Source organism: Anomaloglossus baeobatrachus, chromosome 3 (genome assembly GCF_048569485.1).
Source record: "Anomaloglossus baeobatrachus isolate aAnoBae1 chromosome 3, aAnoBae1.hap1, whole genome shotgun sequence".
Taxonomy (NCBI): Eukaryota; Metazoa; Chordata; class Amphibia; order Anura; family Aromobatidae; genus Anomaloglossus; species Anomaloglossus baeobatrachus.
Window position 1 is genome coordinate 688,423,757 of NC_134355.1, and position 144,179 is coordinate 688,567,935.

A 144,179-nucleotide genomic window follows, 5' to 3' on the forward strand; every position below is an offset into this window, starting at 1 on the left:
GGTATGCTGGGACTTGTAGCGCTGCTGGGGTATGCTGGGACTTGTAGCGCTGCTGGGGTATGCTGGGACTTGTAGCGCTGCTGGGGTATGCTGGGACTTGTAGCGCTGCTGGGGTATGCTGGGACTTGTAGCGCTGCTGGGGTATGCTGGGACTTGTAGCGCTGCTGGGGTATGCTGGGACTTGTAGCGCTGCTGGGGTATGCTGGGACTTGTAGCGCTGCTGGGGTATGCTGGGACTTGTAGCGCTGCTGGGGTATGCTGGGACTTGTAGCGCTGCTGGGGTATGCTGGGACTTGTAGCGCTGCTGGGGTATGCTGGGACTTGTAGCGCTGCTGGGGTATGCTGGGACTTGTGGTGCTGCTGGGATATGCTGGGACTTGTGGTGCTGCTGGGGTATGCTGGGACTTGTAGTGCTGCTGGGATATGCTGGGACTTGTAGTGCTGCTGGGATATGCTGGGACTTGTAGTGCTGCTGGGATATGCTGGGACTTGTAGTGCTGCTGGGGTATGCTGGGACCTGTAGCGCTGCTGGGATATGCTGGGACTTGTAGCGCTGCTGGGGTATGCTGGGACTTGTAGCGCTGCTGGGGTATGCTGGGACTTGTAGCGCTGCTGGGGTATGCTGGGACTTGTAGTGCTGCTGGGGTATGCTGGGACTTGTAGTGCTGCTGGGATATGCTGGGACTTGTAGTGCTGCTGGGGTATGCTGGGACTTGTAGTGCTGCTGGGGTATGCTGGGACTTGTAGTGCTGCTGGGATATGCTGGGACTTGTAGTGCTGCTGGGGTATGCTGGGACCTGTAGTGCTGCTGGGATATGCTGGGACTTGTAGCGCTGCTGGGGTATGCTGGGACTTGTAGCGCTGCTGGGGTATGCTGGGACTTGTAGCGCTGCTGGGGTATGCTGGGACTTGTAGCGCTGCTGGGATATGCTGGGACTTGTAGTGCTGCTGGGGTATGCTGGGACTTGTAGTGCTGCTGGGGTATGCTGGGACTTGTAGTGCTGCTGGGGTATGCTGGGACTTGTAGTGCTGCTGGGGTATGCTGGGACTTGTAGCGCTGCTGGGGTATGCTGGGACTTGTAGTGCTGCTGGGATATGCTGGGACTTGTAGTGCTGCTGGGATATGCTGGGACTTGTAATGCTGCTGGGGTATGCTGGGACTTGTAGCGCTGCTGGGGTATGCTTGGACTTGTAGTGCTGCTGAGTATGCTGGGACTTGTAGTGCTGCTGGGATATGCTGGGACTTGTAGTGTTGCTGGGGAATGCTGGGACTTGTAGCGCTGCTGGGATATGCTGGGACTTGTAGTGTTGCTGAGTATGCTGGGACTTGTAGTGCTGCTGGGGAATGCTGGGACTTGTAGCGCTGCTGAGTATGCTGGGACTTGTAGCGCTGCTGAGTTGTGCTGGGACTTGTAGTGCTGCTGGGGTATGCTGGGACTTGTAGTGCTGCTGCGTATGCTGGGACTTGTAGTGCTGCTGAGTATGCTGGGACTTGTAGCGCTGCTGGGATATGCTGGGACTTGTAGTGCTGCTGGGGTATACTGGGACTTGTAGTGCTGCTGGGGTATACTGGGACTTGTAGTGCTGCTGCGTATGCTGGGACTTGTAGTGCTGCTGAGTATGCTGGGACTTGTAGTGCTGCTGGGGTATGCTGGGACTTGTAGTGCTGCTGGGGTATGCTGGGACTTGTAGTGCTGCTGAGTATGCTGGGACTTGTAGTGCTGCTGAGTATGCTGGGACTTGTAGTGCTGCTGGGGTATGCTGGGACTTGTAGCGCTGCTGGGGTATGCTGGGACTTGTAGCGCTGCTGAGTATGCTGGGACTTGTAGCGCTGCTGAGTTGTGCTGGGACTTGTAGTGCTGCTGGGGTATGCTGGGACTTGTAGTGCTGCTGCGTATGCTGGGACTTGTAGTGCTGCTGAGTATGCTGGGACTTGTAGCGCTGCTGGGGTATACTGGGACTTGTAGCGCTGCTGGGGTATACTGGGACTTGTAGCGCTGCTGGGGTATGCTGGGACTTGTAGTGCTGCTGGGGTATGCTGGGACTTGTAGTGCTGCTGCGTATGCTGGGACTTGTAGTGCTGCTGAGTATGCTGGGACTTGTAGCGCTGCTGGGATATGCTGGGACTTGTAGTGCTGCTGGGGTATACTGGGACTTGTAGTGCTGCTGGGGTATGCTGGGACTTGTAGTGCTGCTGCGTATGCTGGGACTTGTAGTGCTGCTGAGTATGCTGGGACTTGTAGTGCTGCTGGGGTATGCTGGGACTTGTAGTGCTGCTGGGGTATGCTGGGACTTGTAGTGCTGCTGGGGTATTCTGGGACTTGTAGTGCTGCTGAGTATGCTGGGACTTGTAGTGCTGCTGAGTATGCTGGGACTTGTAGTGCTGCTGAGTATGCTGGGACTTGTAGTGCTGCTGAGTATGCTGGTACTTGTAGTGCTGCTGAGTATGCTGGGACTTGTAGTGCTGCTGGGGTATGCTGGGACTTGTAATGCTGCTGGGATATGCTGGGACTTGTAGCGTTGCTGAGTATGCTGGGACTTGTAGTGCTGCTGGGGTATGCTGGGACTTGTAGCGTTGCTGAGTATGCTGGGACTTGTAGCGTTGCTGGGGAATGCTGGGACTTGTAGCGCTGCTGGGATATGCTGGGACTTGTAGTGCTGCTGGGGTATACTGGGACTTGTAGCGCTGCTGGGGTATGCTGGGACTTGTAGTGCTGCTGAGTATGCTGGGACTTGTAGTGCTGCTGAGTATGCTGGGACTTGTAGTGCTGCTGAGTATGCTGGTACTTGTAGTGCTGCTGAGTATGCTGGGACTTGTAGTGCTGCTGGGGTATGCTGGGACTTGTAGTGCTGCTGAGTATGCTGGGACTTGTAGTGCTGCTGGGGTATGCTGGGACTTGTAGTGCTGCTGGGGTATGCTGGGACTTGTAGTGCTGCTGGGGTATGCTGGGACTTGTAGTGCTGCTGGGATATGCTGGGACTTGTAGTGCTGCTGGGATATGCTGGGACTTGTAGTGCTGCTGAGTATGCTGGGACTTGTAGTGCTGCTGGGATATGCTGGGACTTGTAGTGCTGCTGAGTATGCTGGGACTTGTAGTGCTGCTGGGATATGCTGGGACTTGTAGCGCTGCTGAGTATGCTGGGACTTGTAGTGCTGCTGGGGTATGCTGGGACTTGTAGTGCTGCTGAGTATGCTGGGACTTGTAGTGCTGCTGAGTATGCTGGGACTTGTAGTGCTGCTGGGATATGCTGGGACTTGTAGTGCTGCTGAGTATGCTGGGACTTGTAGTGCTGCTGGGATATGCTGGGACTTGTAGTGCTGCGGGGAATGCTGGGACTTGTAGTGCTGCTCTGCTCACTGCTGCAGTACATCATGTCAGTATTAGATAGGAGTCTTTGTACAATGTGACTCCGCTTCAGAGCAGACGCTCCATAATGCAGCCGTGCGCTTGTGTTGGGGGTCGCACCTGCTGTGTGCAATCTCCTGCAAGCAAATCATATCTGTATTGATCGACCACCCCCAGAGAGCTGCGGAGGAGGACAGTGCGAGCCCCTCCCTGACACAGGCCGCTATGGCGCCGACCCTCAGAGGGGCACAATCAGCTGCCGGACATGGGGGGTACCATCAGCTGTGTACACGGCATCCTCTGCCTGAGCCTCCTCCTATAGAGGGGTCTGCGCCTCAGTCTCTCTGCACCTGTGCGGGGTCCTGAGTCCTCCAAGCCCCTGCGCCATCCTGCGCCCCCCTGCTCCATCCTGCGCCCCCCTGCTCCATCCTGCGCCCCCCTGCTCCATCCTGCGCCCTCCTGCTCCATCCTGCGCCCCCCTGCTCCATCCTGCGCCCCCCTGCTCCATCCTGCGCCCCCCTGCTCCATCCTGCGCCCTCCTGCTCCATCCTGCGCCCCCCTGCTCCATCCTGAGCCCTCCTGCTCCATCCTGCGCCCCCCTGCTCCATCCTGCGCCCCCCCCTGCTCCATCCTGCGCCCCCCTGCTCCATCCTGCGCCCCCCTGCTCCATCATGTGCCCCCCTGCTCCATCCTGCGCCCCCCTGCTCCATCCTGTGCCCCCTGCTCCATCCTGTGCCTCCTGCTCCATCCTGTGCCCCCCTGCTCCATCCTGTGCCTCCTGCTCCATCCTGCGCCCCCCTGCTCCATCCTGCGCCCCCCTGCTCCATCCTGCGCCCCCCTGCTCCATCCTGCGCCTCCTGCTCCATCCTGCGCCCCCCTGCTCCATCCTGCGCCCTCCTGCTCCATCCTGCGCCCCCCTGCTCCATCCTGCGCCCCCCTGCTCCATCATGTGCCCCCCTGCTCCATCCTGCGCCCCCCTGCTCCATCCTGTGCCCCCTGCTCCATCCTGTGCCCCCTGCTCCATCCTGTGCCTCCTGCTCCATCCTGTGCCTCCTGCTCCATCCTGTGCCTCCTGCTCCATCCTGCGCCCCCCTGCTCCATCCTGTGCCCCCCTGCTCCATCCTGCGCCTTCCTGCTCCATCCTGTGCCTCCTGCTCCATCCTGTGCCTCCTGCTCCATCCTGCGCCCCCCTGCTCCATCCTGCGCCCTCCTGCTCCATCCTGCGCCCCCCTGCTCCATCCTGCGCCCCCCTGCTCCATCCTGCGCCCCCCTGCTCCATCCTGCGCCCCCCTGCTCCATCCTGCGCCCCCCTGCTCTATCCTGCGCCCCCCTGCTCCATCCTGTGCCTCCTGCTCCATCCTGTGCCCCCCTGCTCCATCCTGTGCCTCCTGTTCCATCCTGTGCCCTCCTGTTCCATCCTGTGCCCTCCTGTTCCATCCTGTGCCCCCCTGCTCTATCCTGCGCCCCCCTGCTCCATCCTGTGCCTCCTGCTCCATCCTGTGCCCCCCTGCTCCATCCTGTGCCCCCCTGCTCCATCCTGTGCCTCCTGTTCCATCCTGTGCCCTCCTGTTCCATCCTGTGCCCTCCTGTTCCATCCTGTGCCCCCCTGCTCCATCCTGCGCCCCCCTGCTCCATCCTGCGCCCTCTTGCTCCATCCTGCACCCCCTGTGCCCTCCTGAAGCCAATGGGCACCACATGGATATACAGGGGCAGTGATGATCTACTACCTGCTGGGGAAGGAATCTCAGGGCTTTAATACCTGGACGCTGACTACAGACTGTCACTGCTAACCTCCAAGTATCTCTGTAGCCCCCTTGGTCACTGATGCTCCCTAGGTCCCTGTAGCCCCCTTGGTCCCTGTAGCCCCCTTGGTCCCTGTAGCCCCCTTGGTCCCTGTAGCCCCCTATGTCACTGTAGCCCCCTATGTCACTGTAGCCCCCTATGTCACTGTAGCCCCCTATGTCACTGATGCCCCCTGGGTCCTTGATGCACCCTTGGTCCCTGATGCCCCCTGGGTTCCTATTGCCCCTTCTTCCATGTCCAGGGTATGCATCCACCCTGTGATCCCCAGTACTGGATCCAGTGTCAGTCTTGGTGGCATTACTGTGTGGCTGTTCCCTTATGCTGCCCCTCTGTGCCTGCCCCTCTGTGCGGTCCCTCTGTGGCTGCTGGCCCTCTGTGCTGTGCCTCTATGGTGTCTCTCTGTGGCTGTCCATCTGTGGCTGCAGGCCCTATGAGTTGTCCCTCTGTGGCTGCAGTCCCTATGAGTTGTCCCTCTGTGGCTGCGGTCCCTCTGTGCTGTGCCTCTATGGTGTCTCTCTGTGGCTGTCCATCTGTGGCTGCAGGCCCTATGAGTTGTCCTTTTGTGGCTGCGGTCCCTCTGTGGCTGTCCCTCTGTGTGGCTGCTCCTCTGTGTGGCTGTCTCTCAGTGGCTGTCTTTGTGGCTGCCCCCCAGTGGCTGTCTCTCTGTGTGGCTGTCTTTCTGTGTGGCTGCCCCTCTGTGTGGCTGCCCCTCTGTGTGGCTGTCCCTCTGTGTGGCTGTCCCTCTGTGTGGCTGCCCCTCTGTGTGGCTGCCCCTCTGTGTGGCTGCCCCTCTGTGTGGCTGCCCCTCTGTGTGGCTGTCTCTCTGTGTGGCTGCCCCTCTGTGTGGCTGTCCCTCTGTGTGGCTGCCCCTCTGTGTGGCTGCCCCTCTGTGTGGCTGCCCCTCTGTGTGGCTGCTCCTCTGTGTGGCTGCTCCTCTGTGTGGCTGTCCCTCAGTGGCTGCTCCTCTGTGTGGCTGTCCCTCAGTGGCTGCTCCTCTGTGTGGCTGCCCCTCTGTGTGGCTGTCTCTCTGTGTGGCTGCCCCTCTGTGTGGCTGTCCCTCAGTGGCTGCTCCTCTGTGTGGCTGCCCCTCTGTGTGGCTGCCCCTCTGTGTGGCTGTCCCTCTGTGTGGCTGTCCCTCTGTGTGGCTGCCCCTCTGTGTGGCTGCCCCTCTGTGTGGCTGCTCCTCTGTGTGGCTGCTCCTCTGTGTGGCTGCTCCTCTGTGTGGCTGCTCCTCTGTGTGGCTGTCCCTCAGTGGCTGCTCCTCTGTGTGGCTGTCCCTCAGTGGCTGCTCCTCTGTGTGGCTGTCTCTCTGTGTGGCTGTCTCTCTGTGTGGCTGCCCCTCTGTGTGGCTGTCCCTCAGTGGCTGCCCCTCTGTGTGGCTGTCCCTCAGTGGCTGCTCCTCTGTGTGGCTGTCCCTCAGTGGCTGCTCCTCTGTGTGGCTGTCCCTCAGTGGCTGCTCCTCTGTGTGGCTGCCCCTCTGTGTGGCTGTCCCTCTGTGTGGCTGTCCCTCTGTGTGGCTGCCCCTCTGTGTGGCTGCCCCTCTGTGTGGCTGCCCCTCTGTGTGGCTGTCCCTCAGTGGCTGCCCCTCTGTGTGGCTGTCCCTCAGTGGCTGCTCCTCTGTGTGGCTGTCCCTCAGTGGCTGCTCCTCTGTGTGGCTGCCCCTCTGTGTAGCTGCTCCTCTGTGTGGCTGTCCCTCAGTGGCTGCTCCTCTGTGTGGCTGTCCCTCTGTGTGGCTGCCCCTCTGTGTGGCTGCCCCTCTGTGTGGCTGCCCCTCTGTGTGGCTGCCCCTCTGTGTGGCTGCCCCTCTGTGTGGCTGCCCCTCTGTGTGGCTGTCCCTCTGTGTGGCTGTCCCTCTGTGTGGCTGTCCCTCAGTGGCTGCTCCTCTGTGTGGCTGTCCCTCAGTGGCTGCTCCTCTGTGTGGCTGCCCCTCTGTGTGGCTGCTCCTCTGTGTGGCTGCCCCTCTGTGTGGCTGCTCCTCTGTGTGGCTGCTCCTCTGTGTGGCTGCCCCTCTGTGTGGCTGCTCCTCTGTGTGGCTGCTCCTCTGTGTGGCTGCCCCTCTGTGTGGCTGCTCCTCTGTGTGGCTGCCCCTCTGTGTGGCTGCTCCTCTGTGTGGCTGCCCCTCTGTGTGGCTGCTCCTCTGTGTGGCTGCCCCTCTGTGTGGCTGCCCCTCTGTGTGGCTGCTCCTCTGTGTGGCTGCCCCTCTGTGTGGCTGTCTCTCTGTGTGGCTGTCCCTCTGTGTGGCTGTCCCTCTGTGTGGCTGTCTCTCTGTGTGGCTGTCCCTCTGTGTGGCTGTCCCTCTGTGTGGCTGTCTCTCTGTGTGGCTGCCCCTCTGTGTGGCTGCCCCTCTGTGTGGCTGCCCCTCTGTGTGGCTGCCCCTCTGTGTGGCTGTCTCTCTGTGTGGCTGTCTCTCTGTGTGGCTGCCCCTCTGTGTGGCTGCCCCTCTGTGTGGCTGCCCCTCTGTGTGGCTGCCCCTCTGTGTGGCTGCCCCTCTGTGTGGCTGCCCCTCTGTGTGGCTGTCTCTCTGTGTGGCTGTCTCTCTGTGTGGCTGCCCCTCTGTGTGGCTGTCCCTCTGTGTGGCTGTCTCTCTGTGTGGCTGTTTCTCTGTGTGGCTGCCCCTCTGTGTGGCTGCCCCTCAGTGGCTGCCCCTCTGTGTGGCTGCCCCTCTGTGTGGCTGCCCCTCTGTGTGGCTGCCCCTCTGTGTGGCTGTCCCTCTGTGTGGCTGTCCCTCTGTGTGGCTGCCCCTCTGTGTGGCTGTCCCTCTGTGTGGCTGTCCCTCTGTGTGGCTGCCCCTCTGTGTGGCTGTCCCTCAGTGGCTGCTCCTCTGTGTGGCTGTCCCTCTGTGTGGCTGCTCCTCTGTGTGGCTGCCCCTCTGTGTGGCTGCCCCTCTGTGTGGCTGCCCCTCTGTGTGGCTGCCCCTCTGTGTGGCTGCCCCTCTGTGTGGCTGTCCCTCTGTGTGGCTGTCCCTCTGTGTGGCTGTCCCTCTGTGTGGCTGTCCCTCAGTGGCTGCCCCTCTGTGTGGCTGCCCCTCTGTGTGGCTGCCCCTCTGTGTGGCTGCCCCTCTGTGTGGCTGTCCCTCTGTGTGGCTGCCCCTCTGTGTGGCTGCCCCTCTGTGTGGCTGCCCCTCTGTGTGGCTGCCCCTCTGTGTGGCTGCCCCTCTGTGTGGCTGCCCCCGGTGGCTGCCCTCCCCTCAGCACAGCCTTATATGGCCGGGGCCGGCTGTGGCGGAGCCTCCTGAGGGTGGTGCTGAAGGGACAGCTCCGGAGCGCGGCGGCGGCTCGTGTGCAGGACTCCTCCACGGACTGTGCTGCCGCCATGAGCGCCCGCCGCCTGCAGCCCGCCCGAGCCGCGCCATGAAGAGGCAGAACGTCCGCACCCTGGCGCTCATCATCTGCACCTTCACCTATCTGCTGGCCGGCGCCGCCGTCTTCGATGTGCTGGAGTCCGAGGAGGAGGTCGCGGAGAAGGAGAAGCTGGAGAACCGGAGCGGCGAGCTGCGCGGCAAGTACAACCTGACCGAGGCCGGCTACCGGGAGCTGGAGTGCGTGGTGCTGAAGCTCAAGCCGCACAAGGCCGGCGTGCAGTGGACCTTCGCCGGATCCTTCTACTTCGCCATCACCGTCATCACCACCATAGGTAGGAGCGCAGCGCGGCGGACTACAACGCCCAGCGGACTACAACGCCCAGCAGGCGACAGCGGGACCCACCGGGGAAAGGGAGGGAGAGAAAGGGAGAAAAAGAGGGAAAGAGAAGAGAGAGAAAAAGAGAGAGATAGGGAGGAAGAGAGAGAAAGGGAGAGAGAAAGAGAGAAATACATAGGTAGGAGCGCAGCGCGGCGGACTACAACGCCCAGCGGACTACAACGCCCAGCGGCAGACAGCGGGACCCACCGGAGAGAAGGAGAGAGATAGAGGGAGAAAAAGAGGGAAAGAAAGAGAAGAGATGGGGAGAAAGAGAGAAAGAAAGAGAAGAGATACATAGGTAGGAGCGCAGCGCGGCGGACTACAACGCCCAGCGGACTACAACGCCCAGCGGCAGACAGCGGGACCGGCCGGAGAGAAGGAGAGAGATAGAGGGAGAAAAAGAGGGAAAGAAAGAGAGAGAGAGAAAGATAGAGAGAGAAAGAGAAGAGATACATAGGTAGGAGCGCAGCGCGGCGGACTACAACGCCCAGCGGACTACAACGCCCAGCGGCAGACAGCGGGACCCGCCGGGGAAAGGGAGGGAGAGAAAGGGAGAAAAAGATAGAGGGAGAGAGAAAGAGAAGAGATAGGGAGGAAGAGAGAGAAAGAAAGAGAGAAAGAGAGAGATACATAGGTAGGAGCGCAGTGCGGCGGACTACAACGCCCAGCGGACTACAACGCCCAGCGGCAGACAGCGGGACCCGCCGGGGAAAGGGAGGGAGAGAAAGGGAGAAAAAGATAGAGGGAGAGAGAAAGAGAAGAGATAGGGAGGAAGAGAGAGAAAGAAAGAGAGAAAGAGAGAGATACATAGGTAGGAGCGCAGTGCGGCGGACTACAACGCCCAGCGGACTACAACGCCGAGCAGCAGACAGCGGGACCCGCCGGAGAGAAGGAGAGAGATAGAGGGAGAGAGATAGAGGGAGAAAGAAAGAGAAGAGATAGGGAGGAAGAGAGAAAGAGAGAAAGATAGAGAGAGAGAAAGAGAGAAAGAGAAGAGATACATAGGTAGGAGCGCAGCGTGGCGGACTACAACGCCCAGCGGCAGACAGCGGGACCCGCCGGAGAGAAGGAGAGAGATAGAGGGAGAGAGATAGAGGGAGAAAAAGAGGGAAAGAAATAAGGACAGAGAGAAGGAAAGAAAGGAGAGAAAGAAAGAGGGAGAAAGGGAGAGAAGGATACAAAGAGGAAGAAAGAGGGAGATATAGCGAGAGAAAGAGAGAAAAAGAATGAAAGAGAGAAGGAGAAATAGAGAGAGGGAGATATAGCGAGAGAAAGACGAGACAGAGAAAGGAGAGAAAGAGAGAGAGAGAGAGGAGAAATGAGAGACAGAGAGAAAGAAGAAGAGAGAGATAAATATAGACAGAGAGACAGAGAAAAAGAGAGAAGTAAAGATAAAGAGAGAAAAAAAAGCAGAAGAGATAGAAAGAGGAAAAAGATAAAGAAAAAAGAGAAAAAGAAATGTAAAGAAAGAGGAAAATACAAAGTAAGAGTGATAGATATAGAAAGAGAGAAAACTAGCTGCAGCCAGATATATAGTGAGGATGGAGCCGGGATACACGGGCCAGGGCTGTGTATTCTGTGTATTCTGTGTATTCTGTGTATTCTGTGTATTCTGTGCTCTGGTGACTTGTACTTGGATAAATGCAGCTTATTGTTCTATTCTTCAAGATATGTGATAGATAGATAGAGGGATAGATAGAGGGATAGATAGATAGATAGATAGATAGAGGGATAGATGGATAGAGGGATAGATAGATAGATAGAGGGATAGATAGATAGAGGGATAGATAGAGGGATAGATGGATAGAGGGATAGATGGATAGAGGGATAGATAGATAGATAGAGGGATAGATAGATAGATAGAGGGATAGATAGAGGGATAGATAGATAGAGGGATAGATAGAGGGATAGATGGATAGAGGGATAGATAGATAGATAGAGGGATAGATAGATAGATAGAGGGATAGATAGAGGGATAGATAGATAGATAGAGGGATAGATATAGGGATAGATAGATAGATAGAGGGATAGATAGAGGGATAGATAGATAGATAGATAGATAGAGGGATAGATAGATAGATAGATAGAGGGATAGATAGAGGGATAGATAGATAGAGGGATAGATAGATAGATAGAGGGATAGATAGATAGATAGAGGGATAGATAGATAGATAGAGGGATAGATAGATAGATAGAGGGATAGATAGATAGAGAGATGGATAGATAGATAGAGGGATAGATAGATAGATAGAGGGATAGAGGGATAGATAGATAGATAGATAGAGGGATAGATAGATAGATAGATAGAGGGATAGATAGAGGGATAGATAGATAGATAGAGGGATAGAGGGATAGATAGATAGATAGAGGGATAGATAGATAGATAGAGGGATAGATAGATAGATAGAGGGATAGATAGATAGATAGAGGGATAGATAGATAGAGGGATAGATAGATAGATAGAGGGATAGATAGATAGAGGGATAGATAGATAGATAGAGGGATAGATAGATAGATAGAGGGATAGATAGAGGGATAGATAGATAGATAGAGGGATAGATAGAGGGATAGATAGATAGATAGAGGGATAGATAGAGGGATAGATAGATAGATAGAGGGATAGATAGATAGATAGATAGAGGGATAGATAGAGGGATAGATAGAGGGATAGATAGATAGAGGGATAGATAGATAGAGGGATAGATAGATAGATAGATAGAGGGATAGATAGATAGAGGGATAGATAGATAGATAGAGGGATAGATAGAGGGATAGATAGATAGATAGATAGAGGGATAGATAGATAGATAGATAGAGGGATAGATAGATAGATAGATAGAGGGATAGATAGATAGATAGAGGGATAGAGGGATAGATAGATAGATAGAGGGATAGATAGATAGATAGAGGGATAGATAGATAGATAGAGGGATAGATAGATAGATAGAGGGATAGATAGATAGAGGGATAGATAGATAGATAGAGGGATAGATAGATAGATAGATAGATAGAGGGATAGATAGATAGATAGAGGGATAGATAGATAGAGGGATAGATAGAGGGATAGATAGATAGAGGGATAGAGGGATAGATAGATAGATAGAGGGATAGATAGATAGATAGATAGAGGGATAGATAGAGGGATAGATAGATAGAGGGATAGATAGATAGAGGGATAGATAGATAGAGGGATAGATAGATAGAGGGATAGATAGATAGAGGGATAGATAGATAGAGGGATAGATAGATAGATAGAGGGATAGATAGATAGAGGGATAGATAGATAGAGGGATAGATAGATAGAGGGATAGATAGATAGAGGGATAGATAGATAGATAGAGTGATAGATAGATAGATAGAGGGATAGATAGATAGATAGATAGATAGAGGGATAGATAGAGGGATAGATAGATAGAGGGATAGATAGATAGATAGCTAGAGGGATAGATAGATGGATAGATAGATATAGGGATAGATAGATGGATAGATAGATATAGGGATAGATAGATGGATAGATAGATAGAGGGATAGATAGATAGAGGGATAGATAGATAGATAGAGGGATAGATAGATAGATAGAGGGATAGATAGATAGATGGATAGATAGATATAGGGATAGATAGAGGGATAGATATAGGGATAGATAGAGGGATAGATAGATAGATAGAGGGATAGATAGATAGATAGAGGGATAGATAGAGGGATAGATAGATAGAGGGATAGATAGATAGATAGAGGGATAGATAGATAGATAGATAGAGGGATGGATAGATAGATAGATAGATAGAGGGATAGATAGATAGATAGATAGAGGGATAGATAGATAGAGGGATAGATAGATAGATAGATAGAGGGATAGATAGATAGATAGATAGAGGGATAGATAGAGGGATAGATAGAGGGATAGATAGAGGGATAGATAGATAGATAGATAGATAGAGGGATAGATAGATAGATAGAGGGATAGATAGATAGATAGATAGAGGGATAGATAGATAGAGGGATAGATAGATAGAGGGATAGATAGATAGAGGGATAGATAGAGGGATAGATAGAGGGATAGATAGATAGATAGAGGGATAGATAGAGGGATAGATAGAGGGATAGATAGATAGATAGAGGGATAGATAGATAGATAGAGGGATAGATAGATAGAGGGATAGATAGAGGGATAGATAGATAGAGGGATAGATAGATAGAGGGATAGATAGATAGAGGGATAGATAGAGGGATGGATAGATAGAGGGATAGATAGAGGGATAGATAGATAGAGGGATGGATAGATAGAGGGATGGATAGATAGAGGGATAGATAGAGGGATAGATAGAGGGATAGAGGGATAGATAGATAGATAGAGGGATAGATAGATAGAGGGATAGATAGATAGAGGGATAGATAGATAGAGGGATAGATAGATAGATAGAGGGATAGATAGAGGGATAGATAGATAGATAGAGGGATAGATAGAGGGATAGATAGATAGATAGAGGGATAGATAGAGGGATAGATAGAGGGATAGATAGATAGATAGATAGAGGGATAGATGGATAGATAGATAGATAGATAGAGGGATAGATAGATAGAGGGATAGATAGAGGGATAGATAGATAGATAGAGGGATAGATAGATAGAGGGATAGATAGATAGATAGAGGGATAGATAGAGGGATAGAGGTATAGATAGAGGGATAGATAGAGGGATAGATAGATAGAGGGATAGATAGAGGGATAGATAGATAGAGGGATAGATAGAGGGATAGATAGAGCAATAGATAGATAGAGGGATAGATAGATAGAGTGATAGATAGATAGAGGGATAGATAGATAGATAGAGGGATAGATAGATAGAGGGATAGATAGAGGGATAGATAAGAGGGATAGATAGATAGAGGGATAGATAGAGGGATAGATAGATAGAGGGATAGATAGAGGGATAGATAGATAGAGGGATAGATAGAGGGATAGATAGATAGATAGAGGGATAGATAGAGAGATAGAGGGATAGATAGAGGGATAGATAGAGAGATAGAGGGATAGATAGATAGATGGATAGAGGGATAGATAGAGGGATAGATAGATAGAGGGATAGATGGATAGATAGAGGGATAGATAGAGGGATAGATAGAGGGATAGATAGAGGGATAGATAGAGGGATAGATAGAGGGATGGATAGAGGGATAGATAGAGGGATGGATAGATAGAGGGATAGATAGATAGATAGAGGGATAGATAGATAGAGGGATAGATAGATAGAGGGATAGATAGATAGATAGTGGGATAGATAGAGGGATAGATAGAGGGATAGATAGAGGGATAGATAGATAGAGGGATAGATAGAGGGATAGATAGATAGAGGGATAGATAGATAGAGGGATAGATAGATAGAGGGATAGATAGAGGGATAGATAGAGAGATAGAGGGATAGATAGAGGGATAGATAGAGAGATAGAGGGATAGATAGATAGATAGATGGATAGAGGGATAGATAGAGGGATAGAGGGATAGATAGAGGGATAGATGGATAGAGGGATAGATAGAGGGATAGATAGATAGAGGGATAGATGGATAGATAGATGGATAGAGGGATAGATAGAGGGATAGATAGAGGGATAGATGGATAGATAGAGGGATAGATAGATAGAGGGATAGATAGAGGGATAGATAGAGGGATAGATAGAGGGATAGATAGAGGGATAGATAGAGGGATAGATAGAGGGATGGATAGATAGAGGGATAGATAGATAGATAGAGGGATAGATAGAGGGATAGATAGATAGAGGGATAGATAGATAGATAGATAGAGGGATAGATAGATAGATAGAGGGATAGATAGAGGGATAGATAGAGGGATAGATAGATAGAGGGATAGATAGAGGGATAGATAGAGGGATAGATAGAGGGATAGATAGAGGGATAGATAGATAGAGGGATAGATAGAGGGATAGATAGATAGAGGGATAGATAGAGGGATAGATAGATAGAGGGATAGATAGAGGGATAGATAGATAGATGGATAGATAGAGGGATAGATAGATAGATAGAGGGATAGATAGATGGATGGATAGATAGAGGGATAGATAGAGGGATAGATAGATAGATGGATAGATAGATAGATGGATAGATAGATGGATAGATAGATGGATAGATAGAGGGATAGATAGATAGATAGAGGGATAGATAGAGGGATAGATAGATGGATAGATAGATAGAGGGATAGATAGAGGGATAGATAGAGGGATGGATAGATAGAGGGATGGATAGATAGAGGGATGGATAGATAGAGGGATAGATAGATAGAGGGATAGATAGATAGATAGAGGGATAGATAGATAGAGGGATAGATAGAGGGATAGATAGAGGGATAGATAGAGGGATAGATAGATAGATAGATGGATAGATAGATAGAGGGATAGATAGATAGATAGAGGGATAGATAGAGGGATAGATAGAGGGATGGATAGATAGAGGGATAGATAGAGGGATGGATAGATAGAGGGATAGATAGAGGGATAGATAGAGGGATAGATAGAGGGATAGATAGAGGGATAGATAGAGGGATGGATAGATAGAGGGATAGATAGATAGATAGAGGGATAGATAGATAGATAGAGGGATAGATAGATAGAGGGATAGATAGATAGAGGGATAGATAGATAGATAGAGGGATAGATAGATGGATAGATAGATGGATAGATAGATGGATAGATAGAGGGATAGATAGAGGGATAGATAGATAGAGGGATAGATAGATAGATAGATGGATAGAGGGATAGAGGGATAGATAGATAGATAGAGGGATAGATAGATAGAGGGATAGATAGAGGGATAGATAGATAGATAGAGGGATAGATAGATAGAGGGATAGATAGATAGTGGGATAGATAGATAGAGGGATAGATAGATAGAGGGATAGATAGATGGATAGAGAGATAGATAGATAGAGGGATAGATAGATAGAGGGATAGATAGATAGAGGGATAGATAGATAGATAGATATATAGATAGATAGATAGAGGGATAGATAGATAGAGGGATAGATAGAGGGATAGAGGATAGAGGGATAGATAGATAGATAGAGGGATAGATGGATAGATAGATAGATAGAGGGATAGATAGAGGGATGGATAGATAGATAGATAGAGGGATAGATAGATAGAGGGATAGATAGAGGGATAGATAGATAGATAGAGGGATAGATAGAGGGATAGATAGAGGGATAGATAGATAGATAGAGGGATAGATAGAGGGATAGATAGATAGAGGGATAGATAGATAGAGGGATAGATAGATAGAGGGATAGATAGATAGATAGAGGGATAGATAGATAGAGGGATAGATAGATAGATAGAGGGATAGATAGATAGAGGGATAGATAGATTGAGGGATAGATAGATAGATAGAGGGATAGATGGATAGAGGGATAGATAGATAGAGGGATAGATAGATAGATAGAGGGATAGATAGATAGATAGATAGAGGGATAGATAGATAGATAGAGGGATAGATAGATAGAGGGATAGATAGAGGGATAGATGGATAGAGGGATAGATGGATAGAGGGATAGATAGATAGATAGAGGGATAGATAGATAGATAGATAGATAGAGGGATAGATAGATAGACTTCCATAGCCCCCCATCCCAGATGTGGCCCCCCCAATCCCCACCCTGGATATGTCCCATCCACCGTTACCACAGTCCCACCGTGGATATGCCCCATCATAAGCCATGGACTTCCATAGCCCCCATCCTAGAAGTGCCCCCACAGTCCCCACCCTGGATGTGCCCCATCCATCCTTCCTACAGTCCCCACCCACCATCCCCACAGCCCCAGCCCCTAATGTACACTTGCTTTGGCAAAACTAATTTGTATTTGGTCCTGCCAATAAAGCTTATTTGATTTGATTTGATTTGATTTGATAGATAGATAGAGGGATAGATAGATAGATAGAGGGATAGATAGATAGAGGGATAGATAGATAGATAGATAGATAGATAGAGGGATAGATAGATGGATGGATAGATAGATAGATAGATAGAGGGATAGATAGATAGATAGAGGGATAGATAGATGGATGGATAGATAGAGGGATAGATAGATAGAGGGATAGATAGATAGAGGGATAGAGAGATAGATAGATAGATAGAGGGATAGATAGAGGGATAGATAGATAGAGGGATAGATAGAGGGATAGATAGAGGGATAGATAGAGGGATAGATAGAGGGATAGATAGATAGATAGATAGAGGGATAGATAGATAGAGGGATAGATAGATAGAGGGATAGATAGATGGATATTAGATAATACACATCCCCTCCCCATCTCCTGGCTCCGGGACCCTCTCCTCTCGTCTCCTCTCCTCCCCTCATCCTCTCTGGGCTACGGGACCCTCTCCTCTCCTCTCTGGGCTACGGGACCCTCTCCTCTCCTCTCTTCTCTGGGCTCCGGGACCCTCTCCTCGCCTCGCTTCGGGACCCTCTCCTCTCCTCGCTCCGGGACCCTCTCCTCTCTTCTCCTCTCTGTGCTCCGGGACCCTCTCCTCTCCTCGCGCCGGGACCCTCTCCTCTCCGGGCTCCGGGACCCTCTCCTCTCCTCTCCTCGCTCCGGGACCCTCTCCTCTCTTCTCCTCTCTGTGCTCCGGGACCCTCTCCTCTCTTCGCGCCGGGACCCTCTCCTCTCCGGGCTCCGGGACCCTCTCCTCTCCTCGCTCCGGGACCCTCTCTCTCTCCTCTCTGGGCTCCGGGACCCTCTCCTCTCCTCGCTCCGGGACCCTCCCCTCTCTTCTCCTCACTCCGGGACCCTCTCCTCTCCTCGCTCCAGGACCCTCTCCTCTCCTCGCTCCGGGACCCTCTCCTCTCCTCGCTCCAGGACCCTCTCCTCTCCTCGCTCCGTGACCCTCTCCTCTCCGGGCTCCAGGACCCTCTCCTCTCCTCGCTCCAGGACCCTCTCCTCTCCTCGCTCCGGGACCCTCTCCTCTCCGTGCTCCCGGGACCCTCTCCTCTCCTCTCCGGGCTCCGGGACCCTCTCCTCTCCTCGCTCCGGGATCCTCTCCTCTCCTCTCCTCGCTCCGGGACCCTCTCCTCTCCTCGCTCCGGGACCCTCTCCTCTCCTCCTCCTCCCCTCCCCTCGCTCCGGACCCTCTCCTCTCCTCGCTCCGGGACCCTCTCCTTTCCTCTCCTCTCTGGGCTCCGGGACCCTCTCCTCTCCTCTCCTCACTCCGGGACCCTCTCCTCTCCTCGCTCCGGGACCGTCTCCTCTCCTCTCCTCTCTCCGGGACTCTCTCCTCTCCGGGCTCCGGGAGCCTCTCCTCTCCTCTCTGGGCTCCGGGACCCTCTCCTCTCCTCTCTGGGCTCCGGACCCTCTCCTCTCCTCTCTGGGCTCCGGGACCCTCTCCTCTCCTCGCTCCAGGACCCTCTCCTCTCCTCTCCTCGCTCCAGGACCCTCTCCTCTCCTCTCCTCGCTCTGGGACCCTCTCCTCTCCTCTCCGGGACCCTCTCCTCTCCTCGCTCCGGGACCCTCTCCTCTCCTCTCCTCGCTCCGGGACCCTCTCCTCTCCTCTCTTCTCCTCGCTCCAGGACCCTCTCCTCTCCTCTCCTCCCCTCCCCTCGCTCCGGGACCCTCTCCTCTCCTCGCTCCGGGACCCTCTCCTCTCCTCTCCTCTCTGGCTCCGGGACCCTCTCCTCTCCTCTCCTCACTCCGGGACCCTCTCCTCTCCTCCTCCTCTATAACTGTCCCTTCTCACCCTCCTTTATACTCGGAGCCGCCGGAGCGACTGTTACACGATGTGTCAGATCTATTCTGAGCCCCAGATGTGGGGCCATGTAACATGTACAGCGGGGGCTTCTCAGGGGCAGAGGGACCCCTCACCCCATCACACTGCACCCCCTTCAGGTGACATCATAGTACTCAGTGATGTCACCCAGTTTAACACCTTGAGATAATTCTGCAACATCGTCACTTGGAATGGGGTCTCCTCCACCCTCCCCCACCCGCAGGGTCCTCCGCTGCCCCCCGCAGGACGCCCCTGTTCTGCCCATTGCACCCATTGCTGAGTCTCTTTGAAGGCGGCAGATTATCGGGATATCACTGTTATTATGGGGGCACTGTGGATATCGCTGTTATTATGGGGGCACTGTGGATATCACTGTTATTATGGAGGCACTGTGGATATTACTGTTATTATGGGGGCACTGTGGATATCGCTGTTATTATGGGGGCACTGTGGATGTCGCTGTTATTATGGGGGCACTGTGGATATCGCTGTTATTATGGAGGCACTGTGGATATCGCTGTTATTATGGGGGCACTGTGGATATCGCTGTTATTATGAGGGCACTGTGGATATCACTGTTATTATGGGGGCACTGTGGATATCGCTGTTATTATGGGGGCACTGTGGATATCACTGTTATTATGGGGGCACTGTGGATATCGCTGTTATTATGGGGGCACTGTGGATATCGCTGTTATTATGGAGGCACTGTGGATATCGCTGTTATTATGGGGGCACTGTGGATGTCACTGTTATTATGGGGGCACTGTGGATATCGCTGTTATTATGGGGGAACTGTGGATATCGCTGTTATTATGGGGGCACTGTGGATATCGTTGTTATTATGGGGGCACTGTGGATATCGCTGTTATTATGGGGGCACTGTGGATGTCGCTGTTATTATGGGGGCACTGTGGATATCGCTGTTATTATGGGGACACTGGATATCGCAGTTATTATGGGGACACTGTGGATATCGCTGTTATTATGGGGGCACTGTGGATGTCACTGTTATTATGGGGGCACTGTGGATATCGCTGTTATTATGGGGGCACTGTGGATATCGCTGTTATTATGGGGGCACTGTGGATGTCACTGTTATTATGGGGGCACTGTGGATATCGCTGTTATTATGGGGGCACTGTGGATATCACTGTTATTATGGGGGCACTGTGGATATCGCTGTTATTATGGGGGCACTGTGGATATCGTTGTTATTATGGGGCACTGTGGATGTCGCTGTTATTATGGGGCCACTGTGGATATCACTGTTATTATGGGGGCACTGTGGATATCACTGTTATTATGAGGGCACTGTGGATATCACTGTTATTATGGAGGCACTGTGGATATCGCTGTTATTATGGGGGCACTGTGGATATCGCTGTTATTATGGGGGCACTGTGGATATCACTTTTATTATGGGGGCACTGTGGATATCGCTGTTATTATGGGGGCACTGTGGATATCGCTGTTATTATGGGGGCACTGTGGATATCGCTGTTATTATGGGGGCACTGTGGATATCGCTGTTATTATGGGGGCCACTGTGGATATTGCTGTTATTATGGGGGCACTGTGGATATCGCTGTTATTATGAGGCACTGTGGATATCGCTGTTATTATGGGGGCACTGTGGATATCGCTGTTATTATGGGGGCACTGTGGATATCGCTGTTATTATGGAGGCACTGTGGATATCGCTGTTATTATGGAGGCACTGTGGATATCACTGTTATTATGGAGGCACTGTGGGATATCACTGTTATTATGGGGGTACTGTGGATATCGCTGTTATTATGGGGGGCACTGTGGATATCGCTGTTATTATGGGGGCACTGTGGATGTCACTGTTATTATGGGGGCACTGTGGATATCGCTGTTATTATGGGGGCACTGTGGATATCGCTGTTATTATGGGGGGCACTGTGGATATTACTGTTATTATTGAGGCACTGTGGATATCACTGTTATTATGGGGGCACTGTGGATGTCGCTGTTATTATGGAGGCACTGTGGATATTACTGTTATTATGGGGGCACTGTGGATGTCGCTGTTATTATGGGGGCACTGTGGATATCACTGTTATTATGGAGGCACTGTGGATATCACTGTTATTATGGGGGCACTGTGGATATCACTGTTATTATGGGGACACTGTGGATATCACTGTTATGGGGACACTGTGGATATCGCTGTTATTATGGGGGCACTGTGGATATGGCTGTTATTATGGGGGCACTGTGGATATCACTGTTATTATGGGGGCACTGTGGATATCGCTGTTATTATGGGGGCACTGTGGATATCGCTGTTATTATGGAGGCACTGTGGATATCGCTGTTATTATTGGGGCACTGTGGATATCGCTGTTATTATGGAGGCACTCTGGATATTACTGTTATTATGGAGGCACTGTGGATATCGCTGTTATTATGGGGGCACTGTGGATGTCGCTGTTATTATGGAGGCACTGTGGATATTACTGTTATTATGGGGGCACTGTGGATGTCGCTGTTATTATGGGGGCACTGTGGATATTACTGTTATTATGGAGGCACTGTGGATATGGCTGTTATTATGGGGGCACTGTGGATATCGCTGTTATTATGGGGCAACTGTGGATATCGCTGTTATTATGGGGGCACTGTGGATATCGCTGTTATTATGGGGGCACTGTGGATATCGCTGTTATTATGGGGGCACTGTGGATATCGCTGTTATTATGGGGGCACTGTGGATGTCGCTGTTATTATGGGGGCACTGTGGATATCGCTGTTATTATGGGGGCACTGTGGATATCGCTGTTATTATGGGGGCACTGTGGATATCGCTGTTATTATGGAGGCACTGTGGATATCGCTGTTATTATGGAGGCACTGTGGATATCGCTGTTATTATGGGGCATTGTGGATATCGCTGTTATTATGGGGGCACTGTGGATATCGCTGTTATTATGGGGGCACTGTGGATATCGCTGTTATTATGGGGGCACTGTGGATATCGCTGTTATTATGGGGGCACTGTGGATATCGCTGTTATTATGGGGGCACTGTGGATATCGCTGTTATTATTGGGCACTGTGGATATCGCTGTTATTATGGGGGCACTGTGGATATCGCTGTTATTATGGGGGCACTGTGGATATCGCTGTTATTATTGGGGCACTGTGGATATCGCTGTTATTATGGGGGCACTGTGGATATCGCTGTTATTATTGGGGCACTGTGGATATCGCTGTTATTATGGGGGCACTGTGGATATCGCTGTTATTATGGGGGCACTGTGGATGTCGCTGTTATTATGGGGGCACTGTGGATGTCGCTGTTATTATGGGGGCACTGTGGATGTCGCTGTTATTATGGGGGCACTGTGGATGTCGCTGTTATTATGGGGGCACTGTGGATGTCGCTGTTATTATGGGGGCACTGTGGATGTCGCTGTTATTATGGGGGCACTGTGGATATCGCTGTTATTATGGGGGCACTGTGGATATCGCTGTTATTATGGGGGCACTGTGGATATCGCTGTTATTATGGGGGCACTGCGGATATCGCTGTTATTAAGGGGGCACTGTGGATATCGCTGTTATTATGGGGGCACTGTGGATATCGCTGTTATTATGGGGGCACTGTGGATATCGCTCACAGTCCTCTCTCCTCCGTCCGGCTCTAGTTGTGGGGTCCCCGTCCTCGCTCTCTGCTCCCTGTCACCCTCACAGTTCTTATTTCCAGGAGTTTAGCCTTCGCAGCCTCTGTGATTACTGTACCCGCACACATAGACCATGTGCCTGTGGTCCCTGCCCCCTCCGTCTCGGCCCATTATCGCCCCCCGGGGGCCGCACCTGTGTCTCCACCTTACTGTGTTATATTGTTTTCACTTTCCAGGAAATCCATTAATTTGTGAATTCTCCGCAGCGGGGGCGGGGGCGGGGGCGGGGAGCTGATTGTTCAGGGCTTTATATATTGCTACATGGAAGGTGTTCAGACAATTGTCAGGTTTACTCTGGATTCACGAGTTGACTTTTTCCTAATCTCATCATCTCTGCTTCCTGTCAGTGAATGGAAACTTTTACTTTTGTTCATTTTTTAAGTTGAAATCCTTTTCCACTGTAGAACAAGACATTGAGGGAGCGCTGACATGAAGAAAGGGGTCTCAAGAAGGAACTCCCACCATGATATCTATATCCAAGAATATATGGACAGAGATCTTCTGAGATAAACACTTTAAGGGGACCTGTCCCCACGTCAGAAGTGGACAGTTTTTGCACTTGTTATATTCTCACTGCTCCCCTTAGCATTTCTTTTTAAAAATTTTTCAAATCCGCCATACGGTTCCAGATATATGGAGTTTTCCAAGATCACAGAAGTCCTCGGGGGCGTTTTCTTAGTCACACCCCCGAGGAATTCTATGAGCCACTCCCCCTTTTAAAGACCCTTAAAAATGTGCCCATATCTCTGGAACCGTAAGGCGGATTTTAAAATAACAAAAAACAGCATATTTAGGGGAACAGTGGGAATAATATACTGTGAAAAAGTGGAAACGTTTATCCTGGTAACTTGGTCCTTTCATGGCTAATAAATGAGAAGCTGGTTGCGCATGCGCACGTTTATAGCACTGAAGATAGCTGAGTGTTGCGCTCTTCTACTCATCCTTTTTTCTTTGCTATGTGTGTGGGTGGCTCAGTGGTTAGCACGACTGCTTTTAGCTTCTGAGGTCACGCATGCGCACCACCACCATAAGCGGCAGTGCGCATGCGCAATCAGTTGCAAACTGCTGTCTTGTGCCCAAGGGCGAGAAGAGGACACAAGTCCCCCATTCTGGTGATAGTGACCCCTCGCATATGGATGTAAGACCACTAATCATCCATGTGTGACTATAGGAGGCACTTATGTTTCCATAACTACTATGTCAGCAATCCGGCCATATATCGTCGGGGATAAATATGCGGCGCAATCAGTGCGCCCATGGGTCAAACAGGCTCCAGCTTCCAGGAAAAAAGTTTTAGAAAGTTTTCACCATTTAGACTTAGTCTCAAAGTGGTCTTTAGCTACTCACTTCCAGACAGTGCGCCACCCCTGGCTACAGGCTGCTTCTGGTATTACACCTTAAACTCTACAATCCGTCATACGGCCACACCACACGTAAAATAAACCGCAACTCCGGCGGCGCTGGATTGTGACCGCACACCAATCGTAAAAAGTTGGTGTTTCCGTCAGTTTTGGTCTCATGTTTTGTTTCTTATTTTCGGGATTTGATGACTTTTAGTGAATGTTGAGCTTTTCTGTGCGTCGTTATGTTGGTGGTATATGGCGGTTTTTATATAGTCGATCCGTGTTCAGACCGTGCGTATAGTTGTATAAAAGAATCCATCAGATCTTGGGATTATGTAACGCTGATCCTTGTAAACACGGAGTTCACGGAGGACGAGAGTCAGGGACATTGGCAACATTTGGGTTAAATATGCGCCGACAATTTTTATTATTGTTTTTCGCTTAAAGAACTTTATAGGAAAATGGTCCTAAGAAATATTATGCTGGTCATGGATTAAAGACAATTGGTGTAACGCTCGCGACCGGTGTGGACCTACTGGACCACAGGGGGACCCGGGCTTACCCTTTAGTGGGAGAGGTTTAACTAAGCGCCTACCACAAGACGGACGCCAGTTACCACTCCCAGGCCAGTGATCAGGACTGTGGCACCTGGCGTCCGTCTGTGTGTTTTAGGCACCCTCCCATTAGAGGAGGTGCCTGTGCAAAGTCTTAAATTACTCGTCAGTCTGCGACCTAGCTAGTTGTCAGGTCCTGAGCTCCTGTCCTATCCCTGTGTCCGTCTCCAGTAACTACCTTCTCACATCTGTCTATCCTTGCTGTGGCCATCATTCCTGTCCATACCCTCTCGTCCAGCCTGTCTCAGTCACCTCGCCTGTACCCGTCTATTCCTGAGTCCATCACCTCCCAGTCACTGCCCTGGGAGAGGTACCTGGTGCCTTGTGGTGGGTGCTTAGTTAAGCCCCTCCCATAAAGGGTAATCCCAGGTCCTCCCTGTGGTCCAGTGGGTCCAGTAACCCTGCTCATTGCCCCAACACTGGCAGTGAGCGTTACAGGTTGCACAGGCCATGGACTCCACTGACTCCTCTACCCTCTCGCTGCCAGCGCTGGGAACAGCAGGAACAGATTCTGTCCTTTATGATGACCATTAACACCCGTCTGATTGATTGGTGTCTATCTGGTTCCTCAGCATGTGTCCACCCTGCAGCTCCAGCAGCGGCAGAATACTGGCCCTGGTTGTCTGCTCCACCACATTTTGATAGTGATCCCAAGCAATGCCGAGGGCTCATCAGTCAGTGCTCCCTGCACTGTGAAGTTTTACCACACCGGTTCACTTCGGAGCGGGCCAAAGTGGCTTTCCTGAAGTCACACCTCATTGGAGAGGCAATATGTATTTAAGGCACCCTCCCATTAGGGGAGGTGCCTGCGCAATGTCCTTAGTTAGTTTGGCTACCAGTCTGCTAGCTAGTTGTCAGGTCCCATTATCCCTGTGTCCGTCACCTCTACCTGTCTTCCTAAACCCGTCTGTCCCTGTCATCCCCACCATACCTGTCTGCCTCCGCCATCCCACCTGTTCCTGCCTGCACCTATGTCTATACCTGAGTCTGTCTCCTGTCCTGGGGGTCAGCTGCCACAGTCCCGGTCACTGCTCTAAGAGTGGTACCTGTAGGCACTTAGTTAAACCCCTCCCACCAAAGGGTAAGCCCGGTTCCTCCCTTTTGGTCCAGTGGGTCAACTAACCCCGCTTGTTGCCCCTTCACCGGCTGTGAGCGTTACAATAGGATAAATGGTCGTAGAGTGAACTTCTTCCAGCACGGAGCATCGGTTACATCCATCTTAGTGTTGTGCTTGTTTAGAGATTGCCGCTCATCAGTTTAAGATGCTTTGGACTGAGTGTCTCTGGGACCTCCATGAAGCCATTGTTCTCCCTGTAACATTCTTCCCCAATACACAACTTTTCAGACTTCAGACTTGGCTTCTGGAACCTTCTGCATACTTTGAACTACTTGTAGAACATGTTTATTGGGATGGGTGAGAGCCCTTCTGCCCATCCTGGGGGCTAATCCCAGGAGAGGTAGAATGATAAGACTCATGTTTGGTCAGTGAGTTGGTGCTGTGATGTGGAGTGGCAAGGATCTGTCGCTGTGGCCAGGTCCTGGTGCCCCTGGATGGACTATAGAAATTGGAACTGGATACATGCACTACGGTTCTAATATCCATCGTCTAGATCTGAGGAACTATCATAAGGACTCTTGGGTCTGGCTGGAGCTGGATACATACTCTACAGTCTTGGTATCCGACACGTGGAACTATCCTAAGGACTGTTGTGTCTGGCTGGAGTTGAATACATGCGCTATGGTCTTGGTATCCATCATCTGGATCTGAGGAACTATCCTAAGGCTGTTTTGTCCAGCTGGAGCTGGATACACATGCTACGGTCGTTATATCCATCAGCTGGGTCTGAGGAACTATCCTAAGGACTGTTGTTTGTGGCTGGAACTGGATACACATGTTAAGGTCTTGGTATCTGACATCTGGATCTGAGTAACTATCCTAAGGACTGTGGCTTGTGGCTGGAGCTGGATGCACATGCTATGGTTGTGGTGTCCATCGTCTGGCTCTGAGGAACTCTCCTAAAGACTGTCCAGTTGGGGCTGGATACACCTGCTACGGTCTTGGTATGTCGACTGGATCTGATGAACTATCTTAAGGACTGTTGTGTCTGATTGGAGCTGGATACATGTGGTATGGTCGTGATATCCATCATCTGGATCTGAGGAACTATCCTAAGGAATGTTGTGTCTACTTTGAGCCGGATACCCGTGCTTCGGTCATGGTATCCGACATTTGGATCTGAGGAACTATGCTAAGGACTGTTGTGTCCACCTGTGGCTGGATACACATGCTACAGTTGTAGTATCTGACGTCTGGATCTGAGAAACTATCTTAAGGATTGTTGTGTCCAGCTGGAGCCTGATACACGTGCTATGGTCATGATAACCATCGTCTGGAGTTGAGGAACTATCCTAAGGACTGTTGTGTCTGGCTCAAGCTGGATACATGCGGTACAGTCATGATATCCATTGTCTTGAACTGAGGAACTATCTTAAGGACTGTTGTGGTCAACTGAATCTGGTGCACGCACTACAATCGTGATAACCGTCATCTGGATTTGAGGAATGATCCCAAGGACTGTTGTGTTCAACTAGATCTGGATATACGCACTGCAGTCGTGGTATATGTTGTATGGATCTGAGGAACAATCCCAAGGACTGTTGTGTCTGGTTGGAGCTGGATACACGCTCTACCATCTTCGTATTCGTCATCTGGAGGAGCATAAGGACTATGCTTGCTGTAAGACCAGGTATTGAAGAAATAAAACTGTTGCATTGCTAACCTGCCCAGATGATTAATACAACCCATAACCTCAGATCTTCACAATGGCCACAGAAAGACAAGATCTCAGCTCAAATGTGGATCTGGATTATTCTCAGACCAATATGACCCTGATCTGACACAATGCTGGGCCCTGCCAATAACGGATCCTGGGCGCCCAACAGATGGAGCATAAACCTAAAGAGTTGACCTACCGTAACTACTTATGATGCTGATCGCTAGTTCCCGCATCGAGGGGTGCCGAGAACAGGGCATTTTTGGAATTGGTGGTTGTCCCAGTGGTCACCAGACATGTCCTTTGGACTACCCAGTACCAGCCCCAAAACCCTGCTCCTTTTCATAGCTCAGGTCGCAGAACTGTCTCGCATCGGTGATTCGTTATGGTAGGTCAACCCCTTTAAGAAAGCTGTCCGTGGAATGAGTATATAACTCAACACCTCCCCCCCTTCATAAAAATTATATGGTCAAATCATGATAGAGCTGGACATCCTGGTCAATCAGCGCCGTAAACCTTACCGACCAATCCTACCAGGTGTGGTTGTTGGGGAGCATCACTTGGATTTGGAGGGTTGGACATGTTGAAGACCAGCATGCCCGATCCTTCCTTCTTTCTATATCTCCTATGTGGGGGGGTTGGGTAACTCCTGATTTTAGCATATTGGCCCTCATGAAGCCTTAGCTTCCGAGGTCATTCACTTTATTGGGTGGCTTCTTGGAAATCTTCTTTCTAAAACAAACCATTAAAATAAAGAGGTTCTGCAGCGGAACATTGGTGGACAATTCTTAGAACAGGGGAACTCTCTGCAATTTTTTTTTTCATTAGAAAACAGCGCCACACCTGTCAGTAGGTTGAGACTGGAATTGCAGCTCAGCTCCATTAATGTATATAGGACTGGGCTGCAGTACCACAAGCAACCAGCGGGCAGGAGGGGCGCTGTTTTCAAATATTAGCAAAATGTACCAATTTTGTGCTCCCAAAAACATGCAAAAGGCAAAAGTCCAGCTTTATTTGATATCAGTCACGGCTTCCTTTACTTTTCCATAGAAGGACGGATGATGGAGGATCCGGAGAGATCGTTCTTTTCGCCTATTATGTCCCAATCACGCGGTGCACAGAGTTAATTAGCGGCCGGGGTACAGTTAATCCGCACACATAGAATATGACGGGGAGGATACATCTCGCCCAGTGTCAGACGTCAGAGGTGCGGGTGGTGGGGGCCGGACCCTCAGCCTCCAGAGCAGATCAGAGAACCCTCCATACAATCAACGCTTCTCTGAAAGGGTTAATGTTTTCTCATCTTTATCATAAGATTTCAGGCTGAGATTTCCTATCCACACAGCCTGGCCCATAATCACATACATAATCCAAGACAGTGCCCCCATAAATAATCCAGGACAGCCCCCATAAATAATCCAGTACAGCCCCCCATACATAATCCAGTACAATAATCCAATAGAGCCCCCATTAATAATCCAGTACAGCCCCCCCATAGATAATCCAATACAGCCCCCCATAAATAATCCAGTATTGTGTCTGCCATAAATAATCTCCCACAATCCCCATTAATAATCAAGTAGAGCCCCACATTAATAATCCAGTACAGCCCTCCATTAATAATCCAGCACAGCTCCCCATAAATAATCCAGTGTGGCCCCCCCATATATAATCCAGTACGGCCCCCCATAAATAATTCAGTGTGTCCCCCCATAAGTAATCCAGTACAGTGGCCCCATAAATACTCCAGTGCAGGCCCCCATAAATCATCCAGTGGAGCCCCCATAAATAATCCAGTACAGCCCCCATAAATAATCCAGTGCAGCTCCCCATAAATAATCTAGTACAGTGCCCCCCATAAATAATCCAGTGCAGCCCCCCATAAATAATCCAATAGTGCTCCCCCTTTAATAATCCAGTACAGCCCTCCATAAATAATCCAGTACAGCCCCCATAAATAATCCAGTGCAGCTCCCCATAAATAATCTATTACAGTGCCCCCCCCATAAATAATGCAGTACAGCCCCCATAAAAAATCCAGTATGGCCCTCCATAAATAATCCAGCACAGCCCCCATAAATAATCCAGTGCAGCTTCCCATAAATAATCTAGTACAGTGCCCCCCATAAATAATGCAGTACAGCCCCCATAAATAATCCAGTATGGCCCCCCATAAATAATCCAGTACAGCCCCCATAAATAATCCAGTGCAGCCCCCAATAAATAATCCAGTGTAGCCCCCCATAAATAATCCAATATGGCTCCCCCTTTAATAATCCAGTACAGCCCTCCATAAATAATCCAGTACGGCCTCCATAAATAATCCAGTACAGCCCCTCATTAATAATCCAGTAGAGCCCCCATTAATAATCTACTACAGCCCCCCAGTTAATAATCCAGTACAACTCCCCATATATAGACCAGTATGGCCCCCCATAAATAATCCAGATTGGCCCCATAAATAATACAGTACAGCCCCCCATAAATAAATCAGTGCGTCCCCCATAAATAATCCAGTACAGCCCCCCATAAATAATCCAAATTGGCCCCACAAATAATACAGTACAGCCCCCCCCCCCCCCGTTAATAATCCAGTACAGCTCCCCATATATAAACCAGTATGGCCCCCCATAAATAATCCAGTACAGCTTCCCCATTAATAATTCAGTACAGCCCCCCCATTAATAATTCAGTTCAGCTCCCCATAAATAAACCAGCACGGCCCCATAAATAATACATAAAAGTACAGCCCCCTATAAATAAATCAGTGCACCCCCCCCCCATAAATAATCCAATACAGCCCCCCATAAATAATCCAGATTGGCCCCATAAATAATCCAGTACAGCCCCCCATAAATAATCCAGATTGCCCCCCCATAAATAATCCAGTACAGCCCCCATAAATAATCCAGTAACCCCCCCATTAATAATCTACTACAGCCCCTCATAAATAATCCAGTATAGTGTCCACCATAAATAATCCGGTACGGCCCCCCCATTATTAATCCAGTAGAGCCCCATATTATTAATCCAGTACAGCCTCCCATTAATAATCCAGTACAGCCCCGGAGCAGAGTCAGCGGGAGCGCCCCGGAGCAGAGTGAGCGGGAGCGCCCCGGAGCAGAGTGAGCGGGAGCGCCCCGGAGCAGAGTGAGCGGGAGCGCCCCGGAGCAGAGTGAGCGGGAGCGCCCCGGAGCAGAGTGAGCGGGAGCGCCCCGGAGCAGAGTGAGCGGGAGCGCCCCGGAGCAGAGTCCGCGGGAGCGCCCCGGAGCAGAGTCCGCGGGAGCGCCCCGGAGCAGAGTCCGCGGGAGCGCCCCGGAGCAGAGTGAGCGGGAGCGCCCCGGAGCAGAGTGAGCGGGAGCGCCCCGGAGCAGAGTGAGCGGGAGCGCCCCGGAGCAGAGTCCGCGGGAGCGTACTAACACCAGAGAGAGATGCTTTGTTGTCCCACAAGGGCAGAAGATGAGACCTCATAGAGAATCGTGATCCTCAGATGAAGAACCATTCACCAAACCCTGCACAGAATTGTACATGAAAGTCTAGATCGGGAGCGGCGTCCGGGGTGGATCACAGCTCACTCCATCTAAATCTAATCTGACTGTTCCCTTTTTATCAGATCGTATCGTTGTAACACGGTCATGAGTCGTGAATTGTACTCGTCTAATTACTTCTTAAAATTTCCAGTTGGGTTTGATGAGAGTTGCGATTATGAAGATAAGCCGGAGTGACACAGACACAGAGCAGGTAACGCATCCTAATGGCCTTACATAACCACGAAGGACTAACCACGTCTTGGGTTTATTGGCCATTTTAATGTGAGGGCAGATGTGAGGGTGCGTGTTCCAACTGTACAGTATTTGCTTTATTGTGTTTGGCCAGATGGAGGACAGTGACCGATGTATCTGTTGCTGTGATCATATCTATATAAGAAACTTTATAAGATGGAAATTCATAATCTCATGAGCAAATGGTCTTCTTGAAGGGTGGCCAAAAAACAGGTCAAGATCAACAATAAAAGAAAAACTAAAGGGAAAAATGCCTTCTTTGAGAGGTGGCCGTCTCGAAGAAGTGGCCAATATCTCTATGAAATCTAATCGAGGCTAATGAGCCAAAATATAGATTACAAAAAGGGATTTTTTTTCAAAGAACACCCAGTGGAGTAACCACCTAAAAGGAAGCCCAATCTTCTAAAGGAAGATCTTAGAGAAGAGATCAATATTAAAGCCCGATCTTCTAGAGGAAGATCTTAGAGAAGAGGCCAATATTGAAGGCCAATCTTCTAGAGGAAGATCTTAGAGAAGAGGCCAATATTGAAGGCCAATCTTCTAGAGGAAGATCATAGAGAAGAGCCCACTATTCAAGCCCAATCTTCTAGAGGAAGATCTTAGAGAAGAGATCAATATTAAAGCCCGATCTTCTAGAGGAAGATCTTGGCGAAGAGGCCAATATTGAAGGCCAATCTTCTAGAGGAAGATCATAGACAAGAGCCCACTATTCAAGCCCAATCTTCTAGAGGAAGATCTTAGAGAAGAGGCCAATATTTTTAGCCCATTCTTCTAGAGGAAGATCGTAGAGAAGAGGCCAATATTGAAAGCCAATCTTCTAGAGGAAGATCTTAGAGAAGAGGCCAATATTGAAGCCCAATCTTCTAGAGGAAGATCTTAGAGAAGAGATCAATATTGAAGGCCAATCTTCTAGAGGAAGATCTTAGAGAAGAGCCCACTATTCAAGCCCAATCTTCTAGAGGAGGATCTTAGAGAAGAGGCCAATATTTTTAGCCCATTCTTCTAGAGGAAGATCGTAGAGAAGAGGCCAATATTGAAAGCCAATCTTCTAGAGGAGGATCTTAGAGAAGAGGCCAATATTTTTAGCCCATTCTTCTAGAGGAAGATCGTAGAGAAGAGGCCAATATTGAAAGCCAATCTTCTAGAGGAAGATCTTAGAGAAGAGGCCAAAATTGAAGCCCTTTTCTGGAGGAAGATCTTCGAGAGGAGGCCAATATTCAAGCCCAATCTTCTAGAGGAAGATCTTAGAGAAGAGGCCAATATTGATGCCCAATCTTCTAGAGGAAGATCTTAGAGAAGAGGCCAATATTGATGCCCCATCTTCTAGAGGAAGATCTTAGAGAAGAGGCCAATATTGATGCCCAATCTTCTAGAGGAAGATCTTAGAGAAGAGGCCAATATTGATGCCCCATCTTCTGGAGGAAGATCTTCGAGAGGAGGCCAATATTCAAGCCCAATCTTCTAGAGGAAGATCTTAGAGAAGAGGCCAATATTGATGCCCCATCTTCTGGAGGAAGATCTTAGAGAAGAGGCCAATATTGATGCCCCATCTTCTAGAGGAAGATCTTAGAGAAGAGGCCAATATTGATGCCCAATCTTCTAAAGGACAATCTTAGAGAAGAGGCTAATAAGCCCAATCTTCTAGGCCATTTATTAATAAAAACCCCTGTCTAGTTCAATAGCCAACCAAAATTTAGGATAAACTAGCCTTCTATTGAGGTGATCTTATGAAAGAAGCAGCCAAGATGAATGAAAAACACTGGTCTAGATGGAGAAAGCAGAACAGCTAAAAACAGTGAACCATGGGCTGCACCATGCCTTCTTCCACCACCCGCTTTCCAATATCACCGCTATCTGCATCCACAGGATGCAAGTAGCAGTGACCACATTCTTAGAGGATGGTGCCGCTGGCTCCATCTTACACAAATTAACGTGAGGCAAAGTAGAGTCGATGATGTCACATCATCGCGTGTGCTGTGTGTATAGTGAGTACGTCAGGGGCCGGAGTTTATAATATATATATAGGAAGCTATCTGGGGCTCATACTGTATATATGAGGCTGTGTGAGAGCTCACACTGTACATAGAGGGGCTTTGTGGGGGCTCACACTGTACATAGAAGGCTTATGTGGAGACACGCATTGTATATAGAGGGACTATGAGGGGGCTAATACCATACAAAAGTGCTATGTTGAGGCACATACTGTATGTAGGGGATTATGTGAGGGCTCATACTATATATAGAAAGTTTATGTGGACACATGCATTGTGTATAGAGGGACTTTGTGAAGGCTCATACCATATATAAGGGCTATGTTGAGGCTCATACTGTATATAAGGGGCTATTTGGAGCCTCATACTGTGTATAGGGGGCTGTGTGGTGCTCATATGGTATATAGATGGCTGTATGTGGACTTATACTGTATGAAGGGGACTGTGTGGGGACTCATACTATATATATGGGACTATGTGTGGGCCCATTTGGTATATAGGTGGCTCTGTGGGGCCCCATGCTGTATATATGAGGCTGTGTGACAGCTCACACTGTACATAGAGGGGCTTTGTGGGGGCTCACACTGTATATAAGGGCTATGATGAGGCTCATACAGTGTGTAGGGGACTATGTGAGGGCTCACACTGTATATAAGGGGCTATTTGGGGGTTCAAACTTTATATAGGGGGCTGTGTATTGCTCATACTATATATAGGGGGCTGTATGTGGGCTTATACTGTATCTAGGGGACTGTGTGGGGACTCATACTGTATATAAGGAGATATGTGGGGGCTCATACTGTATATAAGGAGATATGTGGGGTCTCGTACTGTATATAAGAGGGCTGTGTGCAGGCTTATACTATATATAGGAGCTATATGTAAGCTCATATAACATATAGGGGCAATGTGTGAGCTCATATATGGGGGGCTGTTAGTATACTGAATTCTTCTCAATATTAACGAATTATTAATTAACAATTAATATAAAATAATAACTGTAGTTATATTATTATTGAGCAGAATAAATGACAGCCTATCGGTTCGGCTCTCCTCGGTCACGGTTTCTCATCTGGCCCCTCTGGAAAATGAATTGCCCACCCCTGACTAGACCAATGGACACCTAAAATATCTGGTCTCCTAAAATCGTCTTGTCTAGATCGATGACTACCAGTCTTCTAGAAGAGTAGTCATCTCAGAGAAAAGGCCAATATCAATGAAATTTTGGTGTTGGTTAACAAAGACCTAAAATCTCAGAGAAATCTGGTCTTCTCAAAGATATGAGTGGAAAATCTAGTGTAGACCAATGAGCACCTGAAACGTCATTCAAGAATGTTCTTCTAGAGATTTCTTCTCCAAAGATAGGCTTCTCCAAGGCTAGGTTATCTCCAAGGATTTGGTCTAAAATTGATCACTCAAAGGAAATCCAATCTCCTGAAGTGGTGGTCTTCATAAAATTAAGACTGAGGTGGCCTTCGGAAAGAGGTGATCTCCTCGAAGATTTTTCCTTTTGACAAGGCTTCCACCCTAGTGTTCATGGTCTTGGACAAACTTTATATTGGACCAAGGAGCACATTGGCAGAGCATACCCTTAAACAGGAGCAGTTGTAAGGGGCTGTGATGCCACCATACTAGTGCTCCACAGGTTGTCCTATGATCTCCACATGCCTCCTCCGGTGCTGCCTGTGTGACTTTTTCTCTTTGTGGTTGTTCTTTGTGTTTCATAACTACGGTCCCAGGAGGGGACGATGTTTCTTTATGAAGGAGCCAGCTGCGCTCGCTGAATTCTGATGCCCATCATTCTTTCCCACAGTTAAAATATTGCTCCACGTCCAGAAGTCTCCTCAGTGATGAAGTAACTGTGACCGGCAGGTTCTGCTCGATGTTTGCCGTGCGCCGCGCAGATTTTTCATGTGTCAGTTGGACATAATAAATGTTTTACACTCTTCCTCCTCTGACTCGGCCCTCGCCATCTGTCAGATTATGAAATGTACCCAGGAGGTCATCCATCACGTTTACAGTGCGAGAGCGGGTCCCTGTAGAGATGCCGCTCGAGAGGCCGGGCGACGGGCCAGCCTGCCAGCATTACATGTACGCTAATAACGGTTTATAAAGGAAAATGTCATCTGCTATTCCTAAAACATCCAGAAGCAAAGTTCATTTCTTCAACTTTCTTGAAGATTGCGTCACGGAGATACGTAGTGTATGTCGAGGAATCAGTTGTACCCCCCCATTATAGGGGTATGCCAGCCGCACCTATATTCAAGCAATTTCCAAAAAAATAAAAAAGAATCCAAAAGTTCTAAAATCATAATAATTGTTGCAAGAGTTAATCTCTGCTGGTCTGCTTGCTTCTTTAAGCACATGTTGTGTGGAGTCCTATCACATCTTCTCCCCTCCTATTTATACTGTTGGAATCCTTCTACCTATGCCAGCTCTAGTTTATTCTGTGTTAGTCAGTGAGGTGTGGTGTCCCAGACTCTGGTGCTTTTTGCTTGTTGCGGTTGTGGAGTTTACCCACGTTGTTTTGTACTTCCTTCCTCCTCTTGTTTTCCTCCTGAATCTCTTATTGTCTTATCCTGTGTGTACGTGCTGTGTGACACAGTTTTGGGTTTTACCTTGTCTGTCTTTTTCTGTGGTTTCAACACACTCCTGTCCCGTCCCTCCATAGGGGAGGGGGAATTAGATCAGAACTGGAGAGGAGCAGGGCCAGAAAGAAGACTCCGGCCTCTCCACCATTAGGAGTATCTCTGAGAATAGGAATAGCGTAGAGGCCTCTATCTTGAGGGACAGCTTAATAGCTGTAACAGACACAAATGGTGGTCACCGGAACATAAAGTCAGGACACTACTAGAATGCCAAAAAAGCATAAAAATGCAACCTAGTGTCACAGTTTGATGTGATCTTGCCGGGGGAAGGGGGGGGGTTTGAGAAAGTCACAGCTTATTGTTGATTGACGATCCACTTTAGTGCCCACTTGTCATTTGCCCTGTGTTGGAGTGCATTTCATTCCATCCATTACTGAAGGGGTTAAGGTTCATTTCAGTTATTTAACAGGTAGTTGCCGGCTATAGCTCATACCTATGCTGTCCACTTTTAAGGAGCCAGTCTCTGGAGCAGTTGAGGTGTTGCTTCTGTTGCAGCTGAGAAGTTCTTCAGATTGTGTAATGTTCTGTACCCTACTGTACAGTTACTGCAGTGATAGTAGGTTTTAACAAGGGTCTCCATTTTGGACAATTGCTTTTTATTAGAAATGATCCCCTGAAAATACACCGTGGGTCCGTCCGACTGCCGGAATCCCATAGTGATCAGTTGTGACCTGTGGAGTAAGCTGGTGAGTGTTCCTTTTTTTTGCAGCGACTCCGCAGGGGAAGTATTACGTGGTTCTCAGTGGGCTGTCTGTAATGCGAGGTCCTCTAGAACCTGGTCCCCACTATATTACTCGGAAGGAAGAGTCGGTATTTGTTTGCCCTATTTGCCGCCTTCCAGCTGGGCCCTTACGGTCCAGCAAATATATTGTCATGACCCCAATGTGATATTGCTGCAATCTCCAAAGCTTTACGAGTTGTGTTCTCCTTGGAGAAGACCGAACAATACCAGTTCTATAACCACCCGACCTGGTCCAGATAAAGGGTGGACATGACCATTTCATGTAGAAGACTGATTAGAGGAGTATAATTTACCATAGGATCTAGAGATTTGGCCATTGATGGCCACATTCACACTTCTCTATGATGTTTGGGTTCTAGGTTCATCAACCTGGGGATTCACGAGCTTTGAACATTAGAGGAGATGGAATGGTGGATGGTTTTGTACAGTATGTTCCCATCATCCACCCTTCATGGTCTAAAGCTGCACCACCTGACATAACCTGAGAGTCATCGAGATTGTGAAACGCGTCCTCTGGCCCAATATCTCTAGAAATAAGCCGATTACTGCTGAAGTGGAGGGAGATTAGGTCGTACAACAGCAACCAATGGATAATTACAGGAAGAGGATAAATCATAGGTTGAATAACAGTGAAATGTTAGATAAACCGATGAAACCCTCGTTACTAGAAATCTGGGAGACCAGTGCGGTGACTTGCCGGGACTGGAAGTAGTTATTTTGTGTATGTAAATCACATCACAATTACCTACTTACATCACTGTAGAGACCAAAAATGACCAGACCTATGAGTGTCACACAAGTGCCCAGTGCTGCTGAATATTGTGTCCACCAGGTCCATCACCGTAATGGTTTATTCTCTTATAGTCACATTTTAGGTCTGTTATAAAAACCTTACGGACCAAGCAATTTTAGCGTGTAGATGAGGCATGCAAAAACTATGGATGCAGAAACAGATAATAGAAGGATGGGTGAAGATACTGTAGATGATAGAGGGTTGGGTTGAGATAGTGGACATAAAGTTAGGTGAAGATGGATTATAGAAGGTTGGGTACAGATAGATTAAAGAAGGTTGGGTGAAGATAGATGATAGAATTGGGTGGAGATAGATGATAGAGGGTTGGATTAAGATACATGATAGAAGGTTGAGTGGAAATAGATGACAGAGGGTTAGGTGGAGGCTTGGATAGGTGCTTTTCGAGAACCGAGCACCCGAGCATGGTAGTGCCCACTCATCACTAGTTACCAGTACAGAGCACCCGAGCATGGTAGTGCCCACTCATCACTAGTTACCAGTACTGAGCACCTGAGCATGGTAGCGCTCACGCATCACTAGTTACCAGTACTGAGCACCTGAGCATGGTAGTGCTCGCTCATCACTAGTTACCAGTACTGAGCACCCGAGCATGGTAGTGCCCGCTCATCACTAGTTACCAGTACTGAGCACCTGAGCATGGTAGTGCCCGCTCATCACTAGTTACCAGTACTGAGCACCTGAGCATGGTAGTGCCCGCTCATCACTAGTTACCAGTACTGAGCACCTGAGCATGGTAGTGCCCGCTCATCACTAGTTACCAGTATAGAGCACCCGAGCATGGTAGTGCCCACTCATCACTAGTTACCAGTACAGAGCACCTGAGCATGGTAGTGCCCGCTCATCACTAGTTACCAGTACTGAGCACCTGAGCATGGTAGCGCTCACTCATCACTAGTTACCAGTACAGAGCACCCGAGCATGGTAGTGCCCGCTCATCACTAGTTACCAGTACTGAGCACCTGAGCATGGTAGTGCCCGCTCATCACTAGTTACCAGTACTGAGTACCCGAGCATGGTAGTGCCCACTCATCACTAGTTACCAGTACAGAGCACCCGAGCATGGTAGTGTCCGCTCATCACTAGTTACCAGTACTGAGCACCTGAGCATGGTAGTGCCCGCTCATCACTAGTTACCAGTACTGAGCACCTGAGCATGGTAGCGCTCACTCATCACTAGTTACCAGTACAGAGCACCCGAGCATGGTAGTGCCCGCTCATCACTAGTTACCAGTACTGAGCACCTGAGCATGGTAGTGCTCGCTCATCACTAGTTACCAGTACTGAGTACCCGAGCATGGTAGTGCCCACTCATCACTAGTTACCAGTACAGAGCACCCGAGCATGGTAGTGTCCGCTCATCACTAGTTACCAGTACTGAGCACCTGAGCATGGTAGTGCCCGCTCATCACTAGTTACCAGTACTGAGCACCTGAGCATGGTAGTGCCCGCTCATCACTAGTTACCAGTACTGAGCACCCGAGCATGGTAGTGCCCGCTCATCACTAGTTACCAGTATAGAGCACCCGAGCATGGTAGTGCCCGCTCATCACTAGTTACCAGTATAGAGCACCCGAGCATGGTAGTGCCCGCTCATCACTAGTTACCAGTATAGAGCACCCGAGCATGGCAGTGCCCACTCATCACTAGTTACCAGTACAGAGCACCCGAGCATGGTAGTGCCCGCTCATCACTAGTTACCAGTATAGAGCACCCGAGCATGGTAGTGCCCGCTCATCACTAGTTACCAGTACTGAGCACCCGAGCATGGTAGTGCCCGCTCATCACTAGTTACCAGTACTGAGCACCTGAGCATGGTAGTGCCCGCTCATCACTAGTTACCAGTACTGAGCACCTGAGCATGGTAGTGCCCGCTCATCACTAGTTACCAGTACTGAGTACCCGAGCATGGTAGTGCTCACTCATCACTAGTTACCAGTACTGAGCACCCGAGCATGGTAGTGCTCACTCATCACTAGTTACCAGTACTGAGCACCCGAGCATGGTAGTGCCCGCTCATCACTAGTTACCAGTACTGAGCACCCGAGCATGGTAGTGCCCGCTCATCACTAGTTACCAGTACTGAGCACCCGAGTATGGTAGTGCCCGCTCATCACTAGTTACCAGTACAGAGCACCTGAGCATGGTAGTGCCCGCTCATCACTAGTTACGAGTACAGAGCACCCGAGCATAATAGTGCTCGCTCATCACTAGTTACCAGTACTGAGCACCCGAGCATGGTAGTGCCCGCTCATCACTAGTTACCAGTACTGAGCACCCGAGCATGGTAGCGCTCACTCATCACTAGTTACCAGTACAGAGCACCCGAGCATGGTAGTGCCCGCTCATCACTAGTTACCAGTACCGAGCACCTGAGCATGGTAGTGCTCACTCATCACTAGTTACCAGTACTGAGCACCCGAGCATGGTAGTGCCCACTCATCACTAGTTACCAGTACTGAGCACCTGAGCATGGTAGCGCTCACTCATCACTAGTTACCAGTACTGAGCACCTGAGCATGGTAGTGCTCGCTCATCATTAGTTACGAGTACTGAGCACCCGAGCATGGTAGTGCCCGCTCATCACTAGTTACCAGTACTGAGCACCCGAGCATGGTAGTGTCCGTTCATCACTAGTTACCAGTACTGACCACCTGAGCATGGTAGTGCCCGCTCATCAGTAGTTACGAGTACTGAGCACCTGAGCATGGTAGTGTCCGCTCATCACTAGTTACCAGTACTGAGCACCTGAGCATGGTAGTGCCCGCTCATCACTAGTTACCAGTACTGAGCACCCGAGCATGGTAGTGCCCGCTCATCACTAGTTACCAGTACTGAGTACCTGAGCATGGTAGTGCCCGCTCATCACTAGTTACCAGTACTGAGTACCCGAGCATGGTAGTGCCCGCTCATCACTAGTTACCAGTACTGAGTACCCGAGCATGGTAGTGCCCGCTCATCACTAGTTACCAGTACTGAGCACCCGAGCATGGTAGTGCCCGCTCATCACTAGTTACGAGTACAGAGCACCCGAGCATAATAGTGCTCGCTCACCACTAGTTACCAGTACCGAGCACCCGAGCATGGTAGTGCCCGCTCATCACTAGTTACCAGTACTGAGCACCCGAGCATGGTAGCGCTCACTCATCACTAGTTACCAGTACTGAGCACCCGAGCATGGTAGTGCCCACTCATCACTAGTTACCAGTACTGAGCACCTGAGCATGGTAGTGCTCACTCATCACTAGTTACGAGTACCGAGCACCCGAGCATGGTAGTGCCCACTCATCACTAGTTACCAGTACTGAGCACCTGAGCATGGTAGTGCTCACTCATCACTAGTTACCAGTACTGAGCACCTGAGCATGGTAGTGCTCACTCATCACTAGTTACGAGTACCGAGCACCCGAGCATGGTAGTGCCCACTCATCACTAGTTACCAGTACCGAGCACCCGAGCATGGTAGCGCTCACTCATCACTAGTTACCAGTACTGAGCACCTGAGCATGGTAGTGCTCGCTCATCATTAGTTACGAGTACTGAGCACCCGAGCATGGTAGTGCCCGCTCATCACTAGTTACCAGTACTGAGCACCCGAGCATGGTAGTGTCCGTTCATCACTAGTTACCAGTACTGACCACCTGAGCATGGTAGTGCCCGCTCATCAGTAGTTACGAGTACTGAGCACCTGAGCATGGTAGTGTCCGCTCATCACTAGTTACCAGTACTGAGCACCTGAGCATGGTAGTGTCCGCTCATCACTAGTTATGAGTACTGAGCACCCGAGCATGGTAGTGCCCGCTCATCACTAGTTACCAGTACTGAGCACCTGAGCATGGTAGTGCCCGCTCATCACTAGTTACCAGTACTGAGCACCCGAGCATGGTAGTTCCCGCTCATCACTAGTTACGAGTACTGAGCACCTGAGCATGGTAGTGCCCGCTCATCACTAGTTACCAGTACTGAGCACCCGAGCATGGTAGTGCCCGCTCATCACTAGTTACCAGTACTGAGCACTCGAGCATGGTAGTGCCCGCTAATCACTAGTTACCAGTACTGAGCACCTGAGCATGGTAGTGCCCGCTCATCACTAGTTACCAGTACTGAGCACCTGAGCATGGTAGTGCCCACTCATCACTAGTTACCAGTACTGAGCACCTGAGCATGGTAGTGCCCGCTCATCACTAGTTACGAGTACTGAGCACCTGAGCATGGTAGTGCCCGCTCATCACTAGTTACCAGTACTGAGCACCCGAGCATGGTAGTGCCCGCTCATCACTAGTTACCAGTACTGAGCACCCGAGCATGGTAGTGCCCGCTCATCACTAGTTACCAGTACTGATCACCCGAGCATGGTAGAGCCCGCTCATCACTAGTGACGAGTACTGAGCACCCGAGCATGATAGTGCCCGCTCATCACTAGTTACCAGTACTGAGCACCCGAGCATGGTAGTGCCCGCTCATCACTAGTTACCAGTACTGAGCACCTGAGCATGGTAGTGCCCGCTCATCACTAGTTACCAGTACTGAGCACCTGAGCATGGTAGTGCCCGCTCATCACTAGTTACCAGTACTGAGCACCCGAGCATGGTAGTGCTCGCTCATCACTAGTTACGAGTACCGAGCACCCGAGCATGGTGGTGCTCATTAATGTATAGTGATGCCATGTATAGTGTCCTTTATTCAGCCTCCCTCCTTGTGCCATTTACTGTCCAAATAATACAGCCTTATGGTGCACAGGACATAGCGCTGCTATACTGTACGTAAGCATAGAGCGCCCTGTCCATGGGTTTCTAGAGCAGGTGCATACACTGTACTTTTAGGGCGGCTGCACAGTTTGCACACCCTGAGGTCGGGCCGGTATGCACATTAGTCTTCTCTCGCCGATCCTCCTTTGCGAGCTCATTACCGCTTTCGCCTTCTGTTCCTTCACCCGGTCCCTCGTCTTCTTCATCTTTCCTAATGAATGCCGCCATCAGTGCCCCGGGCACCTCTAATTATTGAACGTAATTACCTGCCGGGACGCGGTGCCAGCTGCTCGGTCTGGGGGATCAGGTTGATGACTGGTTCGTTGCTCAGATTAATGTCTATTGTTACCCGCTGTGGTTAATTGTTACTGGAAACAAAAACAGTCGCGGAGAGAGTCTTCATAACTGAGATGTCACCCCACGTGAGGTCTGCTAGTATTTTCCACAGACGCTGAACGGCATATAATGTGCATATCTTCTGCTCTTACTGTCCTATTCGTCTTTCTACTTGTGAGTGGCAGTACTTACTGTGTTACCGGCATGCCATTCATGTACCAGGGATAGTTATTGAAAAAGGCATGCTGATGGGCTGAGTCCAGTCGTTCTGGTTCCTTTGCAGAGGAAACAGCCCCAAAACATGATGTTGCCACCCCCATGCTTCACAGTAGGTATGGTGTTCTTTGCTGAGTTGCATCCATTCTCACAGCGAGTTGTGTTTCTACCAAACAGTTCTACTTTGGTTTCTTCAGACCATATGATATTCTCCCAATACTTTCCTGGATAAAGCAAATGCTCTCTAGCAAACTTCAGATGGGCTCGGACATGTACTGGCTTAAGCAGGACACATCTGGAACTGCAGGATCTGAGTCTCTGGCAGTGTAGTGTATAACTGATAGTAGCCTTTGTTATGGGGGTCCCAGCTCTATGCAGGTCATTCACTAGGTCCCCAGGTGCTCATCGTTCTTGTGATCATTTTGACCCCACAGGGTGAGATCTTGCTTGGAGCCCCAGATCCAGGGAGATTATCAGTGGTCTTGTATGTCTTCCATTTTCTTATTATTGCTCCCACAGTTGATTTCATCACACCAAGCTGCTTGCCTATTGCAGATTCAGTCTTCCCAGCCTAGTGCAAAACTACAATTTTGTTTCTAGTGTCCTTCGACAGCTCTTTGGTCTTCACCATAGTGGAGTTTGGAGTGTGACTGTTTGAAGTTGTGGACCAGTGTCTTTTATACTGATAACAAGTTCAAACAGCAGCCATTACTACAGGTAATGAGTGGAGGACAGAGGAGCCTCTTACTCGTTACAGATCTGTGATAGCCAGAAATCTTGCATGTTTTTAGGTGACTAAATACTTATTTTTTGAAAATTATGGTGGTAAATAATCTTGCCAAATCAGACGCGGTGATTTTCTGGGTTTGTTTTCTCATTTTGTGTCTCATAGTTGTGGTCACCTATGATGTTAGTTACAGGCAAATCTCATCTTTATAAGGGGGAGAACTTGCACAATTGGTGACTGACTAAATACTTTTTTTCCCCACTGTATGTTCTCCCCGTGTTCACCTGGGCTTCCTCTGGGCTCTGTAGACATGCAATATGTTTCTGTGCAGTCTGTTGCCTCTCCTGGGCCTTTACCTCTATCAGTAGATGAAAGGGTTCTCAGTGCCTGTGACATGCTATCTACTGATGGAGGAAAAGGCCCCAAAGAGGCAACAAACTGTGCATTATACAGCAGCAGATAGAAGGGTTCTCAGTGCCAGTGACATGCTATCTGCTGCTGTATAATGCACAGTCTGTTGCCTCTTCAGGGTCTTTTCCTCCATCAGTAGATGGAAGGGTTGTCCGTGCCAGTGACATGCTATGTGCTGCTGTATAAAGCACAGTCTGTTGACTCTTCGGGGTCCTTTCCTCCATCAGTAGATGGAAGGGTTGTCCGTGCCAGTGACATGCTATGTGCTGCTGTATAAAGCACAGTCTGTTGCCTCTTCGGAGCCTTTTCCTCTATCAGTAGATGGAAGGGTTCTCAGTATCAGTGACATGCTATGTGCTGCTGTATAAAGCACAGTCTGTTGCCTCTTCGGGGCCTTTTCCTCTATCAGTAGATGGAAGGGTTCTCAGTATCAGTGACATGTTATATGCTGCTGTATAAAGCACAGTCTGTTGCCTCTTCGGGGCCTTTTCCTCTATCAGTAGATGTAAGGCTTCTCAGTATCAGTGACATGCTATGTGCTGCTGTATATAGCACAGTCTGTTGCCACTCCTGGGCCTTTTCCTCTATCAGTAGATGGAAGGGTTCTCAGTATCAGTGACATGCTATGTGCTGCTGTATAAAGCACAGTCTGTTGCCTCTTCGGGGCCTTTTCCTCTATCAGTAGATGGAAGGGTTCTCAGTATCAGTGACATGTTATATGCTGCTGTATAAAGCACAGTCTGTTGCCTCTTCGGGGCCTTTTCCTCTATCAGTACATGGAAGGGTTCTCAGTATCAGTGACATGCTATGTGCTGCTGTATAAAGCACAGTCTGTTGCCTCTTTGGGGCCATTTTGTTTCATCCGAAACTTTCCAGATAAGAAATGATCTCTAGAACATGGATGGCGGACCACCAATTAATCTAAACTCCCAATAAATGAGCACCTCCGAAACATTTTCTGTAGTCACAGTGGATGGATGGGTATGGAGGGGAATGGCTTCAATAAAAGTCACGTTTTTGTGGAAAAATGTCCAATGACACATTTCATACACCACATTCACCTCCCGGAAAGCCGGATGTTAACAAGTGTGTGCATGAGTTCCCTGTGTACAAGGCAGGAGAAGTGTACAAGGTGGATGACGATGATATGTCCCATCCTATGTCCCCCTCGAGAGTGATCGCTCAGTGTGGCCCAGCCCTTCATATAAATGAGAGCTCAACAGCCGACGTTTCCACCTCTCTACTCTGCTCCTTTGACCCCTACAGGCTACACTCCCATGAACTCAATCTGAAGGGTCTCCGTTGGCCCCAATCTAAAGATAGAGTAAAAATAAACATGGAATACTATAGGAAATATGAGATATTTTGGTGGGAGGAAGGGGGAAGGGGAGTCAACCTAAAGAGAAGCTGAATGGAGAAGGACGCTGGAACTGATAGTGAAGAATGATGAAGATGGGGAAGTTCGGAGCTGTTATGGCAGTGTTTCTCAACTCCAGTCCTCAAGACCCACCAACAGATCATGTTTTCAGGTTTTCCTCAATATTAGACAAGGAATAATTCCATCACCTGTGCAACATTAATGAAAGCCTGAAAACCTGACTGAGGAAAACCTGAAAACATGATCTGTTGGTGGGTCATGAGGACTGGAGTTGAGAAACACTGTGTTATGGGAATGAAGGTTGAGGCCTCCTCACCAACCACCTGAGACTTCAGGGGATTACGTTATTTTTCAACCCTGAGTGTCTTCCTTTATATTATAGGGTTTGAAGGAGATTTGGAAATGGGTCAGGTGGCTTTCACTGAATACCTGCATGGTCAATGGGGAATGAAATGGTGAAAAATACAAAGTAGGACCCTTTCATCTCCTATCGCACTACCTTTATGCCTGACTATATATGTGACCATTATAATCAAATATTGTGTATCAACTACTCTTACTGAAGGGCGAGCCACATTTGGCCTGGGACCTGAGGCATAAATGGCCAGTGGCATAATGATCGGGGTCCCAAGGGAAGATGGGGACCAATGACGCACATCCAGCCGAAATACTTTGCTGTGCAAAGAACTGTCTGGTCCCTGCACTGCAATACATGCTGCCGGCCAATCAGAGGCCGGCAGCTGACGGCCGTGTGCACGTGACTGGGCACACATGGCAGTGACGTCATGCATCGTCATAGCAGGCACACCGATGTCAGCTGCCAGCCTCTGCGCAAACTACAGGACGCCGCACAACATGGAAGTAGAAGAAGGTGAGTAGATTGGGTTTTTTATGCATTAGAGGCAGAATGTGGACTATATATATACCATGAAAGGACCCAGGATAAAGACATATATATACCTTAAAGAGACCCAGGATAAAGACATATATACAAGGATGGTGACATATATACCAGGAAGCGGCCCATGATGGTAAACATATATACCAGGATAGGGGACATATTTATCAGAAAGGGGCCAAGGATGTGGACATATACACCAGGATGAAGAGTTATTTTCAAGGATGGGGACATATTTACCAGGATGGGGTGCAGAATGGGGATATATATATACCATGAAGAGGACATATTTTCCAGGATAGGGATATACATACCAGGAAGGGGCTCAGAATGTAGACATATATACTAGGATGGTGGACATATATACCAGAATGAGGCCTAGGATATGGGACATAGGTTCCAGGATGAGGGACATATATACCAGGAAGGTGCGCAAGATGGTGACATATATACAAGGATGGGGAACATATATATCAGGAAGGTGCATAGATGGGGACATATATACCAGGATGGGGGACATATTTACCAGGCAGGGGCTCAGAATGGGGGACATATATTCCAGGATGGAGATGTATTGACCAGGAAGAGTCACAAATGGGGACATATATTCCAGGATGAGGGACATATTTACCAGGAAGGGGCCCAATATAAGGACATGTATACCAGAATGGAGGACATATTTACCTTGAAGGGGCACCGGATGGGGACATGTATGCCAGGATGTGGGACATATTTACTAGAATGGAGGATATATTTACCTTGAAGGGGCACAGGTTCGGTAACATGTATTCCAGGATGGGGCACATATTTGCCAGGATGGAGGACATACTGTATATTCCAGAATGGGGGACATATGTACCAGGATTGGGCCCAAGGTGGCGGATATATATACCAGGATGGGAAACATATTTTCCAGGAAGTGGCTTAGAATCGGAGACATTAGAACAAGATGTAAGGCATTAGTACATAATGAAAGGGGGGGGGGGGCAACACTTATGTCTTTCTAGGATTTTGAAAGCTACAAGGGTCAAAACAAATGACTAACATGCGGGCGGGGAGGCCAGTTCCAAATTTTGCATCGGGGCCCATAGGGCTCTTGTTATCACACTGTGTATGCCATTGCCACTGGTTTACTGTATAGAATATTGACTATTATAGTGGTGGTGGTGGCACTGTACAGGGGGCTGAGCATGCAGCAGATGTCACCCCCCCACCCACATTTAGTTAGAGGATAAGAGCTGGATTGTTCAGTGAATACGATAAGTGAAAGTCCAGAAAACCATTTCATTGTTATAAGATACACACAGTTGCATTCAAAATTGTTTCACCCCTCCCCCACCATCACCAAGCCTCCGCTGTGCTTCATGGTAGACATCAACTAGCCCGCGCCATGCTTCACTATAGACATTAAAGGGCCACCACTATGCTTCACTGTAGGTATCACCAGGTCCCTGAAAAGAAACTGACTCAGTCAATGATTCATAACCATTATTAATAAAGGCAAATACCAAATAGTTCACCAGGTCCCTGCCCTGCTTCACTGTAGACATCACTGAGCCCCCGCCGTGCTTCACTGTAGACATCACTGAGCCCCAACATGCTTCACTGTGGATATCACTGAGCCCCCGCCGTGCTTTACTGTAGACCTCACTGAGCCCCTGCTGTGCTTCATTGTGGATATCACTGAGCCCCCACCGTGATTCACTGTATATATCACTGAGCCCCCACCGTGCTTCACATTACATATCAATGAGCCCCCACCATGCTTCACTGTGGACATCAACAAGCCTGCTCCATGCTTCACTATAGACATTAAAGGGCCACCACTATGCTTCACTGTAGGCATCACCAGGTCCCCGCCATGCTTCACTGTAGATATCACTGAGCCCACGCCGTGCTTCACTGTGGATATCACTGAGCCCACGCCATGCTTCACTGTAGACAGCACTGAGCCCAAGCCATGCTTCACTGTAGATATCACTGAGCCCACGCCATGCTTCACTGTAGATATCACTGAGCCCCCACCGTGCTTCACTGTAGATATCACTGACCCCCCCACCATGCTTCATTGTACACCTTTCCAATCTCTCAATGCATACAGCTGATCCATAGGACCGAAGAGTTCTGGTTTTGTTTCATCATTACATAGAACAGAATTTGGTATTTATATACTTTTGATCATATTGGTGGTGACTCTTCTCGCGATTGTGACATCTTGGCTTTCGGGCATGAAGAGCTTCAACGTTTAGTGTGTGCTTTTGTGAGCAAACTAACCCCTCAGTGCCAGCGGCCACCACATCTTGTTGCACGTCTTTTGTAGTCCCTGAAAAATTTTTGATCAACCTCGAGGCCATTGTCCATAAGAAATAGGCCAAGATTCCTCAGGAATGTGTTTTTGTTTTTTCCTCCCCTTCTTCCAAGAGCCATAACGTTTTTATTTTTCCAGCAGTATGGCCATATGAGGCTTGCTTGTGAGACGAGTTGTACTTTTAAATGACACCCTTTATTTTACTACATAGTGCACTGGAAATCAAGGAAAAAATTCCAAGTACGTTGAAATTGCAAAATAGTTTTTTTTTTATAATTACCATGTTCACTAAATGGTAAAACTGACTTTACAAAATGTTTCTCCATGTCAGTATGAGAACATAGATACCAAAATGTATATTTTTATTATTTAGGTGTTAAAACTTGCTGGAGAACTTTTTGGTACTGTATTGGAGCGGAAAACTAACACTGCACATCTTCCCTGAAAACAACATCCCCACCGTCAAACATGGTGGAGGCCGCATCCTGCTGTGGGGAGGTTTTTCTTTGGCAGGAAAGCTGGTCAGAGGGGAAGGGAAGATAGATGGAGCTAAATACAGGACAATCCTGTAGGAAAACTAACACTGCACATCACCCTGAAAACACCATCCCCACTGTCACACATGGTGGTGGCAGTATCCTGCTGTGGGGAGGATTTTCTTATGCAGGAAAGCTGGACAGAGAGGATGGGAAGATGAAAAGCGCTAAATACAGGGCAATCCTGGAGGAAAACTAACACTGCACATCACCCTGAAAACACCATCCCCACCATCACACATGGTGGTGGCAGCATCCTGCTGTGGGGAGGCTTTTCTTTGGCAGGAAAGCTGGTCAGAGGGGATGGGAAGATGGATGGAGCTTAATACAGGACAATCCTGGAGGAAAACTAACACTGCACATCACCCTGAAAACACCATCCCCACCATCACACATGGTGGTGGCAGCATCCTGCTGTGGGGAGGCTTTTCTTTGGCAGGAAAGCTTGTCAGAGGGGATGAGAAGATGAAAGGCGCTAAATACAGGGCAATCCTGGAGGAAAACCTGTTAGAGGCTGCAAACGACTTGAGACTGGGGCGTAGGTTCACCTTCCAACAGGACAACAACCCTAATTATCCAGCCAGGCCTACAATGGCGGATTTAGATCAGAGCATATTCCTGTGTGAACGGCCTGGTCATAGTCTCCCACGTTGGTGCTGGCAGCCATAGACTAAATGGGACTTTAGCATGGACTCCACTTGTTTTGGGTCCTGGACTCTTTAACGTCTGTAGCTGTTTGGGGACCAGAAAGCACCAAAGACCCCTTGATACAGGACAGTGATGAGGCTACTTGGTCAAATTTGGCACCGATTACTGTATTGTGACTCCTCAAAAGAGATATTTTGGTATAATTCCCTTTTAAAGAATGGCATTGCCTGAATGGCGGTAGTGATCACGTTCCGGCCCGGTCCGCGGCTCGTGCTGAGATGTCGCTGGCATCGCTAGGAAACTTGGTGAGATAAGCGACGTAACCGTCTCATTCCTTCCCTGAAGGTGATAATGATAATAATGATGTTTGCTTTTTATAAAAAAAAATTGCTCTTATCATAAGGACACTGCAATTAGGACACACGAGGGGTAATTAGTTACTTATTATACCTCGGAGAATGGAGTAGAGGACGCTCGTCCGGCCGTAGAACAGGATCCTGGTACTCAAATTAGTGATACCTTTCTCCTTGCCCCACGACCTTCATGCGGTAGACGTTCATGGCCAATCCATGTTGATGGCCAATCCATGTTGATGGCCAATCCATGTTGATGGCCAATCCATGTTGATGGCCAATCCATCATCATCCATTCCTCCTATCATGCATGTCCATCTGGCCGAGCGTTCATGTTTATGTTACGGGGAAAGAGCAGAAGCTTCTCCCCTTATGGGAAACAAAGGATGGGACATGGCGAAATCCAACATACCTGATCTTTTTTTTGCCATGATGACTTCTGAAAGTCACGAGTCCCTCTGACACTCGATACCAAAATGGTTCAGGTTCATACCAGCATTTACCTAATGTGTAATGGACACCACTTTTTGCTGGACCAGTCCATCAGACGGTCTTCCGAGATAGCAAAGCCAAAAAAGTACCCAAAAATCCTGATACAAAAATAGTCTACCTCTCGTGCAACAATTGCTGTGAGCTCCACTAAGACATTAAGGTCAAAGGGATGGGGTGGTGTTCTTTAGTCATCAAGTGATGCCCGACATCTTAAAAATTCCTTGTAGACCTGACATGGTGTCACTCTGGACCCAAGGGGGAGACTGGATGGGAAGCCCTGCTCTGGCCCTCAGACTAAATATACCCTGAGCTTTCCCTCAACACAGAGGTACACTTAAAGGTAGTGAGGTCTGGACCCCCAGTTTCTCCCTGACTCCTTTAAAGGCCTTACTGTAACTCCCGCCATACTTACTACCCAAGGGACAGGCCAGGACAGTAGTCACAAAAAACCCAACGACAAATAAGACAGACAAGGGGTGAGAACCAAACTCTTGCACACTTAAAAACCAGGTGGGGTTTTTTTTGGCTACTATCCCGGTTATTCCCCGGGGTGTTGAGTGTGGAGGGAGTTACACCAGGGTCTGGAAAGGAGTCAGGGAGATGCTGGTGGCCCAAACCTCACTACCTTCAACTTTACCTCTGGGTTGAGGAAAAGCTCAAGGTACATTTAATCTGAGGGCCAGGGGCAGGGCTCCCCATCCAGTCACCCCCTTGGGTCCAGCGTGACATACGAATAGCGAAATGCTATTATCAGGTCAGGCCATTTTTTAAGTGGTTGGAAAATTAGGTAATTTCCTAGAGTCCTCCTCATCTTGAGGTCTCCCCCTCCAAGAGCTTGCGGAATCCACCATTGACCTTCTCACTGCCCCATTCCACCGTTGATTTTACAACTAATACTTTCATTATTTTAGCCCAAAATTAATTAAAGTGGCTATAAATGGTGGCAGGTGTGGTCTATTCACTAAATGTACAGGGCCACGGCTTTGGCCAAAACTGGCTTCAAAAACTCCAAAAAAAGTTTACATAATCCCATGTTGACTTTTTGAATTAGAAAGTTTCTTCAATTCTCCTCTGGGGGCGCTGCAGGGGAATTGCTCACTCAGGTAGTCTTCCTGATTAGCATGGATTGCTGGTGGCCCCAGCAGTAGGATATCCTGAGAGATTGTGATGTAGTTGCATATGGGGCCCTATGGCATCAGGGACCGGCCGGTCCTTGTCCTGTCCGTGTTCCTCTAGCATTACTCTGGTGGCGATGCCATAAGCCGCTTGGTTGAGGTTTTCTGTATTTTGCACATGGCTTCTCGCAAGCAGTCTACAAGGAGGACTCTATTCTTCCCGGTGGAGCACATCGGGGGAGGGGACTGCGTCAATAATTTATCGTCTTCATCCTTCTCTCACGTAAGAGACGATTAATCACACAATTTGTTTTCCTAACTACAAAGCTGCAGTAGTAATGAGAGAGGCCAGCAGCTGGTCATGGAGCTTAGATGACCCCAAACATGGAGTATTAACCCATCTCAGAACAGGGGGTAATGAGCGGGATGGCAGAGCAGAACCGGTTCAGCATCTGTAACCTCCCTCTCAGACCCTTGTACCCTCCCTCCCAAATCCCTGTTGCCTCCCTCTCACATCTCTGTAACCTCCCTCCAAGTCCCCTGTCACTTCCCTCCTGGACCATCCTTCCGGGACCCCTGGAACCTCCCTCGCAGACCCCTGTAACCTCTCTCCTGGACCCCTGTAACATCGCTCCCGAACCCCTGTAACCGCCCATCTGGACAACTGTAACCTCCCAGACTCCTGTAACCTCCCTCCAAGTCCCCTGTCACCTCCCTCCTGGACCCCTGGACCATCCTTCCGGGACCTCTGTAACCTCCCTCGCAGACCCCTGTAACCTCACTCCCGGAACTCTGTAACATCCTTCCCGGACCACTGTAACCGCCCATCTGGACAACTGTAACCTCCCTCCCAGACTCCTGTAACCTCCCACTAGGACAACTGTAACCTCCCACCAGGACAACTGTAACCTCCCTCCCAGACTCCAGTAACCTCCCACCAGGACAATTCTAACCTCCCTCCCAGACTCCAGTAACCTCCCACCAGGACAATTGTAACCTCCCTCCCAAACTCCAGTAACCTCCCACCAGGACAATTGTAACCTCCCTCCCAGACTCCTGTAACCTCCCACCCAGATTCCTGTAACCTCACTCCCGGAACTCTGTAACATCCCTCCCGGACCCCTGTAACCACCCATCTGGGTAACTGTAACCTCCCTCTCAGACTCCTGTAACCTCCCACCAAGACAATTGTAACCTCCCTCCCAGACTCCAGTAACCTCCCACCAGGACAACTGTAACCTCCCTCCCAGACTCCTGTAACCTCTCACCCAGATTCCTGTAACCTCACTCCCGGAACTCTGTAACATCCCTCCCGGACCCCTGTAACCACCCATCTGGACAACTGTAACCTCCCTCCCAGACTCCAGTAACCTCCCTCCTGGGTCACTATAACATCCCTCCAGAATCCCTGTAACATCCCTCCCGAATCCCTGTACTGTCCCTCCAGGAGTCCTGTAACCTCCCTCTCGGACCCCTGTACCATCCCTCCTGGACCACTGTAACCTCCTTCCAAGAGCCCTGTAACATCCCTCCTGGACTCCTGTAACCTCCCTCCCGCACAACTGTAACCTCTCTTTCGGACTCCTGTAACCTTCCTCCCAGACCCCTGTAACCTCCCTCTGTTCTTCTTTGTGTTTCTTGCCTGAACCTCTTTTAACATCATTAAGAGATTTGCACCTACAGGGATCATAGAAAACAATAAACTGAGGGAAGGTTGTGGGCATTCTCTATTATTCTGTCCAGGAAAGAGAAGACATGAGCTGTGACATCATCTATTGTGAATGGTGGCTCATGTGTTACCTACTGTATATAGAGGTGTTAAGAGTCATTGTACAGGAGGGGGAGGTGAGCTGTGACATCACCTATTGTGAACTGCTGAATATTGTGTTATCTACTGTATATAGAGTTGTTATCAGTCATTGTACAGGAGGAGGAGGTGAGCTGTGACATCACCTATTATGATTGGTGGATCCTGTGTTATCTACTCTACATAGAGGTGTTAGTCATTGTACAGGAGGAGAGGAGTTGTAATATAACCTATTGTGAATGGTGGATCCTGTGTTACCTACTGTATAAAGACGTGTTATCAGTCATTGTACAGGAGGAGGAGGTGAGCTGTGACATCACCTATTGTGAATGGTGGATTCTGTGTTATCTAATCTACATAGAGGTGTTATCAGTTATTGTACAGGAGGAGGAGGAGGTGAGCTGTGACATTACTTATTGTGATATCCAAATCCCATTTTGTAAGGCGGTTGGATGTGAGCCAAGACAGGACTACTGAATGGATGACAAAACGCAGTGTGAATGCACACTTACACTAAGTTTTGATGAAATATAAATTGTGCCCATACAGTGGGCGTACTACTTCGGGGCCCATATGAGCATTTGGAGCGGCTCTGACGAGCCCTGTCCACATTGTCTGCACAGGACTCGCTGATCATTCCACCATCACAGAACTGTTAGTCATTGATGGAGAAGTGGCTGGACGATGCCCTCACCATGCTCACCTTCAGTAGATGGGCAGGGGTCCGGGGAGTGAGGGTCTCACAGCCCTTTAAATCCCAGTACCCAGCCTTCCCCTGCAGCTGCCTCTTTTTGGCAGACGAGACCCTCAAGAATGTTGTTTGTTTTACTTGCATTTTTTACTATGTGTTAGGCTGCGATCTTACCACGTCATGAAGAAAATACGTCTGATTCCTCTCTGCGGAGAGAATTTCCCCATAAGGCAGTATTATGGCAAAGTTGTAGCATTGTGGACCCCCAAATACCAAAGTGATTATTAAGGTAGCCTGGAAAGGTCTAGGTGAGCGAAATCAGAGGAGCCGAGGAGGACGGAGAGCCAGGCATTGGAGCCAGGATAGGTAACATTCAGGTTGCTGCTCCGGCCTTAATTCCACCCCTGCCAAGAGAGTATTATGGCACTTTGTTAGCACTAATGACGCTTAGTTCAGGAGTTACACTGGCCGGATTGTGTCTGATATAGTTACATAGGTTGAAAAAAGCCCCCGGTCCATCTAGTTGAACCTTCTTTCACCAATTACCGTATATATTTTGTCACTACTTCATTTATAACCAACAATGTTGTGTGTACAAATGACTTAGGGACAAATATGACTTTTCAGATACACCCAGTCTTTGGTGTATTTCCGTAGACAAGCCCCTTCAGACCCAGCGAGTCATAGTTGTTGACTCTGAAGAAACATCCTGGGGACTTCTGGAAAAAAAATAAAAATGCCCTGGACACCTTCACGTGTCGGCAAATGTTTCCCGAACCTGACGGAAAGCAAATTTCCAGAAGGTTAATTGTGATTGGGTGTGGAAGGGACATGGAGCTGGCATAGAAGAGCGTGTAGGCTATAAGGAGACAGTGGTAATGCTGCTATCCTACCAGGAGGACTTGCCTAAAAGTTGGCAAGTATGCTCTTACAACTTGAAGAAATTCATAGAGAAAACATACTATAAGAGGAAGATCCTGGTGGCTGCAGCATCCTTCCATCTGGCTGCAGCATCCTTCCTTCTGGCTGAGGCATCCTTCCATCTGGCTGCAGCATCCTTCCTTCTGGCTGAGGCATCCTTCCATCTGGCTGCAGCATCCTTCCTTCTGGCTGCAGCATCCTTCCTTCTGGCTGAGGCATCCTTCCATCTGGCTGCAGCATTCTTCCTTCTGGCTGCAGCATCCTTCCTTCTGGCTGCAGCATCCCTCCTTCTGGCTGAAGCATCCTTCCTTCTGGCTGCAGCATCCTTCCTTCTGACTGAAGCATCCTTCCTTCTGGCTGAAGCATCCTTTCTTCTGTCTGAAGCATCCTTCCTTCTGTCTGAAGCATCCTTCCTTCTGGCTGAAGCATCCTTCCTTCTGACTGAAGCATTCCTTCCTTCTGACTGAAGTATCCTTCCTTCTGGCTGCAGCATCCATTTTTCTGGCTGCACCATCCTTCCTTCTGGCTGCAGCATCCTTCCTTCTAACTGAAGCATCCTTCCTTCTGACTGCAGCATCCTTCCTTCTGACTGCAGCATCCTTCCTTCTGACTGAAGCATCCTTCCTTCTAGCTGCAGCATCCTTCCTTCTGGCTGCAGCATCCTTCCTTCTGGCTGAAGCATTCTTCCTTCTGGCTGCAGCATCCTTCCTTCTGGCTGCAGCATCCTTCTTTCTGGCTGCAGCATCCTTCCTTCTGGCTGAAGCATTCTTCCTTCTAGCTGCAGCATCCTTCCTTCTGGCTGAAGCATTCTTCCTTCTGGCTGCAGCATCCTTCCTTCTGGCTGCAGCATCCTTCCTTCTGACTGCAGCATCCTTCCTTCTGACTGCAGCATCCTTCCTTCTGACTGCAGCATCCTTCCTTCTGACTGCAGCATCCTTCCTTCTGACTGCAGCATCCTTCCTTCTGGCTGCAGCATCCTTCCTTCTGGTTGAAGCATCCTTCCTTCTGACTGCAGCATCCTTCCTTCTGGTTGAAGCATCCTTCCTTCTGACTGCAGCATCCTTCCTTCGTGCTGCAGCATCCTTCTTTTTGACTGCAGCATCCTTCCTTCTGGCTGCAGCATCCTTCCTTCTGACTGCAGCATCCTTCCTTCTGGCTGCAGCATCCTTCCTTCTGGCTGCAGCATCCTTCCTTCTGGCTGCAGCATCCTTCCTTCTGGCTGCAGCATCCTTCCTTCTGACTGAAGCATCCTTCCTTCTGGCTGAAGCATCCTTTCTTCTGTCTGAAGCATCCTTCCTTCTGTCTGAAGCATCCTTCCTTCTGGCTGAAGCATCCTTCCTTCTGACTGAAGCATTCCTTCCTTCTGACTGAAGTATCCTTCCTTCTGGCTGCAGCATCCATTTTTCTGGCTGCACCATCCTTCCTTCTGGCTGCAGCATCCTTCCTTCTAACTGAAGCATCCTTCCTTCTGACTGCAGCATCCTTCCTTCTGACTGCAGCATCCTTCTTCTGACTGAAGCATCCTTCCTTCTAGCTGCAGCATCCTTCCTTCTGGCTGCAGCATCCTTCCTTCTGGCTGAAGCATTCTTCCTTCTGGCTGCAGCATCCTTCCTTCTGGCTGCAGCATCCTTCTTTCTGGCTGCAGCATCCTTCCTTCTGGCTGAAGCATTCTTCCTTCTAGCTGCAGCATCCTTCCTTCTGGCTGAAGCATTCTTCCTTCTGGCTGCAGCATCCTTCCTTCTGGCTGCAGCATCCTTCCTTCTGGCTGCAGCATCCTTCTTTCTGACTGCAGCATCCTTCCTTCTGGCTGCAGCATCCTTCCTTCTGACTGCAGCATCCTTCCTTCTAACTGCAGCATCCTTCCTTCTGGCTGCAGCATCCTTCCTTCTGACTGCAGCATCCTTCCTTCTGACTGCAGCATCCTTCCTTCTGACTGCAGCATCCTTCCTTCTGACTGCAGCATCCTTCCTTCTGACTGCAGCATCCTTCCTTCTGGCTGCAGCATCCTTCCTTCTGGTTGAAGCATCCTTCCTTCTGACTGCAGCATCCTTCCTTCTGGTTGAAGCATCCTTCCTTCTGACTGCAGCATCCTTCCTTCGTGCTGCAGCATCCTTCTTTTTGACTGCAGCATCCTTCCTTCTGGCTGCAGCATCCTTCTTTCTGACTGCAGCATCCTTCCTTCTGGCTGCAGCATCCTTCCTTCTGGCTGCAGCATCCTTCCTTCTGGCTGCAGCATCCTTCCTTCTGGCTGAAGCATCCTTCCTTCTGGCTGCAGCATCCTTCCTTCTGGCTGAAGCATCCTTCCTTCTGGCTGCAGCATCCTTCATTCTAACTGCAGCATCCTTCCTTCTAACTGCAGCATCCTTCCTTCTGGCTGAAGCATCCTTCCTCTTCGCTACAGCGTCCTTCCTTCTGGCTTCAGCATCCTTCCTTCTGGCTGAAGAAACCTTCCTTCTGGCTGCAGCATCCTTCTTTCTGGCTGCAGCATCCTTTCTTCTGGCTGCAGAATCCTTCCTTCTAACTGCAGCATCCTTCCTTCTGGCTGCAGCATCCTTCCTTCTGGCTGCAGCATCCTTTCTGGCTGCAGCATCCTTCCTTCTGGCTGCAGCATCCTTTCTTCTGGCTGCAGCATCCTTCCTTCTAACTGCAGCATCCTTCCTTCTGGCTGCAGCATCCTTCCTTCTGGTTGCAGTATCCTTTCTTCTTGCTGCAGCATCCTTCTGGTTGCAGTATCCTTTCTTCTGGCTGCAGCATCCTTCTGGCTTTAGCGTCCTTTCTTCTGGCTGCAGCATCCTTCTGGTTGCAATATCCTTTCTTCTGGTTGCAGTATCCTTTCTTCTGGTTGCAGTATCCTTTCTTCTGGCTGCAGCATCCTTCTGGCTTTAGCGTCCTTTCTTCTGGCTGCAGCATCCTTCTGGTTGCAATATCCTTTCTTCTGGTTGCAGTATCCTTTCTTCTGGTTGCAGTATCCTTTCTTCTGGTTGCAGTATCCTTTCTTCTGGCTGCAGCATCCTTCTGGTTGCAGTATCCTTCTTCTGGCTGCAGCATCCTTCTGGTTGCAGTATCCTTTCTTCTGGTTACAGTATCCTTCTGGTTGCAGTATCCTTTCTTCTGGCTGCAGCATCCTTCTGGTTGCAGTATCCTTTCTTCTGGCTGCAGCATCCTTCTGGTTGCAGTATCCTTTCTTCTGGCTGCAGCATCCTTCTGGTTGCAGTATCCTTTCTTCTGGTTGCAGTATCCTTTCTTCTGGTTGCAGTATCCTTTCTTCTGGCTGCAGCATCCTTCTGGTTGCAGTATCCTTTCTTCTGGATGCAGCATCCTTCTGGTTGCAGTATCCTTTCTTCTGGTTGCAGTATCCTTTTTTCTGGCTGCAGCATCCTTCTGGTTGCAGTATCCTTTCTTCTGGTTGCAGTATCCTTTCTTCTGGCTGCAGCATCCTTCTGGTTGCAGTATCCTTTCTTCTGGCTGCAGCATCCTTCTGGTTGCAGTATCCTTTCTTCTGGCTGCAGCATCCTTCTGGTTGCAGTATCCTTTCTTCTGGCTGCAGCATCCTTCTGGTTGCAGTATCCTTTCTTCTGGCTTCAGCGTCCTTCCTTCTGGCTGCAGCATCCTTCTGGTTGCAGTATCCATTCTTCTGGCTGCAGCATCCTTCTGGTTGCAGTATCCATTCTTCTGGCTGCAGCATCCTTCTGGTTGCAGTATCCTTTCTTCTGGCTGCAGCATCCTTCTGGTTGCAGTATCCATTCTTCTGGCTGCAGCATCCTTCTGGTTGCAGTATCCTTTCTTCTGGCTGCAGCATCCTTCTGGTTGCAGTATCCATTCTTCTGGCTGCAGCATCCTTCTGGTTGCAGTATCCTTTCTTCTGGCTGCAGCATCCTTCTGGTTGCAGTATCCTTTCTTCTGGCTGCAGTGTCCTTCTTCCTGTCATGCGTCTGGATTCAAACCCTTGAGTCTGTGCTCTCTGGTCGGCTTCTCTGTGCTCTGGACCACAGCAGATACACCTTTTCTTTGGGTGTTTAATTTCTGTTATCCTTGCCTTAGTTCTACTAGGGTAACAGGTGTATTAATTTACTCGTTTGTCTGACCAGTCACCTTTTGGGTGCAGTTTTAAATACTTTCCTCCTCCTGGTGTTTCTTGCTGGTGATATTCTCATTTTTTAGACCAGCCATATTGCTGTTAGTTTCTGCTAGTCAGTTGAAGACCAGCTAGTAGACCTCTCTACTGTTTATGTTCTCCACTCTGCACCTCTGTGTTATTTGTTGTTAGTAATTAGGCGGCATATTCTTTAGCAATATTCACCCTTTCTTGTATTTTGTTGTTTGTCCTACTCACTCTGGGATCACTTTCTACTTCAGCACACCTTCCCTTCTGTAGGTATGTTGCACTCTGCTCTGCCCTCAGGTTCCTTAGAAGGAAAGTGATGTGCTTGATGGCCCATCAGGCAGAGTAGGCCCGAGTTGCCGTGGTTTAGTCTGTGGTCAGGCCTATTCCAACTCCAGCAGGAACCACTAGGACCTCAGGGTTGGGATCTCTAGTCTGTACAGGAACCAGCAGGGTCAGTTGCAGTTTTATAGTGTGTTACTGTCATCCCTTGTGAGTTGTTGTACGAACATAACATTATTACCAGGCCACTCCATTTTTGTGTGAGAACCCATCATGAATGCTGTGGACACCCTGGTAACGCAGTTATGGTCCTTTCAATGGTTTGATAGGGATCAAAGTAAGTTTTCCATCTCTTTCTTCGGGTACGTTGTATTTTTGTCTTGGTCATGCCTCATCCGAAGGAGAGAGTCAATATGTGGGTATTCTTCTGTCGTTGTTCCGTGAAGACCCTCCTTAGAGATCCTCAGGCCTGGACATTTCTCTGCCTCAGGATTCACCCCTTATTATTCCTCACTCTGGGGCTCATCAATAAGGATCCCGATAAAGTTCAGTTGATGAATCAAAGATTCGCATTTTAATACAAGGAAATCGTAAAGTGGAGGACTTCTGCTCTCTGGTCAGATGATGGGCAGTGGAGACCTCCTGGAATAACCCAGCTCTCCACAGTCAATTCTGCCTGAGTTTTTCTAGTCAGATACTTGATATGATGGTTCATATTTCCTCTCCGTTGTTCTTAGAAGAAGCCGTGTCACTGGCAGTACATTTGGACAGATGTTTTAGGGATAAGAGCACATTTGGGTTTCTTCCTACAAGTGTCTTTGGTAACTATATCTGATGTTACACCGATTTCTGCACTTACTGATTGGGGCCTTGCCTTGGATCTTATCGACAGTGATTTGCTATTGAATGTGCATCCTCAATTGATAATTCTCCCCTTACCCAAAGTTATGTTGCTTCTAAGATTTAGAAATTGTGCATGAGAGTGGGAGAATGACACATAGAATCTATTTCATTCATGGTATTTCCTTCCTAATCTGCTAAGGTTGTTTTGGGTATACCCTGGTTCGTGAAACACAATCCCACCATCATTTGGGAGATTCAATAGGTTAAGTCTTGGGGGAATTTTTGTTTTTGCAATTGTTTACCTAAATCCTGGTGTCTCTGAGAGCTCTTCCTCCATGTTTAGGATTTTGAGGATATATTTTCTGAGACTGAATGTGAAGTTCTTCTCCTAAATAGATCATATGATTGTGCTATTTACTTCATACCGGGGGCCAAATTGCCTAAATCTCATCTAATTAGCCTCTATCTCCCAGAAACAGATGCCTTGAAGGAGTACATTCAAAAGAGTCTTTCTAAGGGTCACATAAGGCTTTCCTCCTCACCAGTCACCATAGCATTTTTCTTTGTTAAGAAAGAAGATGGAGGTTTGCATCCTTTTTTTGGATTTTAGAGAGGTTAATAAGATTACTGTATGTGATCCTCACCCTCTACCTCTTATTCCTGATCTGTTTAATCAATGCGGGAGCCAGGTGCTTTTCTAAAGTGGATCTGAGAGGAACACAAACTTCACACGTGTTTGCCAAGGTGATGAGTGGAAAACGGCCGTCAATGGTCACTTTGAAAATTTGATGATACCGTTTGGTTTGACCAATGTTCCAGCAGTGTTTCAGAACTTCATAAATTCTTTTTTTTCTTCTGTACTGGGTAGATTTGTTGTGATATACTTGGATGATATCTTGATTTACTCAGGTTCTCGTGTTCGGCACTTGCTTCAAGTTCTTCGTGTGAACGATGTATTTGCCAAACTCGAGGAGTATCAGTCTGAGGTGCAGCAGATTCAGTTTTTGGGTATTTGCGCTCTGGTAAAGATTTTCAGATGGATCCCGTTAAGGTACAGGCCGACTTTGATTGGGTACAACCTACTAATCTTAATGCCTTATACAGTGTCATGACTATAGCTTGACTCTGACGGGGTTAAGTCAGGTTGGTGGGGTCTGTTCTGTTGTGCCTCGTTCCAGGACTCACACTGCTTTATTATGGTGTGGACACCTCCGGAACGCCGCCAGTAATAGTTCCCACTCTGCAGCGTGCATAACTGGTTCTTGTGAGTTAGCCCTGATCCATCCCGCTACCCAGCTTACCTCTCCATTACCTCCATTTCCCTTTTACTGTTTTGTCTGCCCTGTCTCCCAGACGCCGGTCCCGTTCTGTATTTGGTCCTATCCCTCTCTTTTGTACTTACTTGCTCTCTCGGCCTCTGACCTCGGTAACGTTTCCTGACCACAGCCCTGTTTCCCCTTTTTGGCTTCTGACGTGACCTTTTTGGCTCCGGACCTTCGCACTTCCACCTGTTTATAGCTTGCTCACTCCCTTATTCAGACGTAACTTCCTGGTTAAGACTTGCTGACTACTCTTTCACTGGTGTGTGTGCCCCCTTGTGGGCTTTAGTCTCACTGCTCTTTGGAGTTCTATCTCGATTCTAATTCTTGCCTCCTGGTGGAAGAGTAACACACAGATTCTTAGGTTTTGCTAATTATTACCGTAAGCTCCAGTCCTCAATCAACCGGATGTTGATGTCTTTTGTGGTTGATGGCTGCCATTTGTTCTGAGAAGCACGGTTACTTTTATCCTTGTGCTTCTTTTTCTCGGAAATTCTCCCAAGCAGAGTCTAAATATGATATTAGTGACTGAGAACTCTTGGCTGTTAAGAGAGCTTTCGAGGAATGGAGGCATTGGTTAGAGGGGGCTAGCCATAAAGTAACGGTCTTTACTGATCACGAAAATTTACTCTATGTTAACGGTGGTAAATGCTTGAATACTAGACAGGCCTGGTGGGCCCTTTTTTTTCCCCGCTCGGTTTGATTTCTCTATGAAATATTTCCCTGGTACTAAGAATGTTAAGGCTGATGCTTTTTCATGTAGTTTTGTTCCAGAGTTGAGGGATGAAAATCCAGTCAAAATTCTTAGTGCATGGGTAGTGGTGGGTGCCCTCGGGATTGATCTTAGACAATGCATTTAGGAAGCTCGGGTTGGTACACCGGAGGGCTTGCCATCTAGCAAGCTGTTTGTGCCGTCCTTGCTTCATTCTGACCTTCTTAACGAAGTGCATGACTCTGTGTTGGCCGGGAATCCTGGTTTCTCTGCCACCTAGAGAGCTGATTACAGGTCCTTTTGGTGGCAGAGTGCTGAAAAGAATGTTGACGAGTATGCTCATTAGTGTAGAGTTTGCGCCAGGTCCAAAGCCTCTCGTCAGGCCCTGGAAAGGTTCCCTTTGATCTAACGAGGTTCCGTCTCAACCTTGAACTCCTTTGTCCATGGATTTCATGACGGATTTGCCTAAAGGCCCCGTTACACGCTACAATTTATCTGACGATCTCATTAGTGATGTGACACTCCCAGATCGTAGTTACGATTTGCCGAGATCGCACATAGGTCGTTTTGTAGCGGTCACACGTACACATCTCACAAATGACGCAACATCGTTCAGCGATATATTGTTTGACCAAGGCGGTCATGTGGATGTTTTTCGTCGTTGGCAGGGTGTCAAACGTAGCAATATGTCTGCTGCGTTCCAAACGACGAACAATATTTTGAAACTGAACGACGTGTCAACGATCAACGATTTTCATCCTATTTGCGATCGTTCGGAGTCGCACGTAGGTGTCACACGCAATGACGTCGCTAACGATGACGGAAGTGCGTCACGGAAACCATGACCCCCGACGACATATCATCAGATAAATCGTAGCATGTAACACCGCCTTAACTCTGGAGGGTATACTATGTGGGTGGTGGTGGTCCGTTTCAGCAAGATCATTCACTTGGTTTCTCTCCCAAAAGAGTTTAGCTACTGTGGCGCCCTGGCCTAGCCAGGTCGTCACAGATAACATACAAACACCCCCACCCCCATTAGACAGGGACACCAGGCAAACAAAAACCCTTGTTGCCTCCCTCCAGTGTCTGATGTCCACACCAGGTGGGGCGGAGCCAAGCGGTTGGCCCCACCCACCGAGGAGTTCACAGGCCTGGAGGCGGGAAAAGTGACAGATAGAGTTTGGAGTTTGAGGAGTGAGGAGTAAGCACTTGGATGTCTGGGTTTGTGGCCCAGGCACTGACAGCAAGGTTGGCAGACGGTGGTGGCCGTCTGCAGGAGTGGTGGAGCAACGCAGAACCGTAGGACCGGGGTCGGGCGACGGCCCGCCGGTACCGACCGGGGAGCGAAGTGAAGTCAGCACACACAGGCAGGGCCATCGGACCCCGACCAGGCTTGGAGCCGCCGTCAATAGTCAGATCCGAATGTGACTGGAACCCCAGGGGTTTCACAACAGCAAAAGTCCCGATTGAAGGCAACAGCCCACACCGTGAGGGTATACAGCTACCGCCTAAGGCTAGAGACCCAAGGGCCAGCGCCTGCGGGCAAACGGGCTCCTCTGGTTGGGAATTCATAGTAGTCAGAAGGAGAACATCAAGGTACAGGGAAAGACAGCCGTCATCACCTGTCCGGGGAGAGATACTGCAGCCGGCTGCGGGACCCGTCCATCCAGCCGTTTGATTTACCGGGGACTTTGTACCTTTCTTGCTGAGTGAGTACACCCGTGCCATCCGGCACCGCGCCGCGCTGTCCCTGCAACCCTGCACCTCACCAGCCCTGCCTCCCCGTCACAACATCACCGGGCCCTGGGACCACCGACCCCTACCCACGGAGGGGGAAAACAACATCCCAGCTGCCCCTTACCATCGCTCCCGGGATCCCTGTCATCAGCAGCGGTGGTGCCCATCTTCACCACGACCCGTGGGTGGCGTCACGGACTAAATTCCCCAAACCAACCACCCCTTTCACTCACGGGCAAGGAGCGCCGCTCGAGTCCCCGGATCCGGCCCACCGCTCGAGCCACCGAGCAGCAGCAGCAGCGCCGGACCCGAGCGTTAGCGAGAGCGCAGCAGCGACGGCGTCCTCCCCGCCCGCGACACTACATTGTTTATCTTTCACGTCATAAATCTACATGATGTTCCTTCAAACTTTATTTCCGGTAGAGGGGTTCAGTTTATGGCTAGCTTTTGGCGTAGCGTTTACTCCAGGTTAGGAATTAAGCTTTCGTTTTCCTAAGGTTATCATCCTGAGACTAAGGGCGGCTTTGCACGTTGCAACATCGCAGAAGCGATGTCGGTGGGGTCAAATCGAAAGTGACGCACATCCGGCGTCACTTTCGACATCGTAGTGTGTAAATGCTAGATTATATGATTAACGAGCGCAAAAGCGTCGTTATTGTATCATCGGTGTAGGCTCCAACTTTTTCATAATTACGCTGCTGCGACAGGTACGATGTTGTTCCTTGTTCCTGCGGCAGCACACATCGCTGTGTATGAAGCCGCAGGAGCGAGGAACATCACCTTACCTGCCGCCGGCGGCTCTACGGAAGGAAGAAGGTGGGTGGGATGTTTACATCCTGCTCATCTCCGCCCCTCCTCCGCTATTGGCCGCCTGCCGTGTGACATCGCTGTGACGTTGTACAACCCGCCCCCTTAGGAAGGAGGCGGGACGCCGGCCACAGCGACGTCACAGGCCAGGTAAGTGCATGTGAAGCTGACGTAGCGATAATGTTCGCTACGCCAGCAATCACAAGATATCGCAGCTGCGACGGGGGCGGGGACTATCGCGTGCGACATCGCAGCATCGGCTTGCGATGTCGCAACGTGCAAAGCTCGCCTAATGGTCAAACAGAGACAAGAATTAGAACAATATCTAAGATGTTTTTGTTTCTTCTACTCAAAAGGACTGGGTGGATTTTCTTCCTTTGTTTGCGTTTGCGCTCAATAACCGCACCTGTACTTTCATCTAGTTTTTGGTCATTTTTCTGGTTTCCAGTCAGCGGTCCCAGAGGAGGAAAGATAGTCTTCTCTTTTGACTAAGGTCTGAAGAAAAGTTGAAAAATGTGGTTTGATAACTGGTGGCGATCAAACCAAGAGAACTGCAAACCGCAGACTATGGGGGGCTCCTGTGTTGAAAGTAGGAGATTTTGTGTGGTTATCCTCAAAAAACTCTCCTTCTAACAGCTGCATTAATGAAAGTTACTCCTAAATTGTTGGGTTGGGATCTCTAGTCTGCACAGCAGTGGTCCCCAATCTTTCTGACCTTGATAGCGACATTCAGCTTCTGGGAAAGGGTCACACGCCACAATTAGCTCTCGCCCCCTCAATGACACCCAGTGCCCCCATTACCTGTATAATGACAGCCAAAGCTTTTCCACAGAAATCACCACACGAGGTAGTACACCAATATCCAGGGGTTCCTGCCTTTATTCAGGTCTGCTTTTCTGTGCACGTCTCCTCACAAATGTGACCAACTGGAGACCTGATCTTTCTAGTTGTTTGGTGCAAATGCACCGAGCTCACAGACAGCCGCAAGCCATGCATCATGGGCCCACGAGCCACAGGTTTGTGATCCCTGCTGTATAGGAATCGGCAGGGTCACTTGCAGTTTTGTTAGTGTGCTACCTTGGTCCCTTGTGAGTTGCTATACGAACAGACGACCTCCTGGCTGCCACATCCTTCTTTCTGGCTGCAGCGTCCTTCCTTTTGGCTGCAGTGTGCTTACTCCTGGCAGCAGCATATTTCCTGGTTGCAGCATCCTTCCTCCTGGCTGTAGCATCTTTACTCTTGGCTGCAGCATTTTTCCTCATGGCTGCAGCAGCTTTCCTCCTGGCTGCAGCAACCTTCCTCCTGGCTGTAGCATCTTTCTTCCTGGTTTCAGCATCTTTTCTGATGGCTGCAGCATTTTTCCTCCTGGCTGAAGAATGGTTCCCCCTGGTTGCAGCATTTTTTCTTCTGGCTGCATCATCCTTCCTCTTGGTTGCAGCATCTTTCCTCTTCACTACAGCATCTTGCCTCCTGGCTGCAGCATATATCCCCCATATTGCAGCGTTCTTCCTCTTGGCTGCAGCATCTTTCCTTTTGGCTGCAGCATCTTTTTTCCTTGCTGCAGTGTCATTCCTCCTGGCTGTAGCATCTTTTCTCCTGGCTGCAGCATCTTTTCTCCTGGCTGCAGCATCTTTCCTCCTGGCTGCAGCATCTTTTCACCTGACTGCAGAATTCTTCCTCTTGGCTTCAGCATCTTTCCTTCTGTTTGCAACATCCTTCCTCCTGGCTGCAGCATCTTTCCTCCATACTGCAGTGTCTTTCCTTCTGGTTGCAGCATCCTTCCTCCTGGCTGCAGAGTCCTTCCTCCTGGCTGCAGCATCTTTCCTCCATACTGCAGTGTCTTTCCTTCTGGCTTTAGCATCCTTCCTCTTGGCTGCATCATCTTTCCTCATGGCTGCAGCATGTATCCTCTTGGCTGCAGCATCTTTCCTCATGGCTGCAGCATCTTTCCTCCTGGCTGCAGCATCTTTCCTCATGGCTGCAGCATCTTTCCTCTTGGCTGCAGCATTTTTCCTCCTGGCTGCAGCATCCTTCCTCCTGGCTGCAGCATCCTTCCTCCTGGCTGCAGCATCTTTTCTCATGGCTGCAGCATTTTTCCTCATGGCTGCAGCATCTTTCCTCCTGGCTGCAGCATCTTTCCTCCTGGCTGCAGAATCTTTCCTCTTGGCTGCAGCATTTTTCCTCCTGGCTGCAGCATCTTTCCTCCTGGCTGCAGCATCCTTCCTCCTGGCTGTAGCATCTTTCTTCCTTGCTGCAGCATCTTTTCTGATGGCTGCAGCATTTTTCCTCCTGGCTGAATGGTTCCTCCTGGTTGCAGCATTTTTTTCTTCTGGCTGCATCGTCCTTCCTCTTGGTTGCAGCATCTTTCCTCTTGACTACAGCATCTTTCCTCCTGGCTGCAGCATATATCCCCCATATTGCAGCGTTCTTCCTCTTGGCTGCAGCATCTTTCCTTTTGGCTGCAGCATCTTTTTTCCTTGCTGCAGCGTCATTCCTCCTGGCTGTAGCATCTTTTCTCCTGGCTGCAGCATCTTTTCTCCTGGCTGCAGAATCTTTTCTCCTGGCTGCAGCATCTTTTCTCCTGGCTGTAGCATCTTTTCTCCCGGCTGCAGCATATTTCCTCCTGGCTGCAGCATCTTTTCTCCTGGCTGTAGCATCTCTCCTCCTGGCTGCAGCATGCTTTCACCTGGCTACAGCATCCTCCCTCCTGGCTGCAGCATATTTCCTCCTGGCTGCAGCATCCTTCCTCCTGGCTGCAGCATATTTCCTCCTGGCTGCAGCATCTTTCCTCCTGGCTGCAGCATCTTTCCTTCTGGTTGCAGCATCCCTCATGGTTGCAGTGTCCTTCCTCCTGGCTGCAGTTTCCCTCCTGGCTGCAACGTTCTTCCTTCTGGTTGCAGCTTCCTTCCCTCAGTCGCCATTTTGGGACCCTCACTGATTAATTTGCTGCTATTTAATTAATTTCAGGAGCTCTCCTCACATGTTATGTATCAGGTTCATATATAACACGACTTTACCAGGCAGGAAGACTGCATCAGGTGCCGCAGGTCTCATAACCTTAATCTGGAATTTAATCAAAATGAACACCTGGGATGAGCCGCGGTGGACACGGCGCACGGGAACCAATCTGCTTACGTAAAGCATAGCTATTTATTGAATTGATCAGGAGATAAGCGGCTAACACTGAGGCTTTTATTAGATGGTCTTAATAAGTAAAATACTGCAGAACCTGAGGATCACCAATATCTCCTGCCACAAGCTTCTCACCATAGCTGGTAGGAATTTGGGACAGATCCGTTGTAGCTGAGGCATGTTTGTAGGTCGCCACTCGCACCGACCTTTTCAGCTTTGCCCATACATTTTCAATAGGATTGAGATCAGGGGTTTGCGATGGCCACTCCAAACATTGAGATCAGGGTTTTGTGATGGCCACTCCAAACATTGAGATCAGGGCTTTGTGATGGCCACTCCAAACATTGAGATCAGGGCTTTGTGATGGCCACTCCAAACATTGAGATCAGGGTTTTGTGATGGCCACTCCAAACATTGAGATCAGGGCTTTGTGATGGCCACTCCAAACATTGAGATCAGGGCTTTGTGATGGCCACTCCAAAACATAGACTTTGTTCTCCTGAAACCATTTAGTAACCAGTTTGGCAGTAGCTTCGGATCATTGTCCATTTGGATGACCCATTTCCGCCCAAGCTTTAGGTTGCTGGCCGATGTTATGAGATGTCGCTTCAGTATTGGGCACATACATAGCCATACACGGGGCACATACTGCACATGTATCACTCACACACTGGGCACATACATAACATTTTCTTTGCCTAAATCATATTTTGTAGATTTTGGAAAATATATGGTATATTTCAAAAATGTAAAAAAAAAAAATCCGCAAAATGTAACAATTCCAAACTCTTTGACGCACGGGAAAGAACAAATCCCGGCGGAATGAGGGTGCGCGTTTCCCGGCGCGACACTGATGGATGCGTGGAAGTGGCGTTGTTGATGTTTAATGTACTCCAGAGTTATTATCGGCCCAATGAATCAGCGTTAGACACAGAGGAGAGCGGCATTAAAGCAAACAAAATCTCATTCCGTCTGCCGGGATCGAGCGATTTATCAGCCGCCATTGTCACGTTATCATTTAGAGCAGCATTAATGGGCTCTTTAAAAGCCGGACAAAGCAAACATTTATAAAGCGCTCGGCGTTCAGAGCGCTCCGGGCCGGGCCGCTCCGTCATCTCCTATTTGTCAGATCACAGTCATAATAAAAAGCCTCATTAATGAGTCTGATGGGACGTTCACTGCACTACATGGCGGTATTTATTTATAACACTTATCAGCATTAATCATTAACAATGGAAAAACCTATCAGGGCAGCTTTGGCTTTTATTTATGTGAGCGCATGTTGTTGTTTTATTATTATTATAGATTTTTTTTTAACCTTTAGAAAGAAAAAATAAACATTATTAAAATCAAGTTAGTTTGATTCTTTAACCCCTTAAAAACATGAGCACGGTATAGTTGTATTATTTTAGATATTTACGGTTGCATTACTTGGGCACAATATAATAATAATAATAATTAATAATAAATAATAATATAGTATTATTTCAGATATTTACGGTTGTATTACTTATGCCCAATATAGTTGTATTATTTTAGATATTTACGGTTATATTAAATCGGCATGGTATAGTTGTATTATTTTAGATATTTACGGTTGTAATACTTGGGCATGGTATAGTTGTATTATTTTAGACATTTATATAATACTAGAAGGTGGCCCGATTCTACACATCGGGTAATCTAGAATTTACGTATTGTGTAGTTCATGTATGATTTTTGTTATATATATATATATATATATATATATATATATATATATATAGATGTTGTTGTGTGTAGCTACCAAGTGTTTGTGTAGGCGCTGTACATGTTCTGGGTGTTGTCTGGGTGTGGCGGGGGGTGAGAGCGGTGTTGTATGTGTGTTGCGTGTGTTGCGTTGTTTGTGGAGCGCTGTGTGTCTGTATCGTTGTGTGTGTGTGTGTTGCGCGGTTTGTGTGTGTGTGGTGTGTTTTGGGGGGAGGTATGTTTTGTGCAATGTGTGTGTTGTGCGGTATGTGCGTATATTTGTTTGTGCCGCGGTGTTTGGGTGTTGTGTGTGTGTGCAGCGTTGTCTGTGTGTGTGGGTGTCTGTGTAGGGCGGTGTTTGTGGTTCCCAGTGTGTGTGTGGTGTGTTGTGTGTGTGTGTTGGGGGGAGGTGTGCACCTCCCATCGTGCTCCATCCCCCATGCTGCGCACCCCCCATCGTGCTCCATCCGCCATGCTGCGCACTCCCAAACGTGCTCCATCCGCCATGCTGCGCACTCCCAAACGTGGTCCATCCGCCATGCTGCGCACTCCCCATCGTGCTCCATGCCCCATGCTGCACCAGCATCAGCCTCTCTGCCCCCAGCATCAGCCTTTCTCCTCCCAGCATCAGCCTCTCTCCTCCCAGCATCAGCCTCTCTCCTCCCAGCATCAGCCTCTCTGTCCCCAGCATCAGCTTCTCTCCACCCAGCCTCAGCCTCCCCCAGCATCAGCCTCTCTTCTCTCAGCCTCCCCCCTCCCAGCTTCCCTCCTCCCAGCCTCCCCCAGCATCAGCCTCTCTCCTCCCAGCCTCCCCCTCCCAGCCTCCCCCAGCATCAGCCTCCCCCAGCATCAGCCTCTCTCCTTCCAGCCTCCCCCAGCATCAGCCTCCCCCAGCATCAGCCTCTCTCCTCCCAGCCTCCCTCCTCCCAGCCTTCCCCAGGATCAGCCTCTCTCCTCCCAGCCTCCCTCTTCCCAGCCTTCCCCAGCATCAGCCTCCACCTCCCAGCCTCCCTCAGCATCAGCCTCCCCCAGCATCAGCCTCTCTCCTTCCAGCCTCCCCCAGCATCAGCCTCCCCAGCATCAGCCTCTCTCCTTCCAGCCTCCCCCAGCATCAGCCTCCCCCAGCATCAGCCTCTCTCCTCCCAGCCTCCCTCCTCCCAGCCTCCCCCAGCATCAGCCTCCCCCTCCCAGCCTCCCCCAGCATCAGCCTCCCCCTCCCAGCCTCCCCCAGCATCAGCCTCCCCCAGCATCAGCCTCTCTCCTTCCAGCCTCCCCCAGCATCAGCCTCCCCCAGCATCAGCCTCCGCCTCCCAGCCTCCCCCAGCATCAGCCTCCCACAGCATCAGCCTCCGCCTCCCAGCCTCCCCCAGCATCAGCCTCCGCCTCCCAGCCTCCCCCAGCATCAGCCTCTCTCCTCCCAGCCTCCCCCAGCATCAGCCTCTCTCCTCCCAGCCTCCTCCAGCATCAGCCTCTCTCCTCCCAGCCTCCTCTAGCATCAGCCTCCCCCTGCTAGCCTCCCCCAGCATCAGCCTCTCTCCTTCCAGCCTCCCCCAGCATCAGCCTCCCCCAGCATCAGCCTCTCTCCTCCCAGCCTCCCCCAGCATCAGCCTCCCCCAGCATCAACCTCTTTCCTTCCAGCCTCCCCCAGCATCAGCCTCCCCCAGCATCAGCCTCTCTCATCCCAGCCACCCCCAGCATCAGCCTCCCCCAGCATCAGCCTCTCTCCTCCCAGCCTCCCCCAGCATCAGCCTCCCCCAGCATCAGCCTACACCCTCCCACCCTCCCCCAACATCAGCCTCCCCCAGCATCAGCCTCTCTCCTTCCAGCCTCCCCCAGCATCAGCCTCCCCCAGCATCAGCCTCTCTCCTCCCAGCCTCCCCCACCATCAGCCTCCCCCTCCCAGCCTCCCACAGCATCAGCCTCCCCCAGCATCAGCCTCTTTCCTTCCAGCCTCCCCCAGCATCAGCCTCCCCCAGCATCAGCCTCTCTCATCCCAGCCACCCCCAGCATCAGCCTCCCTCAGCATCAGCCTCTCTCCTCCCAGCTTCCCCCAGCATCAGCCTCCCCCAGCATCAGCCTACACCCTCCCAGCCTCCCCCAACATCAGCCTCCCCCAGCATCAGCCTCTCTCCTTCCAGCCTCCCCCAGCATCAGCCTCCCCCAGCATCAGCCTCTCTCATCCCAGCCACCCCCAGCATCAGCCTCCCCCAGCATCAGCCTCTCTCCTCCCAGCCTCCCCCAGCATCAGCCTCCCCCAGCATCAGCCTACACCTTCCCAGCCTCCCCCAACATCAGCCTCCCCCTCCCAGCCTTCCCCAGGATCAGGCTCTCTCCTCCCAGCCTCCTCCAGCACGCCGTGCTCCTCTGCCGACACTCACAGATCCGATCGCATACACTCACACACACACACACACCCACCCGATCGCATACACTCACACCCACCCGATCGCATACACTCACACCCACCCGATCGCATACACTCACACACACCCGATCGCATACACTCACACACACCCGATCGCATACACTCACACCCACCCGATCGCATACACTCACACCCACCCGATCGCATACACTCACACCCACCCGATCGCATACACTCACACCCACCCGATCGCATACACTCACACACACCCGATCGCATACACTCACACACACACACATTGACGATATTGCACATACGCGCTCACTCACAACATCCGGAGATGCCACATGCTTCTGGCCATGTGATCCTCCGGCAGGTCCTGGAAGCTCACAGCACAATATCGCCGCCGAGAAGCAAGCGATATCTCCGGATGCTGTGAGTGTGTGGATGCGATGTGATGTGTGTGTGAGGTGTGTGTGAGAGTGAGTGTGATCTGATGTGTGTGTGTGTCTGTTGTTATGTGTGTGCGTGTGGATGTTCCGCCGCTGCAGGACCTTGATGCGCTGGTAACTATGCTACCATGGTTACCAGCGCATCCCGTCCCCACTCGCACGGGAGCCCACACCAGCATACGGCGGCAAACCCCAGCAATGCGAGGGTATGTGTCGGCTGGTTTGGCGGCGTATGCTGGTGTGGGCTCCCGGGGGTACAGTACTCACCTGGGAGTCGTGTCTCCGTGTCAGTTCGGGGGATGCGTGCGGGGGGCGGGGCCAGAGCGAGCGTGCATTGCGTGAGGGGGGCGGGGCGTGGCCGAGTTGCCAATACGTGCAGGGTGCCGGGGCGAGAGGCCAATCCGTGTGGGGGGGCAGAGCCTGTGCGAGCGGCCGGCCAATCCGTGTGGGGGGGAGCCAGGGCGAGCGACCAATCCGTGCGGGGGGCGGGGCCATGGCGAGGCCAGCGGCCAATCCGCTTTGTGTCACCGTAAGGACACAATTTTGGAGCAAGACAGACAGACAGACAGACAGAATAAGGCAATTATATATAAAGATTACTTGAGCACAATATAGTTGTATTATTTTAGATATTTACGGTTGTATTACTTGAGCACAATATAGTTGTATTATTTTAGATATTTACGGTTGTATTACTTGGACACAAAATAGTTGTATTATTTTAGATATTTACGGTTATTTTACTTGGGCACAGTATAGTTGTATTATTTTAGATATTTACGGTTATTTTACTTGGGCACAGTATAGTTGTATTATTTTAGATATTTACAGTTGTATTACTTGGGCACAATATAGTTGTATTATTTCAGATATTTATGGTTGTATTACTTATACACAGTATATTTGTATTATTTTTGATATTTACGGTTATATTACTTGGGCACAGCATAGTTGTATTATTTTAGATATTTACGATTATATTACTTGGACACAATATAGTTGTATTATTTTAGATGTTTACGGTTGTATTACATGGGCACAGTATAGTTGTATTATTTTAGGTATTTACGGTTATATTACTTGGGCACAGTATAGTTGTATTATTTTATATATTTACGGTTGTATTACTTGGGCACAAAATAGTTGTTATATTTTAGACATTTACGGTTGTATTATTTGAGCACAATATAGTTGTATTATTTTAGATATTTACGGTTGTATTACTTGGGCACAATATAGTTGTATTATTTTAGATATTTACAGTTGTATTACTTGGGCATAGTATAGTTGTATTATTTTAGATATTTACAGTTGTATTACTTGGGAACAATATAGTTGTATTATTTCAGATATTTATGGTTGTATTACTTATACACAGTATATATGTATTATTTTTGATATTTACGGTTATATTACTTGGGCACAGCATAGTTGTATTATTTTAGATATTTACGATTATATTACTTGGACACAATATAGTTGTATTATTTTAGATGTTTACGGTTGTATTACGTGGGCACAGTATAGTTGTATTATTTTAGGTATTTACGGTTATATTACTTGGGCACAGTATAGTTGTATTATTTTAGGTATTTGCGGTTATTTTACTTGGGCCCAATATAGTTGTATTATTTTAGATATTTACGGTTATATTACTTGGGCACAGTATAGTTGTATTATTTTAGATATTTACAATTATATTACTTGGGCACAATATAGTTGTATTATTTTAGACATTTACGGTTATATTACTTGGGCACAGCATAGTTGTATTATTTTAGATATTTACCATTATATTACTTGGGCACAGTATAGTTGTATTATTTTAGATATTTACGGTTATATTACTTGGGCACAATATAGTTGTATTATTTTAGATATTTACGGTTATATTACTTGGGCACAGTATAGTTGTATTATTTTAGATATTTACAATTATATTACTTGGGCACAATATAGTTGTATTATTTTAGATATTTACGGTTATATTACTTGGGCACAATATAGTTGTATTATTTTAGATATTTACGATTATATTACTTGGGCACAATATAGTTGTATTATTTTAGATATTTACGGTTGTATTACTTGGGCACAATATAGTTGTATTATTTTAGATATTTACGGTTGTATTACTTGGGCACAGTATAGTTGTATTATTTTAGATATTTACGATTATATTACTTGGGTACAATATAGTTGTATTATTTTAGATATTTACGGTTGTATTACTTGGGCACAGTATAGTTGTATTATTTTAGATATTTACGATTATATCACTTGGGCATAATATAGTTGTATTATTTTAGATATTTACGGTTGTATTACTTGGGCACAATATAGATGTATTATTTTAGATATTTACGGTTGTATTACTTGGGCATAGTATAGTTGTATTATTTTAGATATTTACGATTATATTACTTGGGCACAATATAGTTGTATTATTTTAGATATTTACGGTTGTATTACTTGGGCACAATATAGTTGTATTATTTTATATATTCACGGTTATATTAGTTTGGCATAGTATAGATGTATTATTTTAGATATTTATGGTTGTATTATTTGGGCACAGTATAGTTGCATTTTTTAGAGCTTCAGTATATGGTTGAATTACTTTGGCATATTATGCGTAACATTTTAGATATTTATGGTTGTATTACTTCACCACAATATGGGTGCATTATTTTAGTTACAGTATACAGTTGTATTACTTGTGCATAGTATAGATGTATTATTTTAGATATTTACGGTAGTATTACTTGGACGCAAAGTTGCATTTTTTTCAGAGTTGCATTATGTGGTTGAACTACTTAGTCACCATATAGCTGCATTACTTTAGAGCTACAGTTGAGGTATCGAGTGGGAGTGGACGCACTGGACCACAGGGGAAACCTAGGCTTACCCTTTAGTGGGAGGGGCTTAACCAAGTGGCCGCCGTGAGGAAGACGCCAGGTACCACTCCCAGGGCAGTGACCGGAACTTTGACAGCTGACCTCCAGGACAGAGGATGGACAGGGACAGGTGCATCGCTCTCCTTTTGGACCCAGCAGGAGCTCGCCTTCCATCAAGCTGCTGGTCATCAGTATTCCCTTGGTGTTTAAAAACCCCTTCCTTCCTTTGAACTGTGCTGGTGATATTTTCAGTTCCTTCAAGACTAGGTTGCAAGCAGATGGCTTGTACTACTCTATGGTGTCGTTGCTTAAAACTCTGCTAAACTTCTTCCTGAGTCATCTGTGGATAAGTAGTTCATGCTTTTCCCCCTGTGTGTCCTCTTTGTGTCTTCTATAGTTGATTAGTGGGGTCGACGAAGAGCTCATCCCCCCCTGTTCCCTATTTAGGGTCCAGCACTAGGGATACCTAGGGTAAGGTATCCGGCTCGGTGCATAGGTGCGGAACCTATCTAGGGTGGTGAGGGACCCCAGGGACCAGCGGTAGGTTTGGTCAGGGGTCCCCATCTTCCCTTTCCTGAAACACAGTTTCCCCTCCCTGTCGCTCTGCGCTTGATACTTCCCCGAGCGTGACAATAGGGAGATAGGAGCAAGCACTTCATACTTACCGAGGGTCCGGTGCAACTGTAACTGTTTCCAGGCCGCTCATTCACTTTCCTCCTGGTGTCTGCGATTATTTGTAGCCTAAAAATAGCTATCTGGAATTACCACATGCATTAGATGCAACAGTCGCAGCGCTCTACCCGGCTCTTCCCGATTACACTAGTGCAGTGGTAATTGAGATAATAAGGGGTTAATGTCAGCTGTGATTTGTCCTTCTAGCCAGAGACAGATCTCATATAGCCCTACTACCCAGGGACAGCTCTCGTACAGCCCATCTACCCAGGGACAGCTCTCGTATAGCCCATCTACACAGGGACAGCTCTCGTATAGCCCTACTACCTAGAGACAGCTGTCATAAAGCCCTACTACCTAGAGACAGCTGTCATAAAGCCCTACTACCCAGGGAAAGCTTTCATATAGCCCTACTATACAGGGACAGCTCTCGTATAGCCCTACTACCCAGGGACGGCTCTCGTATAGCCCTACTACCTAGAGACAGCTCTCGTATAGCCCTACTACCCAGGGACAGCTTTCGTATAGCCCTACTACCCAGGGACAGCTCTCGTATAGCCCTACTACCCAGGGACAGCTCCCGTGTAGCCCTACTACCCAGGGACAGCTCTCGTATAGCCCTACTACCCAGGGACAGCTCTTGTATAGCTCTACTACCCAGGGACAGCTCTCGTATAGCCCTACTACCCAGGGACGTCTCTCGTATAGCCCTACTACCTAGAGACAGTTGTCATAAAGCCCTACTACCCAGGGACAGCTCTCATATAGCCCTACTACCCATGAACAGCTCTCTTATAGCCCTACTACCTAGAGACAGCTGTCATAAAGCCCTACTACCCAGGGACAGCTCTCATATAGCCCTACTACCCAGGGACAGCTCTCGTATAATCCTACTACCCAGGGACAGCTCTCGTATAGCCTTACTACCCAGTGACAGCTCTCGTATAATCCTACTACCTAGGGACAGCTCTCGTATAGCTCTACTACCCAGGGACAGCTCTCGTATAGCCCCACTACCCAGGGACAGCTCTCGTATAATCCTACTACCCAGGGACAGCTCTCGTATAATCCTACTACCTAGGGACAGCTCTCGTATAATCCTACTACCCAGGTACAGCTCTCGTATAGCCCTACTACCCAGGGACAGCTCTCGTATAATCCTACTACCTAGGGACAGCTCTCGTATAGCTCTACTACCCAGGGACAGCTCTCGTATAGCTCTACTACCCAGGGACAGCTCTCGTATAGCTCTACTACCCAGGGACAGCTCTCGTATAATCCTACTACCTAGGGACAGCTCTTGTATAGCTCTACTACCCAGGGACAGCTCTCGTATAGCCCTACTACCCAGGGAAAGCTATCGTATAGCGCTACTACCCAGGGACAGCTCTCATATAGCCCTACTACCCAGGGACAGCTCTTGTATAGCCCTACTAGCCAGGGACGGCTCTCGTATAGCCCTACTACCCAGGAACAGCTCTCGTATAATCCTTCTACCCAGGGACGGCTCTCGTATAGCCCTACTACCCAGGGACAGCTCTCGTATAATCCTTCTACCCAGTGACAGCTCTCGTATAATCCTACTACCTTCGGACAGCTCTCGTATAGCTCTACTACCCAGGGACAGCTCTCGTATAATCCTACTGCCTAGGGACAGCTCTCGTATAGCTCTACTACCCAGGGACAGCTCTCGTATAGCCCTACCACCCAGCTCTTGTATAGCTCTACTACCCAGGGACAGCTCTCGTATAGCCCTACTACCCAGGGACAGCTCTCGTATAATCCTTCTACCCAGTGACAGCTCTCGTATAATCCTACTACCTAGGGACAGCTCTCGTATAGCTCTACTACCCAGGGACAGCTCTCGTATAATCCTACTGCCTAGGGACAGCTCTCGTATAGCTCTACTACCCAGGGACAGCTCTCGTATAGCCCTACTACCCAGGGACTGCTCTCGTATAATCCTACTACCCAGGGACAGCTCTCGTATAATCCTACTACCCAGGTACAGCTCTCGTATAGCCCTACTACCCAGGGACAGCTCTCGTATAATCCTACTACCTAGGGACAGCTCTCGTATAGCTCTACTACCCAGGGACAGCTCTCGTATAGCTCTACTACCCAGGGACAGCTCTCGTATAGCCCTACTACCCAGGGACGGCTCTCTTATAGCCCTACTACCCAGGGACAGCTCTCGTATAGCCCTACTACCCAGGGACAGCTCTCGTATAATCCTACTACCTAGGGACAGCTCTTGTATAGCTCTACTACCCAGGGACAGCTCTCGTATAGCCCTATTACCCAGGGAAAGCTATCGTATAGCCCTACTACCCAGTGACAGCTCTCATATAGCGCTACTACCCAGGGACAGCTCTTGTATAGCCCTACTACCCAGGGACAGCTCTTGTATAGCCCTACTACCCAGGGAATGCTATCGTATAGCCCTACTACCCAGGGACAGCTCTCGTATAGCCCTACTACCCAGAGACAGCTCTCGTACAGCCCTACTACCCAGGGACAGCTCTCGTATAGCCCTACTACGCAGGGACAGCTCTCGTATAGCCCTACTACCTAGAGACAGCTCTTGTATAGCCCTACTGCCCAGGGACAGCTCTCGTATAGCCCTACTACCCAGAGACAGCTCTCGTGTAGCCCTACTACCCAGGGACGGCTCTCGTATAGCCCTACTACCCAGGGACAGCTCTCGTACAGCCCTACTACCCAGGGACAGCTCTTGTATAGCCCTACTACCCAGGGACGGCTCTTGTATAGCCCTACTACCCAGGGAAAGCAATCGTATAGCCCTACTACCCAGTGACAGCTCTCGTATAGCCCTACTACCCAGGGACAGCTCTCGTATAGCCCTACTACCCAGGGACAGCTCTCGTATAGCCCTACTACCCAGGGACAGCTCTTGTATAGCCCTACTACCCAGGGACGGCTCTTATATAGCCCTACTACCCAGGGAAAGCTTTCGTATAGCCCTACTACCCAGGGACAGCTTTCGTATAGCCCTACTACCCAGGGACAGCTCTCGTATAGCCCTACTACCCAGGGACAGCTCCCGTGTAGCCCTACTACCCAGGGACAGCTCTCGTATAGCCCTACTACCCAGGGACAGCTCTTGTATAGCTCTACTACCCAGGGACAGCTCTCGTATAGCCCTACTACCCAGGGACGTCTCTCGTATAGCCCTACTACCTAGAGACAGTTGTCATAAAGCCCTACTACCCAGGGACAGCTCTCATATAGCCCTACTACCCATGAACAGCTCTCGTATAGCCCTACTACCTAGAGACAGCTGTCATAAAGCCCTACTACCCAGGGACAGCTCTCATATAGCCCTACTACCCAGGGACAGCTCTCGTATAATCCTACTACCCAGGGACAGCTCTCGTATAGCCTTACTACCCAGTGACAGCTCTCGTATAATCCTACTACCTAGGGACAGCTCTCGTATAGCTCTACTACCCAGGGACAGCTCTCGTATAGCCCCACTACCCAGGGACAGCTCTCGTATAATCCTACTACCCAGGGACAGCTCTCGTATAATCCTACTACCTAGGGACAGCTCTCGTATAATCCTACTACCCAGGTACAGCTCTCGTATAGCCCTACTACCCAGGGACAGCTCTCGTATAATCCTACTACCTAGGGACAGCTCTCGTATAGCTCTACTACCCAGGGACAGCTCTCGTATAGCTCTACTACCCAGGGACAGCTCTCGTATAGCTCTACTACCCAGGGACAGCTCTCGTATAATCCTACTACCTAGGGACAGCTCTTGTATAGCTCTACTACCCAGGGACAGCTCTCGTATAGCCCTACTACCCAGGGAAAGCTATCGTATAGCGCTACTACCCAGGGACAGCTCTCATATAGCCCTACTACCCAGGGACAGCTCTGGTATAGCCCTACTACCCAGGGACAGCTCTCGTATAGCCCTACTACCCAGGGAAAGCTATCGTATAGCGCTACTACCCAGGGACAGCTCTCATATAGCCCTACTACCCAGGGACAGCTCTTGTATAGCCCTACTAGCCAGGGACGGCTCTCGTATAGCCCTACTACCCAGGAACAGCTCTCGTATAATCCTTCTACCCAGGGACGGCTCTCGTATAGCCCTACTACCCAGGGACAGCTCTCGTATAATCCTTCTACCCAGGGACAGCTCTCGTATAGCCCTACTACCCAGGGACAGCTCTCGTATAATCCTTCTACCCAGTGACAGCTCTCGTATAATCCTACTACCTTGGGACAGCTCTCGTATAGCTCTACTACCCAGGGACAGCTCTCGTATAATCCTACTGCCTAGGGACAGCTCTCGTATAGCTCTACTACCCAGGGACAGCTCTCGTATAGCCCTACCACCCAGGGACTGCTCTCGTATAATCCTACTACCTAGGGACAGCTCTCGTATAGTTCTACTACCCAGGGACAGCTCTCGTATAATCCTACTACCCAGGTACAGCTCTCGTATAGCCCTACTACCCAGGGACAGCTCTCGTATAATCCTACTACCTAGGGACAGCTCTCGTATAGCTCTACTACCCAGGGACAGCTCCCGTATAGCTCTACTACCCAGGGACAGCTCTCGTATAGCTCTACTACCCAGGGACAGCTCTCGTATAATCCTACTACCTAGGGACAGCTCTTGTATAGCTCTACTACCCAGGGACAGCTCTCGTATAGCCCTACTACCCAGGGACAGCTCTCGTATAATCCTTCTACCCAGTGACAGCTCTCGTATAATCCTACTACCTAGGGACAGCTCTCGTATAGCTCTACTACCCAGGGACAGCTCTCGTATAATCCTACTGCCTAGGGACAGCTCTCGTATAGCTCTACTACCCAGGGACAGCTCTCGTATAGCCCTACTACCCAGGGACTGCTCTCGTATAATCCTACTACCTAGGGACAGCTCTCGTATAGTTCTACTACCCAGGGACAGCTCTCGTATAATCCTACTACCCAGGTACAGCTCTCGTATAGCCCTACTACCCAGGGACAGCTCTCGTATAATCCTACTACCTAGGGACAGCTCTTGTATAGCTCTACTACCCAGGGACAGCTCTCGTATAGCTCTACTACCCAGGGACAGCTCTCGTATAGCCCTACTACCCAGGGACGGCTCTCTTATAGCCCTACTACCCAGGGACAGCTCTCGTATAGCCCTACTACCCAGGGACAGCTCTCGTATAATCCTACTACCTAGGGACAGCTCTTGTATAGCTCTACTACCCAGGGACAGCTCTCGTATAGCCCTATTACCCAGGGAAAGCTATCGTATAGCCCTACTACCCAGTGACAGCTCTCATATAGCGCTACTACCCAGGGACAGCTCTTGTATAGCCCTACTACCCAGGGACAGCTCTTGTATAGCCCTACTACCCAGGGAATGCTATCGTATAGCCCTACTACCCAGGGACAGCTCTCGTATAGCCCTACTACCCAGAGACAGCTCTCGTACAGCCCTACTACCAAGGGACAGCTCTCGTATAGCCCTACTACCCAGGGACAGCTCTCGTATAGCCCTACTACCTAGGGACAGCTCTTGTATAGCCCTACTGCCCAGGGACAGCTCTCATATAGCCCTACTACCCAGAGACAGCTCTCGTGTAGCCCTACTACCCAGGGACGGCTCTCGTATAGCCCTACTACCCAGGGACAGCTCTCGTACAGCCCTACTACCCAGGGACAGCTCTTGTATAGCCCTACTACCCAGGGACGGCTCTTGTATAGCCCTACTACCCAGGGAAAGCAATCGTATAGCCCTACTACCCAGTGACAGCTCTCGTATAGCCCTACTACCCAGGGACAGCTCTCGTATAGCCCTACTACCCAGGGACAGCTCTCGTATAGCCCTACTACCCAGGGACAGCTCTTGTATAGCCCTACTACCCAGGGACGGCTCTTATATAGCCCTACTACCCAGGGAAAGCTTTCGTATAGCCCTACTACCCAGTGACAGCTCTCATATAGCCCTACTACCCATGGACAGCTCTCGTATAGCCCTACTACCTAGAGACAGCTGTCATAAAGCCCTACTACCCAGGGACAGCTCTCGTATAGCCCTACTACCCAGAGACAGCTCTCGTGTAGCCCTACTACCCAGGGACGGCTCTTGTATAGCCCCACTACCCAGGGACAGCTCTCGTATAGCCCTACTACCCAGGGACAGCTCTCGTATAGCCCTACTACCCAGGGACAGCTCTCGTATAGCCCTACTACCCAGGGACAGCTCTCGTATAGCCCTACTACCCAGGGACAGCTCTCGTACAGCCCTACTACCCAGGGACAGCTCTCGTATAACCCTACTACCCAGGGACAGCTCTCGTACAGCCCTACTACCCAGGGACAGCTCTCGTATAGCCCTACTACCCAGGTACAGCTCTCGTATAACCCTACTACCCAGGGTAAGCTGTCGTATAGCCTTACTACCCAGTGACAGCTCTCGTATAGCGCTACTACCCAGGGACAGCTCTTGAATAGCCCTACTACCCAGGGACAGCTCTCGTATAGCCCTACTACCCAGGGAGAGCTCTCGTATAGCCCTACTACCCAGGGACAGCTCTCGTATAGCCCTACTACCCAGGGAAAGCTATCGTATAGCCCTACTACCCAGTGACAGCTCTCGTATAGCCCTACTACCCAGGTACAGCTCTTGTATAACCCTACTACCCAGGGACAGCTCTCGTATACCCCTACTACCCAGGGACAGCTCTCGTATAGCCCTACTACCCAGTGACAGCTCTCGTATAGCCCTACTACCCAGGGACAGCTCTCGTATAGCCCTACTACCCAGGGACAGCTCTCGTATAGCCCTACTACCCAGGTACAGCTCTCGTATAATCCTACTACCCAGGGACAGCTCTCGTATAGCCCTACTACCCAGGGACAGCTCTCGTATAGCCCTACTACCCAGGGACAGCTCTCGTATAACCCTACTACCCAGGGACAGCTCTCGTATAGCCCTACTACCCAGGGACAGCTCTCGTATAACCCTACTACCCAGGGACAGCTCTCGTGTAGCCCTATTACCCAGGGACAGCTCTTGTATCGCTCTACTACCCAGGGACAGCTCTCGTATAGCCCTTATAGCCAGGGACAGCTCTCGTATAGCCCTACTACCCAGGGACAGCTCTCGTACAGCCCTACTACCCAGAGACAACTCTCTATAGCTCTACTACCCAGGCACAGCTCTCGTATAGCCCTACTACCCAGGGACAGCTCTCGTATAGCCCTTTTACCCAGGGACAGCTCTCGTATAATCCTACTACCCAGGGACGGCTCTCGTATACCCCTACTACCCAGTGACAGCTCTCGTATAGCCCTACTACCCAGTGACAGCTCTCGTATTGCCCTACTATCCACGGACGGCTCTCGTATACCCCTACTACCCAGTGACAGCTCTCGTATAGCCCTACTACCCAGTGACAGCTCTCGTATAACCCTACTACCCAGTGACAGCTCTTGTATAGCCCTACTACCCAGGGACAGCTCTCGTATAGCCCTACTACCCAGGGAAAGCTTTCGTATAGCCCTACTACCCAGGGACAGCTCTCGTATAGCCCTACTACCCAGGGACAGCTTTCGTATAGCCCTACTACCCAGGGACAGCTCTCGTATAGCCCTACTACCCAGGGAAAGCTCTCGTATAGCCGTACTACCCAGGGACAGCTCTCATATAACCCTACTACCCAGGGACAGCTCTCGTATAGCCCTACTACCCAGTGACAGCTCTAGTATAGCCATGCTACCCAGGGACAGCTCTCGTATAGCCCTACTACCCATGGACAGCTCTCATAAAGCCATGCTACCCAGGGACAGCTCTCGTATTATATGGACACTGTATGATTTTATTACATTGCCACTGTATGGTTGTATTATGTGGGCACAGTATAGTGTTATATGTGCACTATATGAATGTATGGTATTATTTGGCTTCTGTTTGGTTGTATTATATGACAACACAAAGTATAGTTTTATTTAGACACTGTATAGGAGTACCATGTGCATTTAGCATGTGTGCACTATATACTGTAGTTGTATTGTATGTGGCACGTTTATGTGTTTATTTTATAGCACGATTACTTTGACTATAGGGTTGCAGTGGATAGATTCAGCACAATGTGGCCATATTATAAAGGTCAAAGTGCCGCAGAGACAATCGGAAAGTTTCCGTCATGGCAGGAGTATTGCAGATGTTAGATTACATTATGAAAAGTTGATGTATTTTGCCGAAAATAGAACAATTCCGCTCATGTCATTACTACGACATAGATACTTACATGTTGTTCTATTGTCATGGAGCCGGAGTATAGCGGAGGTATTAATACCGCCTGGAGATACAGTATCTGCCCGTAGAGCAGTCTGTAAATAGCGATCACAGCGGGCGATGATACCCAATGACATTATGGATGGGGATAATTGTGCTTTCATTCAGATGGAGCGTCTCGGTAATATAATCAGCGGATAATGGCGGTGCCCAGACGGTATACTGATCTGCAGATATATGACGGCTCTACCGCTATTATATGACGAGTGGTTACATGATGACCTGAGGGCGGCTGCACATCAACACTTATCAGGACTCCTTCAGGTTAATGTCGCCAACAGCACATATTGTTAACCCATACCTCTCCAGGAGTTACAAACTACAACTCCCAGCATGCTCTAAAATGGATCAGTGATTCAATGCAATTGAGGATTGTATATACTGATGCATTTTAGCAAACCGTCCGCTGTCTGCTCAGACCTCATTTTATATCATGCATCTTATATTTCCAATCAATGGTTGCAATTAGAAAATGGCTAAAAAAAAAAAAGCACTATACAGTGCCTTGCGAAAGTATTCAGCCCCCTTGAATTTTTCATCCTTTTCCCACATTTCAGGCTTCAAACATAAAGATAAAAATGTGAATGTTCTGGTGAAGAATCAACAACAAGTGACACAATTGTGAAGAGGAATGAAATGTATTGCTTATTTTAAATTTTTAAAACTGAAAATTGGGGCGTGCAATATTATTTATCCCCTTTACTTTCAGTGCAGCAAACTCACTCCAGAAGTTGATTGAGGATCTCTGAATGATCCAATGTTGTCCTAAATGAGTGATGATGATAAATATAAGCCCCTGTGTGTAATCAAGTCTCCGTATAATGCCCCTGCTCTGTGATAGGCTCAGTGTTCTGTGTAAAGAGCAGAGAGCACATCATGAAGACCAAGGAACACAACAGGCAGGTCCAGGATACTGTTGTGGAGAAGTTTAAAGCCGGATTTGGTTACAAAAAGATTTCCAAAACTTTAAACATCCCAAGAAGCCTTGTGCAAGCGATCATATTGAAATGGAAGGCGCATCATACCACTGCAAATCTACCAAGACCCGGCCGTCCCTCCAAACTGTCATCTCACACAAGGAGAAGACTGATCAGAGATGCAGCCAAGAGGCCCATGATCCCTCTGGATGATCTGCAGAGATCTACAGCTGAGGTGGGAGAGTCTGTCCTTAGGACAACAATCAGTCGTACACTGCTCAAATCTGGCCTTTATGGAAGAGTGGCAAGAAGAAAGCCATTTCTCAAAGATATCCATAAAAAGTGTTGTTTAAAGTTTGCCACAAGCCACCTAGAGACACCAAACATGTGGAAGAAGGTGCTCTGGTCAGATGAAACCAAAATCAAACTATTTGGGCACAATGCCAAACGATATAAAAGCAACACAGCTCATCACCCTGAACACACCATCCCCACTGTCAAACATGGTGGTGGCAGCATCATGGTTTGGGCCTGCTGTTCTTCAGCAGGGACAGGGAAGATGGTTAAAATTGATGGGAAGATGGATGGAGCCAAATACAGGACCATTCTTGAAGAAAACCTGTTGGAGTCTGCAAAAGACCAGAAATATTTCAAAAGACTGACCCGCACATCCTACAAGTGTGTATAGGTGCCAGCTGAAAAAACCTAGCAAATACAAAATGGATACAGCCGCACACTAAATGCCATCAATGTATAAGGGAACTCTGGTACTGCATTACTGCTATATGAAAAAATGAGATTTTTAGTTTATGAATTGGCCAATGCAGTACCAGAGTTCACTTATACATTGATGGCATTTAGTGTGCGGCTGTATCCATTTTGTATTTGCTAGGTTTTTTCAGCTGGCACCTATACACACTTGTAGGATGTGCGGGTCAGTCTTTTGAAATATTTGCAGTGAGTTTTTTCTGACTGAGCACTCCGCCCTACAAACCAGGCTGTGTTCACAATCCTTATACCAGGAGTCCTAGCTGCCCAGACATGGAGGTTAGTCCAGATAGTGGCATTTCAAGTTAGATTTTTAGTCTAGCTGCCCAGACATGGATGGTTTTAACCTAGATAGTGGCATTTTAGTTAGGGACCCGGAATATTGAGATTTACCTTGCCGTTTGGTTTCCGGGCTTACATGCATTGGCCAATTCATAAACTAAAAATCTCATTTTTTCATATAGCAGTAATGCAGTACCAGAGTTCACTTATACATTGATGGCATTTAGTGTGCGGCTGTATCCATTTTGTATTTGCAAAAGACCGGAGACTGGGACGGAGATTTGTCTTCCAACAAGAAAATGATCCCAAACATAAAGCAAAATCTACAATGGAATGGTTCACAAATAAACGTATCCAGGTATTAGAATGGCCAAGTCACAGTCCAGACCTGAACCCAATCGAGAATCTGTGGAAAGAGCTGAAAACTGCTGTTCACAAACGCCTCCATCCAACCTCACTCAGCTCCAGCTGTTTACAAAGGAAGAATGGGCGAGAATTTCTGTCTCTCCATGTGTAGTTGTAAAGTCTAAATCAACAAGTCTGCAGTCACTGTCATGGCTCTTCTCTGGGGTTCGAGCTGCTGATTTCTGGTTGTTGGTCGGTTTTGCGGTGGTCTATATGCTGAAGGATTTCTTGTCTTTCTTATTTTCTGCCTTCTTATTTCACTTCTATTCAGGTGTATTCACTTTCTCGCTTGGTTTTCCCAATCACATTTTGGGAGGGGCTATTTATACTCCCTACTTACGTGCCACAGTGTTGGCTATATTTCTGGTTTGTTGGTTGTCTAGAGTCCGAGCTCCTCGATTTAGGTTTTCTCACTCATGCATTGCAATTTCTATCCTCTGCAGTTTGTTTGTGTGACTCCCTTCCTAGTTATCTCCTATTTTGTTTCATTCAGGTTTGGGAGGTTTCCACGTATTCTGTTATTCTTTTTGGTTTCTTGTATTCCATCATTCCTGTATGACTGTGTTTGCACGTTCCTAGCCTTGTTTGTCCCCCTCGGCCCATGTGCACTTCTTTTATGTTCATTGTTGTTTTTGTGTTACATTTGGTTTATAGCTTAGGCTGCAGTTAAGGACTCTTGGGGTCAGATATCAACGAGTTGGGGTGCTGTTATGTGATCTTAGGGTGCCAACCTCCGCTGTGAGACAGGGACAAATCAGGGTCAGATTTAGGGCAAGTACTAGCCTGTGATGGGCTGTGACAATCCTCGTTCAGTACCCCCTTATACACCCTGTCAGTTCTGCTGTACGATGTGAGAATCAGGGGGCAGCGTCTCACAGACCACCTCACAGCTCACGCAGACCACCTCACAGCTCACACAAACCACCTCACAGCTCACACAGACCACCTCACAGCTCACACAGACCACCGCACAGCTCACACAGACCACCTCACACCTCACACAGACCACCTCACACAGACCACCTCACAGCTCACACAGACCACCTCACACAGACCACCTCACAGCTCACACCAGACCACCTCACAGCTCACACAGACCACATCACAGCTCACACAGACCACCTCACAGCTCACACAGACCACCTCACACAGACCACCTCACAGCTCACACAGACCACATCACAGCTCACACAGACCACCTCATAGCTCACACAGACCACCTCACAGCTCACACAGACCACATCACAGCTCACACAGACCACCTCATAGCTCACACAGACCACCTCACACAGACGACCTCACACAGACCACCTCACAGCTCACACAGACCACATCACAGCTCACACAGACCACATCACAGCTCACACAGACCACCTCACAGCTCACACAGACCACCTCACAGCTCACACAAACCACCTCACAGCTCACACAGACCACATCACAGCTCACACAGACCACCTCACAGCTCACACAGACCACCTCAAACCTCACACAGACCACCTCACAGCTCACATAGACCACCTCACAGCTCACACAGACCACCTCACAAAGACCACCTCACAGCTCACATAGACCACCTCGCAGCTCACACAGACCACATCACACCTCACACAGACCACCTCACAGCTCACACAGACCACCTCACAGCTCACACAGACCACCTCACACCTCACACAGACCACCTCACATAGACCACCTCACAGCTCACACAGACCACCTCACACAGACCACCTCACAGCTCACACAGACCACCTCGCACCTCACACAGACCACCTCACACCTCACACAGACCACCTCACAGCTCACACAGACCACCTCACAGCTCACACAGACCACCTCACACAGACCACCTCACAGCTCACCTCACAGCTCACACAGACCACCTCACAGCTCACACAGACCACCTCACAGCTCACACAGACCACCTCACACAGACCACCTCACAGCTCACACAGACCACATCACAGCTCACACAGACCACCTCACAGCTCACACAGACCACCTCACAGCTCACACAGACCACCTCACAGCTCACACAGACCACCTCACGCAGACCACCTCACAGCTCACACAGACCACATCACAGCTCACACAGACCACCTCATAGCTCACACAGACCACCTCACAGCTCACACAGACCACATCACAGCTCACACAGACCACCTCATAGCTCACACAGACCACCTCACACAGACCACCTCATACAGACCACCTCACACAGACCACCTTACAGCTCACACAGACCACATCACAGCTCACACAGACCACCTCACAGCTCACACAGACCACCTCACAGCTCACACAAACCACCTCACAGCTCACACAGACCACATCACAGCTCACACAGACCACCTCACAGCTCACACAGACCACCTCACACAGACCACCTCACACAGACCACCTCACAGCTCACACAGACCACCTCACAGCTCACACAGACCACCTCACAGCTCACACAGACCACCTCACAGCTCACACAAACCACCTCACAGCTCACACAAACCACCTCACAGCTCACACAGACCACATCACAGCTCACACAGACCACCTCACAGCTCACACAGACCACCTCACACAGACCACCTCACACAGACCACCTCACAGCTCACATAGACCACCTCACAGCTCACACAGACCACCTCACACAGACCACCTCACAGCTCACACAGACCACCTCACAGCTCACACAGACCACCTCGCAGCTCACACAGACCACCTCACACCTCACACAGACCACCTCACAGCTCACACAGACCACCTCGCAGCTCACACAGACCACCTCACAGACCACCTCACAGCTCACACAGACCACCACACAGCTCACACAGACCACCTCACACAGACCACCTCACAGCTCACACAGACCACCTCACAGCTCACACAGACCACCTCACAGCTCACACAGACCACCTCACAGCTCACACAGACCACCTCACAGCTCACACAGACCACCTCACACCTCACACAGACCACCTCACAGCTCACACAGACCACCTCACAGCTCACACAGATCACCTCACACCTCACACAGACCACCTCACACAGACCACCTCACAGCTCACACAGACCACCTCACAGCTCACACAGACCACCTCACAGCTCACACAGACCACCTCACAGCTCACACAGACCACCTCACAGCTCACACAGACCACCTCACACAGACCACCTCACACAGACCACCTCACAGCTCACACAGACCACCTCACAGCGCACACAAACCACCTCACAGCTCACACAGACCACCTCACAGCTCACACAGACCACCTCACACAGACCACCTCACAGCTCACACAGACCACCTCACAGCTCACACAGACCACCTCACACAGACCACCTCACAGCTCACACAGACCACATCACAGCGCACACAAACCACCTCACAGCTCACACAGACCACCTCACACCTCACACAGACCACCTCACAGCTCACACAAACCACCTCACACAGACCACCTCACACAGACGGACCCTCTGAAACCCGAGAGTAGATGAAGCCAGAACAACGAGAGGAGAAAAAGCGAGTAACCGAGAGCAAGAAGCGCTGGAACCAGTGCGAAGACGAGACAAGATTGGAGGCCGGCCAGCAGCGAGCGGCGCTGCCAGGACCTGTGAACTCTGCGCTACGGCTTCTGCAATTTTCCATGACACAGTCCAAAATATTAAAGCTACAACTACAACTCCTAGGAGAAGAGCCAAAATCCACAATCGTACGATAGGATGGGATACGTGGTAGACAGCTAGAATAGATAGAGAGATAGAAAAAATAGATAGAAAGAATAGATAGAAAGAGATAAAAGAATCGCTCAATAGATAGAGTGATAGCTAGCTTGGACAGCTGTTTAATGAATTATTTATTTTTAAAATTATTTTTTTTTAATAATGTATTGGTAAAAAATGACGTGGGGTCCCCCCCATTTTTTTAATAATGTATTGGTAAAAAATGACATGGGGTCCCCCCCATTTTTTTTAAATAATTTTTTTGGTAAAAAAAAATGATGTGGGGTCCCCCCATTTTTCATATCCAACACAGGAACAGCAGCAGCTGGGGGTGGCAACCCTCAGCTGTCTGCTGCACCATGGCTGGTTATGAAAAATAGAGCAGATCCCACTCTTATATTTATATTATTTATAAATAAAAAAAATAATTTATTTTATTATTTTTTGCTAAAAAAAATTATATGTGGTCCCCCCCATTTTTCTAAAACCAGTCATGGTACAGCAGACAACTGGGGGCTGATATTATTAGGGTGGGAAGGGCCATGGTTATTTGGCCCTTTCCAGCCTAACAATAGCAGGATGCAGCCACCCCAGAAGTGGAACATCCATTAGATGCACCAATTCTGGTTCTTCCCATTGCCCTGGTGCTGTGGCAAAAATGGTAAAAATGGGGTTGATGACAGCTGTGAATTGCCAGCTTGCATCAAGCCCTGGTATTAGTAATGGATGGGCGTCTAGCAGACAGCCCCATTATTAATTCCACCCATCAAGCACTGGTATTAGTAATGGGTGGGCATCTAGCAGACACCCCCATTACTATTTCCACCCATCAAGCACTGGTATTAGTAATAGGTGGGCATCTAGCAGACACCCCCATTACTAATTCCACCCATCAAGCACTGGTATTAGTAATGGGTGGGCATCTAGCAGACACCTCCATTACTAATTCCACCCATCAAGCACTGGTATTAGTAATGGGTGGGCATCTAGCAGACACCCCCATTACTAATTCCACCCATCAAGCACTGGTATTAGTAATGGGTGGGCATCTAGCAGACACCCCCATTACTAATTCCACCCATCAAGCACTGGTATTAGTAATAGGTGGGCATCTAGCAGACACCCCCATTACTAATTCCACCCATCAAGCACTGGTATTAGTAATAGGTGGGCATCTAGCAGACAGCCCCATTATTAATTCCACCCATCAAGCACTGGTATTAGTAATGGGTGGGCATCTAGCAGACACCCCCATTATTAATTCCACCCATCAAGCACTGGTATTAGTAATAGGTGGGCATCTAGCAGACACCCCCATTACTAATTCCACCCATCAAGCACTGGTATTAGTAGTAGGAGGGCATCTAGCAGACACCCCCATTACTAATTCCACCCATCAAGCACTGGTATTAGTAGTAGGTGGGCATCTAGCAGACACCCCCATTACTAATTCCACCCATCAAGCACTGGTATTAGTAATAGGTGGGCATCTAGCAGACACCCCCATTACTAATTCCACCCATCAAGCACTGGTATTAGTAATTGGTGGGCATCTAGCAGACAGCCCCATTATTAATTCCACCCATCAAGCACTGGTATTAGTAATGGGTGGGCATCTAGCAGACACCCCCATTATTAATTCCACCCATCAAGCACTGGTATTAGTAATAGGTGGGCATCTAGCAGACACCCCCATTACTAATTCCACCCATCAAGCACTGGTATTAGTAGTAGGTGGGCATCTAGCAGACACCCCCATTACTAATTCCACCCATCAAGCACTGGTATTAGTAGTAGGTGGGCATCTAGAAGACACCCCCATTACTAATTCCACCCATCAAGCACTGGTATTAGTAATGGGTGGGCATCTAGCAGACACCCCCATTACTAATTCCACCCATCAAGCACTGGTATTAGTAGTAGGTGGGCATCTAGCAGACACCCCCATTACTAATTCCACCCATCAAGCACTGGTATTAGTAGTAGGTGGGCATCTAGCAGACACCCCCATTACTAATTCCACCCATCAAGCACTGGTATTAGTAATGGGTGGGCATCTAGCAGACACCCCCATTACTAATTCCACCCATCAAGTACTGGTATTAGTAATGGGTGGGCATCTAGCAGACACCCCCATTACTAATTCCACCCATCAAGCACTGGTATTAGTAATGGGTGGGCATCTAGCAGACACCCCCATTACTAAATCCACCCATCAAGCACTGGTATTAGTAGTAGGTGGGCATCTAGCAGACACCCCCATTACTAATTCCACCCATCAAGCACTGGTATTAGTAATGGGTGGGCATCTAGCAGACACCCCCATTACTAATTCCACCCATCAAGCACTGGTATTAGTAATAGGTGGGCATCTAGCAGACACCCCCATTACTAATTCCACCCATCAAGCACTGGTATTAGTAATGGGTGGGCATCTAGCAGACACCCCCATTACTAATTCCACCCATCAAGCACTGGTATTAGTAATAGGTGGGCATCTAGCAGACACCCCCATTACTAATTCCACCCATCAAGCACTGGTATTAGTAGTAGGTGGGCATCTAGCAGACACCCCCATTACTAATTCCACCCATCAAGCACTGGTATTAGTAGTAGGTGGGCATCTAGCAGACACCCCCATTACTAATTCCACCCATCAAGCACTGGTATTAGTAGTAGGTGGGCATCTAGCAGACACCCCCATTACTAATTCCACCCATCAAGCACTGGTATTAGTAGTAGGTGGGCATCTAGCAGACACCCCTATTACTAATTCCACCCATCGAGCACTGGTATTAGTAGTAGGTGGGCATCTAGCAGACACCCCCATTACTAATTCCACCCATCAAGCACTGGTATTAGTAGTAGGTGGGCATCTAGCAGACACCCCCATTACTAATTCCACCCATCGAGCACTGGTATTAGTAGTAGGTGGGCATCTAGCAGACACCCCCATTACTAATTCCACCCATCAAGCACTGGTATTAGTAGTAGGTGGCCATCTAGCAGACACCCCTGTGGAGACACGGGGCTCAGTGGGCGCTCTCGTCCACTAAAACCCGCCGCCTTTAGAAAGACAGCGTGGCTCAGGGCTCATCCCAACTGAACGCCGGCCTCCTTAACCGTGGGCGTAACACTACTCAGACAACACAGGGTGAGGGAACCACAATAATTAGACTTTATTGGATCCCCAAAATATTAACGGCACATAACGCATAACCAGCAAAACACACAAATGTAACAGGCAACAGAGTCTCACCCTTCCGCTGGCTCACCAGGGATTAGAATGTCCATGCCTCACAGGTTCCAAGCTGTCTGAGGACTGCAAAGTCTGTAACAGGTGACTGAACTGTCCCAACCTGCGTGTCCTCCTTAGGTAGTCCTGGTTTGATGTTACAATCCTGGCAGCCGGAGTCGAAATCCCTAGGCTGTGGATATGGTCTCCAACCGGATCCGGAGTCCCTAGATTGAAGCCATAAGGTGTCCTGATCCTCCAGTCAGCTCCAAAGAGCTTAGACTGAATCCATCAACCATCATCAACCCCTGGTGGCTTAAAGAAGTCCTTTTTATAGCCACAACCTTCCACTTGGGTACACTGCGTCCTCATCGATTGGTTGGACAAGATTGCTTCTCCCATTGGAGGAATTTCAAGCTGCATGGACAATGTTCATTTAAATGATATGGGTAGAAAGCCTGAGGGTGTACATGTAAACTGGGAGTCACCGTCTAGACAATGGCTACTAAGGTAATTACATTATCAATACACAACTACAATACAATGGTTACTGGAAATGTCTGGAGAACAATACGTTTGGCTTCCAGTGGCCAACACAATTACATTGAGTCAACAAGAGTCTTGTAAAAACAATGAGGGACTTCTCCCCCGTCTATAGACAATCTATCCTTCTGTCTGGCTGGATTTTAAGAAACTTTAACCCATGTCGTCACATTCCTCCCCCTTCTTAATATTAGCCAGACATGATAGGCTTCCGATCATCCTTCTCCTCTTGTCGGGAAAGCCCATCCGCATTTCCATGGTTCTTGCCTTGTTTATGGGAGATGGAAAAATTGTAAGATTGTAATGCCAGACTCCACCTGAGCAAGCGTCCGTTGTCCCCGGCAGTGCGATTTAGCCAACTCAATGGATTGTGGTCAGTGAGGACTGTGAACTCATTGCCATAGAGGTAGGGCTGCAATTTTTTTAGGGCCCAGACTATGGCCAGGCATTCTTTTTCTATGGTGGCATAAGCCCTCTCTCGGTCCAACAGTTTCCGGGAGAGGTAAGCTATCGGATGTTCCTCACCATTGTCCCCCACTTGGCTAAGTACAGCTCCTAGTCCTGTGTCCGATGCATCTGTTTGGACAATGAATCTGCGACGGAAGTCAGGAGCAGTCAAGACTGGGCTTTGGGCTAGCCGGTCTTTCAATTGGAGGAACGCAGTTTCACATTCTGGGGTCCAGATAAGGTTACGGGCATATCTTTTGGTTGTGAGGTCAGTGAGCGGTTTTGCTATGGTACTGTAATTGGGGATAAACTTTCGATAGTAGTTTGCGGTTCCTAGAAATGCACGGACCTGTTTTTGATTGACCGGGCGTGGCCACTGGATAATGGCTTCTACTTTTGCAGGTTCGGGACGAATGCACCCACTTCCCACCCGATGTCCCAGGTATAGCACTTCGGCCATCCCCATTTGGCATTTGTCAGGTCGGATGGTGAGCTGGGCTTTGGCTACCCTCTGCAGCACCTGGGACACATGCTGAAGATGCTCTTCCCAAGTGTCGCTGAAGATAGCGATGTCATCCAAATAGGCCTGGGCATACCCCTGACATCCCTCTAGTAAATGGTCTACCATCCTCTGGAAGGTGGCTGGGGCGTTTTTCATCCCAAAAGGCATGCTGGTAAACTCAAAGAGGCCAAAAGGGGTTATGAAGGCCGATTTCTCTTGAGCGTCTTTTGTGAGTGGGATCTGCCAGTATCCCTTGCTCAAATCGAGGGTAGATATAAACCGAGACCCCCCTAACCTATCTAGTAGTTCATCCACCCGGGGCATGGGGTAAGCATCTGTAATCGTGACCTCATTGAGCCGTCTATAGTCCACACAGAAACGAGTACTCTTGTCCTTTTTTGGCACCAATACCACACTGGCAGCCCATGGGCTATGGGAGGGGACTATGACTCCCATATTTAACATGTCATCCACCTCGGCCTTCATCATTGCCAACACAGGAGGGGTCACCCGGTAGGCGGGTTGTCTTAGTGGGGTGGCTGCCCCTGTATTGACATGATGCTGGACCAGGGGGGTTCTACCAGGCTGACTTGTGAACAGGGTTTCATATGTTCCGAGTATGTCTGATATCTGTCGCTTCTGTGATGGACAAAGCTGCTCCCCTAGTGATACATCTTTTACCCCCATTTCCCTTTTGGAGTCCACTAATAGGTCTGGGATCTGGTCCAACTCTGGATCATCTAACTCTGGACAGCAAACTGCTAAAATGGTGACTTCTCGTTCCTCATAAGCTTTTAGCCTGTTGATGTGGTAGGTACGCTCACGAACACCTGCTCGATCCAGGGCCACGGTGTAGTCAGTATTGCCACATTTCTTGGTAATGGTGAATGGACCCGCCCACATGGCTTGCAGCTTGTTTTTCCGCACCGGTACTAGTACTAGGACCTTCTGTCCACAGGCAAATTCTTGGGGCCGGGCAGTGCGGTCGTAACATCGTTTTTGCCTTTCCTGAGCCACTTCTAAATTCCCATGGGCTAACGCCATGAGGTGCCTCATCCTTTCCCTAAACTTTTGAACATAGTCCAGTATGGGAACCTCTTCTGTGGGGAAGGTGCCTTCCCAACTCTCTCGTACCAGCTCTAGGGGCCCTCGTACTTTTCGGCCGTACAGCAATTCAAAGGGAGAGAACCCAGTGGAGTCCTGCGGCACCTCCCGGTAAGCAAAAAGGAGCTGCTGCAAGTTTTTCTCCCAGTCCCCCCCCTCGGACTCCACATATCGGCTAATGAGCTGTTTGAGCGTTTTGTTGAAGCGCTCACACAATCCATTTGTTTCAGGATGGTAGGGGGTTGTGCGCATGGGGCGGACTCCATGTTTTTCCCACAGGGTGTGAATCAGTTCACTTTGGAACTGTGCCCCCTGGTCAGTCAATACTTCCTGTGGAAACCCTACCCGGCTAAAGATGTCCAGTAGAGCTTGAGCCACGTGCTCTGCATCTATGGAGGTTAAGGCAACGGCTTCTGGGTAACGGGTGGCAAAGTCTACCAGGGTGAGGATGAATCTTTTTCCACTGCGGCTGGGGATGGCCAAGGGGCCTACTATATCAATGGCAACTCTCTGGAATGGTTCTCCTATCAAGGGCATGGGTTGAAGTGGGGCACGGCATGGGGCTCCCCCCATATGCTGACACACTGGGCAAGAGGCTCTGTATTTTTGCACTTCTTGAGTGACCCTTGGCCAGAAAAAACTACGCAGCAGGCGGGCCCGAGTCTTTTTGGTCCCCATGTGCCCAGCCGCAGGAACATCATGAGCTAAACGCAACAGTTGGGGTCGGTATGGCTGGGGTACCACAAGCTGATGTACACGGGTCCAGGGTTTTTCTGGGCAGGATGCGGGCTTCTCCCGATATAAGAGGCCTTTTTCCCATCTATATACCTCCCCCTGATTTCCTCCCCCAGGTTGGGTGGCCGCACTACGGATAAGCTCTAAGGTGGGGTCTGACAGTTGAGCTTCCCTGAACTCTTTACGATCTATCTCCCCCCAATCAATGGCCACAGTTGGGTCTGATGTACTCACATTTGTTGGCTCTGATGAGGAGGCTGAAGATTGAGGAGTTGGATTCTCCTCTGATGGGCTGGAAGAAAGACCTGCACCAGGATGGTGTTTAGCTTGGCTGCGGGTGATGGCGGTGACAAACTGGCTGGATAATCCTTGTCCTAGGTCATTTCCCAAAATTACAGGGGTGGGGAGGCCGTCCATGAGCCCCACTTCAACCTCTCCTTGGTCAGTTCCCCAGTCCAACTGCACTCGTGCCAGAGGGATGTTCGAGCGCTGGCCCCCAGCAAGGATGATGGTCACTTGGCGGCCAGGTAAATGATGTTCTGTGGGAACAATATCTGGGCTGACCAGGGTGATGGAAGATCCCAAGTCTCGAAGTCCCTGAGCCTGTATATCACCGACCTTGACCGTCTGGATGTGGGGATGGAGGTTAGCTGGTGTACGGTGTCCGGCCTGCCGTAGGGTGTGGACTGGATAAACCACTTCCTCAGCTATTGGTGTTTCTCGGGAGTAGCATTCCTCAGGTCTCCTTGGTTCATCTCGGCATATGTTGACTGGTAGACGGGCTCCAGGCATGGGGCCCCGGTTTTGTAGACACTCTTTGGCCATGTGTCCAAGGCGCCCACACGTATAACAGCGCCGTGGGTTAGACAAGTCACCCACCTTGTTGGTAAACCTTTGTCTTGTTGGGGCTTCTGTGGGGTAGCGAGTTAGTCCAGCACGTGAGTCTAGGGGTCGCTTGGATCCATGGTTGAGGGACCTATTGGGCCTCCAGCTGGGTCGGTTGGCTGTAAATTCGTCAGCCAATCGCGCTGCTTGCTCTGGGGTGTCGGGCTTCCTGTCAGCTACCCATTCTCGGATTTCCGGGTCCATCTGCACCAGCAGCTGTTCAAGCACTATCACATCACGGAGGGCAGCAGCGGAGTGGGCAGCCCGTCCATCGAGCCAGCGATTACAGTGTCGTCGGAGTTGACTGCCAAATTCGACGTACGAGACACCCATGCGAGACATAGTCCGGAACTTAGTGCGATGTCTCTCGGGTGTTATGGTAAAAAGGGCCAACAAAGTGTCCTTAATAATTCCGTAGTCCAAGCAGTCCTGAGGCCCAAGTGATCGGACAGCCTCCTGGGCCCGGACCGGCAAGCTTGTCCACAGGTATTTGGACCACTCATCTGTGGGCACCTGGTGCATACGCATTAGCATCTCAAAGTTTTGCAAGTGTTCATCTATCTCAGTGCTGGAATCATTAAACACTGGCACATCCCTGTAGCGAAGAGGACTTCCTTGGTGGTGGTCTATCCTGGAGGTAGGTGCTGATGGTGAGGAAATTGGAAATCCAAACACAAATTGCAGAACACCAGCCCTCTCTTCCCTTGAAGCTTCAGGCCCCAATGCAGTAAACAATTCCTTGACTCGGTCTGCTTGGTTTTGGTTTGTCTCCAGACTGTCACTGGATCTAGGATGAGATACAGGGTTTACCTCCTCTGATACCACAACGGCAGTGTCCTCATCATCCTCTGCATCATTCTGGGCATCCCAACAGACTAATTTCCGGATCAAGTCTGACCGAGTGTCAGTGTTCCTGTAGTCAATCTTTCGCATCTGGCACAGATCCTGTAGCATCCATTTACTGCTGCGGTCGTAACTCCTCTCTGGTCCTTGTCCCATGGCTGAGCTGGTGGGGTTGGACATGGCAGCGTCCGAAACCTGAATGCCTCCCCTATGGCCTGCTGGGTATGCTTATGTGCCTCCCTGGTTGTTGAGCCCTGGACGGTGTCCGAAAACACCAGTCCACTGCAGCTCTCCTGGGTAAACCAGGCTGAGTAGTATCCCACTGCTGCCACCAATTGTGGAGACACGGGGCTCAGTGGGCGCTCTCGTCCACTAAAACCCGCCGCCTTTAGAAAGACAGCGTGGCTCAGGGTTCATCCCAACTGAACGCCGGCCTCCTTAACCGTGGGCGTAACACTACTCAGACAACACAGGGTGAGGGAACCACAATAATTAGACTTTATTGGATCCCCAAAATATTAACGGCACATAACGCATAACCAGCAAAACACACAAATGTAACAGGCAACAGAGTCTCACCCTTCCGCTGGCTCACCAGGGATTAGAATGTCCATGCCTCACAGGTTCCAAGCTGTCTGAGGACTGCAAAGTCTGTAACAGGTGACTGAACTGTCCCAACCTGCGTGTCCTCCTTAGGTAGTCCTGGTTTGATGTTACAATCCTGGCAGCCGGAGTCGAAATCCCTAGGCTGTGGATATGGTCTCCAACCGGATCCGGAGTCCCTAGATTGAAGCCATAAGGTGTCCTGATCCTCCAGTCAGCTCCAAAGAGCTTAGACTGAATCCATCAACCATCATCAACCCCTGGTGGCTTAAAGAAGTCCTTTTTATAGCCACAACCTTCCACTTGGGTACACTGCGTCCTCATCGATTGGTTGGACAAGATTGCTTCTCCCATTGGAGGAATTTCAAGCTGCATGGACAATGTTCATTTAAATGATATGGGTAGAAAGCCTGAGGGTGTACATGTAAACTGGGAGTCACCGTCTAGACAATGGCTACTAAGGTAATTACATTATCAATACACAACTACAATACAATGGTTACTGGAAATGTCTGGAGAACAATACGTTTGGCTTCCAGTGGCCAACACAATTACATTGAGTCAACAAGAGTCTTGTAAAAACAATGAGGGACTTCTCCCCCGTCTATAGACAATCTATCCCTCTGTCTGGCTGGATTTTAAGAAACTTTAACCCATGTCGTCACAACCCCCATTACTAATTCCACCCATCAAGCACTGGTATTAGTAGTAGGTGGGCATCTAGCAGACACCCCCTTACTAATTCCACCCATCAAGCACTGGTATTAGTAGTAGGTGGGCATCTAGCAGACACCCCCTTACTAATTCCACCCATCAAGCACTGGTATTAGTAGTAGGTGGGCATCTAGCAGACACCCCCATTTCTAGTTCCATTATTTGAAAGTAATAAATAAAAAATTATTAGAACAAAAACCCCCGACTCCATCCCTCGTTGACCAATTTATTAAAAAATGTATTAAAATACAAAAGGTCCGCTGTAATTCATTTATATGTTCCCCGACGTTCTCGAAAGTCGAACCTGAAAAGACATAAAAAGAGAAACTAATTAAATAAATGAACACAAAATACGCCCTCTTTTCCAATTTAATTCCCTGTCAAATCCCTAATCTAGGTCCGCCATAATCGAAATCTGGGGTGCCAACGTCGATTCCATTCTCGCTGGCATATTCAATGGAGAACATAATGTACCACATTGATTGTGCCAGCAGACAATGAAGGCACACACACAATGCTGTGTGTGCTTCCCTGCAGTGACCTCAGATGAACTCATAAGGTCAGCCCAGGTCACCACAAGTACGAACACAGCAGTGTGTGTGTGGCTGCAGAGGCAGTGATGTCATAGGGTCAAGTGAGTTCATTCACCTGACTCTGCGATGCCACTGCCACGAGATATCGTGACCGGGTGGCACGGCACTGACGTCACGGGGTTAGGTGACTCCATTGTGAACTCACCTAACCTCGTGACATCATTGCCTGGTGACTCACAGAATCGGATCTCACGGCACGGGGTCAGGGGAGTTGATTATGTTCCCAAACCCCCTACGTGCGTCTTTACTCACCACAACACATTTAAAGTGTGGTGGAAAGCTAGATATTTGCATTTTTCTTTCATTATTGCGTCTACTTCATTGAATTTTATGGGTGAAAAACGCAAAAAGAATTGACATCTTCAAAACTGCAGCCAAAAAAGATGCTCCATGTAAACAGCAAAACAGAAATATCATAGACTTAGCTGTGGGAAGGAAATGCATGCATTTAGGTGGTGGAAACACTCTTGTATTTATTATTTCCTCCCTGCTCTTTATTTCCTCCTGAGCACGCTTTGTCAGTACCTCTGTGAGTGATTGCTGGGAGTTTGAGTTTGGGTGTAACCCTGTCTGTCTTTCTGTGTGGGATTTACCACTCCAGTCCTGGTCCTCTCCTGGTTTTTGGGTGTATTGGATTTAGAGCTGATCAGGACTCAGGGCTACTTAGGCGGTCCAGACCTTTCCACCTTCAGAAGTACCTCTGGGATAAGGAACCGTTAGTGCCGCTATTCCCTGTTACTATGTTACCCCGGTGACAGGTCCTGAGTTGTCATCCTCAGTAAGATCCCGAGTATGGTCCTGATGGCAGCAGTACCCGGCCAGGAATGAGGAGTGGTGGAGCACAACTATATTGCGGTTGTATGGTGAATCTCTAGGAAATCAAAAACCACAGCACATAGTTCAGGCTGTATAGCCCCAGATGACGCACAAATGCTGCACACAGTGTCTGGACTGTCAGCACCATGATGAGACAATGGCCCCCCAGTGCCTAATATATAGCCCCAGGCCGGCCCTCTGGCTATGTAAAGTGCGGTCTCATACGGTGCTGAAGGGGTTGCAGCAGGGGGCCTGGAACCCAAAGCGGCAGCCACAATGACGATCACTATTGATTGTGCGGAATAGTGGCAATAGTTATATACTGCTATTAGGTTACTATATCCAGAGCCGTATTATTGTGCCTGTATCACAGCATGATTGTGTGCTTGTATGATGGTATTATTTGAGAATAACTTGACCACTGTATGATAGTGTATTTTGATATTTTGAGCACTGTATGACTTTATCATATTAGTACTATATTGCAGTATTATTCTAGCCCACTATGCAACTATTATTCTAGCACTGAATGACGATATTATTCTAGGACTGCATTAATCTAGTAATGTATGACAGTATTATTCTGTCACTAAATGACAATATTATTCCAGCACTGAATGACAGTATGATTCTGACACTATATGATGGTATTATTCTAGTCCTGTATGGCAGTATTATTCCAGCACTGAATGACAGTATTATTTTAGTACTGTATGACAGTTTTATGCTGACACTATATGGCAGTATTATTCTAGCATTGAATGACAGTATTATTCTAGCACTGTATCACAGTACTATTCTGATACTATATAATGGTATTATTCTAGTGCTGCAAGACAGTATTATTCTAGTACGGTATGACAGTATTATTCTGTCACTATATGACGGGATTATTCTAGCAGTGTATGGCAGTATTATTCTAGTACGGTATGACTGTATTATTCTGTAACTATATGACGGGATTATTCTAGTACGGTATGACCGTATTATTCTGTCACTATATGACGATATTATTCTAGTAGTGTATGGCAGTATTATTCTAGTACGGTATGACAATATTATTCTATCACCATATGATGGTACTATTCTATCACTGTATGGCAGTATTCTAGTATTGTATGACAGTATTATGAAGGTATTATTTTAGAACTGTATGACAGTATTATTCTGTCACTGTATGATGGTATTATTTTAGCACTGTATGGCAGTATTATTCTAGTACGGTATTCCAGTATTATTCTGTCACTATATTACAGTGTTATTCTGTCACTATATGACGGTATTATTCTAGTATATTATTCTAGTACTGTATGACAGTATTATTCTGTCACTATATGACGGGATTATTCTAGCAGTGTATGGCAGTATTATTCTAGTACGGTATGACTGTATTATTCTGTAACTATATGACGGGATTATTCTAGTACGGTATGACCGTATTATTCTGTCACTATATGACGATATTATTCTAGTAGTGTATGGCAGTATTATTCTAGTACGGTATAACAATATTATTCTATCACCATATGATGGTACTATTCTATCACTGTATGGCAGTATTCTAGTATTGTATGACAGTATTATGAAGGTATTATTTTAGAACTGTATGACAGTATTATTCTGTCACTGTATGATGGTATTATTTTAGCACTGTATGGCAGTATTATTCTAGTACGGTATTCCAGTATTATTCTGTCACTATATTACAGTGTTATTCTGTCACTATATGACGGTATTATTCTAGTATATTATTCTAGTACTGTATGACAGTATTATTCTGTCACAATATGACGGTATTATTCTAGCACTGTATGACAGTATTATTCTGACACTATATAGCGGTATTTTTCTAGCGCTGTATTGTATTAGTTTAGCACTGTATAACTGGGAAAAATCTAAGTACATCAGTGATGTGCAGACCTGGATGGTAACAGGTTTTTGTACAAAGAAAAAAGCCGCAGCGAAACATTAAAAACATTAAAATTGTTCTATATGTGAACACTGACAATCGCCATATGCAATAATGCGATACCATCCGCCAATAAATCCATCCAGCAGGTACAAATGCCAATACAGGATTAAACAGAAATAAATACATAAATAATACTGCCACACAGTGCACTATATGGTGGCGGAGGCACTGTATAGTATTCAGGTAACTGTATGGAAGCTTTTCCCGGCAGTGATCATTATGGTAAATAATGATGTAGTTTGGATGTGGCACCGTGTGAGTGCGGACCGTGCGCCCAGCGGTGGGACCGTGCACGTGACATGTCACCTCTGATGAGCACCGTCCTCATCCTCCGACAGCTCATTCATTGTGAGGGACAATAGATATTGTCAGGAGGCCGCACGGTGCAGCCGTCACCAGGGGACAAGCTGCCAACGCACGGTGCAGCCGTCACCAGGGGACAAGCTGCCAACATGGACGCCTTTGTTTTAGGAAATTAAACATTTCCACATTCGAAGGTGTCAAATATCTGCGCCTCCTCCTGACAAAACATCTAGAGATGGCCCAGCCAACGTGTCATTACCTACCCAGGACACACAGCTGGGGGGATGGATGGACGGAGAGATGGGTGGATGGATGGACGGACGGACGGAGAGATGGATGGATGGATGGACGGACGGAGAGATGGATGGATGGATGGATGAATGGATGGACGAACGGACGGAGAGATGGATGGATGAATGGATGGACGGACGGAGAGATGGATGGACGGAGAGATGGGTGGAGAGGTGGGTGGATGGATGGATGGAGAGATGGATGGACGGAGAGATGGATGGACGGAGAGATGGATGGAGAGGTGGGTGGATGGATGGATAGATGGATGGACGGAGAGATGGATGGACGGAGAGATGGATGGAGAGGTGGGTGGATGGATGGATGGATAGATGGATGGATGGATGGACAGACGGAGGGATGAATGGATAGATGGATTGATGGATGGAGAGATAGGTGGATGGATGGAGAGAAGGATAGATGGATGGAGAGATAGCTAGATCGGTGAATGGATAGATTGATGGATAGACGGAAGGATGGATGGAGAGATGGATGAATGGATGTAGAGATGGATGGATGGATGGATGGATGGAGAGATACCTAGATGGATCCATAGATAGATGGATGGACAAATGGATCATGTTGGAGAGATAGATGGATAGATAGACGGATGGATGGTCGGACGAAAAGATGGATGTTCGGACGAAAAGATGGATGGAGAGATTGATGAATGGATGCATTTAATGATAGGTGGATGGCTAGATGGATAGACAGATGACAAGAGAACAGTCAGGACCCCGGACACTAAACAGATGTTTTTCTTTCCCGTAGGTTATGGACATGCTGCTCCCAGCACAGATGGAGGTAAAGTCTTCTGCATGTTCTACGCCCTTCTGGGCATCCCGCTCACTTTGGTCATGTTCCAGAGCCTGGGTGAGAGGATTAACACCCTTGTCAGGTATCTACTGTATCGTATCAAGAAGTGCCTTGGAATGAGACGGGCTGAAGTATCTATGGCTAACATGGTCATCATCGGCTTCTTCTCCTGCATCAGCACCCTGTGCATTGGAGCGGCAGCGTTCTCATACTATGAGCAGTGGAGCTTTTTCCATGCCTACTATTACTGCTTTATAACTCTTACCACCATTGGATTTGGGGACTACGTTGCCCTTCAGAAAGATGCTGCTCTCCAAAACCAGCCCCAGTATGTTGCCTTTAGCTTTGTGTACATCTTAACAGGACTGACCGTCATCGGAGCTTTCCTCAACTTGGTGGTTCTTCGATTCATGACCATGAACGCGGAGGACGAAAAACGGGATGCCGAACATCGGGCGTTACTAAGCAGAAACGGACCCTCCAGCATACATACCACTGACACAAGTTCTTCGACGGGTGGCTTTCGAAATGTGTATGCTGAGGTTCTTCACTTCCAGTCCATGTGTTCTTGCTTGTGGTACAAAAGTAGGGAAAAACTACAATATTCTATTCCCATGATCATCCCTCGGGACTTGTCCACTTCGGACACCTGTGTAGAACAGAACCACCACTCTTCTAGTAGATGTATGGGCACGCCATCCAATGGATGTATCTGTAACAACCAACATTCTGCCATAAGCTCTGTATCCACCGGACTGCACAGTCTCTCTGCGTTTCGAGGACTCATGAAGCGGAGAAGTTCTGTGTAGTCATTGTCTTGTCGAGATTTTTATAACAGTTTGCCTACTGAAATCAGGATATCACACAGATGTACAGTGCTCTTTATTTTCATAAAGTCGGGCCGTCACGTTGAGTGGCTGCAGCTGATTATGGGCTGACATATTACTGATAACCTGAGAGATCATGTGTCAAAGTGTTTAGAAGACAGATGATGGTGCAATGGCTGTCCTAATATGGCTGAATAGATATCATCTCATTGCACCAATTTTATGCCAAAATAAAAGTATGGCATTGGCCAATTTTACGATTTATGACTTTAACATCTTCATACAAGGCCATAACAGTGTTGAAATGACACTATTGATTCATGACCTCCCCGGTGTTTCTCATGCCTGGTTGATACCATCAGGTAGGAGACTTGGTCACAATTGGTTAGGACCTCTACATTGAGGATTGTTGATGGGTCTGCCCTCTCGGCACTCATGACCGTTTCTCCTCAGTCACCTAGAATACGTTGAGTATGTCTATATGACGATCGTTCACACATTACCTTCAAGGTTCCATTTCGAAAGTTCAGCTTCAACCATGAATGAAACCAAGTTGACCATTTTGGGTCAAACATATCTGGTGTGAAATATTTAATACCTCTAGTTCTAGTTTTTGAGTCGTCTTTACTCAACTCTTTCCAAGCTGCATGAAGAAATATTCTGGCCCTTGGAGAGAACAATATATTTTGTTTCCAGGTAGATAATTCCATCCTGCATGTAGCACGTGTATTTTATGCAATGCCAGTCTGATAAGAAGAACCCCCAGGGCTACTTAATTTATTTTTCTACTTGTAAGATAAGTATTACACCTCTTTAGTATTCCTGACAAATGCCATATCTTTATACACAATAACTCGCGTTAGGCTTTTGTATATTTTTGAATATAGATGATAGACATTAGCATGAAGGTTAGACGGGACTGTAATGCACAACTTTACTGACCCAAGAATAGATGTTTGTAATCTTAAGAAATAGGAACAGAAGCTCAGGGAGAGATGGAACGATGTGCAATTCTAGAATAAGAAGAAATACCCCAAAAATGTAGTTTCAAAAACATTTGGTTTATCTATACACATGAGAGAAACCTAAATTTCCAGGGTACTTAATCTTAAAATGATGGCATAGAAAGAACTATCACCATCACCTATGGTAGGTTTGTGTTCAAAGTGTCCTTCAAAGTTCCTTTGTCTTGTCCTGCAGGAAGGGTGAAGTCAAAATGGTCCAAAATTGAATAATTTTTGTTGTCCCTATAGCTAATATCTTAATATCATCCTCAAATATGGTCCTATTCTTGACTTAATCAGGAGTTTATATTTTGGTCAAGCATTGGGCAACCAACCGTACTCCAAGCTAAAGATCGATAGTGGATGTCTTTCATATGGTCACCTCAAGTGAGAACACTGGTCATGTAGAAGACCATGTGGCCAAGAAATTTTATATTTCTAGAAAGACGATAAAACACAACTAGATACTTTCCATGATACCAATGATGATCTACTACATTTCGGAGCAGGACCATTTGGTGAATGGAAATATCAAACACTATTTTTATTGGTTGAACCATTGGCCATGCATTAGGTAATCAATGATGCTCTTAGCTGAATGTTTATGGTGGTCTTCCTTCACATGTATAGAGTCACTTGATTCATATCGAGCGTTGGCCACGTACGCCATTATCTGGCCATGGACAATGTGAACCATAATGTTTCTGGGAATTAGAGAAAACATAACTAGATACTTCCCATAGTACCAATGATGATCTGCTACATTTCGGAGGACCATTTGGTGAAAGGATTTTTTTTTTTAGTAACAAACACTGTTTGTATGGGGTGAACCATTGGCCAAGCATTAGGCAATCAATGATGCTCTTAGAAGAAGGTTTATGGTGGTCTTCCTTAACATGTATAGAGTCACTTCATTCATATCGCGTGTTAGGCACATACGCCATTATCTGGCCATGAACAATCTGAACCATAATGTTTCTGGGAATTCGAGAAAACACCTCTAGATACTTCCCATAGTACCAATGATTTTATATTTCAGAGAAGGAGGTGAGAATCTGTCCTTTCTGGGTGGTTTTCCACCACTCTTTGCTTTTGAACATAATGTTTTCCAATTGGACAACCCCTTTAAACCTAGCCATATACCTTCCCAAACTGAACCATATACCTTAGTTCTAGACTTTAGGCCTATCTAAATAATTTAACTCCATGCCATAGATTCTAACGAAACACTTAACCGCTATACCCTAGCCTCATTCTTAAAGCTTACTCTAACCCTATGCCATACCCTAGCCTTTAAATTTCAAGACAAGATTAGGTATTTTAGTATTTTGAGCTGATATTTGCATCCATGGTATCACCAGATCTTCAGGACCTGAAGGGACATCACTCCGATGACTGTCATTTCAAATACTGGATGCCTTTACATTCTGGTAGAATATATTTTATGTTGGACAATGTACGTCTTGGTTTTGAGACAGACCATCATTATTGTATTTCCTTGAATTAAGGGCGCTCTACTGTGACGTCTTCTTGTATTAGTGGCCTAGAAGTCTAGTAGCAATATTTGGTCTTATCGTCAATGCTGGAATACGCAGATAAGCTCTATGGGTATTACAAGCGATCATGGGACCCACAACACAAACTGGAATGAGACCCCGTTCCTTTAAGAGCACCATCGGTAGCAAATAAGTTACATTTATGGAAAAGTTTTGTTTCCAACATTTTTTATTGTTTTTTTTATCCCTCTCTTGTGACCCTCCCATAATCGACAGAGATCTGCATTGTCCCGACCCCTGAGGTTTCTTTCACATAAGGTTTCCGTCTTCCACTTTATATTTACCGTTCAATGATTCACGATCAATGCATAGGAAAGGGGTTACAAGTCACCAAAGGTTCTTAAGCAGTCTTAACCCCGGAATAGAAATGCTGAGGTCCCCTAAGACAATTTGGACCCTGAGATATTGGCCAGTTTGACTCCTCCTATCTCCAGCACTGACGGTAGCAAGGGCTTTTTTTTTTTTGAGTAGGGCTTATATTTCTCCCATAAAATCATTCTAGAGCTTATTTTCGGGATAGATCTTCTTTTCAGAGAAACACTGTGTATACCAAAGCTGTACATGACATAGCGCCCCACTTGGTTGGACCTTATCATTTTCACAGAGGCATAAAGTCACAGGGTGAAAGGACCACATCCTCTAGACCAGTGTTCTCCAAGTCCAATCCTCAAGGACCACCAACAGTGGATGTTTTCAAGATTTCCTTAGTACTCCTCATGTGATAAGTTATGATGATTCCAAACCTTGTGCATTGATAAAGAAATCCTGAAAACATGCACTGTTGGTGGTCCTTGAAGACTAGACATAAGGAACAATGCTCTAGATCATCCTCCATCCTAAAATTGTTTGAGGGCTCAGTCATCCTTTTGTTCTGTCCAGGGTAGTTTTTCTGATCAGCCCCATCATATTCTAGTTACCCCAATGGTAGTCACTTTTGATAAGAGATCACTCTTGGGGCCCCAAAACCTGTCCAGTTCAGAAGAAGCGAAGAGGCGGACTTGCATCTTCGTGGCTTACTTTGAAGTCTTTGTGAGATCGGTCACCTTCTTAACTCCTCAGAGATATGGCCTTGGCAATCCTCACTCATCTCTTCGGTATGTGGTTCTGAAAGGTGATCCACTTGATTTTTTTTCCACAATCTCTACCAATTAGGATGCTGATATATTTGAAAAAATGTAACCTATCCAAACTATTTGGAACTGTTTAAAGCCCCATCAAGACCAGAGTTGACTGTCTATGCAATGATTGGAATACACTGCCTTTCGCGTGCTTCTGTCCCTGTCTTTCCAAATGCAGGAAACACTCTATTAGTTTATATTGCAGAGTAGGAACTATATTATTAGCAAATGACTTTCCTTCATGAATTCATTAAGCTCCTCGGGCTCCGAGTCGCGTATCCTGCTGCCCTTCCATTGTTTCTTCAAACAATTAAATTAAACAATTATTCGAATAGCCAGAGACCCGTAATCATGAGGACAAGACAACTGTAGTCTGCCTAATGTGATCAGTACGCTAGTATGATCTGTTCTTCACAGAGACGCTCGGGATCGTGTGCGGAGCGCAGCACCGCAGCGTTCACATCTCAGTCTACAACGTTCATCGCAATGAGGTTGACTTGAGTAGGACATACTCGGGTGAAGACATTGCCCTGAAACTGTCATCGACAATCACTTAATCAGCTCATGCTCCTGTGAAATGTTGCTTAGCAACAATTGATTTCTAAAAACCTTTTATGAAATTTGATGGATTCCAAAAAATTCCACAAGTCAAGTGTTTGTGTCTTCCCCTCCCACCCACAAGCATTTGTGTCTTCCCCTCCCATCCAGTAAAATGCTCCAAAACACAATGTGCCCAACTTCATGTAGAAGAATAAACTCAAACTCAATAAAAATAAACTCAAACTTCATGTAGAAGAATAAAACTATTGAAAAATATCCTATCTTACATCTTTTCGTTAATTCCTCCTGCCATGGAAGACGTCTAGTACACAGAAGATTGAGGAAAAAGATTCTCCTCATCCTGCTCATAGTGTTAGCTCCTTTCATCAAGCACCAAGACTGGTCGTAAGCGATGAGCTTGGCGTTCAACTCTACAGAGGTACTGTTGACCAGGCAAGCTCTAAAAATGATTTACACCCAACCCAAAAAACAAGAAACTAAACCCCAACACTCCACGTACAGTTGACCACTGGCCATACACAAATTAACCATGCCTCAAACGGCGCCCAACCAGACCAGCATCAGTTGTATTCGATGTTCAGCTGACATTCATTTGGTAAAACAAATGAAGGTCAACCTGCCCAAACGTTTTTCTCATGGGACATCAAGTGTTACGTAGAAGAGCGGTCAATAAAAAGATTAATATTGTATTATTTTGCACATAAAAAGTTGAAGACTTGTTGGTTCTTCAAAAGTGAATATATTTATTAGGATCCAGCATTAGTGAAAACAGATGAATTCCAAATTTTGGCCTGTCTTTTTCAAGGACATCTAATATATAGATAGATATTTAAAATTACATGTAAATGTGTGTAGCAATCTGGATTCCAAAAAGGGGGGTTTAGAGTTTGGGGTGAGGTGGGGGGTGGATAACACATAGTGCAAAATAGAAGCTGCTTGTCCATGGATCTACATGGATCCACTGAAAATGACTAACATGGCCAACTTTGTCCTAGACAATGGGTCCATTGGCTAAAATTGATAGTCCTAAGACAAATTTAATCCAATGAACACTTGTTATTGTTGAAGTATTCCATTATTGTTAAGTCTAATGTCTATGGGCACCTTAAAGACCATGGTGCCCCTATTGTTTTTGAAGATAATAGAAGGTTACATTGGTTGCCTCCGATGTATTCAAAATCCACCTTCATTCATGGCAGACTTTATCAAAGGCTTACAGATATCTATAAAATAATGACCTTTCCTTCCGATGGTCTACAGTAGTAGACCCCAACCTTTCCCGACCTTGAGAGCCACATTCAGCTCTGAGAGAGGGTTGCCAGCCATATCCAGCTCTGAGATAGTCACAAGTGACATCCTACTCCCAGAGGGAGGCTCGCATGCCACATCCAGCTCTGAGAGAAGGTCGCGAGCTATATCCAGCTCTGAGACAGAGTTGCAAGCCACATCTAGCTCCGAGAGAGGGTCATGAGACAAATCCAGCTAAGAGCGAGTTACGAGCCACATCCAGCTCTGAGAGAGGGTCGCAAGCCACATCCAGCTCTGAGAGAGGGTCGCGAGCCACATCCAGCTCTGAGAGAGGGTCGCGAGCCACATCCAGCTCTGAGAGAGGGTCGCGAGCCACATCCAGCTCTGAGAGAGGGTCGCGAGACACATCCAGCTCTGAGAGGGGATAGCGAGCTACATCCAGCTCTGAGAGCGGGTCGCGAGCCGCATCCAGCTCTGAGACAGAGTTGCAAGCCACATCTAGCTCCGAGAGAGGGTCGCGAGACACATCCAGCTCTGAGAGAGGGTCGCGAGACACATCCAGCTCTGAGACAGGGTCGCGAGACACATCCAGCTCTGAGAGAGGGTCGCGAGACACATCCAGCTCTGAGAGAGGTTCGCGAGACACATCCAGCTCTGAGAGAGGGTCGCGAGACACATCCAGCTCTGAGAGAGGGTCGCGAGACACATCCAGCTCTGAGAGAGGGTCGCGAGACACATCCAGCTCTGAGAGAGGGTCGCGAGACACATCCAGCTCTGAGAGAGGGTCGCGAGACACATCCAGCTCTGAGAGCGGGTCGCGAGCTACATCCAGCTCTAAGAGAGAGTTGCGAGCCACATCCAGCTCTGAGAGAGAGTTGCGAGCCACATCCAGCTCTGAGAGAGGGTCGCAAGCCACATCCAGCTCTGAGAGAGGGTCGCGAGACACATCCAGCTCTGAGAGGGGATCGCGAGCTACATCCAGCTCTGAGAGCGGGTCGCGAGCTACATCCAGCTCTGAGAGAGAGTTCCGAGCCACATCCAGCTCTGAGAGAGAGTTGCGAGCCACATCCAGCTCTGACAGAAGGTCACGAGCCACATCCAGCTCTGAGAGAAGGTCGCGAGCCACATCCACCTCTGAGAGAGGGTCGCAAGCCACATCCAGTTCTTACAGAGGGTCATGAGCCACATTTAGTTCCTGCCACTCACAGTAGTGACACCAAAACCATCATTTCCAGTATAATCACAGCCAAAGATTTTCCAGAGAGATCACCACACTGAGGCAGTATACCGATATCCAAGGGTTCCTACCTCCATTCAGATCTGCTCTTGTGTGGGGCTACTCACAAATGTCACCATCTGGAGACTTGCTCTTCATAGCTGTTTGCAAGACCTGGTGCAAATGCACCAAGCTGGCTGACAGCTGAAAGCCACATATCATGGGACCCCGAGCCACAGGTTGGACACCTCTGGTCTACAGTGATGTAGAACAGTCCTGTAGCTCATTGCCTGATGAAGACATCATCTCATCTGACTTATTCGGAACTAAGTCCGGTTATCTACATTACATACTCTGGGCTAGAGAAATATGATTGTTCTAGTCAATAAACCTTAAAAAAAGAGCAACTAATGGTCTCGGGATAATATACATCCGTTGGGTGCTATAGAAATGGCACCAAACGTCTCTCTTCCACTTGTGTTCTCCATGGTGTTCCCACTCTTTGTCCTGTACCCCCCATTTAGATACCAAACCATTTACCTTCACTGGAATGTTTTTGGCTCTTTCATAGGCTAAAATGCAGAGTGTCCGCCCACGAGGAGCCACATCTTTACAAATGAGGAATGAATGAAGTGGTTGGTACCAGAGACCCTTATATTTTGCCATGTTGACCACCATGGTATAGTGAATATATGTCTGTAGCCCCGTTTTGCCCATTTGATGAACCTCAAGATCCGGCATTGTCTCATCAGCCGATATTTCATACCATTATATATATATCAGGAAAACTGTGACCAAAATATCTTCTTAAAGTATCATCCATGTTGATCATTGTCAGCGACATCATCCACCGGCAGAAGGACTCTTCTCAATACTTGACTCGATGTACTGTAAATAGACATAGATATAACCTATATATATATAAATATATACAGCTTTCACTGCTTGTGTACATATGACGTCCTCTATATATATCTATAAATATATTTGTAAGATATTGCCTCTATAAATGAAGGATCCTGTGAAATATATGATTTGCAAACGCTGAGCGTGTCGCTTAACTCAAGGGTTGTAATAAATAATATCTAAGAAGGAGCCGCCAAGGTTCCCGATGCCAAAGTATATTTATACTACTGATGATTTTCCATACAGAAGGAAATAAAGACTGTTTTGAAACTTGGATATGGAGTGATCTGTCCTGGGGCGATGGGGAGGTGGGGGGGGGGGGCACGGCCGGGGGTTTTCCCTTCAATTACAAATGGAGAAGCTATCGAAATAGAGGACAAAAATATACGAAAAATTTGTGCCGTGTTCCATTGTGCACCAAATTCTGGAGGAATTCTGTCCAAGAACCTAAGGGAAGGGCAAGATCTCAATAACTCACAAGACTAGGCGTGCGTTCACACAGGCTTCATATGCGGTAGAGGGAAAAAAATATTTAGTCAGCCCCCAATTGTTCTCGAACCACTTATAAAGATGAGATTTGCCTGTAATTGACATCAGAGGTGACCACAACTATGAGAGGGAAAATCAGAAAACAAATCCAGAAAATCACCGCGTCTGATTTGGCAAGATTTTATTTGCAAATTATGGTGGAAAATAAGTATTTAGTCACCTAAAAACATGCAAGATTTCCGGCTCTCACAGACCTGTAACTTCTTCTGTAAGAGGCTCCTCTGTCCTCCACTCATTACCTGTAGGAATGGCTCCTGCTGTATGAACTTGTTATCAGTATAAAAGACACCTGTCCACAACCTCAAACAGTCACACTCCAAACTCCACTATGGTGAAGACCAAAGAGCTGTCAAAGGACACCAGAAACAAAATTGTAGCCCTGCACCAGGCTGGGAAGACTGAATCTGCAGTAGGCAAGCAGCTTGGTGTGATGAAATCAACTGTGGGAGCAATAATAACAAAATTGAAGACATACAAGACCACTAATAATCTCCCTCGATCTGGGGCTCCATGCAAGATCTCACCCCGTGGAGTCAATATGATCACAAAAACAGTGAACAAAAATCCCAGAACCACACGGTGGGACCTAGTGAATCACCGCGTCTGATTTGGCAAATACTCTCTAGCAAACTTCAGACGGTCCTGGACATGTACTGGCTTCAGCAAGGGGACATGTCTGGCACTGCATGATCTGAGTCCCTGGTGGTGTAGTGTGTTACTGATGGTAGCCTTTATTAAGATGATCCCAGCTCTATGCAGGTCATTTACTAGGTCCCCCCGTGTGGGTCTGGGATTTTTCCTCACCGTTCTTGTGATCATTTTGACCCCACAGGGTGAGGTCTTGCGTGGAACCCCAGATCGAGGGTGATTATCAGTGGTCATGTATTCTCCCATTTTCTTATTATTGCTCCCACAGTTGATTTCATTACACCAAGCTTCTTGCCTATTGCAGATTCAGTCTTCCCAGCCTAGTGCAGGGCTACAATTTTGTTTCTGGTGTCCTTCAACAGCTCTTTGGTCTTCACCATAGTGGAGTTTGGAGTGTGACTGTTTGAGGTTGTGGACAGGTGTCTTTTATACTGATAACAAAGGAGCCATTCCTACAGGTAATGAGTGGAGGACAGAGGAGGCTCTTACAGAAGAAGTTACAGGTCTGTGAGAGCCAGAAATCTTGCATGTTTTTAGGTGACTAAATACTTATTTTCCACCATAATTTGCAAATAAAATCTTCCAAATCAGACGCGGTGATTTTCTGGATTTTTTTTCTCATTTTGTTTCTCATAGTTGTGGTCACCTATGATGTCAATTACAGGAAAATCTCACCTTTATGAGGGGGAGAACGAGCACAATTGGGGGCTGACTAATGACCTTTTCCCCACTGTACATCAGTTTTCAGAGGTTCAGACAAATGTCTTTGTTGGCCACGTGTTCTCATGGGGAAAACAGACAGCACTCGGAGCTTATGTTACGCTATGTGCGAGAACACACTGGCTGCTCTTCTCATGGTCCTCAGGTCCGTATGAGAAACAAATGCAGCAAACTCGAATCTGGTCCGATAAAGACCCAACTACTGCAAGTAACCGGCGGGGAACCCCTGCACCGGTCAGCATAGCAATGAGCACAGGAGCCAGTCACATCCACGATCTCCATCCATGACTGGTCCAACAAATTCAGCCGCTGCGTGAGCTTAGCCTAACAAAGAGATGGCGGAATCACTGTATACTACAGAGCTGCACTCACTATTCTGCTGGTGCAGTCACTGTGTACATACATTACTGATCCTGAGTTACCTCCTGTATTATACTCCAGAGCTGCAGTCACTATTCTGCTGGTGCAGTCACTGTGTACATACATTACATTCCTGATCCTGAGTTACCTCCTGTATTATACTCCAGAGCTGCACTCACTATTCTGCTGGTGCAGTCACTGTGTACATACATTACATTCCTGATCCTGAGTTACCTCCTGTATTATACTCCAGAGCTGCACTCACTATTCTGCTGGTGCAGTCACTGTGTACATACATTACTGATCCTGAGTTACTTCCTGTATTATACTCCAGAGCTGCAGTTGTCGCGGGCGGGGAGGAGGGTGTCAGCACTGCGCTCCCCCCTCTGCTCGGGTCCGGCTGCTGCTGCTCAGTGGTGGCTCGAGCGGTGGGCCGGATCCCGGGGGTTCTTGAGCGGCGCTCCTCGTCCGTGAGTGAAAGGGGATTGGGTTTTGGGATACAGTCTATTGTCCGTGACGCCACCCACGGTTGTGGTGATCTGTTAGCACCACCGCTGCTCGGTGTGGGGATCCCGAGAATGATGGTGTGAAGCAGCAAGTTGTTGTGTTGCCCCTCCGTGGGTAGGGGTTGGTGATCCCGGGGCCCAGTGATGAGTTGGGAGATGCAGGGCTTGGTGGGCGCAGGGACGCGGGGGCAGCGCGGTGCCTTGCGGCACTGTGGTACTCACTCAGCCTGAGACGTGGACACAGTTCTCGGTAAAACACACGGCTGGAAAGACGGTTCCCACGGACGGCTGCACTTGCTTTCCCCAGTAGGTGACGGTGATGTCCCTTTTCCTGCACCTAATGTTGTTGATGGTCTCGATGGGTTCCCACCGGTAACCCGCTCCCCGGCTTCAAGCTGGACCGGAGGAGCTCTACTCTTTGCCCGCAGGCGCTGGCCCTTAGAAACTGGTGCCCTGGCGGTGGCGGTGTCTCTCCTGTAATGGTTGGGCTGTTGCCTTCAATCGGGACTTGGTTGTTGGGAGACAGACGTCCCCTTCACTGACGGATTTGGCAAATTCTGGCGACTCCTAGCCTTGCCGGGGTCCGAGAGGCCCCTGCCCTGGTGCTGACTGTCCTTTGTACACTGCTCCAGACCGCCGGGCCACTACCCGTCCGCGGTCCTTCCAGGAACTTCCAAACGGTCACCCCTCCGGACAATCACCGTCGTTGCTGACCTTGCTGACTCTGTCCTGCACACAACTGGACCAACTTCAGGCTTTTCTACTCTCACTTTTACTCTTTTCTTCTTTGCTCCACTACTACTTCACTTTCGCTTCACTTAGCTCCTCTACCACTTCAGTGTTTACTCCTCCACTTCCCTCACTGTTCTCAAGCTCTTCCCTGAGCTGATCTGCCTGGTTCTTCCCGCCTCCAGGGCTGTGTACTCCTCGGTGGGCGGAGCCAACCGCCTGGCCCACCCCCTGGTGTGAACATCAGCCCCTCGAGGAAGGCAACAAGGATTTTGGTTAGCTGTGATGTTCCTAACTGGGGTGTAGGGTGTGGTGGTGTGATGACCTGTGACCCCTGGCTTGCCCAGGGCGTCACATGCTCACTATTGATCATTCCACCTAGAATGTAAATAAGTAGTGTCAGCTATGCTCAGACATGAAGGAGAATTGGGATGTCAGCTCAGACGCCTTCAGGATTTTAGCTCTGGAGTATAATACAGCAGGCAGTATTGTGTTTCTCTACAGATAAGCCTGTACAATACATCATGGATCTGTCCTCAGCATCAAATGAGGGCAAATCGGGAATCATTTCTCGGAGGATATTGCTCTCACTAATAATTTTCAGCTGCTAATATCTCACTGCTGACACCTTATAAAATACAGAATATTTCCTCCCTGGCGCTGATTTATCCCAAATGTAAGAGAGCAGGAAAGCGTCGTAAAGAAGACGCCGTGTAAATGTCCAATCACTGCTGGACGAGAAAGAAATCCTATCTCCAAATATCCAAAGAAGGAGCATTCCAGCCGGCGAAACCGCACCGCACATTCTCAGACACGGCGTCATCCCCCGGAGGAGGAAGACTAAAGAGGCCATAGACACCTGATGATAGAACGGTCCACCACGGGATCAAAGGACGGAGCAGAAGGAGCGTGTGGTCCACGTGACGATCACACGCGGTAATTCACCGTGTGGGACAATGTCCGGGCCAGGCTGAAATGACCAATGTTCTGCGAAAGCCGGAACCAAGATGGAGGTGATCAGAGACTTCAGTCGTCCCCCAGCCGCCACAGTGACCCCTCAGCACCCCTCGCCCATGTTCTAGAAGTATCGGGAGGGGGGATTTGTCAATAAACTCCTCTCCTAGCATGAACAACCCTAAATGGTCTCATTAGCGATTGACAGTGGCAGTGTGTCACCCAGGGAATGGGGTACTCGGTCCCGGGCAGTATATACAATTGGGGATGTCACTGTGGTGGCCTTTGCCCGGTCCTGTGCCTTGGGTGCTTTTTATAAAGGGGGTATTCACATGGGAGATAAGAGTTAATGTTCATGTGACGGTTAATATGATGGAACCGCCGCTGCTGAGTGTAATTACCCCTGGGCTGATGGTGATGGCAGCTGTGGTGGTCGGCCCTCCGCAGGCAGGGCTGATCCAGGGGATCTGTGAGATTAACCTGTGGACGGCAGGTTCCGGTCCCTGTATTGCCAGTACCAGTTGATGACTCGGTTGCTCTGTCCCCAGCACTCTCAGTGTAGTTGAGACCCTGAAGCTTAAAACTTTGGGGGTCCCCCAGCTGTGATACAGCGGTCTGTCTGTTCGGCGGGGAGGTATGTGCCCGAACTCCGATCCTCGATTTACTGCTGATGCCCCCAGATCTGTAGGTCAGTGAGACCTGTGGATGACATTCACTGTGCAGGATTTGCCAGGCCGTCTGAAACTGTCGCCTGATCTAGGGCCCTGTGCCCCGTGTGTGCCCAGGTTCCAGTGGTGCTACCTTGAACCGTCCCTGGGGTCTTGACTCCAGCCCAGAGGTCCTTAGGTGCCCCGATGCTGGCAACCTGACTCCCTTGCCCCCGGGTCACCATCATACAGACCCAGCTAGAGGCACGTCTGCTCTCCTCACTACCTTCTCACAGACTGCTCCCAATCCACACCCACCAGGCTGTCTAGTTCCCTGCTCAGGCTCTGCCCACTGGGTGGCCCTCCCCTTATTTGACTAGCAGTGCTCTCTAGTGTGGTGTGGGAACTAAGATTTTAGGTGTGTGTAGGTGTTACCGGCACTGGTGTTCCAGGTCCCAGAGGTTAGGCCCTGCATCCTTGTGGGGATGCAGTACCTAGTAGTGCCCTGAGTGGCTCAGGAGCACTACATTAGCGATTACAAGCAGATGCCAACTGTATTTCACAAATGGTACAACTACAAAACATGTGCATAAATATCCACATCCCCTTACGAGAGGCCGTGCCACCTTCATGCCCAGTTCTGCCCTATCCCCAACCCTTAAATAGGTTGTCCACTGCTTTTACACTGATGGCCTATCCTTAGGATAGGTCATCAATGTCTTATCGGCTGAGGTCCAAAACCTTGCACCTCCGTCGATCAGGTGTTGTCGGTGCCACCAGCAGCAGGCAGCCAGAAATGCTCTGTTCCGGAGCTGTGGCCGGGTACTGCACAACCACCTTCTATTCAAATCAATGTTCAGTAACCGGCTGCTATCAGAGGACCATATAGTTTTTCCGGCTGCCGCTGGCACCGAGAACAGCTGATTGGCGGGAGTTCGAGGTGTCAGACCCTGGCCGATCAGACATTAATGACTTATCCTAAGGATAGGTCTTTAATGTAAAAGTAGTGGACAACCTCTTTAAACCTTGTCGGGTACCATGAAAAAAAGTCACTGGTGGCACCAATCTTCATGGGGTTGTATTGACTCTATGGTAGAAGACAAGGGCTAAAGGAGTGATTGAATGCTGTGGCTCTGTCTAGTGATCAACCATCAAAAATTCACTGGAGGTACCAATCTTCATGAGGTCATATTGACTCTATGGTAGGAGACAAGGGTTGAAGGGATGATTGAATGTTCTGGCTCTGTGTAGTGATCACCCATCAAAAAGTCACTGGTGGTACCAATCTCCATGGGTTCATATTGACTCTATGGTAGGAGACAAGGGTTAAAGGAGTGATTGAATGTTGTGGCTCTGTCTCATGATCAACCATCAAAAAGTCACTGGTGGTGCCAATCTTCATGGGGCCATATTGACCCTATGGTAGGAGACAAGGGTTAAAGGGGTGATTGAATGTTGTGGCTTTGTCTCATGATCAACCATCTAACCAATAGACTCAGAAAACCTTTCAGAATCGTTTATGGAAAGTCTAGGTGGAGATTCGCCAAGTGTTCTGGGAATTCCTAGATCCTTTTCTCAAGAGTCGCCTGGACATTCCGGTAAAGTTGGCCAACAACAAACTACAGAGAGCAGGGTCTGTATAGAAACTGATTCACAGGCACTGAGTGAGAGGCCTGAGAATAAATAGTACACCCTGACATCATCACCAGTAGGAGCCCAGGAGTGAATATTCCATCGAAAAGGAGGAGCTGATCAGTGTGGACCCCCAGGCCACAGCACTGCTGGAGAAAGACAGGGTGGTGGAGTGGGTGTGGAGGTGTTACCTGGTCACAAGCTATCTCGTTCACACCTACATTCAGGCTTATTAAAGACGAGTCCACAATAGTTACAAACTGGGCGTAGTTTACTTGAAACGCGTTTCAAACACCATTCCACTTTGCTTCCAACAGGTTTCACACTTGGTTTCTCATCAGGCATTAACATTGTAATACAGACCGGCTCTTCCATTATGGCTAATGACAACTTCACATTGGCTACCAAGGAGAATGGGGGTTTGGTGCTTCGCTGTCCCCTGGATATCCAACCACATAGGCCCATGCGTATTGCTGGTGCTATGCTATTACTTCAAAATCACTCGTCGACTCTAACCGCCAGTGTCAGTAGCCACCAGTTAACACTGACTCCGCCACTGTCCGCACTGTTCACACTCGCCTGCTTGATGGAGGAGCTCTCTGGTCCCTCAATTCAACTTTAAAGCTACAATCCATCTCCGGTCACCTTTCCTTCCTCCTGCACGTACTTTTGCCTGTTCCTCTCTCCACACCACACTCTCCACTCTGCTACATCTTCTCTTTCCTTCCCTTCACTGCACTTTACACTAAATCAGGAAATACTTGACATTATATCTCCCCTACACTGTGGGCCAGCTTCTTCTAGTCAGCCCTCTTAGCCCTTAGACCTAAGCTTCCCCTTCCAGCTAGGTAGCGCAGAACTGGTGACACCTAGTGGTGGCTGTAGTACTGCGCCATAATAACACATACTGAACTGAAAAATCTTACTACTACACATATAAATACACATTCTAGACTCTTATACAAATAATAACGTCTTCAGGGGGTTGCAAGTCACAGTTCACTCTCCTACATTACTCCCCTCTTTAACCATGGCCGTCCTCGGCCATGCAAGAATCTAGAAAACACTAAAAGCATAAAATTGATAAAGTACTAGTAATAACTATTTTCTTCTCCAGCATCCCGACATCTTCTTACTTCAGGTTGTCCAGACCTTGGTTTCACTAGGTTGGGAACCTAGATATCTGAAGGGTTGGTTAGCTCAAAGTCCATGGTGTTTGAGGGCAAATTTCAAAGGGGCAGAGTGCATGGGATTTGGGCAAAGTGAATGAAAATTGTAAGAGCCAAGGCTGAGAAGGTATCCTCCTCCAGCCCAGGACCGGTGACACCTAGTGGTGGCTGGTAGAACTGTTCCATAGTCACACATACATAGGGAATTGAGACATCTTACTATTACCTCACATATAAATACATATTGTACACTCTTATACAAACAATGACGTCTTCAGAGGGTTGCAGGTCACAGTGCACTCTCCTACACGTGAGTCAGGCTAATGCTGCAGCAGTTAAGGAGTTAAAGTCCTTTGATCAGGAGACTGAAGAAGGCTGAGAAGGGGTATAAGAGAGAGAGGTTATTTGGGAGGTGGTTTCCTTCTATTCTCCGCTGAGTGCACACATCGTGGGTAGTGAACAAGAGACACATTACTGTGTAGTGTCCTGCAGATGAGTAGTGCAAAAATTGGGCATTATGAGCAGAATCAGGTTATAGAGGTTAGATTGTCTCTGTGATTGTCCCAGGAATAAAGGATAGAAGGAAGACACTGAACCGATAGTGCTCCTGGTTTTTAAAACTGTTCATTACAAGTTTTGGTCTCCGTGCATCAGGGCGTGACTGTAGGTAGGGTCTTGGTTACCTCTGTGTCTTTAAATTCTTCCTTATTCAAATTTTGCAGAGGAGCCGTCCTAGTCGCAAGCTTCAATAAAATAGCACCGGTAGTGGCACATGTGTAGGCTAACCTCCCAGCAGTCTTCAGGAAAACAGCACTTGTGGCAGCGCATGCGCAGATTGACCTCACAACAGTCTAAAGAAAAATGGTGCCAGAGCTAGCGCATGTGCAGATGGACCTCCCATCAGTCTTCAGGAAAATGGCACCAGTGGCAGCGAATGCACAGATTGACCTCCCAGCATTCTTCAGAAAAACGGCACTGGTGGCAGTACATGTGCAGATTGACCTCACGACAGTCTTCAGGAAAATGGTGCCATGCTAGTATATGCGCAGATTGACCTCACGACAGTCTTTAGGAAAATGGTGCCAGTGCTAGCGCATGTGTAGATGGACCTCCCATCAGTCTTCAGGAAATTGGCACCGGTGGCAGCGCATGCGCAGATTGACCTCCCAGCATTCTTCAGGATAATGGCACTGGTGTCAGCGCATGCGCAGATTGACTTCCCAGCTTTCTTCAGGAAAATGGCACTGGTGGCAGCGCATATGCAGATTGCCCACGTGACAGTCTTCAGGAAAATGGTGCCGGTGCTAGCGCATAAGCAGATAGACCTCACAGCAGTCTTCAGGAAAATGTTGTCGGTGTCAGCGCATGTTTTGATTGACCTCCCAGCGGTCTTCAGGAAAATAGCACTGGTGATTGCGCATGAGCAGATTGACTCTTACAGATAGAAGCTTGAAGAAATGTGGAACGATCTACGCTCCCGGATAAAGCGATGGTCCAGTCCGTAAAGTGGAAGAAAAGGTGCTTTATTTATGTGTTTCGGACTGAAACACCACTTCTTTATAAGAGGCACTGAATTTGTTGTTACTTCCAGCCTTAGGGCTCGTATACCTTGAGGGAGCTGTTTTTTGCTTCTATACTGGTTGTGTGTCAGCGGCTTGCTCTCTTTCACCTTTTCCTTTATTGGGTAAGACCCTATTGCGCTGTTTCTCCACAGTATTGTAGATTGACCTTTCAGCCGTCTTCAGGAACATGGCACTGGTGGCGGTGTATGCGCAGATTGACTTTATTACAGTCTTCAGGAAAATGGTACTGATGGGGAGCATGTCCAAATTGACCTCACGGAAGTCTTCAGCAAAATGGCACCGGTGGCGGCGCATGCACAAATTGACCTCCTGGCAGTCTTCAGAAAAATGGAGCTGGTAGCGGTGCATGCACAGATTGACCACCTGGCAGTCCTCAGGAAAATGGAGCAGATAGTGGCACATGAGAAGATTGAGCTCACGGCAGTCATCAGGAAAATTGCATCGGTAGCTGCGCATGTGCAGATTAACCACCCGGCAGTCTTCAGGAAAATGGCGCCGGTGGTGACGCAGGCACAGATTGACCTCATGGCAGTTTTCTGGAAAATGGTGCCAGTGGCGGCACATGCACGGATTTAGATCTCAGCTCAATGACAAGCTGAAATCCCAATCTGTGCATGCGCCACTACCAGCGCCATTTTATTGAAGCTCATGAGATCAATATGGGCAAGCACCACCCACAACCAGAACGTTGCCAGCTCAAAATTTAAATTAAGGAAGATGATAAAGACACCAAAGACAGCGGAAAGGCCAGGGCAGAGCCAAAGACCCTACCTACAGACCCGGCCTGATACACGGAGACCAAAAATTCTAAAACAAAACACGCTGCGAATATCTTCACTCAGTCTAGCAGCAATGCCATTATGAGTAAACCTTTACTTTAATATGCATAACCCTGATGACAAGTTCCCTTTAACTGCCAACGTCTGGGTGATACAAGAACAGAAGAAAAGAACCGAGATATGGTCAAGATTTATTAAAAAAAATGTTATATACTTGAACAATGAATAAGAACAAATGGTAAATGGGTGTACAACATGACAGAAAAAATGGCCGTGTTTCCCCGAAAATAAGCCCTAGCAGGAATTTTCGGCCTTTTTAGCAGACGCCTTAAATATAAGCCCTACCCCGAAAATAAGCCCTAGTTGTAGTTCAATAATCAAGTGTTCATGTAGATAAAAAAAGTTAAAGAATACTGTAGGACACTTCATTAAAGAAAGCAGACAACCCCCAAAAAGAGAAGGCAGCCCCAAAAGAGAAAAGGCAGACCCAAAAGAGAGAAGGCAGACCCAAAAGAGAGAAGGCAGACCCAAAAGAGAAAAGACAGACTCAAAAAAAAGAAGACAGACTCAAAAAAAAGAAGACAGACCCAAAAGGGAGAAAGCAGACCCAAACAAATAAAGACAGAGCCAAAAGAATGAAGGCAGACTCAAAAGAGAGAAGACATACCCAAAAGAGAGAAGACAGACCCAAAAGAGAGAAGGCAGACCCAAAAGAATGAAGGCAGACCCAAACAAGAGAAGACAGACCCAAAAGAGAGAAGACAGACCCAAAAGAGACAAGACAACTCCAAAAGAGAGAAGATAGACATAAAAGAAAGAAGGCTCTCCTAAAAGGGAGAAGGCAGACCCAAAAGAAAGAAGACAGATCCAAAAGAAAGAAGACAGGCCCAAAAGGGAGACTACAGGCCCAAATGAAAGAAGACAGACCAAAAATGGAGAAAACAGACCCAGAAGGGAGCAGACAGGCCCAAAAGGGAGAAGACAGTCCAAAAAGGGAGGAGACAGGCCCAAAGGGGAGAAGACAGACCCAAGAGAAAGAAGACAGACCCAAAAGAAAGGCCCAAAAGAAAGAAGGCCAACCCAAAAGAAAGAAGACAGACCTAAAAGAATGAAGGCAGACTCAAAAGAGAGAAGACAGACCCAAAAGAAAGAAGGCAGATCCAAGAGAAAAGACAGACCCAATAGGGAGACGGCCCTAAAAGAGAGAAGACAGACCTCAAAGAATAAAGGCACACTCAAAAGAGAGAAGACAGACCTTAAAGAATGAAGGCAGACCTTAAAGAATGAAGGCAGACCCAAAAGAATGAAGGCAGACCCAAAAGAATGAAGGCACACTCAAAAGAGAGAAGACAGACCTAAAAGAGAGAAAGACATAAAAGAATGAAGGCAGACCCAAAAAGGAGAAGGCAGACCCAAAAGGGAGAAGGCAGACCCAAAAGAGAGAAGACAGATCCAAAAGAAAGAAGATAAGCCCAAAAGGGAGAAGACAGGCCCAAAAGGGAGAAGACAGGCCCAACAGAAAGAAGACGAGCCCAAAAGAAAGAAGGCAGACCCAAAAGAAGGAAGGCAGACCCAAAAGAAGGAAGGCAGACCCAAAAGAAAGAAGGCAGGCCCAAGAGAAAGAAAGCAAACCCAAAAGAGAGAAGACAGACCCAAAAGAGAGAAGACAGACCCAAAAGAGAGAAGACAGACCTGAAAGAAAGAAGGCAGGCCCACAAGAGAGAAGGCAGGCCCAAAAGAAAGAAGGCAGGCCCAAAAGAAAGAAGGCAGGCCCAAAAGAAAGAAGGCAGGCCCAAAAGAAAGAAGGCAGGCCCACAAGGGAGAAGACAGACCCAAAAGAAAGAAGGCAGGCCCAAAAGAAAGAAGACAGACCCAAAAGAAAGAAGGCAGGCCCAAAAGAAAGAAAGCAGGCCCAAAAGAGAGAAGACAGACCCAAAAGAGAGAAGACAGGCCCAAAAGAAAGAAGGCAGGTCCAAAAGAAAGAAGACAGGCCCAAAAGAAAGAAGGCAGGCCCAAAAGAAAGAAGGCAGGCCCACAAGGGAGAAGACAGACCCAAAAGAGAGAAGACAGACCCAAAAGAGAGAAGACAGACCTGAAAGAAAGAAGGCAGGCCCACAAGAGAGAAGGCAGGCCCAAAAGAAAGAAGGCAGGCCCAAAAGAAAGAAGGCAGGCCCAAATGAAAGAAGGCAGGCCCACAAGGGAGAAGACAGACCCAAAAGGAAGAAGGCTGGCCCAAAAGAAAGAAGGCAGGCCCAAAAGAATGAAAGCAGGCCCAAAAGAGAGAAGACAGACCCAAAAGAGAGAAGACAGGCCCAAAAGAAAGAAGGCAGGTCCAAAAGAAAGAAGACAGGCCCAAAAGAAAGAAGGCAGGCCCAAAAGAAAGAAGGCAGGCCCACAAGGGAGAAGACAGACCCAAAAGAAAGAAGACCGACCCAAAAGAAAGAAGGCAGGCCCAAAAGAAAGTAGGCAGGCCCAAAAGAAAGAAGACAGGCCCAAAAGAAAGAAGACAGACCCAAAAGAAAGAAGGCAGGCCCAAAAGAAAGAAGACAGACCCAAAAGAAAGAAGACAGGCCCAAAAGAAAGAAGGCATGCCCAAAAGAAAGAAGGCAGGCCCAAAAGAAAGAAGACAGACCCAAAAGAAAGAAGACAGGCCCAAAAGAAAGAAGGCAGGCCCAAAAGAAAGAAGGCAGGCCCAAAAGAAAGAAGACAGACCCAAAAGAAAGAAGACAGGCCCAAAAGAAAGAAGGCATGCCCAAAAGAAAGAAGGCAGGCCCAAAAGAAAGAAGACAGACCCAAAAGAAAGAAGGCAGGCCCAAAAGAAAGAAGACAGACCCAAAAGAAAGAAGGCAGGTCCTGACCCCAAACAGCTACAGCTGTCAGTTGCTGATGGTGTATGGGCTCTCACCCAATGATCTGTGTCGCTGTCAGGTCCGCTCACACACATATACATTGGGTCCAGGATCCCTCCACTCACAAATACTTCCAGTTGCAGTAACATCAAACACACACACACATCTAGTGATACTAAACTGCTTAAAGCTGGCAGGGGGACCTGGAACGCTGTGGGATGTGAGGACCTGCGGAGGAATGCATCGAGGCGCACAACGTGATTTCTGAAGATCGGACTTGTTTAAAGAATTCTAAACCTATAAAATACTGTATAAGTGCTGGAGGGCAGAAGTGTCCTCGCCATGAAGATGCCCCGTCAACCCTCTCACATTTTGACCCCTCCGTACTCAATGCAGAAAGAAAAGACTCAAAGTACAATGTCTCTGATTACAATGTATAATTACTGCAGTAAGGGACATCTGAATGGAGCTGACATCTCCTATCAATCACTGCGGATTCATCGCTCCCAGTCACTGCCACAAAGCCCTGACTCAGGAAATATTAAAGACACCATCACGACTTTCTGTACAAGTCACAATGATTGCACAAAGACGAAGAGAACAAAACTGATGGTGGCGTAAAATAAAAGCCAACGAAACCTCCAAAAACTAGGGGCAAACAAAAGCCAACGAAACCTCCGAAAACTAGGGGCAAATAAAAGCCAACAAACCTCCGAAAATTAGGGGCAAAGAAAAGCCAACAAACCTCCGAAAACTAAGGGCAAAGAAAAGCCAACAAATATCCGAAAATTAGGGGCAAAGAAGGGCCAACAAAACCTTCAAAAACTGGGGGCAAAGAAAAGCCAACAAAACCTCCAAAAACTAGGGGCAAATAAAAGCCAGCGAAACCTTCAAAAACTAGGGGCAAAGAAAAGCCAACAAATATCCGAAAACTAGGGGCAAAGAAAAGCCAACAAATATCCGAAAATTAGGGGCAAAGAAAAGCCAACAAAACCTCCAAAAACTAGGGGCAAATAAAAGCCGATGAAATAGCTACTGGGTATCAATTCACAATAATAGACAGAAATAGCAAGGTGAATAATAGAGACCCTAAAATATAACTTTTAATCTGATTAATGGTAAAAATCCATAGAGGACCTAAAAATCAAAAATAAAACCGCCAATGTACTCAGCAACTGCAGAGAAAGAAATTGGCCAGTTGAAAATTGTGGAATTTATCATTCATGTAACCAGTTACTGTAAATAACCGGAAAAATAAATCCGCAGCATTATTCATATAGTGAATGCTGCATATCATACCGCCACATAGTCACCTGCCATAGAAGGATGGTAGTGAAACAATTAGTAGAGAAAAGGAACGGTCTTACCCAATCTGCCGTGTACACCTTTCCCTACTTATATAGGCACTGGATGCTGGATAGTCTTGGTAACCACCATAACAGAGAAAACCTGGTCCTTTATCTGGATGACTCAGGATCTCCACTGGTTCCAAACATGCGTCCAGCCGTTGTGCATAATTCTCCCAACGCGTTTCTTATATCATCAGGGGAGTATAAATATCCTAAATTCCGGTCACAAATGACCCATACAGCATGGCATAAGTTACTGTTGAAAAATATATACATAAACCACGTCAATCAAAGATCCAAGCATAATAACAAGAGCAGACGGCCAGTGTAGCAAAGCGGGTATAACTTACATCCATCACATCCAGGAGTTTCCTGGGCAGAGCACGTCTATCGTACCTCGCCGCTTAGTTTAAATAAACCGCTCACTTAGAATAGCGTGTGACGTCACATCCGTGTGCAGCGGTGAGCTCACTTCCAGGTCACCTGATCGCGGCCGCGATGTGCACGTCACAAAAGGGGGGCGTATAATTTAGTCATGTGATCCTATGCCTCAAGGTAAAATGACTACAACAAAATGGCCACAATTAGTGTCGCAAATCCGCGGTAATGATACGGCCAATATTTTATAACAGTGGCCCATCCAAAATGGCAAATGGGCCAAACGAGCAGCTGTAACACCTGTTACAGGCACCCAGATAGGTAGATGGCTCAAAAAAGTACAACGGGCAGAAAAAAGAATTAAAACCAGGACGAATCCATAGGAGGGATTATCAAAGGAAGGAAGATACACAGGAAAAAGAGATATTTATAGTTATTAAAACCACATAACAATGGATCAGGAAAGGCCAGGATGGACCAGGAGTATTAGATCACAACATAAAAATGCAAAATAGAACAGCAAACCTCATTTATATGGGCAAGAGGGAAACCACCACCAACCTGACAATTCCTAGGGGCCCTAAGGTAAAGCCTGACCCTACCTATTTGTGGAGGTCGGCACCCTAAAAAGGTACGGTGATTGGTGCCCCCACTCGGGCGACGACTATCCCTCCTAAACCCTATCTCATCTAATCTACCACAAAGGGTGCGAAGGAGAGAGCTTCGTTAAGGCCCAAAGGTTTGCTAGTTTTAAGCCAAAAAATCCACTTGGTTTCTTGTTTGAGGATTTTGTTGTCCCAATTACCGCCTCTAAGAGGGGGGGGCACTACATCAATGCCCTGGAAACTAATTGCTTTAGCATCCCCTGCATGATGTTCCATGATGTGACGGGCCACGGGAGTATCATTACCCAGGCGAATATCCCGGATATGCTCCCCTATTCTCCTCCTAAATTCCCTTTTGGTCTTTCCCACATATTCTTTGTGGCAGCTACAGGTGGCTTTATATATCACGCCCTTGGTTCTGCAGTTGATGAAAGAGCGGATGTCATAGCGTTTTTCCAAAACGTGGGAAAAGAAAAATTTCCCTGGATTAAGGTAACCACATGCAATGCAACCACTGCACTTGTAGCAACCTTTGACTGGATTAGTCAACCATGTCCCATTATGACATGAGAAATGGCTGTGCACAAGTCTCTCTTTTATAGAGCGGGCCTTCCTGTAGGTCACTGCAGGGGCGTTGGGAATGAATTTAACGATGTCATCATCCATTTTGAGAATGGACCAATGTCTCTCAAGAATCCTTCTAACCTCACCTGATCCATTATTGAAGGTGGTAATGAAGCGAATGAATTCTGCTGTGTCTCAAAAAAGGCCTTCTTCTAAGAAGGCCTTTTTTGAGACACAGCAGAAGACTAGAAATGACCTTTTACATGGATCAGGGAGACCAACATCAGATGAGGAATTCATTCGCTTCATTACCACCTTCAATAATGGATCAGGTGAGGTTAGAAGGATTCTTGAGAGACAGAAGAAACGCGTTGGGAGAATTATGCACAACGGCTGGACGCATGTTTGGAACCAGTGGAGATCCTGAGTCATCCAGATAAAGGACCAGGTTTTCTCTGTTAGGCTATGTGCGCACGTTGCGTAAAAACATGCAGTTACGCTGCGCTTTGTAGCGCAGCGTAACTGCATGCGTCCTGCGTCCCCTGCACAATCTATGGAGATTGTGCAGGGGCCGTGCGCACGTGGCGTCTAAGAGCGCAGCGCTTCGGCTACTGCCGAAGCGCTGCGCAAAAAGAAGTGACATGTCACTTCTTTCCTGCGCTTTGCCGGCAGCTCCTGCTCTGTCTATGGCAGGAGCTGCAGGCAGAGCGCATGGAATCGGCGCTCACTACGGACATTTCTGCAGCGATCTAAAGCGCACATGTGCTCTTCAGATCGCTGCAGAAATTTCTGCAGGGCTTGTACGCAACGTGCGCACATAGCCTCATGGTGGTTACCAAGACTATCCAGCATCCAGTGCCTATATAAGTAGGGAAAGGTGTACACGGCAGATTGGGTAAGACCGTTCCTTTTCTCTACTAATTGTTTCACTACCATCCTTCTATGGCAGGTGACTATGTGGCGGTATGATATGCAGCATTCACTATATGAATAATGCTGCGGATTTATTTTTCCGGTTATTTACAGTAACTGGTTACATGAATGATAAATTCCACAATTTTCAACTGGCCAATTTCTTTCTCTGCAGTTGCTGAGTACATTGGCGGTTTTATTTTTGATTTTTAGGTCCTCTATGGATTTTTACCATTAATCAGATTAAAAGTTATATTTTAGGGTCTCTATTATTCACCTTGCTATTTCTGCAAATAAAAGCCAGCGAAACCTTTAAAAACTAGGGGCAAAGAAAAGCCAACGAAACCTCCGAAAACTAGGGGCAAAGAAAAAGAAACAAACCTTCCAAAAACTAGTGGCAAACAGAAGCCAACAAAACCTCCGAAAACTAGCGGCAAAGAAAAGCCAATGAAACCTCCGAAAACTAGGGGCAAAGAAAAGCCAACAAAACCTTCAAAAACTAGGGGCAAACAAAAGCCAACGAAACCTCTGAAAACTAGGGGCAAAGAAAAGCCAACAAACCTCCGAAAACTAGGGGCAAAGAAAAGCCAACAAACCTCCGAAAATTAGGGGCAAAGAAGGGCCAACAAAACCTTGAAAAACTGGGGGCAAAGAAAAGCCAACAAAACCTCCAAAAACTAGGGGCAAATAAAAGCCAGCAAAACCTTCAAAAACTAGGGGCAAAGAAAAGCCAACGAAACCTCCGAAAACTAGGGGCAAAGAAAAGCCAACAAACCTCCGAAAATTAGGGGCAAAGAAAAGCCAACAAACCTCCGAAAACTAGGGGCAAAGAAAAGCCAACAAACCTCCGAAAATTAGGGGCAAAGAAAAGCCAACAAACCTCCAAAAACTAGGGGCAAAGAAAAGCCAACAAATATCCGAAAATTAGGGGCAAAGAAGGGCCAACAAAACCTTCAAAAACTGGGGGCAAAGAAAAGCCAACAAAACCTCCAAAAACTAGGGGCAAATAAAAGTCAGCGAAACCTTCAAAAACTAGGGGCAAAGAAAAGCCAACGAAACCTCCGAAAACTAGGGGCAAAGAAAAAGAAACAAACCTTCCAAAAACTAGTGGCAAACAGAAGCCAACAAAACCTCCGAAAACTAGCGGCAAAGAAAAGCCAATGAAACCTCCAAAAACTAGGGGCAAAGAAAAGCCAACAAACCCTCCAAAAACTAGGGGCAAAGAAAAGCCAACAAACCCTCCAAAAACTAGGGGCAAAGAAAAGCCAACAAACCTCCAAAAACTAGGGGCAAAGAAAAGCCAACAAACCTCCGAAAACTAGGGGCAAAGAAAAGCCAACAAAGCCTCCAAAAACTAGGGGCAAAGAAAAGCCAACAAACCTCCGAAAACTAGGGGCAAAGAAAAGCCAACAAACCTCCGAAAACTAGGGGCAAAGAAAAGCCAACAAACCTCCGAAAACTAGAGGCAAAGAAAAGCCAACAAACCTCCAAAAACTAAAGGCAAAGAAAAGCCAACAAACCTACAAAAACTAGGGGCAAAGAAAAGCCAACTAAACCTCCGAAAACTAGGGGCGAAGAAAAGCCAACAAACCTCCGAAAACTAGGGGCAAAGAAAAGCCAACAAACCCTCCAAAAACTAGGGGCAAAGAAAAGCCAACAAACCTCCAAAAACTAGGGGCAAAGAAAAGCCAACAAACCCTCCAAAAACTAGGGGCAAAGAAAAGCCAACAAACCTCCAAAAACTAAGGGGGCAAAGAAAATCCAACAAAACCTGTGAAAACTAAAGGCAAAGAAAAGCCAACAAACCCTCCAAAAACTAAGGGGGCAAAGAAAATCCAACAAAACCTGTGAAAACTAGGGGGCAAAGAAGTGCCAACAAAACCTCCGAAAACTAAAGGCAAAGAAAAGCCAACAAACCTCCAAAAACTAGGGACAAAGAAAAGCAAAGAAACCTCCAAAAACTAGGGGCATCCTTCTCCATAGAAGACACAGCATGGAACGTGTGCGAGATTGGAACATTTTTCCTAAATTTAGGACCCAGTAGCCATCAATAAAATTAATTTTGTCAAATCGAAACTTTGTTCCATAGTTACAAGTACTGATTTGAACTTTACGATTTCAGGGTTCATAATTGCACATGGTGGGAACAAATGGTAAAGTTCTGCTCGGCGCAGTTCTCTGCGGGTTCACACACATTTATACATTCTGATCTAAACATTCCATTGTAGCTCTGCAGGATGTTTTGGGTTGTTGTCCTGCTGGAAGGTGAATGTAGACCCCAGTCTCAAGTCTTCTGCAGCCTCTAACAGGTTTTCCTCCGGGGTTGACATGTATTTAGCTCCATCCAGCTCTCCATCAACTCTAACCAGCTTACCTGCCAGTGCTGAAGAAAATCCTCCCCACTGCAGGATGCAGCCTCCACCATGTGTGACGGTGGGGATGGTGTTTTACTATAGCACAGGCTTTACTAAAAGAAACAAGAATAGAAGCTAATGACCGTAAGTATGAAAACCACATTTGTGTGGTCATCTGTTGTCCACAGACACTCCATGTGACTCAGGGAACGTCATAGACTATGTTTGGGCGGGAAAATTTAACTCCGTGCTTTCCAGTTACTGTACAAAAATCCTGCAGCCATTATACTGAATGGAGCTGGGAGCTTTAGGCTATAAATAGCAACTGTCAGTGGTTTCTATAGGAACAAAATAAACTGTTACTATAAGAAGCTTATGTGTGAGGTAAAAAGATGTTGGTGGTGAGACGGATAAAGAGAGACAGAGACACAGACAGAGACACAGACAGAGACAGACGGTCAAAGAGACAGATGGGCAAAGTGACAGCCCTGGAAAGCGACAGCCCTGGAAAGTGACAGCCCTGGAAAGAGACAGATGGGCAAAGAGACAGACGGGCAAAGAGACAGACCGGCAAAGAGACAGCCGGGCAAAGAGACAGCCGGGCAAAGAGACAGACCGGGCAAAGAGACAGCCGGGCAAAGAGACAGACCTGGAAACAGACAGCCCTGAAAAGCCCTTGGCGTAGTGTTGGGGTCTATTGCATTGATCAATTCAGTAGCTAAATTTCTCTTGATTCATATGTTCATGGCAGTAATGCAGGTTCCATTTTTCACATTTTCACTTTACATATAGCTATTGGATTTTTCAAGTCAGTATTCACACAGCAGTTTCTGCTATTCCATGTATTCCCCTTACATAATCACTGGTGTGCCTACCTTATCTCCCCATAGTGATGTTTTTTAGGTTTTTTGCACCCAGTTCAGACATAGAATGGAGTTCCAAACGTTATTCCTTATTTGTTAGTTGTTTTTCGTTTGTGAACCCTCCCCATACACACCTATTGCCAATCCACATTATACGTATATATAGCCTGGGTCTCAGCGTCCCATACACGGTAAGTTTTTTAACTGCATGAGAGGACACACACAAGCTAGGGACCCCAACGTAGAGAAATACTTTGGCGTAGTGTTGGGGCTCTATTGCATTGATCAATTCAGTAGCTAAATTTCTCTTTATTCATATATTCATGGCAGTAATGCGGGTTCCATTTTTCACATTTCATTCTTACATATAGCTATTGGATTTTTCAAGTCAGTATTCACACAGCAGTTTCTGCTATTCCATGTATTCCCCTTACATAGTCACTAGTGTGCATACCTTATCTCCCCATAGCCCTGAAAAGAGGCAGCCGAGCAAAGAGACAGCCGGGCAAAGAGACAGCCGGTCAAAGAGACAGACCTGGAAAGAGATAGTTAGAAAAACCACAAAAAACTACATCAAAAAAACACCAAAAAGGAGCCAAGACAAATGATATGTGCACACACAGAATGTGGTGAGCCTTCCTCATAAAGATGGCTGCAGCCGAGGTGCAAGATGCTGATGTCACAGCCACTCAACCTCCACATTAGGGGGGAGGGGCGGCTGCTTAGCATAAGACATGCACACTAATAAGGCTTGCACTGGGAGCCCATCATATAATGAGTGAAATGCACAGTGTCTGAACTGTGACCTATAAATGACGCCAGAAACCCAGGTCAGGCGGGCAAAACAGCACTATATAAGTGCATCTCGCACGGATACACGAGACGCACAGTGTCTGAATAATGGCCTATAAATGACGCACAACACCAGGTCCAGGCGGGTCAGTTAGCACTATGAGTACATAACACATGACAGGCTCACCATTTAACCACCTGAATTCAAAAGGTCCACACGCATCTTGCACCTCGGCTGCAGCCATCTTTATGAGGAAGGCTCACCACATTCTGTGTGTGCACATATCATTTGTCTTGGCTCCTTTTTGGTGTTTTTTTGATGTAGTTTTTTGTGGTTTTTCTAACTAATTCAGTGTAGGGACTCGCAAGTGTGAGAATCCTTGACGAACGGATTGCGAGCTTACATATTTTGGGCCAAAATATAAACTAATATCTCACTATTTGAGGTATGGCACATTTTATCCATTTTTGCAGGATGTGTGTGGACCTTTTGAATTCAGGTGGTTAAATGGTGAGCCTGTCATGTGTTATGTACTCATAGTGCTAACTGACCCGCCTGGACCTGGTGTTGTGCGTCATTTATAGGCCATTATTCAGACACTGTGCGTCTCGTGTATCCGTGCGAGATGCACTTATATAGTGCTGTTTTGCCCGCCTGACCTGGGTTTCTGGCGTCATTTATAGGTCACAGTTCAGACACTGTGCATTTCACTCATTATATGATGGGCTCCCAGTGCAAGCCTTATTAGTGTGCATGTCTTATGCTAAGCAGCCGCCCCTCCCCCCTAGTGTGGAGGTTGAGTGGCTGTGACATCAGCATCTTGCACCTCGGCTGCAGCCATCTTTATGAGGAAGGCTCACCACATTCTGTGTGTGCACATATCATTTGTCTTGGCTCCTTTTTGGTGTTTTTTTGATGTAGTTTTTTGTGGTTTTTCTAACTAATTCAGTGTAGGGACTCGCAAGTGTGAGAATCCTTGACGAACGGATTGCGAGCTTACATATTTTGGGCCAAAATATAAACTAATATCTCACTATTTGAGGTATGGCACATTTTATCCATTTTTGCAGGATGTGTGTGGACCTTTTGAATTCAGGTGGTTAAATGGTGAGCCTGTCATGTGTTATGTACTCATAGTGCTAACTGACCCGCCTGGACCTGGTGTTGTGCGTCATTTATAGGCCATTATTCAGACACTGTGCGTCTCGTGTATCCGTGCGAGATGCACTTATATAGTGCTGTTTTGCCCACCTGACCTGGGTTTCTGGCGTCATTTATAGGTCACAGTTCAGACACTGTGCATTTCACTCATTATATGATGGGCTCCCAGTGCAAGCCTTATTAGTGTGCATGTCTTATGCTAAGCAGCCGCCCCTCCCCCCTAATGTGGAGGTTGAGTGGCTGTGACATCAGCATCTTGCACCTCGGCTGCAGCCATCTTTATGAGGAAGGCTCACCACATTCTGTGTGTGCACATATCATTTGTCTTGGCTCCTTTTTGGTGTTTTTCTGGAAAGAGATAGCCCTGGAAAGAGACAGACCTGGAAAGAGACAGACCGGGAAAGATACAGACCGGGAAAGAGGCAGAACAGGAAAGAGACAGAGCAGGAAAGAGACAGACGGGCAAAGAGACAGACAGGGAAAGAGACAGCCCTGGAAAGAGACAGCCCTGCAAAGAGACAGCCCTAGAAAGAGACAGCCCTAGAAAGAGACAGCCCTGGAAAGAGACAGACCGGGAAAGAGACAGACTGGGAAAGAGACAGACCGGGAAAGAGACAGACCGGGAAAGAGACAGACCAGGAAAGAGACAGACTTAGAAACAGACAGCCGGGCAAAGAGATAGCCAGGCAAAGAGACAGCTGGGCACAAAGACAGCCGGACAAAGAGACAGACGGGCAAAGAGACAGAGAGAGAGACAGACAGATACAGAGATTGAGACAGAAAGACTGATGCAAATATAGACAGAGAGATAGAAACAGACAGACAAGGAAAGAGACAGACAGAGAGACAGACAGACAGCGACACACAGACAGAGACTGGGAGAGAGACAGTTACTATCCCGGGCAACGCCGGGTACTACAGCTAGTACATACATAATCATAACCATAATCAGTGCAGGAATACACCACCAAAACCAATAATAGTATAGAAATACAGCATACCAAACTCCAGAAGTAACAAAATACATCACCAGAACTACTATCAGTACATGTCTAAATCACCAGAACCAACATTAGTACAGGAATACATCATCAAAACTGCCATGACTACAGGAATACATCATTAACAATGAACTGCTATGTTAGGTCAGCACCATATACAATTTTATTGCATGAACCTACAATTCCCAGTATGACCTTAAAAACTGTAAGAAGATACTGGAAGTTGCTATCAGTCATCATCAGACTGTGGATCAATATATTGTCAGTACTGTGCAATTGCATAAATAATTGCCCCTCATTATGCTCCCGGCACATAATATGATTCCCACAATGTCCCTCTTAGGGTACATGCCCTCCATACTTTGCTCTCCTTTCTATATTGGGTCCCTCTTCACACTGTCCCCTTACTCTGTGTCCCTCCTCCACTGCCCAGTCTCAATACTGTGCCCCTTCTAACACTCCCCCTGCATACTGTCAGCCCATGCTGCTCCCTTTTAGGCCTCTGCCACACTCACGTGAAATTCACGCACGTGCCGAGAGACACGTATTTCCCCTCTGCGTGTTGCGTGTGGTAAGTACGTGTCTCTGGTACGTGCGGGTCACGTGTGTTCTACGTGTGCTATCCGCGATAGCACACGTAAAACCGGTAATTTACATACTCACCTGGTCCTTCCTGCTGTCCATGCTGCTGTCCGTGGTGCTGATCTTCGGTCTCCAGCCCTCCCGTCTCCCCGCTGCTGCTGCTGCCAGGCAGTGAAGTGAATATTCTATGAGAATAATGAGCGGCGGTCGGCAGCAAGAGGCAGCAGCGGCGGAGACAGGAGGGCTGGAGGTGAGTTAATGTTTTGGGGGTTTTTTCACTGACACGTGTGTTTTCTCCGGCGCGTGTCACACGGGACCGCATCCACACAACACCTGTGTGGTACGGGTGCGGGCCGTGTGACACCCGTGCTGCCGGAGAAAACGTGGACATGTCAGCGATTTGAAAAACGCACACACGTACAAACGCACACGGACACACGTTCCGTGTGGTTTAACGTGTGTGTGCCTGCTACAATAGGCTAGCATTGCTAAACGTGTCTCCGTGCCGCCGGTACATGTAAAAAATGACAAACACGTACCGGCGGCACGGATGTGTGTTGCAGGCCTTATACTGCCCCACACTACCCATCCATATAATAGTCCTGCGTCCCCATACTATTACCTCACACTGGCCCCCATGTTGCCTCTTCTTTATATTGCCCCCACACACTACCCAGTTTCTATGCTATGCCCCCTCACACTTTTCATCTTCCTCCTCTCCATACTGTATCCTCAAACAATTTCTCCCTAGCCCCCATAATGTCTCCTCACACATTTCTCTTCTCCCCATACTGTCTCCTCACACATTTCCCTTCTCCCCATACTGCCTCCTCACACATTTCCCTTCTCCCCATAATGTCTCCTCACACATTTCCCTTCTCCCCATACTGTCTCCTCACACATTTCCCTTCTCCCCATATTGTCTCCTCACACATTTCCCTTCTCCCCATAATGTCTCCTCACACATTTCCCTTCTCCCCATACTGTCTCCTCACACATTTCCCTTCTCCCCATAATGTTTCCTCACACATTTCCCTTCTCCCCATACTGTCTCCTCACACATTTCCCTTCTCCCCATAATGTCTCCTCACACATTTCCCTTCTTTCCATACTGTCTCCTCACACATTTCCCTTCTCCCCATAATGTCTCCTCACACATTTCCCTTCTCCCCATACTGTCTCCTCACACATTTCCCTTCTCCCCATACTGTCTCCTCACACATTTCCCTTCTCCCCATACTGCCTCCTCACACATTTCCCTTCTCCCCATAATGTCTCCTCACACATTTCCCTTCTCCCCATAATGTCTCCTCACACATTTCCCTTCTCCCCATATTGTCTCCTCACACATTTCCCTTCTCCCCATAATGTCTCCTCACACATTTCCCTTCTCCCCATACTGTCTCCTCACACATTTCCCTTCTCCCCATATTGTCTCCTCACACATTTCCCTTCTCCCCATACTGCCTCCTCACACATTTCCCTTCTCCCCATACTGTCTCCTCACACATTTCCCTTCTCCCCATATTGTCTCCTCACACATTTCCCTTCTCCCCATACTGCCTCCTCACACATTTCCCTTCTCCCCATAATGTCTCCTCACACATTTCCCTTCTCCCCATATTGTCTCCTCACACATTTCCCTTCTCCCCATAATGTCTCCTCACACATTTCCCTTCTCCCCATAATGTCTCCTCACACATTTCCCTTCTCCCCATATTGTCTCCTCACACATTTCCCTTCTCCCCATATTGTCTCCTCACACATTTTCCTTCTCCCCATACTGTCTCCTCACACATTTCCCTTCTCCCCATATTGTCTCCTCACACATTTCCCTTCTCCCCATAATGTCTCCTCACACATTTCCCTTCTCCCCATACTGTCTCCTCACACATTTCCCTTCTCCCCATATTGTCTCCTCACACATTTCCCTTCTCCCCATAATGTCTCCTCACACATTTCCCTTCTCCCCATATTGTCTCCTCACACATTTCCCTTCTCCCCATAATGTCTTCTCACACATTTCCCTTCTCCCCATAATGTCTCCTCACACATTTCCCTTCTCCCCATAATGTCTCCTCACACATTTCCCTTCTCCCCATATTGTCTCCTCACACATTTCCCTTCTCCCCATAATGTCTTCTCACACATTTCCCTTCTCCCCATACTGTCTCCTCACACATTTCCCTTCTCCCCATACTGTCTCCTCACACATTTCCCTTCTCCCCATAATGTCTCCTCACACATTTCCCTTCTCCCCATATTGTCTCCTCACACATTTCCCTTCTCCCCATAATGTCTTCTCACACATTTCCCTTCTCCCCATACTGTCTTCTCAAATTTTCCCTCTCCCATCCATAGTGTCTCTTCACACATTTTCTGCCTCCCCATACTGTCTCCTTACACATTTCCCCCTCTCATCTATACAGTCTCCTCACACATTTAGCCCCCTCCCCATACTGTGCATCACACGTGTCCCCTTTTCTCACCATACTACTGTCTCCTCACATTTCTCCCTCCAACCTATACTGTTGTCCCTGCATACTTACTCCCTCCTAACCCATGCTGTTGAGCACTCACACTCACCCCCGCCCCCTCAACAAAACTCTTGTGTCTTTGGCTCCATGATTGTGATGTAAGTAGCATGATCAACTGCTTTGATCACACTGCTGAGCCTGCAGTGCCGGTGCTCAGGGTTACAATTGTACTCACTCTGGAAAGATGTGAGCAGAATTCAATTCAATTTGACAACTCGCTTGTAGAATGGTTGAATCACACTCCCAGGTGTCAGAAAAGTGCCATCACCTGGAAGACACCTTGGGCCGTAGCATTAATTGTGCCACCTTTCAGATGCAACCAGAGAGACATTAAAGGAGCTGCAGGAGGTTGTGAAAAGCACTGACTGTGTCCTCTATGTGCAGTAGGGTGGCAAGATGGAAGCCTTTTCTTACAAAAAAAACATCCAAGCCTTTCGATGTATGGCCAAAATGTACATCGAATACGCAAAAAACATCTGGGAAAATGTGTTATGGTCTGACAGGAGCAAAGGTAAACTTTCTGGCCATAATTGCAATAGGTATGTTTGGCACAAATCCAATACTGTGCATCACCAAAAACATCATACCCACAGTAAAGCATGGCAGAGGCAGCATTATGCTTTGGGTCTGTTTTTGTCAGCTTTAGTCAAGGACGAGGTAATTATGAACAGTTCCAAATGTCAGCCACATTTGCAACAAAACTTCAAGACCCCTGTAAAAAGCTGAAGATGAATTTCACCTTTTAGTACGAAAACCCAAGTGACCACCAAATCAGGAAAAAAACGACTTCTCCAAAATAAGATCAAGGTTTGGCAATGTCCGAGCCCGAGCGGAGACCTGAATCCAAGGGACAATCTGTGTTGACCTGGATCCTGAGTGACCTCCTGTATTATACTCCAGAGCTGCACTCACAATTCTGCTGGTGCAGTCACTGTGTACATACATTACATTACTGATCCTGAGTTACCTCCTGGATTATACTCCAGAGCTGCACTCACTATTCTGCTGCTGCAGTCACTGTGTACATACATTACATTACTGATCCTGAGTTCCCTCCTATATAATACTCCAGAGCTGCACTCACTATTCTGCTTGGGCAGTCACTGTGTACATACATTATTACATTACTGATCCTGAGTTACCTCCTGTATTATACTCCAGAGCTGCACTCACTATTCTGCTGGTGCAGTCACTGTGTATATACATTACTGATCCTGAGTTACCTCCTCTATTATACTCCAGAGCTGCACTCACTATTCTGCTAGTGCAGTCACTCTTCCTCCACTAGCTGAATAGTGAGTGCAGCTCTGGAGTATAATACAGGAGGTAACTCAGGATCAGTAATGTAATGTTTGTACACAGTGACTGCACCAGCAGAATAGTGAGTGCAGCTCTGGAATATAATACAGGAGGTAACTCAGGATCAGTAATGTATGTACACAGTGACTGCACCAGCAGAATAGTGAGTGCAGCTCTGGAGTATAATACAGGAGGTAACTCAGGATCAGTAATGTAATAATGTATGTACACAGTGACTGTACCAGCAGAATAGTGAGTGCAGCTCTGGAGTATAATACAGGAGGTAACTCAGGATCAGTAATGTATATACACAGTGACTGCACCAGCAGAATAGTGAGTGCAGCTCTGGAGTATAATAGAGGAGGTAACTCAGGATCAGTAATGTATATACACAGTGACTGCACCAGCAGAATAGTGAGTGCAGCTCTGGAGTATAATACAGGAGGTAACTCAGGATCAGTAATGTATGTACACAGTGACTGCACCAGCAGAATAGTGAGTGCAGCTCTGGAGTATAATACAGGAGGTAACTCAGGATCAGTAATGTATGTACACAGTGACTGCACCAGCAGAATAGTGAGTGCAGCTCTGGAGTATAATACAGGAGGTAACTCAGGATCAGTAATGTAATGTATGTACACAGTGACTGCACCAGCAGAATAGTGAGTGCAGCTCTGGAGTATAATATATGAGGTAACTCAGGATCAGTAATGTAATGTATGTACACAGTGACTGCACGAGCAGAATAGTGAGTGCAGCTCTGGAGGATAATACAGGAGGTAACTCAGGATCAGTAATGTATGTGCACAGTGACTGCACCAGCAGAATAGTGAGTGCAGCTCTGGAGTATAATACAGGAGGTAACTCAGGATCAGTAATGTAATAATGTATGTACACAGTGACTGCCCCAGCAGAATAGTGAGTGCAGCTCTGGAGTATAATAGAGGAGGTAACTCAGGATCAGTAATGTATGTGCACAGTGACTGCACCAGCAGAATAGTGGGTGCAGCTCTAGGGTATAATAATGTATGTACACAGTGACTGCACCAGCAGAATAGTGAGTGCAGCTCTGGAGTATAATACAGGAGATAACTCAGGATCAGTAATGTAATAATGTATGTGCACAGTGACTGCACCAGCAGAATAGTGAGTGCAGCTCTGGAGTATAATACAGGAGATAACTCAGGATCAGTAATGTAATGTATGTACACAGTGACTGCACCAGCAGAATAGTGAGTGCAGCTCTAGGGTATAATAATGTATGTACACAGTGACTGCACCAGCAGAATAGTGAGTGCAGCTCTGGAGTATAATACAGGAGATAACTCAGGATCAGTAATGTAATAATGTATGTACACAGTGACTGCACCAGCAGAATAGTGAGTGCAGCTCTGGAGTATAATACAGGTGGTAACTCAGGATCAGTAATGTAATGTATGTACACAGTGACTGCACCAGCAGAATAGTGAGTGCAGCTCTGGAGTATAATACAGGAGGTAACTCAGGATCAGTAATGTAATGTATGTACACAGTGACTGCACCAGCAGAATAGTGAGTGCAGCTCTGGAGTATAATGCAGGAGGTAACTCAGGATCAGTAATGTAATGTATGTACACAGCGACTGCACCAGCAGAATAGTGAGTGCAGCTCTGGAGTATAATACAGGAGGTAACTCAGGATCAGTAATGTAATGTATGTACACAGTGACTGCACCAGCAGAATAGTGAGTGCAGCTCTGGAGTATAATGCAGGAGGTAACTCAGGATCAGTAATGTAATGTATGTACACAGTGACTGCACCAGCAGAATAGTGAGTGCAGCTCTGGAGTATAATACAGGAGGTAACTCAGGATCAGTAATGTAATGTATGTACACAGCGACTGCACCAGCAGAATAGTGAGTGCAGCTCTGGAGTATAATGCAGGAGGTAACTCAGGAATCAGGATAAGTAATGTAATGTATGTACACAGCGACTGCACCAGCAGAATAGTGAGTGCAGCTCTGGAGTATGCCGGTTAGTTCCGGGTATAGTATTGTGCTTGTGCTTCTCTGTAGATTGGTCTCTAGTGCTCGCTGTTCCGCACTTGTTGCCTCTCATGTTACAATCTCTGAGATTAGATTTCTTCTGGAGTTGGTGAATGTATAAATAAAGCCTCAAGTGGTAAAATCAGAAGAAGAAGAGGACGAGGACGAGGAGGAGGAGGAGGATCAGGTCGTGGCCGATCACCATGAAACCACTTCCATTACAGGAGGGCTTAACAAGGTCACAGTGATTTCAGGAGGAGCAGGGTGACATGGCTGACATTACCAGGAGGGGATGGAAGAGGATCCGAGATAAGGGGCCGCCTGACAGCTGCTGCACGATACACAAATATCACAGAGGGATAAAAGAATCAATGCAAAATATAGAAATTTAAGCCACCCGAACAATGCAGATTTAGCACCAGAGCCCCCACCCCCACCACATGGGAACATTGGGCCCTACACTCCATATATTAGCGCAGTTTCGGAATTTCCACTCCTGACATTGATCTCAATAGATGAAAGTAAAAGCTAATGGGCTTTGAATGGACAGAGAAGAGGAATTTGGGCTGAAAAGCGAGAGCGCACATAATAAAGGTCCCCCCGGGACGCTTTTCTGGGCACTTTCCTCCCGGCTCCAGCTGCCTGCGAGTCTTTGTCCCGTAATTGTATTAGCTTGAAGTGAATGGCTTTTTATTTAATGCTCGCTGTTCCAAGTCAGCATCTGTGGCAGCCACTAAGCCCTGCCAGCTGCCTGCTCTGCCAGATGATGGAAAGCCCACCTCGCTCGATGGGAAATAGGTTACTTCATCATGTCAAATTATCCTCCTTGTGCGCCTGATCCGGTGCCAGCTACAAGGGCACGTTCAGTACTCCACGGATTGGAACAAAGACAGGGGTTCTGGTAATTTCACTCCATTGATGATGATAGAACTCCAGCTAAGTATTTACTAATGGATCAAACACGGCTCCGAGCTACACCCGGTGTGGAGACAGTGATACTGCTCGTCGAAGAGTTAAAAAAAATTTTAAAGGATGTTTTTACTACTTTAATTAATTGTACGGCTGCATAGATCCTAATTCAACGATAAAAACGATACCTGTCTTGTTGTAATCCGATGTGCCAATCCTGAGAAATCAAGCTTCAAACCTACATGGACATAATCCAGGAAGTGCTCAAGGGGGCGTGTCAATGCGCTTAGGATGCACAGACACGCCCCCAGGCTAATTTGCATAGTAGCTTCAAAGCTTGATTTCTCAGCGCTGGCACATCGGATTACTACGAGATTGGTATCGTTTTTATCGTTGTGCTTTGAACTATATTGCTGTATCACTAGTTAAAAAAGTAGAATTATCCTTTAAGTTCCATATAAAGGGAATCTGACAGTCAAAAGCTAAAATAAGCACATTTCATTGTATGGAATATTGCCCTTATAATAATTGTACCTTTAGTGCTTTGCAGAAACTGAAGTTTATTAAAAATAAAAGATAAAATAAAATAAATCTTTGTTTTTATATAGCGCTAACATATTCCGCAGCATTTCACATACATCAGGAATGCTGTCCCCATTGGGGCTCACAATCTAGAGTCCCTATCTGTATGTCTTTGGAGTGTGACCCTGGAGTGTGACCGGAGTGTGACCGGAGACCCTGGAGGAAACCCACGCAAACGCGGGGAGAACATACAAACTCCTTGCAGATGTTGTCCTTGGTGGG

At 47.9% G+C, this 144,179-nt stretch overlaps 1 protein-coding gene across 1 annotated transcript; it reads left to right on the top strand.

The window, feature by feature from the left end:
* The first annotated feature begins 8,397 nt into the window (after positions 1 to 8,397).
* Positions 8,398 to 113,193, top strand: KCNK3 (potassium two pore domain channel subfamily K member 3). The gene is made up of 2 exons (XM_075341310.1): positions 8,398 to 8,783; positions 104,439 to 113,193. The coding sequence occupies exons 1-2, from the start codon at positions 8,501 to 8,503 to the stop codon at positions 105,290 to 105,292; spliced, it is 1,137 nt and encodes a 378-aa protein (XP_075197425.1). The 5' UTR covers positions 8,398 to 8,500; the 3' UTR covers positions 105,293 to 113,193.
* Positions 113,194 to 144,179: the final 30,986 nt, after the last annotated feature.

Bases quoted from the DNA above. Each gene is read 5' to 3' on its own strand.
- KCNK3 (XM_075341310.1), top strand. From the start codon at position 8,501: ATGAAGAGGCAGAACGTCCGCACCCTGGCGCTCATCATCTGCACCTTC. The intron at 8,784-104,438 runs GTAGGAGCGCAG...TCTTTCCCGTAG, and splicing joins CACCGTCATCACCACCATAG to GTTATGGACATGCTGCTCCC.